This window comes from Camellia sinensis, chromosome 12 (assembly GCF_055761805.1).
Source record: "Camellia sinensis isolate YWXY chromosome 12, ASM5576180v1, whole genome shotgun sequence".
Taxonomy (NCBI): domain Eukaryota; kingdom Viridiplantae; phylum Streptophyta; class Magnoliopsida; order Ericales; family Theaceae; genus Camellia; species Camellia sinensis.
The window spans coordinates 72,288,963-72,433,141 of NC_138972.1; the positions used below are offsets into that span (position 1 = coordinate 72,288,963).

A 144,179-nucleotide genomic window follows, 5' to 3' on the forward strand; every position below is an offset into this window, starting at 1 on the left:
GCAAGTTTTATAGAACGAATATTAGACCAGCAATGTTGTATAGGACAGAGTGTTGGGTAACCAAGAAATAACATGTAAATAAGATGAGTGTAACTGAGATGAGGATGCTACGGTGGATGTGTGACAAGACTAGACAAGACAAGACAAAATTAGGAATGAGTATGTTCAAGAATGGGTAAGAATAGCACCGATAGAAGATAAGTTGAGAGATAATCGATTGAGATGGTTTGGTTATATTCAACGGAGACCAACAGAGGCAATAGTGAAGAGATGCGATACTACAACGGTAGATGGAAGTGTTAGGGGACGAGGTAGGCCTAGATTAACGTTGGCTAGTGTTGTAAATAGAGATATGGATCTACTTAATTTGACTAACGAAATGGCCTTTAATAGGGCCGCGTGGAGAAAAATAATTCATGTAGCCGACCCCATTTGATGGGATTTAAGGTTTGGTTTGGTTTGGTTGTGGACTCACCTTTTTCCGCATCCCGCCTTTCGGAAAAGGTTAAAAAGAATGCCTCACAGTTCGGACTCCCGTGGTTCTGAATCTAGTCTCACAAGTGCAATGTGAAACTGATAATCACCAAAGAGTTCAAATCCAGCAAACCTTTTTGAAAAATCGATTTTAAATCAAATAATGTCAAATTTGGACTGCTTTACCAGACACAAAGTCGCCACCTAAATATTTTATTTTTGAAAAATTTACGAAACCCTGACTTATGCCGAAGGCCACCGTCATCATCAAAGTTGCATCGACTCGGGAACTTGGGTACGAGAGGGGAAGGTCATGAAATGAACACTCCCACTCGCTCGATCAAAAGATCGGCCTCTACTAATCATGATATGCGTTTTTATAAACATTATGTGTTTTTATTCTGGTTATTAAACTAGCCTTACTATGTGACGCGCACAAACAAATATAGACTGGTCGCAAGACTTGGAACAATTTAACTCGTGTTTATGGTTTGAATTTACCACCTTAGGTGGGCTTAAAAATGCAGATTTGCCACCGAACATAGTGGACTTAAAACAAGATTTGCTACAACAAAGTGGGCTTAAAACTTACATTTGTTGAATCGTTTCAATTCAAACAACAAGCCTTCATCCACAGACATTCAAGCAGTTTAACATTTAAGCACATAACCTCATGGCAAGCATACAAAACATGGCATCATGGCAACCACACTCATGTAAGTATGCTAAAGCATAAAACTCACCGAGTACTCCAAGCCAAAACAAAAAAAGTAGTTAGAAAGATGCATGGTCCTAACTATGTTAAGTATTTAATGCAACACATGCAATATGCAATTAATAAGCTCGGCCACTAATATGGCATATGAATTGATTTGAACATGTGATTAAACAGGTATTCAAAGAAGTATTGAAACAACGATGCAGTTTGAATGATGCGACGAGCCTCGATGCATGCAATACAAATGAATGAATGTAAACATGCGATATGCTAAATAAAATATGTCCCTAATCTAACCATCGAAAGCGATTAAATAAAATAGAGAAAGACGTGGAGTTGGAAGACATACACACACACGCACACTTTTTACAACATAACGCCCTCGCGAAGGAGGGTCCGAATGAATAAGCTAACCAACTAGCTACACTAATTAAGCTAACTATTACAAACCGAAACTAATTAACTATTCTAGCTAATTAATTATTATGAAACGAAATCGAATAACTAGTTAAACTAACTAATTATTTACAACACTTAATTAGCTACAACTAATTAATTACAACATGTATTTAAGCTAGATATTTAAACGTTAAATAAGTTCAAAATGCAAAGGAGGCTCATGCACGCGCTCGGTTTCCACCCGAAAAGGCACTGCCTTGCTGCTGAATATCTTTGTTTGCACATCTGAACACCAAAGAATCTGTCCACTTCCAGAACACCTCTGCTCCATCTCAGGAACACACTATGTAAATTTCATTGGTGGCCGACAAGGGGTCGATCGACTACCACTAGTGGCCGGTCGGCTACTGGTGGTGGTCGGTCGGCCACTGATGATATGAACTCCTCTTTTTGCCGCAACAGAGGGCAGACAGAGCAAAATAGTGTATTCTCACAGATTATTTGCACACTTTGCCTCTCCTTTTCATGGGGAGATCAAAGGAGGGACAAAATTTGGGTTTACAAACCATCAATCAAGCAATTTCATTACATGATGGTTTGTGAAACCAATTGTGCAAATTCAATGAATGCAAAATGAGACCAAAGGACCATCACCCTATCATGCATGATCAAGGACAATGGAGACCAAGGAAAATGGCACATTTCATCACTTTTGAGTATGAAATGTCTCATTTTTCTTGTGTTCGAATTAACATCTGATTCAAACACATGCAATGCAACATGAAAGATGTTTATCTTGCCTCTATTACTTGCCAATTTTGTTTACTCATTTTAATTACCAAACCATTCCTTAATCAATTAGTCCATTGATGAGTGCCTTCTAAAGTGAAAGAAGTGTCAACCAAGGGGTAGTTTAAGGCATGAGGGAAGTTTCATGCCATTGGTAATGAACCCTCAAAGGAGGATTAAACAATTAAGCATAAGCCTCAACCTCAAGCTTAAACAACCCTAAGGTTGAAACAACCCTCAAAACAAATGAAAAAAAGAAGAAATGAGGGAGGTTGCAGAGATTGTATGTGCTGAAATTAAGTGATAAAAACACTAAAAACATGTAACCAACTCACACCAATGATGATTAATGCCCTAAAACACTAAACTAGTTAAGGAATTAACACTACAACTATGCAAAACAAGACTCAAACAAACTAACCAGCCCAAAACAGAGCTAAAACAGGTTATTTCAAAAGCAAAAACATGCTGGATTTGAATTAAGTTAAACTAAAAAAACATGCTAACATGTGAAGCTAACTAGGCATGCAAACAAGACATGAGGAGGGGTGGGAAGGCTAATCCCTCCAATTTTGGACGTCAAAACAAGTTTTTGCCTTTGAAAAACCTCTGAAATTCAGTGGTTAAAAGGCCCAAAAAAGTTAGTTTGAAAGTGATGAATAATAGCACAAAAGCTTAACAAACAAAGGAGCAAGAAGGATGGACCATCCCCTAACTCAAAATGACCTCAAACCAACACTTTTAAACCATAAAAACAAAGTTTTTGACAGTCCAAAATCAGCCCAAAAACAGTTTGAAAAGATGGCAAAACAAGTGTACAAAACAAGCTTAAAGGACAAGTGTTATGCCTCTTGAAGCAAAGGACAATTCTAGGCACAAATGAGGTACTAAATCAAGCCAAGACCACCTTCTAGAGCTCAAAGAGGCTCCCAAGTAACCTCAGCCCAAAGATAAGCAACTCTGGTTAAGGGTTGATAGGCAAACTAGAAGTATATCTCTACTTGTATGCACAAAAGTTCAAGAGAAAGAGAAATCTAGAGAGAGAGGCTCCCAAAATTTTTCCAACCTTGAAAACCATAGAGAATGCCCTCTATATATAGAAAAATGAGAGCCTAGGTCGAAAATATCAATATAGGACAGCTGGAGCAGTGTGGAACAGCTGGAGGGAAAATACCTTCACAAAAACTGCCTTCTTTGCACCAATGGCCGGTCTTCCATCACTGGTGCCCGACAGCCACCACCGGTGGCCGACAAGAGTCACCCCTGGCCAACACATGACCGTCAAAGCCCATTCATGGCGGACACATGGCCGTTAAGCCTTACTAGCGGCCGGAAAGCAAAAACTGGTTTCTGGCCCCTACTTCAAGCAAGTATATCTCCTTCATCCAGACTCCTTTGCAGGTCATTCTTGAGTCTAAATTGCAGCCCCGGAAGTCTTCTTTCCAATGGTGACAGCCTTACATCAAAATTCTAAGTGTGCAAAAAGATATCCGTATTTTAGTGAAGACTGCTCAGTTTCAGTCCTAACCGGATTAATGCCCAACTTCAACCAACCAAATCTCCCTCATCCGGACTCGACTTTAAGAGATTCTTGAGTGTAAAATGAAGCCCCGGAAGTCCACTTTCCAATGGTGGTGGCCTCATAGTTGAAATCCAAGTGTACAAAAAGATAGGCCTAATTTAGTGAAGCTGCCCAGTTCTCTCTTAACGGTTTATGTCCAACTTCTTCCCCAACTTGGTTTCTTCCCTCTCTTCCAATTTTCTTCAACTCCAAACCTCTATATAAGGTGTTTTGAAAGATTTTTCAAAGAGCTTCTCTCTTTCATTCATTTCCACTTTGTCCTTACTCGGTTTATCGAAAAGAGCAACATTTAACGAAATACGAGCCTCAGAATATCGTAGAAGAATTTTCAAAAATATTTTGAAAGAGAGGGTTTTAAGATCTAAAATTGTTTTGGTCAAGAAACGTTTGATCCAAAATGGGGTGTAAGGTTGGGATTTGAAGCTCTCTTTGCTAAAGAAATCAAACATTTGCACAACATAGCTTTCACTATCGAATGATCAATCAGTGGTGCCCAAGTGTGAAGGGCAGTCAAAAATGGAGTGTCTATAATTTAGTCAGCACATTCCGTTCAATTGTTGATGGAATGTAACGGCAAGGGCCAAATTGATCAAAATTTCGAAAGTTTAGGTGTAAAATTGATACTAATCAAAATATGGGGGTCAAATTGAAGAATGTGTGAAAGTTTGGCGGGCGAAATAATATTCTCTCTAAATTGAACCATAGTAAGTGAAATACATTGAGAAAAATCCAATCATTTAGGAACTAAATAATAAAAAATATAAATAAATAAATAATTCTATAGTTTAAGAACCAATAATACTTGAGGGTAGAAAGAGTAATTTACTCTAACAAATTGACTAGAAGCCTTCGATAATCTTAACTTCAAGTCTTCAATAATGTTAAAATTGACTAATAGTCTTCAATAATGCTAAAATTCACCAAGTCCTTGTCAATCCCCATTACAAATTTTTATTTTTTTCATTCTTTTCTTTCTTTGTTTTTTTCTTTTTCTTTTGAGGAGCTTTCTACAAATCCAAAGTACAAAACAGTCGTAGTCTTTTAACACTCATTGAAACTGTACAGTGTGTAATTATGTAAATTAAACTTGAATAACCTTCACTCTAACCATGGGCTAATTAGTTGTATCCATAAATTTTGTGATTTTTCTCTCTTGTAAATTTGGTATTTGTAATTTCAATTATATTAGTTTTTCTCTCATATACTGTTTGCGAAATACCGGTGACGATGACGATGATGGTGTGATGTTGTCATAATGTTGGAATGTTGGGTCTAGAGAGAAGGTTTGGTTTAATTATGGATTTAAACTTTTAAATAAATATGTATTTAAAACATATAATCATGTTAAAGGGTGTACACTATATACAAATTATGAGATGTATGGAGTTGATTATCATAAAAAAAAATAGTCATATTCACACACCACATTAGATATAACTAAAATAATATCATAATCAACATGATAATGAGTCATAACTAGCAACCCAACGTATATAACTAAGCAGGGTTGGCCCTGGGCTAATGCAAATAAAGCTTGTGCCTAGGACCCCAAAATTTTGGCTCAACATAGGACCCTCAAATTTGTTAAGTTCTATATTATATTATAAGTTTAAAGTCCAATCATTTTTTATTATTTGAGACCCAGTGTAACAGGTCCCAAAAAAAAAGGGCAAATTATCCATAAATCCTTTTTGAAAAATGTGTGTTTTATTTAATCCTAAAACCTTTTAGATAAACCCAAAAGTTCTATATCCATTTATCTTCCTTCTCTTTCCCTACACCTTACATCTTCTCTTTATCTCTCTTCCTCTAATATTAGCAATGACCACAACCACACCTTTCTTATTTTCTTTCTTTTTCTAATCTACAGTCACCCGTGGCTGGTGACCACCATGAATTGGGGTTCACCAGCAACCACCGAGCACTGACTCCTTGCTTCACGCTTACTGAGGTAATAAATTTTTGACGAAGAAGAGTAGATCTACTCAAATCTGATGTAAATCTTAGTAGATCTACATCAGATCTGACTAGATCTAAACCAAAAATAATTAGCATATGAGTACAACCCTCTCTTTATATCTGTTTTCCTTCGATATTTTAGTTTTTTTACACACTTCTATTTTCCTGATATAATAGAGAAAATTGCTTAATTCTAAATAAGCTGTTTTCGAGTTTTAGTTACAAGCGGTAAAAACTATAAAATTTTACAATCTCATTTTTTTTGGTGCTGAAAAGATAAATACTTAGGCCTCGTTTAAGAACCCTCCCTTTTAGTCAAAAAGCCAAAAAGTTACTAAATTAGCCAAAAAGCCAATAACCCATACAAAAAAGTCAAAGATTCTCTTTTCTCTCTACTTTTTGCACATCTTTTCGTAAAAAGCCAAAAAGTCATCCCAAACATACTAATTTTTTTTAGCTCATATTTTAGTCAAATAGCCAAAAAGTTACTAAATTAGTCTGCTCCCAAACAAGGCCTTAATAAAATCATGCTTTGAAACTGCAGCATTTTACAGTTTCAAAACTTGTTTTTCAGTTTAATCAATATTTGAGATTATTTACTTAAACCCTAAAAAAATTGAAAATAACATGTTTTTTTTCTCATTGTAGCTATTTGTTGTTCTTAAAATTTTTTTTTTCTTCTTTCAGTTTATTAATATTTAGTAAATTTTGCTATGTTTTTTCATTATAATTTCTCAATTTATTTTTATTTTATTTTTTTTTTTGCAATATTCTGGACATTTTGGTGAGTCTCCAGTGATATTCTTGATGTCCAGCGAACGTTCTAAACATTTCGGTGACATTCAAAACACTCCGGTGATACTCTGGTAACTTCCCGGTGATGTTAAACATTCCGGCGAGTCTCTGGTGACTATCTGACCAAAGTCCGACGGTGGTGGATGTAGCAGCGTCTTTAAATGTTTTTAAAAGAAAATTAAGATTTTATGGTAATAATTAAAAGTATGTAGGACTAATTGGTGTAAATATTTTCTTTTAGGATTAGATGGATTTTAAACTACGTGTATGAGACTTACCAGTAAATTCCCCTTTAAAAAATCTTGTTAGGCCCAATTGAAAAATTTTTTATATAATCATTATTAGGCCCAATTAAAATTTTATATAATTAGTCCAAACAAATTGAAATATATTTAAATATATATTATATAATGAATCCAAACATAGTCACATGTCAAGATTTTAATAGAATAAATAACTTTATCTTAATTTTTTTGCCCACTCTCTTTATCATATTTTAATTGAATAACTTTACCCGAATTTTTTCCCTTAGTTAATTTTGTTTGCACTTTCTTTATCATAATTTAATTGAACAATTTTACCTTAATTTTTTCTCTAATTTTTTTCAATAATTTGTGTCTTGCTATCAAATAATCATTTCATTATCAAATATCAATGGATTATGCCTTGATTATTACTAAACTATAAAACAAGAAGACTATATTTTATCTTTTTGAGTCTTTGTAATGATTTTTTCGTATCTTAATATATAAAAATAAATTTTAATGATTATATGCGTCTTGTCCAAGCTCCTCCATGCTTTCTGATTTACCATAAACCTCAATACTTCATCAAACAATAAAAGCAATACTTCATGCCTAAAATATAAAAATAAAGTTTATCTTGTCCAAGCTCCTTCATGCTTCCTGATTTACCATAAGCCTCAATACTTCATCAAACAATAAAAGCAAAAGGATACCTGTATAGCTCTTCCACCATCAAGACATCCCACAGGAAGCATACTAAAAGCTGACATAGTTAACCCACACCTACAATGAGGACTAGAATGGTTAGCAATCTGTACATGGTGATAAAGAAACAATGTTCAAGAATGTGGCCTCACCAGCCAGAAATTACAAGAGGATGGACCCAAACTGTGGCTGTATGCATTGCTCTACAGGGACACATTAGCAAAATCTCAATCAGTATTGTCAAGATAACAATAATTTCAGTTTTAAAAAAAAAAAATTATATATCAAACCGACACTCAACTAAGTTAAAGAAGATAATTGAGATAATATTCAGTGCTTTAGCTTTACAATAGTTATACTATATATTTATCTTCCAAAATTGCAACAATTAAAGAACCATTAAGTTGATGAATCATACAATGAGATTATGGGAGACAGTAAGTGATCAATGCTTAAGGTGTTAGAGAATTAGTTTAAATTTATGCATGGCAAACCAACCAAGGCAACAATACATTTATTAACGCAGTTAATAGAAAAGTATTGGGAAAAAAAGGGATATACATATAGTTTTTATAGTTTCTAAAAAAGCTAGAGGGTGTTGGAAAAAAATAGCATCGGATATATTGATGTGATAAAAGACATGATGAGGGTGTGACTACAACTAGATCACCAAACTAGTGAATTTTTAATCGATGTTAAGAGTAAACTTTGAGTCATTACCTAGTTACCCTAATCAAGGATAAATTAACTAAACACATTCAAGATAATATCCCATGATAAATGTTTTTTTGCAAATGATACTGTTATAGTGGATGACACTAAAGAAGAAAATAACACCAAATTAGAAATCTGAAAAAAAAAAAACTAGAGTCAAAATGATTTTAAAGTAGTAATAATAAAACTAAGGCCTCGTTTGGCAAGAGGCTATTTTAGCCAATTAGCCAAAAAGTTATTAAATTAGCCAAAAAGCCAACTACCCATACCAAAAAGTCAAAGATTCTCTTTTCTCTCTACTTTTTCCACATCTTTTCGTAATTAGCCAAAAAGTCATCCCAAACATACAAGTTTTTTTTACCTACCTTTTTAGCCAAATAGCAAAAAAGTTACTAAATTAGCCTGTTCCCAAACGAGACTTAAATATGCAGAATGTAACTTTGGTAACAACTAACGGGGAAATAATGAAGTGAATATTAAAAATCATAAGATAACAAAAGGTGAACATTTTTATTACCTAGGTTTGGTTATTAACAAGAATGGTGAGATTGACGACGATGTGACCCATATAATTAATGTGCATTAGCCCAAGTGGAGGAGTGTATCTAGCTTATTATGTCATCTATGAATATTAACAAAATTGAAAGGCAAAGTTTATAGAGAGCTATAAGGCCAACAATGATTTACGGAACAGAATGTTTGGCAACTAAGAAACAACACATTCATGAAATGTGCGTAACTAAGATGAAGATGCTTAGATGGATTTGTGGTAAAACTAAGAAAGATTGAATTTGAAATGAATATATTCATTAAGTGGTTGGAGTAACACCAATTAAAGTTAAATTGATAGAAAACAAGTGAAGATGATTTGATTATGTAGAACGAAGATCTATAGATGCAATGGTAAGGAAAAGTGATATGATCTCTATAAATGGAAATGTTAAGAGGAAGGAAAGACCTAAACTGACATGGCATGTCGTAATAAAAAAGATTAGTAATGTTTTTGGTTTCACTGAGCATATAACCCTTGATAGAACCAAATGACGAAAAATTATTAATGTAGCTAATCCTACTTGATTGGGACACAAGGTTTAGTTTGGTCTGGTATATTTTATTTATTTGCCATTTTTTTTTTCTTTTTTTCTTTATTAAGACCCTAGCACATCAAGGGTCCCATCTAGGATTTTTGGTACAAGGTATAATCCAAAGGGGTATTATAACAATTAGGTCTAGGATTTATTGATATTTTCCATATGTATCACTTATCAGCCAATCAAAGCTATGAAAGCAAAGAAGAAACTTACGCATAACCTAAAGTGGCTCTACTTATTAATCCAAGAAGCAAAGAACCTTGAAATAGCATGCTAGGAACCTGCACCAAATCCCCTGCAGCATTTGGGTTTGATGAAAGCAGCAAGCCAACAGCAAACATAGAAAAAGACAATGTCGCACCAGCAACCGCAAGGGAAATATCAACTTTTGTCTTTTGGTCAAGGAGAATAGATTTGAACTGCAGAAGCCAAGATTTGATGATTTTTAAGCACTAAAAAATAGGCATATCATAAATTTATGAAAAAATAGAACAGACAGATCATAATTCCAATCAACAAAAGTGAAAAGAAAAGAGAAAAAAAACTCAAAGATATAGGTAGAAAAATTGCATCTATGGATCAAATCAAAAGAGCAAAAAACAGATAACTGTCATAACAAAAAAATGCCTTTACCAAATAGAGTTGATCTCATTTATTGATGGTCATGGGACCATTATCTTATTGATGAAAGAAAATGCTGTTAAATGGCAGACTTGAGATCAATTCAGACTCACTAAAAGTTGATACAACAAATTATTTAAAAAGGGAAAATGCTAACCACTGGCCCATGGGCGGTGTTTAATGTTGGTATGTGTAAAACATACATTAAAATATATAGAGAGAGGGAGAGTGTACGGAAATATATAACATAATAAGAACTTCATTTAAATTAACATCCATCAAGTGATAAGTAGACATAATTACCTGAGTAATTGCACCGAAGTTTCCAAGAGTAATATTAGGAATGAAGAATGGAATGCTTAGTTTTACTTTCTTTGGGAAAGCAGCAAAAAAATGCCCAACTTCCTGTGTCAAATTAATTTCTCATTTACATATTCAAAAGATAACATACTACATGAGTGACTAATTAGGGTGGAATTAACATTGAGGAGGAGAAAAAATATGGTGCAGTCTGGTTAAGTAGCATTTAACACTTACCATTTACCATTTTTTGTTTACAGAAAATAGGAAACATGTTCATCTTATTTTATTTTATTTTTTTTGCTAAAAACAAATAAAAAAACATGTTTGGTACACATGTTTTAAAATACCCAAAAACATAAACAAGAAAACATGTTTGGAGATTTGCCGAAGGGTGTGGCCGCCAGAGGGGGTGGGAGAGGGAAGTGGGAATGAAAACTTATTTTCAAAACAAGTGAAAACACAAATTTTGTGTTTCCTAAAATTTTGTAAAATTTGAAAATTGTTTCCATTTTTTGGAAATGAAAACAATTGTCAAAACAAAAACAAAAAACAGTAACATAACCGAACATATCCTTAAAACATGTTTGGTACTTTTTTTTTTTTTAAAAAAAATATTTGTTTTCCAAACAAGGCTCCAAAATAAGCGCACACACACATAGAATGAGAAGGAAAAAAAAAAAAAGAAGGAAGAAGAAGATGAAGAAGTGTTTTTAACTTGTTTTGGCGGATTAACAATAAAAGGAAGCCCATTAAACTTCAAACTTTCTTGGGAAAAAAACAAAAACATGTTCCTTTTCCTTTTCTTATTTTTTTTTCAAAAAACAAGAAACACGCATCGAACCAAACAACAACTAAGTTACAATGCAGAACAAAACAAAGTTATGCAACCAATGAATACAACAAGTGCAAGTTATGGCATTCTCTTTTGTAGCATCCATTATCAGCAATTCAATACATATGCAGCTTCCAACAATCTCATGCACAGAATGCACAATGTATACATTAGGCAGCTAGAGGAAACAATGGCACAGGCATAAAATTTCAAGTATTGCCAACTCGAGATGAGTAATGCTTTCTGTGAAACAACCAAAAGTAAATAACAAAAGCTGTGACATTAGATTAGGATATTTTCATAGTGAATAAATGCCTCATGAGTACTTCAGCCCATATATCTGTACACAATAAAAAAACTTGCATAAAGAAAATATAGGAAGTTTAGTCCCCCGTATTCAACTCCATTATAGAACCAGAAAAGTTCTAAGTAGGTCAGCCAAGACAAAGTGCCACATGATAGCGTTCGATAAATGCTACATGACTAATTGGTTGATGACATTGGAGATTTATTGATGGGGAGAGAAAGATCAAGATACATTTAGCTCACAAAAAGGGACCCAAAGAATAAGCAGCTTTGCTGCGTCTCTTTTTCTTTTTTCCTTTTTTTTTTTTTTTTTTTTTTGCTAGCAATTGTTGTGCCGTGTATGAAGCATGTTGGCTATTGCTTATAAAATGGGACATTGGATCCAAAAGAATGTGATTGCATTGTGTTTTTTTCTTTTTAAACTCCTCTTTTGGTGTTTGTTCTATTGTGCTTTCACATATTCCAATCAAAATAAATGAGAGGGCATCAAAAATAATCATGATGAAATATAGTTTTTGTCTTGCACATTAATACATATAGCTGGCTTTTAAGTGAAAGCTCTTAATGAGATTGGTTTTACTAAAATAATTGTCTTAAGATGATTAAAAAACATATGATACGAATACAACATAGTAGAATTTCATAGAAGTTAAGGCTATCAGGATATGCAATAAGGGACCACCAATTATTTCAACTGGAGAGGGACGAAATACTGAGAATGTGTGCCTTAGGACCAGTTTATGATTCTAAGATGAGAAGCAGGTAGCCAAAAAGAGCACATATAGCATTAGACAAAGACCTATTATCTGATGGTTCAAGTCAAAAACTTGGACTTTTACCAGATGAAGTGGTTTAAAACAATTAACAGTGTCATACAGAGGAGAATGGGAAAGATGGAGGAATGGATGTATATAACTATCTCGTGGGGCAACTTCTTTTTTTATTGAAGAAATTTACTTACTAGTCTACAGTTGATAAAGATTAAATGTAGGCTAGTTTAGTTTATAAGCTTAAGGCCTTGTAATCTTATGATAAGAAATTACAGATAACGAAGGTTAAAGGAACTATTTTCTGCATAAAGCCCGGCACAGGAAATAGTAATACACAATAAACATTTTTTTTCCCCTTAAGAAAAAGCATTCAATTAACTAAATCAACAAAAAGATAGAAATTCTTCTTACGTGAAATAGCTGAACCCCCAAAACACCATATGCCAGGGCAGAGCAGACTACACAAATGGGAACAAAAGCTGCATATCTGGTGGTTCAATGGCATTTGGATCTGTGAAGTACTTAACTACCTCTGGTGGAAGCCTATTTATCTGCTTCATGAAAAATGCAATGAATGAACACATACACATGGAATAATCTACTCTATAAAAAGAATTTGATAAATGAAAAGGAGAGCGTAACTACTTTTAATACAATAATGTCTAAGTGTAAAAGCAATTAGTAATACCTGAGATGCAATTCCTAGCTCCACCGAGGAACCAATAGTGAGAACAAATAACAATAGAGCAATCACATATTGCCATAGTGTTGTTGGGCCGGGTTCTGAAACCTCTTTACCCAGCATACCAAAACTGACACGGGGTCCACTGCGGGTCTGGTCCTTCAGAATTGGGTTCCTCCACCATAAATAAATTGTACTTATCGCCCATGAGTTCAGCCAGCTGACTCTGAAGTTTGGAAAAACTTCCTCTCTCTTTCCCCTCAGATTGCCAAGAAAAAGAATGCCCTCTCCTAGATCTCCAAATGGCTCTTCTTTGGTCACCCATAAGGTGGAATAGCCAAAAAGTTTTTTCTTAATAAGCGTTTTCTCAATTTTCATAAAAGTAAAACCAATTCATTTCCTGCATTTTCAGCTACCAAACAGATTCCATTCCCATCATCCTTTCCTAAATTAGATATAACTTTCAAAAAAACACAAACTATGAGAGATAGAGAGAAAAAATCTCACCCTTGATGAAATAGAAGCCTTGGACTCGTCCGAATCAAAATCGTCGCTGCTCTGTGCTCTCTCTTCCGCCTCGTCTCTCGATGTCGTTGTTGCCAAATTCGAATCGTTTGATGCATTGTTGCTACTATCTCCGTCATTATCACCATTGTTCGCACCAAAACACCAAGACCTAGCAAAATTCCTATTCAAAACTCGATGCCTCTTCGATACCTCCTTGCACAAAACCATTGTATATGTAATAAATAAATAAATCATTGGCATATTTTTGTATTTTTTTTTTTTTTTTTGTTGGTGGTTTTTTTTTTTTTTTTTCATTTATTACAATTTTTTATTTTCAAAGTATGGAGTTATAATGCACTATATGTCTATGCATGTCTGCATATGTATTGGAGATATTTTCTCTAATAAATTCCATAGTGACAAATATAAATATAAAGATATAATAAATAATTGACATATTTTTGTATTTTTTGTGTTAGTAGGTTAATTATATTTTTAACTTTAATGTATAAATTCTGTGTTATTTTGATTTTAAATATTTAAATTGTGCTAATTTGTCAACAAATATATAAAATATGTTTTAAAATGTTTCAATTTGATTATCTAACCAAATTGTTAAAGTCAATCATGAATGTATAATTTTGAATATAAAAATAACACATGTCCTGTATTTTAAAAATTAAAAGAGTAATTTATTAAACAAATTTCTACTTAAATGACATATATCACTTATTTTTTAAGTTAAAAGTATAACGTAACAATGAGTTTTCATAGTTGCCATTAGCTTTAACCATGTATATCTTAATAAAGTCTTCATACGATATGATATGAATATATTGTTCAAAAACCTCAATATACTCGTGTAAATTGTGTGTGTGAAATATAAAACAGAATCAAGCTCATAATGCACAAACAAATTTGATACTAATCTAATCGTTAATTATATAAACTAATTGCAAATTAAACCAATTACAACAACATTTGAATTTGGAAGAAAATAACAGGATTACAAAACACTTGCAAAAAGAGAGCCGAATGACAAACTAGGTTGAGCGTTTCACACTCTCTCTTTAAGACAAAATCGTCATTCTCACGATACTTCAGAATACTAGCCATCTATCTCCAAGAGAAATTTCTACCCACCATTTCATCTTTGTGCACACACTTAATGAAACAAAATTTTAATGACAATTTTATTATGAAGCAAAATGACAATAATGGACATCAAAACACAAATATGAAATCTAAGTTTCCTCTGTACACATCTTTTGAAAATGACAATTCTCAGTTCACATCTTTTGAGGAAAAAAAAATTAAGGCAGCGTTTGGTAAAGTTTTAGAATTATGATTTAAGAATAAAGTTTTATTTTGAGTTTGTGAGTTCTGGAATTATGATTTTAGTGTGGAAAATTTATTTGGTTATGAGTTTTGAAAAGAGTTTTGATTTGAGTTTGGAATTTTTAACGTGACATATGATATTTGATTCAAAAACTTACAACTCATAACCAAACACACAATCCAAAATCTATTCAAAGCTCATAAAAAAAATTTAAAAACATTTTTTATTTAAAATATAAAAAATAACAGGTGCCAATTGCCTCCCCAAAAAAAAAATAGCACTATTCCGGTCAGTCGGCTGGACAATCGGGTAGGCCAAATTTTAAAATTCAAAACCCTACCTGGAACGAGTTTTCAAAAGTAGGTGTGGAATTAATTTTTGAAAGTTGTATCCAAACACCACACTCAAATATGAGTGTGGAGTCATGATTAGAACTCTATACCAAATACAACCCAAAACTTCCTCTATTGTTCTTCTTTACTAGCTACACCTTCTATTATCCTCTTGCTTGCTTTGGTAATACTCTAATATTACTTTACTCTCTAGGTTCATAATACTCAACAAAGTATTCAGCTTGTTTGGTTTTGGTTTCCAGAAAACTAAAACCAAACACACAATTAGAAAGAATCTTTTCCCTACGTGTTCCCTTGGACACATGGCATCACTACTATAGCGACCCCGGTCTTTTCCCATTTGATTATTGTATCCGGACTTGGGTTCCGTTTATTCTGTCATTGTATATTTGTTGTTGTCGTCCTTTATTTTCTCATTTGGAGTTATAGGATGTGTTGGGCAGGTTTGTTTCAGGTTGGTTGGGTTCGTAAACCAAGTGTTGCTGTCCAGTTTTTGGGTTGGTCGCTCGAGCCAGATTTGGTCGCTCGAGCGAGGTTTGTTTTTGTGTCCTCAGGCTCGATCCAGATTTGCTTCGCTCGAGCGAGCGATTGCGTCTGGTATAGACCTGAGGGCAGTGCTTATTCGCTCGAGCGAGTTTTTCTTCGCTCGAGCGAGCGAGGTGTATATTTTCGAGTTCCTTGCTCGAGCGAGCATTCTGTCGCTCGAGCGTGCTCCAGGGTTGCAGACCTGAAGCATTGCATTCTTGGCTCGAGCGAGCTTTTCTTCGCTCGAGCGAGGTTTTCGTGTGTCTGGTCGCTCGAGCGACCAAGTCTTCGCTCGAGCGAGCCTGTCAGGTTTAATTAGGCAGCAGCGTGTTTCAGATCAGTTTTTCATATACTTTCAGATTCCAAAACCCTAGTTACGAGTTCTCTCTCCCTCTACTCACCTTCTCTCTTAGGATTGATTTACTTAGAGTGAGTTTCTACCTTAGATCCTTTATTAAAAAGATAGAGTGAGTCGAGAGCTTCCATTTAATCTGAACATTTGGTGATTTGGAGCACATTGGAATTTGGGTATTCATCTCTATCTTCTCCATTCGGGTTATTTTCTTCGAGGTAGGGATTTTCTACTCCATCTTATAAGTTTTGTTCTAAGTTTTAGTATTTTGATATGTTGGAGGGTACTTTGGTAATTTTGGGAAAAACCCTAGTTGTATTAATAAATTAATTTGTATAATTAATTTAAGGAAATTGGGAAAATATGGTTAAATTCATGGAATTGAGGAATTCATTGATTAAGTGGTGTAGTTGGATGAGTTAAATCACTCGCCTATTGAATTGTTGATATATTTATTTTCAGTTTAGAAATAATTGTTTTAGGCTACCGGTGGAGGATAGCTGTGATTGTTGTAGACACTGCATGTGGATTAGGGATAACTGAAACTAATCATTGATTAAGTCATCAATTTTGACTGTTGAATTAATACAGACATTATGTGTATTGATTGTGTGTTGTATATGTTATGTGTTTACATACATTGTTTTGTGTGGGAGGAGATAGGGGATGTACTCCACGGTTTAGGGAAAGATAGGGGATGGACCTCTAAACCGGATTTTGTTTGGGAGGAGATAGGGGATGGACTCCATTAGCATCACTTTTATGTGTGCTTATTTATATAGAAGTGTTTTTATTGATACAACACTAAAATGTGTATCAATCTGGAAGTATGAAGTGTTTTGATTTGAGCTTGAGTCTCATTTGTTTGTTGACATTGGAAGAATGTGAATATGATATATATAATTCACTGTTGTAAGTTTGGCCAGGTTCTGAGCCATATTGATAATGTTGGAAAGTGGAACGTGTCATTGACAATAGTGTCATGAGACTGGATAATGATGTAATTGATTATCTTGGTTAACCATCTATTGAATGCTATTGCTTTATTCATTGCTTATATTTGGTTTAGTATATCCCTACTGGGCTGTGGCTCACCCTATATGGGAACATCATTTTCAGGTTCAGGTGATGAGCTACCTCCAAGGACTTAGCTTGGAAGGACTTGGATTTTGAAGACTATTTTCAGTTATTTACTTTTATTTGTTAGTACATGTAAACACACAAGCCTAGGGCTTTATTTGTATTTGAGTTAGAACTCATACTTTTGTGTCCAAGTGTTGGCTTGGAAAGATGTAAGCCTGTAGGGCATTTAATTTGATGTTACATGTAATACTTTTGTTTAGTAAGACTCTGATGAATATTATAATGAATTGTTTCCTTTTTAACATTACATGTTGATGTCATATATATTTAATGGGTTTATTTTTGAGGGCGTTACAACTACAATCAATTGCTTAAACCATAAGCCAATCTTGGGGGTGTATAAATACCTACCACTCATTAAAACTCCATGAAAAAAGAAATCACTTCATATCTCTTTCTTAGAGACTCAAGGGGTGTTTTGTCAACGTAGTAAAAAGCTAGTTTTTTGGGTTTTTTTAGGTCACATCACCTCTCTATTTTTTTAACACAAAAAAAATAAAAAAAAACCATCTTTTTACCAACTTTCCAAAACACCTCTCACTCATAGGAGCTTGAAGCGCTTTGGAAAAGTGAGAGCTCTTGAAGTCATTGATCTAATCATTTAAAACCTAATTGTTTGATTTGTTTTTAATATAAGCCATTTATCTATTTTTGTTAAGTAAAATCGATGAAAAAAAATGCATACAGTTCAATTTTGATTTTTTTTTTTTTAATCCAAAGGCCCACACTCTAAAATACTTTGTCCATAAGGATAAGGTCTCATAAAATGACCAAACTACCAGGTATATATATATGTGTGTGTGGTATACACGTGAACCAAACCTAGCCCCCTATCTCTCTCTTCTCTCCTACGATCAACTATCATCTATCTCTGTCTTTCTCTCTCTCTCTCTCTCTCTCTCTCTCTCTCCTACGATCGTCGTCGTTGCCTTATCGTTGTCGCCTCATCGTCGTTCTCCACTTCCTCCACTTTTTATGTTCAATGCCGCTGCAACCGTTGTCGATCTCTTCCTCTATGGCTTCGGAGACACCATCGTAGCGCCGCTCGGTGCCGACTAATGATATTTCTCTCTTTTTTTTCTCTCTCTCTCTCTCTCTCTCTCTGTGATGATGATGATGAATTAGATTTGGCCCTCCTTTGTGTCATCGAACTTCACCGCTTCAGATCTGGAGTTGTCACAGCTTTGGTGGGCATTCATTCGTAAGTCCACTTCGACTCTACCTCGCAAGTGAACCCCTCTTAGTTGGCTCAAGATCTCAATGGATCGGTTAACAATCCTTCAATCAACATCTTGAATCTTTTTGCCTGTTAGAATAGTAGAGAGAGAGAGTAAATAATATGTATTGTATTTAATGAATTAATCCTATACAACAGAAGGTCTGTATATATAGGTTGAGAAAGAGAATCCTACTAGAAACCTAACTATCAGAAAGAGTATCCTACAAGAAACTTAACTATGGCTATTCCCAAATATATCTAGGAAATTAATACCTAATATAACTAGGAATATATATCATATATACATTAACATCCCCCCTCAAACTCAAGGAGGATAAACATCTTGAGTTTGAAGAGAGAAACCAAAACATGAAATAAAGCTAAATAAAATAAAAGACAAATAAATTGCAAAGTCTGAACAGTCAGATGCCTGAGCTAATGCTATGAGACATTTTATGGTCATGCCGGACCGTTGAAGGAACTGGCCGAAACTAATGCTGGGACAGGAGATAGTTTATGGTCATACCAGACCGTTGAAGGAACTAGCCGAAACTAATGCCAAGACAGGAGACAGTTTATGGTCGTGTTCGACTGTTGAAAAGAACTGGATGTTGAACCAGCAAGCGTGACACATACATAACTTATGACGTGGTGCTGAACGATGATGGCAACATATAGCTGAGTGTGCTAGGGGGCGGCTTTGGGTTGTGAGCCAGAGGGGGCAGCTTGGATTGTACGCTAGAGGGGGCAGGTGGCTTGGGTGGTTCACATGGTGTATAACCGTGCTCACCATGATATAGGTATAATACCCCCTTCAAACTCAAATAAATTTGAATAGAGAACCTATTTGAGGTTGAAATAGAGAGAAACACAAAATGGAGAAGAAACACAAAAAAAAGAAAAGAAAAAGGATTTCGAGCAATATATATATATGATAGAGATATTTGGGGTAGACATAAACCAGCGGATAGAGGAAGAGATCACTATGAAGCAATATTGAAAGGAAAATATGACAATGGAATAGGTTGAGGTCCGGCGGGCGGCCAAGGCAAGGTTGCCGCCTGTCGGTAAGGCGAAGAACACCAAGAGCTTAACTTATAGCTCTAATACCATGTTAGAATAGTAGAGAGAGACTAAATAATATGTATTGTATTCAATGAATTAATCATATACAATAAAATGCCTGTATATATAGGTTGAGAAAGAGAATCCTACTAGAAACCTAAATATGAAAAAGAGTATCCTACAAGAAACCTAACCATGGCTATTCCCAAATATATCTAGGAAGTCAATACCTAATATATCTAGGAATATATACCATATATACATTAACATTGTCGATTCGCCATTTCTCATGTCTCTATTCGTACCGGATCTTACTCCGACGAACTTGTCAAAACTGCCATGAGTTCGATATATATACACAAATAATATGCATCAATGAGCTAAGTTTGTTGTATTTTATTTTATTTTTGGGGTTTTAATTATTGAAAATTGTGAAAGTCGCTGATTGATCATATTTCTGCTAGAATTTATTGTGATCATGTAGGTTGAATAGAACATCTGCATGTTTGCAAAGAAAATCATGACTCCATTATAGATCGGAGTCATTCTTTGTGACTCTAACAGCATTCCTCAGGTTAAGAAACTACAAATGGATAAATATTGAGAGAGTGAGAGATATGTGACGAGATTGCAATAGATTAAAACCAAAAAAAAGAAAAAAAGAAATCCTAAGACCTCTCTCTTCCCTCTCTTTTATTTTTTTTTAATACATTTGGGCTCAGTATTAGATCTGTTGTTGATAAAGATAATAATGATATGTTATTTTTTTTCTTCTTCTTTATTTTCTATTGTTGATAGTTGATTGTTTTTGTTGTTGTTGATGACGATGATGATGAAACATATTGCAACAGACAAGAGAAGAGAGAAAAAGATTCCAATAGATAGTGGATTCATGAACATATATTTTTAACAGATAGAAAAAAATTAAATAGATAATTTTTTTGAATAGTGGATTGATCTATTCAAAATGAGAATGAACAGATAAGTTAAAAATAAGAATTTCAATAGATAGAGAAAAAGAGAAAAGAGAGGTGTAAAAATTGAATAAAAAGGAAAAAAAAATTGAATAGATAATCAAAAAAATTGAACAGGTACGGAAAAAATTGAACAAATAAGGGAAAAAATTTGAACAGATAAAAAATAATTTAAATAGATAGATATAAATTTAAACAAATAGTAAAAAAAAAAGTCAATAGATAAAAAAAAGTCAACAGATAAATTAAGGGATAAAATTGGAAACAAAATGTCATTCAAAACAATAAAAAGGATTTCTCTCCAAATTATTTCACAAATAGTGGTCTCTCGACAACAAAAAAAAATGCACTAGATCTAATGCCTTAAACACTCTCCAAATTAAATTTTTCACCAATTTTCTCTGAAAAAATAGTATTTTAGCTATTAAATTAAACGTAAGTGTACATAAAATGTCTAAAATATATTTTTTGAGTTTAATGACTAAAATATAATATTTTTTTTCCATCGTAACGAAAGTAGACAAATAGTTTAAATTGAGGATAAATAAAAAATTAGAACTTAAATCGACAAAATAAAAAATTTAAGATGTATTTTGTTATAGATTTTTATTAATTTTTATAATTTTGTTCAATAAAGCCTTTTTTAAAAAAAAAAAAAAAAAAAAAATCAACCAGATATATTGATTATTATTTTACAAAGACCTCGTTTGGGAAGTTAGTTGTTTTAGTTGGTTTTTCAATTATTTTAACTTGACTAAAAAGTTGTGTTTGAGAAGTTGATTGTTCTATTTTTTTTTTAATTATTTTTTTATAGTTGATTTGATGGTTATGAGAAAAAAAATGAAATGATTATGGTTTGAATGTAACATTTTGTCTTATTGACTATTTTAGTATATTTTGTCTTTATTTATTATTTTAGCTTTTAACCTATTTCCCCAAACACTCCCAGAATTAGTAATGCTATGTACAGAGGACCAAACACAGAACCCAACATATAAATTGTTCATCCGGGTAGACTATTGGGTGGTCAATCGGCCAGAGTCTATCGACCGCGGCTATCATCTTGTCAACCGCAGTTGTCATCTTGTCGATCGTGACCAGAGTTTATCATTTTGTCAACTGCGACTGTTGTCTTGTTGGCCATGACTATTATCTTGTCCAATAATGATTCGTCCCCCCTTTTCCCCCACCCCCTTTGACCCCCTCTCTCTCTCATTGGTTATATTTTCTTTTTCTTTTTCTTTTTTTTCCTGCTCCTCCAATCACCACCCGCCACGTGGCAAAGGGGGGTGAGGGGGTGACCCCCAAAAGGAGGTCCCAAGCATTATTCTATCTTGTCAACCGCAATTGTCTTCTTGTCGACAATGACTATCATCTTGTCAACCGTGGTTATTATCTTGTAGACCGCGACTATCATCTTCTCATCCGGTCGACCACCCCGTCATCCGGATGAACAATTTTTGTGTTTGATTCTGTATTTGGTCCTCTTCGTGCGTAGCATTATCGCCTCTAAAATGGGGCATGGAGTTGCTACTGTGCTCTTGACACAACAGTGGCTGTCGTGGCTCAATTTGAGGCTTATTGTAGATTTATTTTTAGGATTCGAACAATTTATTTTGTAGAATTCATTGACTACTTTGTACATATCAAAAATTATATTGATCGGATAGTGATTATTATGTGATCAAATTCATATTTTTGATACCATTTCAAAAGAAAAATAGAATATTTTTTTAATGATAAATATAATCTGATTAAATAATTACTGATATCCAATTAATATTATTTTTTAACATATTTAAAATACTCGACCAATCTTATGAAATAAATAATTTAAATTATAAAAATAAATCATAATAATCTCAAATTAAAACACAACCGTTATTGTTTGCCTCAGCGCAACATAACAAGTGTAAAGGCTAAAATTTCAGCAATCGGATCCTCTTAGGGCTGAGACAGAGAGAGAGAGACTTTCCTAAAAACCCAATTTCGATTCATCTCTGTTCCGTAAAAAATCCCAAAAAATTAAAAACCAAAATCATCAAAAAGGCCCACCCAAACCCAAAGCGCGCGTGGCGCGTTCCTTCTTCTCCTTGGAGCGATGAGCTCCTCTGTAGCTCCTCCTCTTCTTGTTTTCTCTCTCTCATTCTTGCTCTCTATCCTTTCATGCTCAAGCGATGATCCTACATTCAAAGGTACTTTTTACTTCACATCTCTTTCTCTACTCAAACCCCATCTCCGTGTTTGTCTGTGTTTTTTTTTTTGAATTGATTTGTAGAGATTTTAGGGTTATGTTGTGCGGTTTTTGTTTAATTGATCTGGTGTAGAGATATAATCAATCGCGATCTTCAAGCTGTAGAATATAGGAGATTCATATTTTATTTTATTTTTTTGGGTATGCTAATAGCTCAATTTGTAATTTGTGAGTGCATTTGCAATATGGGTTCTATATATAATTATTATTGATTTTTGAATAAAGATCCTTCTTTAATTCCTCTCAATAATTGTACTTGGTTTTTCTCATACATACTTACTCTGGAGATAAGCGTCTTCTAACCAATGTAAGACTATAATGCCTGACTTGATGAATGATATTGTAGGCTATATAACTGCTAGGTTAGGGTCACACATTAGAGTCTTTAAGGAATTGGGCAAGAATCACAATTATCACCCACAACTAATTAGATAAATAATTAATTAAATAAGCAGGTAATACATATATATATGTACATATATAGATAAATACAAGAGTTAAATTCGTTTTACCCCATGTGATTGGGGCTTGGAGATCTCCCTATGATTAAAATACGGTGAGAAAACCTCATGTGGTTTTGGCCTAAAGTGCTACCGACAGTTTTCCAATCCAAACTAACAGAAGGTGCATTACACACCATTTTTTAGAGTGAGTTTGGTTTTTTGAAAAATTAAAGTGAAATTAAGACAACAAAAAAACAAATTTACCTCAATTTTCTCCAAATTTAAAATTAGATTAATATGTTAATTAAATTAAATAAATTAAAATATTATTAAGAATTAATCTAAAATATAAAATATAATGAAGAATTGATTTAAAATATAATTAAAAAAAATATAAGATAAATAATAATTAAGAATTGAACTAAAATATAATTAAATTAAAATTAGATTAACATGTTGGGAATTATAATAAATAATTAAATATTTAGGATTAATTATGCTATAAAATATAATTAAATTAAAATTTGAATAACAAGTTAAGAATTACAATAAATAATCAAGAATTTATAATTGATTGTGATTTAATTAAATTAATGTTAGACATTATAAATTATGTGTATTAGAGTGGAGAGAGAGAAAATGACAAAAAAATATAGGGTTTGAGGGTTTATAGTCATTTTACATTTATAGTTAACAGTGTTAACGGTTGCATTTTAATTCAAAACCATATAGAGGCTTTCTGGCTATATTTGAACGATAAGGGGGTCAAGTGCTCTGGCCTCAAACCACAAGGAGGTAAAATGAATTTAACCCTAAATACAATACAGCGCTATAGGGGCCACATGGCAGGGATAGAGACAGAAGGAGGAGGATCAAGGATGAAAGGGAGTCTGTAGGATCTTTAAGGAGGAAGAGATAACCATTCAATAGAAGAAGAAATGTGAGGGGAAGAACCACAAGAAGAAAAGGAAGGAAAAGTAAAAGAGATTCATAAAAATAAAATGTTTAGAAACAATCTGTTTATTAGTAGATAAGTCAATGCTAGGATATATATTCTTAAGTTACCAACTTTTTCTCTATGGTAAGTTGAGTACGCAGAAGTCTCTAATCTTCTTCTTTCTAGGGTTCTTTGTATTTACCTCACGTGAATTCTAAAGGAATGGAATCGAGAAATACATGGTAAATGTACGTAATGTTAACGCCAAGGGTTGCCTATTGGGTGCCTATGTTACATGGATTCGGGTATGGGTGTCGGGTGCGGGTATGTATCTAGAGGTTGGACTTGTCAAACCATAAATTTAAGGGTATGTTGACTCGGCAAAAAAATATCATATTTTTATATTCTTAATCAAGTATATGTGATAAAATAGTGCTATATGTAACTTACAGTGTCAAAAAGACATTCCTAGCAATTATACAAAAATATGTACATATAGTAATAGTGTTATATACAATTATATAAGAAGTGTCCATTGAAAAGTATCCGACACATATCCCATACCCTTGTCTGAGTGTTGGGTGTCCGACAAGGATATTTGATTTATTTTGAAGAGTCCGTGTAACATAGGTGGGTGCGACTTGGGGGTGTGCTCCCTTCCAGATCTTAAGTTCAACTTCTACTAAGTGCTATCAACTCCTTGGGGCTACGCCCGCAGGTTCTGCTCGAGATTTGCCCTATCCACGTGGAGGGGGTGTTTTGCGTGGGTCTCGGGGATTAGTTGAGGTGTGCGTAAGTTGGCTTGGGCACAGGTCATCAACAAATAAAAATGTGCCCAATGTTCAATTATCTTAAACAAAATATCCAAAAATTGGTTAATAAACGGAATTTAGATAAAGATGCTATTTCCTTTATGTCTGAAACCTTGGTATAGGTCTAAGTCACAGTTCTATTTCTATGGTATGAAAACCTATGAAGCATGGATACCTCTCCAAGGCTTGCGTATCAGTGTTGGACACATGTCGGACACTCTGTGGACACATGTCTGACTCTCTCTTGAGAGTGCCCCTTTTTTTTTGAAATTTTTGCAGCCAGACATGTTCCGGACACGTTCAGACACGTTTCGAACAATGCGGGGTGCAAAACATAATTTCTGAAACTTGAAGTGGGGTTAAATTGTAAAAAAAAAATTAAAACAATTAACCCAATTTGGAACCCTACAATCGAACTGATTGAAGAGAAGAGACGAGAAAGGGTTGTTCACTGCTCGTTGCTCGCTACTCGCTACTCGCTGCCATATCGAAGGTAAGTACTTCAATTCTCTTCTTCTTCTTGTTCGTTCGATCTTCTTTTTCTCTTCTTCTTGTTTGATCTTCTTCGAGTTTTTCGATCTATCTCTATGTCGCTCTCTGTTTTTCTTCTCTCTCTCTTTCTCTTTCTTTCTTTTATTCTTTTTTGCTGAATGTAAGGCTTCTCTCTCTCTCTCTCTCTCTTTTTCTGTTTTTTTTTTCTTTTTTTTCCTTGAATGCTTCTCTCTTATTATTATTATTATTGTTATTATTATTTTGTTGGCTGATTAGTTTTATAATTTTATTTGATAGAACAAATTAGTTTTATTTGAAGAAAAAAAATTATAGTTGATATTGCTGAAATTATTAATTTTAATGATGTGTTTATTAATTTTATTATAGGAACCAATTTTTTATTTTGTAATTTTAATAATGTCATTTTGTATTTTTTATTACCTTTCAATATATATATATATATATATATATTTTATAATTTTATGACATAATAAATAAAATTCAATTATATATATTGAACGTGTCCCCAACGTGTCATGTCCTCTATTTTTAAAAATTTGCGTGTGTATGTTCGTGTCGTGTCCTGTGTCCGTGTCCATGCTTCATAGACGAAAACAAACAAGTTTGTGATGTTGAACTGGACTTTCGATAGATAAGATAAAATCGAAAAATACAATATACATGTGGCTATGTGCGCCACATGGTAGGGATAGAGAAAGGAGGAGGGCCAAGGATGAAAGGTAGTGTGTAGCCATTCAGTAGAAGAAGAGAGCGAGGAGAAGAAAGACAAGAAGAAAAAGAAGGAAAAGGAATGAGAATTCATCAAAAAGAAATGTCTATAAACAAAACATTTATTAGTAGACAAGTCAATGCTAGGGTATATGCTAAGATGCAAGGACATGGAAACGAGACATAGTGATTTCAAAAAAATGAAGACACAGACACGGCGGGGACATGACAATAAAAATTAATTATATATATATGTAGATTAATATTACATCCACAAACAATTAAAATTAACAAAAACTAATAGTAATACTAATGCAAAATAATAAAAAATATCACCCTTTTTTTTTGGTGATAAATAAAGTTTATTGCTCATAGCATCAAGATGATGGAAAAAATACAAAAAGTGCCTTGAAAAGGGGAAAGACCGCATAACCAATCAAATCATTCAAGAAATCAAAAAAATAAACAAATCCAGGTCTACCCTCACTGTAACCCAACTACACAAAACTACCAAAAACCTATTCTCTAACCACGAGACAGACCGAGCCACCCCCTGAAAAATACGGCGATTCCGTTCCAATCAAACCAGCCACATTAAGCACAATGGGGCCATGGCCCAAGCCTTCCGCTGCCTCCCAATCTGACCCCCTCCCCAACTCCAGAGGACCGCCATCACCTCCCTTTGCTAAACCTAAGCAATTCCAAAAGTAGAAAAGATAAGCACCCACAAACGATAAGCCACAGGACAATGGATAAGCAAGTGATTCAGAGACTTTGCATTACCATAACATATACAACACCAGTTTACTAGAAAACAACGATGGTGAACCAAATTATCAATAGTTAGAATCTGATCAAAAGCTGTCGTTCATGCAAAAAACGCCACCTTAGATGAATACCTGTAACCCAAACACGATGCCAAGGAAACTCCCCTTCCACACCACTAGACAAAGCCCAGTAGAACGACAAAATTGAGAAAACACCTTTTTGCACCTGAACCCCCCACACCAAGACGTCCTCCCTCACCCCCTAGACCCGCACCCCGTACAATAAACTCAATAAATCCACCAATTGTCCAACCTCCCAATCTTGAACCTGCTGGCCCAATATAATATCCCAAACCACCGCATTTCCAACTCCATCTAGATAAGACGCCACCACAGCCTCCTAATCAATGGCAATATGAAAAATTAATGGAAAACAAGACTGCAAAGAAACCTCACCACACCATTGACATCTATTAATTATTTAAATTTAAGAAAAAAGTAGTAGTCATTCAACATCCAACATGCATAAAAAGAACTAAGAAAAGGGGATAAAAAACTAGTTGGGGTGTTCCTTGAAAAAGAAGTAATTAAATAAAGGGACACACGAGTCCCCTCTGTGTTCCTCCCTCCGACACCGCTACAACACATATTTTGGAGTATTGGTGCTTCATAGGGTATATGTTTTTAAGCTAATTAGATTTAGGTATTTGATTATTTATTTATTGGAATTAATGTTATGTTCATACTTTATTATTTGAAATGTTTTCATCTAAGAAGCAGGGACATAGACACGGATATGACACGGATACGCCGACACGACAATTTTTCAAAATTTCAGGACACGGCATGTTGGGGGATACATGAAAAAAATAATGTTTTTATATATTTATGTCATATATATTACAATATTCATGAATTTAGAAAATACTAAATCAATATTGTGTTCTATTTTTTTTTTTAATTTTTTTATTGGATATGATTTATTTATAATAAACTATGGGGGTGTTTGGCAAGAAAAATTTTAGCCTCTTTTAGGCTAAAATTCACAAAAAGACAAAATAGGCTAAAATAGCTAATAAGACAAAATGTCATATCAAACCCATAAACATTTCACTTTTTCTCTCACAAACATCACATCCAATTACAAAAAAATCCAATCATCTTCCCAAACACAAAAATTTTAGTTTCCTAAAATAGCCTACTAAAATAGCAACTTCCCAAACACCCACTATTTGTTTATTTATTTTTTTGGATTGGTTTGCAATATAGTTTTTTCCTCATCATGCTTTGACATGATGGGCTTGATTTTTAAACCGGCTTGATGTAGTCCAAGTAGAAAACCATGCACAATGAATTGGGTCTGTGGCAATTTAGAATAAAACACCCACAAAGCCCATAACAGTGTACAATAGACCAACAAAAAGAGAGCCTACCCCATTAAGTGGAAAAAAATAAAAAATGAATTCTGAACCCAGGATGCCTCTGTCGAAGAAGACAGAGTTGAACCAGGTAAGTATGCTTCTTCTATACTGTTATTGTCTCTTGTGTGATTTCTTCCTTCATCTCTTTCTCTGTGAATCACAGATCTAGAGTTCCTACAGGTAGCATGAACAAAATCAATGATTTTTTTTATTTTATTTTTGGCCATCATCATGTCCGAGAAGTGTTCAGAGAGTGTTGGAGGTGTGTCCAGCAACTAAAAGAAGTGAACAAAAGTGGGATACAAGAGAGGGCATGTCTGACATGTGTTTGCCGTGTGTTCGAACTTGTCTGTGTCCTAGACGTGTTGGACACTAATACGTTAGGCTAGATGGAGTGCATGTGCTTCATAGGTTTTCATATATAATTGACGTGATTCATGAAATGAATGTTTTAACCTCATGGTTATATTAAATGTGCTATTTGTAGGTAAAGGAGTTTCATTTACATGAGATCTCCCAAGTTTTGTTACTTGGAAATTTCACAGTTGTTAATAGAATTAGGGTCTCTATTAGGTCAACAACAACATAATTAGCTTTTATATGGGTGGTTGGGCTTGTCCAACTAGAACATGACATTTTCAGAATATGTCACTTCAAAGGCTGAATTTGTGGTTGATTCGATTCGAGTAATGTGGTGCGGGAAATACTAATTTAAGGGATGTGTTACCTGATGTCTATCATGGAATTCCTAGAACACGTCATTTCTTTTCTATCTCAGTTTTGCTACTTACTTCCAATGTTCCCTTTTTTTGTTGGTAATATGTTTTTTTTTTATAATTAATTATCTCTAAATGTTAATGATACAGGCATTGATTTGGAAAATCCAGTTATTGATGTCACTCCATCTCCCCTCACCGGTTATACATCATCTTCTCATGGTTCCAAAGATGTTTTATTGTGTGAACGCGTTCAAGTTGCTGGTCATTCAAGATTGGAACTTGGGAGTTATGCCAGTGCATATCATGTTAAATTGGTCCCATCTGCAGTAATTCCTGAGAGACTGCACAACAAAATTCAGATTTGTTTTCACCAGTAAGTGAAATGTCCTTGAATTTTGACTCTTTAACTCCCACCCTCTTTCTCTCCCTAATACTCTACATCACATGGATTCGGGTACAAGTGTCAAGTGCGGGTATGTATCTAGGGGTCGGACTCGGCAAACCTCTAAATGAGGGATATGCGAGGACGTCCCAAAATTAGACACGGGTACGTGGATATGGCTAAACATGGATGTATCAAAAAAATATTATGTATTTTTTTGATAAAGTTACAATAATTTATGGCTCAAAATGATTACATATTTTTATGATGATGATGCTACACATTTGTAGTTAAAAAATATTGAATAAAAATTATATATAACATTATTAAAAAAAATGAATAATTTATTTTCCATGGATATAAGTTAAATTCCAGCACCTTAATTAGTATTAGTCCCACACATGAGAAGCTCATGTAAGACTATCTCCAACACTGCATCTAATATTTCATCAAATTTAAATTTGATGAAAAACGGCAACTGTTCAACCTCTTAACCCTTTCATCATACTCATATCAAATGAGGGATGAACCAAAACTTTCATCAAGTGGAGGCTTTTATCTTTCATCAAATTTAAATTGTTATCGTTGGGCCAGACATCCTCCTAGATGTCCACCCACGAGCAACTTTGACAGCCTTTTTTGTTCATGTCCGGACGACCTCCAGGACATCTGCCCGGATGTCCGCCCAGACAACCGGGGATGTGAAAAAATCTGATGAAAATTCTAGTTTTAGTATTGGAGTGAACGGTATCATACCCCTGTTGTGTCGTGTCGACACGGGTACCTATCAAAATTCAAAGAGTTTGTGTAACGTAGCTGATACTTCAACGCGATAGTTATGTTGATTGAAAATAGTATCTCACATAGAAAGTGTTTTGTAGGAATGCTTCACGTGGTTTATGTCAGTGTGAAACCGATGAATGGAAAACTGTCCACAAGGAGCTTTGGAGCTCTGTAATGTCACCTTATGAGGATAGATATGTTGATGTGAAGTTTGTTGATAAAATTGCTGGTTATGTGACGGTAACAGTTGATAAAGGTCAGGGATTTATCTCCTGGTGCTTGGGTTTAATTTATCTGTCTGTCTCCCTCCCTCCATCTTTTGATGTTTGTCTTTGGCTTTTGTGGTTTGTGCAGAGTTTCAAAGATGGCGTCTCTTTTGTCTTGCTTTTGGTTTTGTTTTATTGCTGTTGGCACCAGTGGTCAGCAGTTGGGTTCCCTTCTATTATAGCAGTTCAATGGCTGTTGGAGTTTTTCTTGTCATTATCATCCTTCTTTTTCAGGTATTTGGATTTGATGTGCATTGTATAGTAGTCTTTTTTTCAAAGAAAAAAAAAATCTGTTGCCTTTTATTTTACTCTGTATTCTCATATGGTGCTCTACTTATTCTTCGTAAGGTTTCAATTTCTATCACATAACAAAAATCAAAGTTGTTGGCCTGTTTAATTGTACAGAAATCTTGAAATGTTTTCAACATGAAACCTTCGCAACTTTTGACAAAAATCTGGTTGTAGAAAATACAGGCATTCGCTAGTAATATTGGTGATATGATCCATAACAACCAAAAATCTTATAACCTGTGTGGATTTTATATTTTCATGGCCTCTCCAAAGGAGAAGAAATGATGAGAAATAAAAATAGGGCTTAGATTTTTGTCCTTCTCCAGCTTTAGAATTAAATGATGAAGAGGATGGAAAAGTCTTCTTGTTTCTGTATTGCATAATTTATAGCGGCACTTCTTGAAGATACAATGAGTAATAGTTGTTTAACATCGACCAATTAATGTTCCTGTAAAGAGTGATCTGAACTGGGTCCATGGTGCCAAAAAGAAAAGAGGAAGGTCAAGAGTGGCATAGGATGGGAACTATAAACAAAAAAAGGAAAAAAAAAAAAAAGAGTGACATAGGATGGGGTGGTGACAAATTACATGATTGCTTCAGACTTAATCAAGAATATGGATTGGAATAGAGTGGATAGGAGAAAACAAATTCGTGTACGTGACGCCAGTTATTTGGGGCTAAGTGATGTAGAACAACTGGAAAAGAAGAATAGTAATACCGAAGAAAGAGAATAAACCACACAGAAAACAAAAATAAACCCTAAAATACTCAAATACAACTCTCAATTTTCAATACTCATTCAACGCTGAATAATCCTCCTACATAAAGGCCTAGTTACCCTTCTTATAAGACGAAAACTTAGCATTATGACTTGTGTTAGATTCATTATTCTTCAATTGAGTTTTTATTGCTGGCTGAATTGTTGGTGATGGGGAATATATTTGATTCTTCTTCTTATTAGTTTGATTTGGTGTAATGAATTTCTGGATTTGTTTTGAATATTGATTATTGAATATATTTGATTTTGCTTTGGAACTATTTCCCTTTTCTCTCCTCTCTTCATACTCTTCATACTCTTCTTACTTCTCTTCTCTTTCTCTTTCTCCTTCTTTATCATTCTTCTAGTGCTACATCTGTTGGAGCATGGGTTTACTATCATTTTGATTGCAAGTGCTAGAATTTTATAAAACATTTTACTGCCTAGTTTCATATGTTGCTTCTGAATTTATTGATGAAATATCTCATTGGACTGCTGCTGAAATTGGTTTAGGGGATGAAATTATTACCAACTGGGAGGAAAAATGTCTTCTACCTCACTTTATATGGATTGGTGGTAAGTGCTTTTCTGCTTTAGTATTGCGATGTTAGGATCTTTTTTTTGGTGTTTGTTATCTTATGGAATTGACTTGCGTTTGATGTCAGCTTGGAGCTGGTTCCTTCCTGTTACATCACTTTTCAATGTTGGTCAATTCAATTCTTGTCAGTTTTGGGCTGAGTGAAGAGATGCACAACCCTGTATGTCTTACTACCATTATGTTTATATAATGAAGACTTGTTTACCCAAAGTGATTGGCTTCATTTGGTCTGGAATGTACTGTATTTTAATTTTTTAGTGATGTAGTATAATAAATAGATAAGTCTGTTAAATAGCTTCTTAGTTGTAGTATATAATAGGTGATGTATTACCCTTTGTTGTCGGAATCGTGCAACCAGGTGGCGATTCTGAGTAAGAATCGCGATTCCGCGTTTTCCTAGAAAGAAACGTGTAAGAATCGCGTTTCTGTGGAGAGAGAAACGCGATTCAGTCAAAGATGGGATCGTAAATGAGAGAGAGAGAGAGAAACCTAGTCTTGCCGTCGATCTGTTACATGGATTCGCTGGTTTAGGGCATGGGTTTCTCGAACACGACTTTGATCTCTGTTACTTCGCCTTCGATCTGCTCACGATCTCCTCTTCACTCTCTGTCTTCATCTCTCTCAATCTCCTCTTCTGTCTTCTCTTCTTCAGCATCTCCTCGTCATCGTCTTCTTCTTCTTCGTCGTCGTCTTCTTCTCTCTCTCTCTCTCTTTCATCGATTTGTGTCCCCCTCCCGTTTTTAACATTTAATGAATATAATAAATAATATAATTACATAATATAATTTGTTATATATTAAATAATATAATTTGTTATATAATAAATCTAATTAAATTATATATAATAAAAAAAATCTAATAAAATTTATAAAATAAATCATCCAATTTTTTATTATTTATTTAAACATATGTTATTATTCTTTATTAGTTATATATATATTTTTATAATATATATATATATCAATTAAAAATAAAAAAATAATTTAACAATAACATTATTTAAAAAATATAATAAATAACTAAAATAATTAATGTGTATTATAAAAAATATTTATAAAAAAACTTCTAATGTGTATTAAAAAAAAATATATATATGTATATTACTGCTCCCGGATGCGCTCCCAACCTAATAAACTTCTATCAGCTCACGCTTCCCCGCTCCCGCTTCCGCTTCCGCTTCCGCTTCGTGCAACTAAGGTATTACCCATTGTACTTAGTTTTGGAATAAAGAATATATATTGTGATTGGAGTAGAGCTTAGTTTCTCTCTCTAGCCCTTAGGGGTTTTACCCCTAATTGGGGCATTTGTCTTCTCTCTCTCAATTTGATATTGATTTGGCATTTGGATTTCATTATTTGGTATTAGAGCATAGGATCTTGTACTTCATTGTTTCTAATTGTACATAGAGCTCGTCAATTAGAAAGGAGCAACATACCTGACTTTGGATCTAAACCCTGATTCTTGGGTGCAAACCCTAGATCATTTCACCAGAAGTTGCCATCACAAGTGTGATTGATTTGATTTGAAGCCATAGATTTGACATTGCAATCAAGAGTTGACCTTAGATTTGGTAGTCGCGACTTGCTTTTGGACCTTTCGTGCTGGTGATTCAACATCGCAGCAAGATCTTGAAGCCTTCATTCGAGTTCAGATCTTAGTTTGAAGCCCTTCATTTGTTTGAATATGTCAGGAAACCAGGGAATAACCATCTCTCTCTGAAGTATAAGTGGAAATTACAATTTGACCAGATTTCTTTGTTGACTTCACTGGACGAACGAGGGATTTTTTTTGGTTCAATTGTTCTGGGTTGCATCTGGTTCGAAGTTCAAACCTAGAATGTCTCTGAAGTTGAAGTTGAAGACCCATCGCTATTTGAAGACCCATTGCAAACTCGAAGTTGCTATTGTTCATCGCGATTGCACCTAGCTCTTTGATTGAGTTCGCGTTTGTTGGAGTTCTTGAATCCTCTTATTGAGTCAAGTTCACAGACTTCGAATTCGACTGGTCTTGCGATTTCAGTTTGGCTCTGCGATCTGACTTGCAAGATGAGATTTGATCTGGGTTTGGTCCTTCGACTCCAGTTTATCGCTGAATTAGGTATCACAACTCTTCGTGAACCAACTCCCTTGAACTCCATGTACCTCTTTGATTCTACATCTTGGGTTTGAAGCTGTGAGTCGACTTCGACAATCAATTGCAAGTTGCGATTCAACCCTCTACGACAAGTTGATGTCAGGAGTAGTGAACTCGTCTTCTTTTGAAGTTGCAACTGCAGATTACCAAAAAAATCAACTCAGATTTAATCTCATAGTTCAGAAGTGATTCAAAATCTGACCTAGTTATGTTTTTCAAGTTGATCGACATGACTCAATTCAATTCTGGTATGTTTGACTCAGTTTTCTTCTCAATTAGAATTGTCTTGAATCAATTCGCGATGTGGCTATCTTATTCTTGATTCTTGTTCTTGGATTGCATCTTTGATTATTTGCTGCTACATACTGCTGTGAATGGATATTGAATTGAGTTGTCCTTAATTGTGAAATTGGGTCTGAAACTGCGATCTCTGTAATCGGCATATCTAGACTGTTTGTGGGTCATATTGGGTTGTTTGGTTATGGCTAATCGGGATCGAGGTCATCGAGATGGCCGTGGTAGAGCTCATGCTCCGACTTTGGGTGAAGAAACTGAGATGAGGTTCTCAATTGGAAGGGACATTGATGCTAATCCAAATCAAAATTCATAATCAAAAAGATGAGTTGAAGGATGACTTGTCACATCGCAAGCCGCCATTGAAATATTTGACAGCTTTAAAGAAATTATTTGAAGTTTATCGTCAGGACTCTTTCATACCTCTTTACAAAGTTGTTTTGAGTTGAGTAGGTTGCTTCTTGTGTGCTCAGTTCACATTTGTGCCAAGGGAGGAAAGAAAGAACTTGTGTAGTGCCGAATTCCAGCTCGTGATCAACTATTCTCAAGGTTTTGCGTAGTGGATACATCGTTCTCATGGTTTTGCCTAGTGGATACATCGTCCATCCTATCATTGTATCAATCTTCTTAGCTTTGCTTTGGAAGATGTCATTTGCCAACCATTGGTCTCATTCGAACAGAATGAGTACTCTTTTGCATGAGTATGCAGGTTAGAGGTGAAAGGGTTTGGAAATGGGGGTCTATCTGCGTTTTTTAGCGAGAGGCTATGGACACATTGGTAGGTCGTTTTGCACACCAAAAATAAATCCTTACTAAGACCTTAATTCAATAGAATGGTGGTTTAGTTTGGGTTTCAATCCACAGGTACTAAAAAGCTAAGTTGTTTAAATTTCAGATTAATTCTTAAATCAATTCAAAAGAAGAAAAGAAGAATTTTGTATGAGCTTAATTAAATTAAACAAATAAATATAATTAAACTAGTATCAATCAAATAGAAGTGACTCGGGGTTTTGAATCCACCATAACCTTGTAATCAATGAACTGTAACAGTTTACAGATTTATTATTCAACTCAACTATGATCCGTTAGTGACTACAAGTCCCAATAGTATCGTCTAGAGGATAATTGGTAGTTTAACGATTAACATAGACTATCTAGTATTAGCACGAATCTTCTCTCCTAGCATAGACTATCTTAACCGAATGAAAGCAAATCAATGAAAACTGTTGTATAGGTATGCAATTAGAATCACAGAAACTAAGAACATGTGCCAGATAGAAAGATTCAAAACAAAGTAATAATATAGAAAAGCCTTTATCTTATACAATTGTTGAATCAATAATAAAAACCCCAAACTAAATATAAAACATTGTTACTTGACTAGAGTTTCATCCAAACGCTAAGAGGAGAGCTCCTTAGCCGCACATGTCTTCGTAGCCTCCCCCTTCTCTCTCTAAAATCAAGACCAATCCTAATAATGAATAGGGTTTTATATTTATAGACATTAGGAGCCTTCTAAGTAATACCCAAGAGGTTAGAACTTCCAAAAATGAAAGGAAAATTCGGATGTAATTATTCTCAGCTTTTTAGGCTCATCTTGTTGGCCTGTTTTGACCTGTTAAAAGTCAAAATTTGAAAATTTCTATTTCGCACAAAATCGTAGCCCTTTGAGTTATCTTTCTAATGCTGCTTGAATCACTTAAATCTGATATCGGACGAGAGAGATACATTCAAAATACTGAAGGCTGTGCTGAGTGACTTCTATAGCGGGATTGTAACAATTTTAACTTTTCTTTCTTCAAACCTCATGGGTTGGGCTTTTATTACTTGGTTAAAATTATTTAGATTCTTCTATGCCTCCAAAGCTGAGTTTGAGCATGGTCTTAGATTTCAAATATGAAATTAAGTCCAATTTCTACTCATAAACTTGAGTGACCTGCACATACACAAACATATTAAAATTATCAAGTAACAATGATTAAAGGACTTAACAAGTATACTTTAAGGGGCCTAAATGTATACATTTTGGCAACTGTCACACACAAGGTTTTAAGAAGCGGCCACAACCGTTATGTAACGGTTGTGGTGGTTACCGCTATCCATTACGGCCGCTATAGCGGTGTGATAGAAATTCATGTGTAATGGCCGTTTCGATGTTACATAACGGCCGTAGCGGTACCGTAACGGCCGTAACGGTCCGTTAGACACCGTTACATTACACCCAAGGTTTCAAAATGTGGCGTTACATAACGGTTGCAGTGGTAGGCACCACGCGTTACCCTCGCTTTTGCTGTGTGATTAAGATTCACAGGTGTGTCGGCCGTAGCGGCTGCTGTAGCGGTCATTACGGTGCCGTAATAGTTTGTTACGCACCGTTATGTAAAAAAAACAAAAAAAAAGGGAGCTGAAAATGGGGGAAGAGGGATAGAGAGAAGGAAAAAAAAAAAAAAGCTGAAAATGGGGGAAGAGGGATAGAGAGAGGAGGGAAGATGGAAGAGTAAGAGATAGAGAGAGAAGAGGGAAGATGAAGAAAATGTTATTGATATGTTGAAGTTATAAGACCTATGCTATTCTATTCGGTTGTTATCACTTAACCATTTTATTTGTGTCAATCTATATATTGTTTGAAAATAATAATAATAAATGTATGTATATTTAGACTCTTATTTATTCTTACTTTTTGTCATTGTTTATCTTATATATAATAGTTAGTGATTATTTTTTTGTAAAATATCTAGAAAATATAACACCTATAATTATATATTAATACATATTTTATACTTGTTAATTTTTTTTGATTAGTTTATTTTATTTTTATTTACAGGTTATCAAAAAGAGAATGAATATTCAAGTGATCCAAAAAAAAAAAAAAAAAAAAATCTTTATAATTTATTTTTAAATTTTTATATGATTACATTAGCATGTATAATTTATTTTTTAAAACTATTCAAGTTAAAATTTGCATATGCTTTCACAAGTATAATAATTAAAAAAAATAATTTTATACGTCTGAGTCTAATAAATTTTTTTTTTGCCACAAGCGTAATATGGATTTATGACATATAAAGTCATTAATTATTAAAAAAATGTAAAAAACTCAGTTTATAGTGATTTAAAAATATGAAATATATTGGATCATACTTAAAAATTTACAAAAATTGATCAATATTTATTTTAAAACCCAATAAATATGATTATGGAAAAAAAAATATGCGTATCGGTAAGTTTTTTTCAAATTGTGCGAAAAATAAAAAAATCCACGGTTCCGGTTATCGCAACCGTTATGTTACGGCCTTTACACCCCGCAACCGTACCACCGCCACTATTACAGCGACTGCAACCGCTTTTCAGAACCTTGGCAGCACCTATTCCTTACATATCGTTACATGGGTAGTATTACATCACCTATTTGTATACTACAACTAATAAGCTATTTAACAAACACTTAGTCTATTTATTATACTTCATCATATAGATTATATACATTCTAAACCCTACCCTGCTTTTGAAGTATGACAAATTTCGCTTGTGCAACCCTTTAACTAAAACTCAACAAAAATGATTTGATAAATGTTCAACTCATCTAAGAGCTTAAACTGTTGGAGAAAGTGGTGACTTCACTATTTATAAATTATATCCTCAACAAGCCCCTCACATATGGCCAAACTCTCCTCCAAAAGCAGGCCAAAGAGGTGCAAGTATTATAATTATCAGGTAGGTGTTGAGGTTCAAAGACATGATCTATTACATGCTCTAGTACCATGATAGATTGTTGACGAGCAACTCTTCCTGTCCTTCAACATGATCCTTAAAGTTTTATGTTGTTGTAGCAACTTTTCTGGCTTCCATAATACTCATCGTTAGTAAAAGAGTGGAAAATAATCAAAGAAGAATACAATTTTCCTGAGATTAGAAAAAAAAGGAAATGCAAGTACATGTGTTGCATGAAAATAAACAAGAAGAGAACATTCCTAATTAAAGAAGAATACATTTGCATGAGTTGTATTACATTTGTTTGCAAGAACTAATTTAGCCCCTTGAACACTCCACCCGTGCTTCTTGGACAAAAATAATCCCCCATAATAACCATTGAAGTCCAATAAAAAATTACCAAAACATCCTCGTTCTCTTACATTACACCGGGCAAAAGATCGAAGGAATAGAGACTTGAGACTCCAGCCTTGATACTATACCTTGAGGTATCTTACCTTATGTCTTCCACCCTATGAAGCACGCGTACGGGTACGAGTATGGGTACGTTGATTTGGTAAAATCTAAAAAAGTAAATCACGGGTATAACTAGGTACGTTAGTAAAAAAAGATTTAATTTTAATTTAGAGTTGTGCAAAAATCAGGTAGATGGTTTAGTTGTGTAAGAAATGATGTATTATTGATTGATGTATGTTTTTTTATATTTTGATATATTACAATGATTCCTATATATAGAAGAGGGTGAGTGTGTAGTAGGTGAGGAGTAGGTGAGGAGTAGGTGGAGAGTAGGTGAGTGTGTAGTAGGTGGTAGTGGTAGGTGTGTAGTAGGTGAATTTTAACAGCCCCCCGCAATCTCAAGGGGGATAGGAACTAACCAACTTGTGTTTGGAGAGAGTTACAAAACAAGAAAATACATAAAAATAAAAGAGGATAGGTGACACTGTATGGTCGTGTCAGACCATTGGTGAAGACACTGGATGGTGGTGTCATAACGTTGTAGAGGACACTGGATGGCGGTGTCAGACCGATGTAGAAGACAGTTTATGGGGTCATGTCGGACCGTTGTAGCAGACAATGTTGTGATAGTTGTTGTGACAGTTTACGGAGTCTTGCTGGACCCTTGTAGAAACTAACCGGAATCAATGTCGGGACAGTTTACAGAGTCTTGTCGGACCCATGAAGGAGCTAACCGGAATCAATGTCGGGACAGTTTACAGAGTCTTGTCGGACCCTTAAAAAGTCGCACCCTCAAAAGGTGTGCCCAATCTTTCAAAAGGCGTGCCATCAAAAGGCGTGCCCAATCCATAAAAAGACGTGCTAGATATGATGGCGAGGCACGTGAGTGCCTTGGCTGGCGCGCCCGTGTGTCGTCTGGCGTCAAGTGGCGCGCGATACGCGTGGCTGCCTCGGCTATTTAACCAAGACGGAGGCTGAGGCTGAGGCTGAGGCTGAGGCTGAGGCAGAAGCTGAGACAGAAAAACTGAGAGAAACCTCTGAAAAATTCTTCGTTTTGCTGAGAAAGATACTCTGTAACACTCTGTTGCCCAAAAAAATGGCTTCGTCTTCCCGCGGTCTGCTCACTCTCTTTCCCGACCTCAACGAGTCAACAAGAGAGATAACTGGTGCGGTGGCACTGGAACCTCAACCAAGCGTCCCGGAGTTTGCTCCGTTGAACTTTCCTATGCGGTCTGTGGAGCAAAGAATGGCAGTGCAGTCGGATGTGGAGGCCAATCAGTATACATTGAAGTCATGTGTGGAAACCATGACTGCGGTTACAAATTTGTCGAACCGGCTGCAGAGTAGGACAAATGAGGTGCAGCAGTTAAACGCCCAACTGGCTCTGCTCCAACGCATGTATAAGGATGCGCGAGCAGAGATAAGTGTGCTAAAGGCGGAAAACAAGGAGCTGAAGCGGAAGGCCACCGTTATGTTCCGATTTGGAGGTCCGCCATATGCTGCAGTGGAGGAGCAGGGATTAGTGATCGTGCCCAGTGGAGTGGGAAACACGGAGGCAACACCGGCAAGGGCTGCCCAGGACGGAGGCAAGAAGAAAAGACCGGCGGAATAGGCGAAGAAGTGAGGTCGGTGGGTGGCCGTCTGCAGAAAAGAAAACAAATCTGTGGGTGTTGTGTTTTGGTTTGGTGTTTTTTTTTGTTTGTTTTTTTTTTTTTTTGTGTAAAATTGTGATTGGGGTTGATCCCTGAGATAAATAAAATATGGTTTGGTGTGCAAAGCTATATGGTATGAATGGAATTTGAAAAAGATTAAAAATAATGTGAAAGAAAAATAAAGAAAGAAATAATAAGAAGAAAGTTGAAATCAAAACGGCAATGGTGTTCGGTTTTTTATTTTTTATTTTTTGGGTTTAATAATAATAATAATAATATATGTATAGATAGAAAAGAAAAGAAATTGAATTCAATGTATATATATGTATATGTTTACATATTAAAATATAGATAGAATATATTATGATGAGATTTTGGATGGAAAAAATGATAAATTATTTTAAGAGATAGTGGGTGATAAGAAAAAGAGGGAATGAATAGAAGGTTTTTTTTTTTTTTTTTTTTTTTTTTTTTTTTTTAAATAAAAGATAAAAAGAGGGGTGGTGGAAGATTATTATATGATGAGTGGGTCGGTAGGATGATGATGATTGGGTGAGTGGTGGTCAATACAGGGAACTTTCCAGTTGGAGCCGCACACAGGGCACAGAAGGCTGCCTTGCGTATGAGTGTGCGTGACGATGCTTTACTGAGTGTGCTCACAATGCTTTACTGCAGAAGGTGATGGATAATAAAGACGATGCAGGGAAAGTGAAATTGAGAGTGGTGGTCAAAATCGAGAGTGCTTCATCCACCATACCCAAGTTCTTATCTTCAAGTAAATGAAGTAATGGTGGTATGATACCCGCCTTAATGGCTCTGGACTTGTTAAGCATGTTGAGTGACAAGTTAAAAAGTGCAGTAGCAGCGTCCTTTTTACCTCTGATTGTCCCAGTCCTCAAGAGATCCACTAGAGGAGGAATCCCATTTAAGCAACCGATCATCACCTTGTTCTCATCGAGCATTAACAGACTAAAGAGTGTCGCAGCAGAGTTCTCCCTAGCCTCGTCTGTCCCGTTCTGCAAGATTTCAATGATAGTGGGAATGGCAAAGATTAAAAATTACTTTGGGTACCTCAATGAGTAAGAAATAGCGAGTTTGGGTGGTACTATATCTCCAAACAAAGCTGTTTACTAGGCCATCTTCAGTATAACTCTTCTAACAACCTTTCCCAGATACATTCCTGAAATGAGCTTTTCGAAGATCTGGTTACCCGGATTTGAGCTTTCAGCATCTAAAGAAGCATCAAACTCGGTTAATGGAAGATGGGAGGAACGTCGAAGAAGATGATAGCGACGCAGGCGGAGATGGTGGAAGCGAAGGTCCCAAAAGCATACAGAGAACAGTGCGCACACCTGCTGATACCCCTCAACAAGTGCCGCCAAGCCGAGCTATACCTCCCATGGAAGTGCGAGATCGAGCGTCACTCCTACGAGAAGTGCGAGTACGAGCTCGTCATGGAAAGGATGCTCCAAATGCAAAAGATCCGCGAACAAGAGGCCAATTCCAAGCTCTCCCACAAACAGGGCAGCGGGGTACCAGTACAAACTTGGGTTGCCTCCGAGAGAGAGAGAGAGAAGATTTGGACAATGATGGGAAGGTATGTGTAGAAAATTCTAACGGACTAGGTTGAGGTCCGGCGGGCGGCCAAGGCGAGGTTGCCGCCCACCGGTAAAGCGAGAAATACTAAGGTCTTAACCTTGCTCTGATACCATGTAAGAAATGATGTATTATTGATTGATGTATGTTTTTTTATATTTTGATATATTACAATGATTCCTATATATAGAAGAGGGTGAGCGTGTAGTAGGTGAGGAGTAGGTGAGGAGTAGGTGGAGAGTAGGTGAGTGTGTAGTAGGTGGTAGTGGTAGGTGTGTAGTAGGTGAATTTTAACAAGTTGGTTAAGATACAACGTACAATTTACATTTAATACCAAAAGTAAGGTATAAAGCAAAATTAAATGTCATTATATTAAATAACTGACAAACCAAAGCTTAATTTTAAAATCAATACATAAAAAATCCAATGAAACTGAATTCACCTTTGTATAAAAGAAAATATTATTCCGGCTTCAGTATGACTTTGGTATATACTAGGTACCTCTAGGGAATGACAAAAATTAAGAAGAAAAATTTAGGTATGTGCTTTGTGTACCTGATATGTATGCAGAACAACAATACAAATTACTAGTACCCGATACGGGAATAGCATGTCTGTCGAAGTACCTATACTTCATTGTTCCACCCAATGCTATGGAACTTGCCTACTCGTTGTCCATAAGAGAGACTTGCAAACCCTCTTTTGAACAATCAACTCTAATCATCTCCCACCCTTTGTATTATTCAGAGCTATTGTATTGCTCCACTCAGGTCTTGAAGCATCTCCCTCTTTTGTTCCTTCTCGAGCACACATTTCTTGCCAATCAAAGCTTCCCCTTCTGAGAACAAAGACCACCTCCTTTTCACAACCACCAAAGATGCCCCATAGAGCTGAATAATGACCATATAATGAGGGGTGATTGTCTAGAAGAATAAGGCCTGACTCTTTTCACAAGGTCTATTAGGATAAAAAGAATAAGCCCCCGAAAGCAAACACACCAAAGCTTGATGGCACTGAGGATCATTTTGACAAAATGCGACTCTTATGTCTTCAACCATGAGTAGGGCTTGATTGTTGGGATAGTGTGTAACCCATTTTCCTTTCTATTCCTAGCTCGAATAAAACAAACCATTTTTTCTCATCCCATCAGGAACTAGCCTAGTCCAAAGTCTATTGTGTAGAATGTTCAAAAAATTATCCAAATCGTTCAATCCGAATGACCCGACTAGAGCATCATCGGATGGTTTTGAAATTAGTTACGGTTTGTGGTGGGTGAAGTTCTTAATTTTTTCAATCAACCGGTTGGATGTCGGGTCTACTGTCCAGAAATCCGCCACCCAAACCAACTAATGTATTTACTTAGCATATTGCATCTACATGTGTTACGTTGGTATTGGTTCTTGAGTCACTTTCCTTATCATATTATCTTATCTCTAAAGACTAGACCTATCTAAAAAAAGACTAGACCTATGTACTACCCTTTGCCCTTTTACCTATAGTCATATCTAAGTCTTCTCTCTCTCCCATCATATCACTCAGAGTCACTTTTTTCTGTGTTTGTCTTTTGTTCTCTCCTTTGGAAGCCATGATCTGATGAATGAAGATCTATGAAGCATGGGTACTCAAAAAATGGTGCCGTACGAGTATCGGGTACTTACTGGGTGCGGGTGCGTGTACCGGTATGATTGCACGTGTATTGGGTACGCTAAATACATGCTGGGTATGGCAGATACGTTTGGGTATATCGTGGCTACGGGCTGGGTATGTTTTGGGTATGGTGTGTTATTTTTTTTTTTTTTTGCAGCTACAAAATTTGTTGCAGCCTTTATTATTCTTCTTTCAACTTTGAAAATCATTAGGTAATTTGTTTTTAACATTCTTTACCCATGAGTCATGGCTATGCTCTCTTTTGCATCATGTTTTAGACAATCAAAAAAGAAAAAGAAAAAGAAAGAATTATATAACTTTTTAAACAAGTTGTTCTTCTTTTAGTTTTGATATTAAAACTTTGATTTGTATGTTGAATGTTTAACTATAAATAATAAAAAAATAAAATTTGATGTTCCCCAACCATATCCATATCCGTATCCTACTTTTTAAAGAATTTGACGTAACGGTGTACCCTTATCGTACCTGTACTCGTATCCATACCCGTACCTGTGCTTCCTAGATGAAGATCATCGCTTTTAGTCTCTCAAAATCTTCTTACAATATGCAATCTCACGGTTTCACTTCTCTCCGTCTTGTTGCATCATTAATACCAAACAACTGTAGGCCAAGCTGCTGTTGCAAGATGGAGGTAGTGGCAAGCTGTGATAAGATGGAGGCAGAGACAATATTCACTCTTTTTCGTTGATCTGCCTTACCCTCATTCTGTCTATCACTCTTCAATCTCTCTCTAGTCTCCACTATCCAATCTTCGCAGTCTCATCTCTTACCCCCTTTCCCTCTTCGGTCTTACTTTCCTTTACAATTGATTTTTTTCCTTAGTGTTGTGGTTGATTGCAAGAAAAAAGAAGACAAAAAATGAACCACCCAATAGACCCGTCTGAAAACGATTGCAATCCGAATGACACATTTGGTCCAGTTTTTTTCCTAGTGTTCGGTCGAAGGCGGATGCTTGTGCTTCCCACTTTAAAGGACCAGTTTGTGTGACGAGCCAATGGCAAACCCAAACCAATCCAACCCTTGAACACACTTACTCTTGTCGTAACCCAACAGTTACTCAAGAGCCGAAATGGTTGGTATTTCCCAGACCCACTACCTTCTGCCTAGTGTCATAGACTTGCAAATTCTGAAGCTATCCCTCACTAAGAAAGACCTGGGAGGTTCTGGAGATTGTTGGAAAATTCTAGAACTCTCTAGAGCTTTGTAGAGTATTGTACATAAGTCTAGAAGCTTGTACATAATAGTTGTATATTCTAGAATAGTCTACTAGATGTAGTAGGAGGAAGTGTCTAGAACACTCTCCATCCTTGTAGTTCTAGAGTGTTCATTGTAGCTTATAAAAGGGGGAGGGCCTCATTTACCCAAGTAACCAAGTGTAATCCAAAGCATTCAAGCAATACAAGTAAAGCATTCTCCAGGAGCTCTCTCTAAGTTTCTCTAAGTCTCTCTTGTGTGTGCAAACTTCTCCTAGCTCTCTTCCGAAAAAGGCTTACTTAGGTGCAAGGCGTGCATAAGCATCTAAGGCCGCACGGTTGGCTTGGAAAAACCAAGGCCGCGACACTAGGCAATGTGGCACGTTTCTCTCCATGCACCTGTCCTATAGCTAGGGGACTTATCCAATGCACCCTACCAAACTGATCCGACCTGACCCGACATGCTATGGACGGTTTCGTGAAGTTGCATGGTCGGTAGTGGGTTGGAAGTGTCGATTTTTATATTTTTGGTTGGCTCTTGGAATGTGGAAAAAAAACAATAATTGGACCCCGAACCATCCAATTTATGTGTATGTATACAGGATATTCATTACACGTGCCATTGTGTCTTTGGAAATTGAGATCACACTCTTCATCTTTTTACTTCTCAATCTGACATCCATCTTTTTTTATTTTTAAATACTATTTCATTCTCTTTCTTCTTAAATGACTTTACTGTTTCTCTTTCTTCTCAATCGACATCGACTCATATTTAAAATCTATCATTCTCTTTTTCTTCTTAAATGGTTTTATTTAATTCTCTCTTTTTTTTTCAGATGACTTGTAGTATTTGAAATCTCTCTCTCTCTCTCTCTCCCCCCTTAAATAGTATTGTTTGATTTTTTCTCTTTCTTTTTCATTCTCTTTCTACATCTAACACATACACAATCTCTTTTAACCTACATCTCATCTCTCTCTCTCTCTCTCTCTCTCAACGATGCAATCAAAGGAAGAACCCAAATGTTTTACTTGTAGAAACTAAGGTATTGAAGCATATTGATTTGGTGTTCTTTGAATTATTTTTAAACCCTCCCTTTGAAATCCCCTACACTTAGATCTCCATCACTGCTCTCCCTCTCTCATTTGTGATTTTTATGTATTCATCAAATGGTTGAGGTTGATTTGGGTCAGATGAAACAGTGCTACTGCTTAACTCTTTTTGTTTTTCTTAGATCTATGTATGTGCGTAGAGAGTATGCGGGTCTTGAAGCCGACCAAAAGCAACATTTAAACTGGAGGAAGAAAATTGGTTGATTTTGAAAGGAGTTTCGGTCAAAATTGGATAGTCAGTTTTGGAATCCGAAATGGTCGGTGTATACACAAATTTCTTATTTGCAAAAATAAAGACAGAAAAATAGAGTAACAAATATAAATTTATTGATTTAAAATAAAATGAGTACAATCTCTAAGGAAATTTCTACTCAAAAAAAATCCTCTGATTCTTCTCTTCAGTAAGTTGCTTAGAGGGCTTGATAGCTTGTTTTGGAATTGAGTGGCGAAATCTCCTCCAAGTAACGCGACGAAGACCGTGAGGGCTTGATAGGTTTTTCCCAAATCAGGTTTGTAGAATCCCCTCCAATTTAGTAGAAGACGACAATATGTTTGATGATGAACTTTGATTTGAATCTCCGAACTTTATGTTTTATGGAGATTGATTGGCTTTGGTGAAGAAACCTCGGGGCTTTAGGCTTGAATCCGATGGAACTTTCTCTTGCTTGATGTAAATTTTTGTCTCTACAACTTGATTTATGTATGTAGAATTTGTATGAAAAATTTGGTAGAGATCACCCCGATTTATAGGAATGGATGGAGGAGAGTCTTAATAGACTTTAACTTCTTGGATAATTATCTCTGATTTATTTAGAGATAAATACCAAAATATCACTTTAATGGTGTGCCATAATTTTTATTGGCTTGACCACCTCAATGTGACAAGTGACTTAATTTGATTAGTCAAAAACTTATTTGCTGCATCACTACGACTTAATTTGATTAGTCAAAGACTTATTGTATCATTTTAACACATGGCAATATTTAATTTGACCACAATGTAATCTTGATTTGAGACCAATTAGACACGTGGCAAGATTTGATTTGCCTATAATTGTGCCATATTTTGTAGGCCTTTGTAGTACATGGCAATTTGTAATTGGCTAAAATTTCCTAGGCTTACAGTTGGTTCAGGTGATGGGTTACGGACAAACTTGGGCTGACTCGACCCGTGAACACTCTTTCCTATAGCACTTTCTTGTCCTTTTGTCTATTCATATTTGAACTAGATGACAATTGTTATGCACTAACAATGCATGCCTTTTTGCCAAGCAAACCCATGTATTGACCACGTGTGACCCTTCATTATCCTCCTCGTTCGGTGAACGCTATCACCTCCAATCATTGTACGGTACGCAGACCTTCAACTATCATGCACTTGAAGACCCCAATTCCGTCCAAAGAGGGATCTCAAAAGCCAAGGATTTACCTCCATTATTACAATCGTTAGAAATTGTCTTGTGTAATCTTCGACAAGAAGCCTAGCCCAACGATATTGACATCTTTGCTTGTGTCTTTGTCAACCCTTAGAACACTTCCACAAACACCTTAACAACCTCCTCATTCTATAGGTGTAGTGATAGCCTAGGAAGCGAACCCAAATGGCCTTTGGACCACCATTTCCATGACAACACTCTCCCACCAGAGACCACCAATCAGAAGAACTCAACCTTTTTCATTCAAAACCCCTTTTCGCCTCTTCTTTTGATGGCAACAAAATATATAAAAAAGATCTTTAACATCAAACCCAACTCTGGTCGAGACCTTCCAAGGGTGATTAGCATATTCGTTGTAGAGGGGATGCCCCTATACTAGTCCACTACCCTCCCCATCAAACCTCTTTCCAAGAAATGTACAGCTTCCTTTGCATCAATAGAATTCACTACTTTCTTTTCCCCTTGTAACCTTAGTCTAGAAGGGCTTTGATTTGGTGGCCAATACACCATTTCAGGCACCTGTATAAAGGATCAACGTCTTTCACCTTGGCTGGTTCCTTCTACACCTTGAGTTTCAACAGCGTCTTAGCCACATCCCTCAAAGAGGACGCCCTTTATTCTTTGGCAAGAAGACCACCATTTCCTACCTTTACTAACCAAAATGCAAAGGAACCTACCCCCAGTATGAAGGAACTAACATCCATACTACTACCTTGTCACAAAATCCTTCTGTAAAATCCTTCTCACCTTCGCTACCCATTAGTTGGTTAAGGACTTCACACAACCAATCTAACTTCTCGTGCTTCAGTCCGACCTAGTGATTCAAGTTTCGCTTTCTCTCTTTTAGCATCAGGAAGTCACCATCTCCATCTCTACCATCTTCCTCTTCAAGGGCAATCTTAGACCATCCCAACTAAAGAGCTACATTACATGGACTCTTTGTATTTTGAGAGGTACCCATGTCGACATGCACGACATGACACGACACGACACGACACGACACGAGTAGGGGTGGGGAATACAGCTAAATACAACCGGATACGGTTGATTTTCTTTTCTATTTTTCCTGGCAGCAACAAAGGAGGAGGAGAGAAGCATGGTTCGCGACCTCATCGTTGTCGTCGTTCGTCATCTTTGTCTTTTGTATTTATCTTCGTTGATGGTTGCTAGGGGTATATTAAAGGGTTTGGTGCATTTGGGCTTATATGGGATACACTTTGGTCTGTTAATAAAATGGGCCTTATAATAAAAATTATGAGGTTATTGGGCTGGTTGGCTTTTACATGAGCTTCTCATGTTTGGGCCTAATACTGATTAAGTTGGGATTTAACTTATACCCATGGAAAATCAATTATTCATTTTTTAAAAATAATGTTATATATATTTTTTATTCAATATTTTTTAACTACAAATGTGTGGCATCATCATAAAAATATGTAGTCATTCTGAGCCATAAATTATTGTAACTTCATTAGAAAAATACATAATATTTTTTTAACACATCCATGTTTCGCCATATCCGCGTACCCGTGTCTAATTTTTGGCTACTTTTTAGATGTACCCGCGTATCCCTCATTTAGAGGTTTGCCGAGTCCGACCCTTAGACACATATCTACACCCGACACTCGTACCCAAGTCCATGTAATGTAGCTAAAGAGTGACTCTCCTTGCTGAAACCTTCATCGCTCCTCTCAATTTAGTGCATTTCTTTTATCTAATAAAAATCAATAATATTGAAATTGATTATGTCTAATCTTGTATAAAGACAATCATCAGCACCTTTAACTTATTATCTCCATCTATTAAAAATTTCGTCATTTTTTTGGCCACTTTTGAAAGCATTTATTTATTTTCTTCTACTACGACTTGAATCCCATTTTTATTGTTTTTCGAAAAGGAAAAATGGGGCATATGGCATGCGCTCAAATTTCAGTCTCAAGGATTCGTAACCATAAACACCACAAAGCCTCGTAACCTGTTCATAGCCACAAAGCCTCATAACCAAGTTCATGACCAATCACCCCAAGTTTGACCACCACAAAGCCTCACAAGTAATTACATGATTCATAATCAAGACCAAATGGCTTGATAACTGCAAGTCCATAGAATTAGCGTTTTTTTATTACAGATTCAGTTTTCAACTATGTCCTTTATTTGTTTAAACTATTTACCTTGTTTGGTTACAGGTTTCTATTTTTGTACTACTTGGGATTGTCGTTGCAGGAGCTGCCCTAGGGTATTGGATGGTGCGGAAATTTGTTATTGCAGAAGATGGAAGTGTGGATGTGGGTGTAGCTCAATTTGTGAAATGGGCCGTGCGCGTCATTGCAGCCACATTTATCTTCCAGGTGGCTATTGTGTTCATGTTAATAAATAGGTGTGATAATGCTCCACTTGCGTATCTCTGGACCAAACGGAAATCAGTGTGCAATTTGCTTTGCATTCCTGCAATTTCTTCCTACTCTCAGAATTGTATTATTTCTGAATTTTTTATTCTTATTTTCTGTCAGAGTACTCTTGATACTCCTTTGGCAATGGGGGCATTGGCTTCTTGTTTGTCAATCTGCTTTCTTATCACTTCCTTCAAGTGGAATGGTCCAGAGTAAGTTACTTGCACCATTTTTTCCCTACTCTCCCCTTGCATCATGCTGGTGGACTGGTACTTATTGTACCAAATAAATGTTCATATAATTGATGCTTAACTCAATTTATTCAACTTATTAAATCCAAAACAAATAGATCTCATTAGCTTTTTGAGTTTTATCTGTTGGGATGTTGAAATCCATTTTGGATTAGTCAAAATGGGTGGGTATGCTTGATTTAATATATGAATGGTCATGAATATTGATTGAAGAGAGATCTGCTCAGTTGATAGAACAGATTTAAAAAATCTTTCGTTTGCTTGGTTTAACAAGATCTTAACTAATTATTTGTATGTAGTTCTACCATTACTTTTGGGAATTCAATTTATTCTGCAAATGGGAATCCTTGGCGGGGTAGAGGACGAGCATATGTAAGACAAAATCGTGCTGAATTTCTCAGCAGGTCAGGGCTGGTGGCTTCACGGGGAACACAGTGGAACAGCCCAAGGAGCTCTTCTGGTTGGTCTGACTCTCCTGTTAAAGGTACACACTTTTGTTAAACTCCGCAGTTTCTCTCCCTAATATTTGTTTTATCTGTTGAAACATTTTTTCTAAAAAGATTTAAGCTTCTGCTGAGCATTTTATTTCCCTCTTATTTTCCTTTGACATCATGGATCACATCCATAGTTACCACGTAAAACTCCCCATCAGATCTCTTATGAACATGAACATGCAAGGGCTAGGATGTTTTTTGTAAGCAACATGTTTTGAAAAATAGGCAAGGATCACTACATCGGCGCCTTAGTGCAATGAAAAATAGGAAAAGGTCCTTATGTTTTTTTGGATGAGCACCTGTAAAGAATTAGCCCAGGATTGTTGGTTTACATTAGCAACTTGGAAAAGGGAACACTGACAGATAAAACTATGGAATTAATAGATTCAATGATTAGAAGGAAGTATAACATGCTTACAAGAAACTAAGTGAGTAGCTGAGAAAGTAAACGAAACAGAAAAAACTCGATACAACATTTTGTATGCTGGAAATTATAGCGATCTCGGGTTTACCCTTGTTGTATAGTGATCCGGACATGTGTCCGTGGATGTTGGTAGTTGTTTATTATCTTGTTTGCATCCTTTCTTACTTTGTATTTGAGTTATAGGATGTGTTGAGCGGGTTTGTTACAGGTTGGTTGAGTTTAGAAATCAAAACTAGTTGCCCAGATTTTTGGCCTGTACGCTCGAGCGTAGGTGTTGGCGCTCGAGCGTAGATTACATCCATCCAGTATCTTGTTGTGCAGTGTTGTGAGCTCGAGCATAGGGTTGGGAGCTCGAGCGTAGGTCTGGTTCTGCAAAAGTGCTGAGCGAGTGCATTCTGCGCTCGAGCGGGAGGTTGGCCGCTCGAGCGTACGCCTGTGAGTGGCCGCTCGAGCGGGGTGTTTTACGCTCGAGCGGAGACCTGGGTTAAAGTTCCGAAATTGTGACTTTTCAAATCACTTTTCACTTTCTCTTCTCTCTCTTACTTTTCCAAAAAGCCATTTTCAGAGCTTCTCACTCTAAATCGGCCCTTCTCTCTTAGTTTTGATCTAGTAAGGATCGTTTACTCACCTTTTGCCTTCACAAAAGTTGTGTTGATCGTCGAGAGCTTCCTTTTGATCTGAAAATTTTGAGGTTTGGAGCATTTTGGTTTTGGTCTTCATCTCCTTTGGGACTCCGAATTTGAGGTAGGGATATCCTACTCCTCTCTATGGGTTTTGTCTTTAAATTTTGGTATTTTGAGATGTTGGGCTTGGTTTGGTAATTTTGTGAAAGTTTGGGGCTTTTGTGCAATTATCCAAAAGTTGGGGTTTCATTCATAATAAACCTAGATGCATGTTTGGCATAGAAAAATGGAATGATTGTTGAATCATTGATGAAAATGGGACCTAAGGGTTGAAATAGTAATTATGGAAAATGGCCTAATTACATTGTTTAATTAATTGGGATAATTAATTGATGAGAAATGACGAAATGAAATGTTGATTGAATATCCATTTGTGCATTTATTTTCTGTTTTAGAAATAACTGCTTTGGGCTATCGGTGGAGGATAGTCGTGATTGTTGTAGACAATGTATGTTGATTAGGCAAACTGAAACTAATCAATGGAATGTGTTATGGAACTTGACAGTTGCTAGAATACATTAATTGTTTGTATTGTGTGATTGTATATAGAACCAATGTGTTTATATACGTTATGTGTAGAGGAGGAGATAGGGGATGTACTCCGCGGTTTAGGGGAAGATAGGGGATGTACCTCTAAACCGGATAGGTATTTGGAGGAGATAGGGGATGTACTCCGTAGACAGAGCTCATATGCTTGTCTAGAGAAGTGAAGATAGAGCTCATATGCTTATCTTTGTGAAGTGAAGTGTGGATACAGCTTGTATGCTTATCTGTGGATATTGTTGATATACATATCTGTTGTAGAGTGTGGATACAGCTTGTATGCTTATCTGTGGATATTGTTGATATACTTATCTGAATGTGAGATATAGTTTTTATACATATCTGTGGAAATGATGATAGAGCTAGCATGCTTATCTGTTGAAAAAGGGAAAATGAAAAGTAATTGGGACTTGTAAGTCGTTGACATAAATATGTAATTTATGTGATTGAATCAGTGTTGACCAACTATCAATTGCTAATGTTTTAGTCATTGTCCATGGTTGGTTTAGTGTATTTCTACTGGGCTGTGGCTCACCCTATATGGGAATATCATTTTCAGGTACAGGAAGCATGCCACCTCCAAGGACATAGCTGGGAGGCTTGTGGCGGGCATAGTTTTGTCGTTTTACTTTGATGTATTACATGTAATTTCAAGCCAAGGGCTTAATGTGTAAACGAGTTAGAACTCTTTGTTGTAACCAAGTGTTAACTTGGAAAGCTGTAAGCCCGTAGGGCATTTTGTTATGAGGTTAACATGTAATACCTATGTCTTGGAATTCTAATGAATGAAAGGAATGCGGTTAGTTTAAATGTAAATTCATGTCTTATCTGATGGGTTTATTGTTATTATTTTGAGGGCGTTACAACTTGGTATCAGAGCGTACCGGGTTCGAATACTTTGGGTACGTGGGAAGTGATTAGGATCACAATGGGTTTGTCTCGCTTGATAGAGGCGTAGATGTAGTACCATATGCTATGTGTTTATTTGATAACATGCTTATGTGACTATGTGGGTATGGGATTTAATTTCTAGGATATTGATTGGATCCTTGAGTTTCTGGGAGTCTTGTTGGAAAAGCACTTGATCAACGCTGTTTCTAACCGGAACTCTAGTAACGCCTCGGGACTATCATTATCCGGAAATGAAGTTCGTAAGTGCTTATGTGTTTATGTGCTTATGTGGAGTGAATTACAGTTGTCCATGCATTAGGACGTGAGTGTTTAGTTTCGGCACATTTATGAATGTGCTAACGTTCTGTGTCGCCTTTATTAGGATGTCAGGACGAGGAAGAGGTGCTAGGCGTGGTAGACCTGCGAGGCAGGAAGTACCATTACCGGGTGAGATTCCAGCAGTGCAGGAGGGAGTTGGGCAGGCCAATGTGGCCGAGCCAGTAGGTCAACAGGCTATGGGTGCCTTGGCCAGAGAGATAGCAGGAGCTTTAGGTATTCTTAGAGCTGGGAATCAGGCAGCTGAGACAGGGCCTTCCTTCTTGAAGAGGGAGTTCTTTCGGTGTAATCCGGACGAGTTTATCGGGGATCCTAAAGAGCCGCTTAAGGCAGATGAATGGCTCGAACAGACAACGAAGACGTTTGAGATGCTTGGCATCGAGGACGGAGCACTGAAAGTGACCTTGGCATCTTTCCAACTGAAGGGAGATGCGGGTCAATGGTGGAAGTACGAGAAAGCTCGTGTTGGTGGTACTTGGGAGGCGTTTGTGAATGCTTTTCAGGAGAGGTTTTTATCAGCAGCAGCTAGGGAGAAGCTGAGGGATCAGTTCAGCCGGCTTAATCAGCAGGGCTTGTCAGTGGCCGAGTTTGAGGCTACTTTTACCAGTCTGTCTAGGTTTGCACCTGAACTGGTGGCGTCTGAGGAACGCCGTTGCTATGAGTTTGAGCGGAAGTTGAGGCGGGGCCTCAAGTTGAGAATTGGTGGGTCTTATATTCGAGAGTATAGACACCTAGTGGACGCTGCAGCTCATATGGAGCTTATGATGCAGGAGGAGGATGAGGGTCAGCGAGGCTCCAAGAGGAGCCAGGATAGTGAGAGTGATGGCAGGAGGCAGAGGGGTTCTAACCCTCAGCAGTCGCAGGGTGGTGTTGCTAGATCGACCTTCCCTGTGCCAAGTACAGGCTCCGGGAGAGGTGGTCAGGGGGATTTCACCTGTTACAAGTGTGGCCAGCTGGGTCACAAGGTATCTGTTTGCCCGCAGAAGGGTGGGGGTCAGAAAGCTGCTTCTTCTTCAGCTAGACCGCAGAGTCAGAGTTTGGGCAGGGGGCAGCTCTTGATTTGTTATCAGTGTGGACAACCTGGGCACATGAAGAGGTTTTGCCCACAGTTGAGTGCCACTTCGGGAGCGTCTGGTTCTAGGCAGACGCAGGGTTTTCAGCCAGCTCAGTCTGTGCAGGCCTCGAGGGCCAATCCGGGAGTTTCGTCATCCCAGTCTGTGCAGCAATCTTTTGCTCCGAGAGGTGAGCAGGTAGACCAGGGGCCTACGGGGCGCGTGTATGCTGTTACCGCGCAGGATTTAGTACCAGCTCCATCAGTAGTGAGAGGTACTTTTCTGTTTTGCAACTCAGTTGCTAATGTGTTGATAGACACGGGTGCATCTCATTCTTTTGTATCTGCTGCATTTGCATCTGTTTTGGAATTGGAGTTAGCACAGTTAGCATCTCCCATTTGTGTGGTATCGCCTGTGGGTGGTGAATTAATTCTGAAACAGGGTGTTAGAGGATGTGATATAGAGGTCGCCGACTATAGGCTTCCTTTTCCGTTTGTTGTCATGCCCATGAAGGGTTTTGATGTTATTTTGGGTATGGATTGGTTATCGTCATACCGGGCTGTTATTGATTGCTACCGCCAGAGGGTTACATTGTGTACCTTGAGCGGGGAGTGGTTCCATTTCTTGGGAGACCGGGTTGGTAGTGTTTTGCCACCGGGGTATGATTCGCGAGGGCGAAGTGAGCTTAGTAGTCTACTTGCCAGCTTTGGGAGTGGTGAGAGTGGTGAGACCCAGGTTGTATTGCCAAGGGTGGTTTGTGAGTATTCGGATGTCTTTCCCGAAGATCTTGTTAGTTTGCCACCTCACCGAGAGATAGAGTTCTCTATTGATTTAGTGCCTGGTACGGCGCCGATTTCTATGGCACCTTACCGTTTTGCTCCAGCAGAGTTGGTTGAGTTGAAAGTTCAGCTCCAGGAATTGCTAGATAAGGGCTTTGTTCGCCCTAGTGTTTCACCGTGGGGAGCACCGACACTCTTTGTTAAAAAGAAAGATGGTGCCTTGAGATTGTGTATAGACTACCGGAAGTTGAATCGGGCTACGGTTAAGAATAAGTACCCTATGCCCCGTATAGATGATTTGTTTGACCAGTTGAAGGGTTCCCGTTGTTTCTCTAAGATAGACTTGAGATCGGGTTACCATCAGTTGAGGGTCAGGGAGGAAGATGTTCCTAAGACGGCATTCCGTACGCGGTATGGCCATTACGAGTTTCTGGTGATGCCATTCGGGCTTACCAATGCACCGGCAGTCTTTATGGACTTGATGAACCGGATTTTCCGGGAGTTCTTAGACCGATTTGTGGTTGTTTTCGTAGACGATATTCTTATCTATTCGTCTTCTGAGGAGGAGCACGAGGCACACTTGAGAGTGGTGCTTGAGTTACTTAGAGCCCATAGACTGTATGCCAAGTTTGGGAAGTGTGAGTTCTGGCTGAGGGAAGTCAAATTCTTAGGCCACGTGGTATCCGGGGAAGGGGTGTCTGTTGATACATCCAAGGTTGAGGCAGTGCAAGATTGGGCACAGCCTAAGAGTGTGTTTGAGATCCGCAGTTTTCTGGGATTAGCTGGGTATTACCGTCGGTTTGTGAAAGATTTCTCCAGGTTAGCGTCACCGTTGACTAGACTGACTCGAAAGGGAGTCAAGTTTGTGTGGAGTGAGGCTTGTGAAAAGTCGTTCCAAGAGTTGAAAGTTAGATTGACCACCGCTCCGGTATTGATTATTCCGGAGAGAGGGTTGGGTTATGCGGTTTATTGTGATGCCTCACGAGAGGGTTTGGGTTGTGTGTTGATGCAAGAGGGGAAAGTGGTAGCTTATGGCTCACGTCAGTTGAAAATACACGAGAAGAATTACCCCACACACGACCTAGAGTTAGCAGCTGTGATCTTTGCCTTGAAAATCTGGAGGCACTACCTTTATGGTGAGAGGTTCGAGGTATTCTCGGATCATAAGAGTTTGAAGTATCTGTTTACACAGAGAGACTTGAATCTGAGGCAAAGGAGATGGATGGAGTTCATCGAGGATTATGATTTTGAGTTGCATTATCATCCGGGAAAGGCCAATGTTGTGGCCGATGCCCTTAGTAGGAAAACCATTAGTGATGTAGCTTGTATAGCCATCCGGGAATGGGAGATGTTGGGAGCACTTGGCGAGTTTGATTTGCTACTGGGCGAATCTGTTGAGGCTGCGGCCTTGTTTTCTGTCGTTGTGCAGCCTACACTTGTGATTAAAGTGTTAGAGGCACAGAGAGGTGACCTTGAGGTAGAATCCCTCCGAGAGAAGATCTCCAGTGGGAAAGTTGAGAAGGGTTTGACGGTGTATCCCGACCTGAGTGTGAGATACCGAGACCGTTTGTTTGTACCGGAGTCTTGCCGAGAGGAAGTACTCCGAGAGTTTCACCATTCGCGCCTTGCGGTGCATCCGGGAGGTACTAAGATGTATCAGGATTTGGGTCGCCAGTTTTGGTGGCGGGGTATGAAAATAGATGTGGCTGTTTTCGTATCGAAGTGCCTTACTTGCCAGCAGGTGAAGGCCGAGCATCAGAGGCCAGCGGGTTTGTTGCAACCCTTGCCTATTGCCGAGTGGAAGTGGGAACATGTCACTATGGACTTCGTTGTAGGTCTTCCGAGGACTCAGCGGGGTAGTGATGCTATTTGGGTGGGTTGTAGACCGGTTGACTAAGTCGGCGCACTTTATTCCTATGCGCGTGAGAGATTCGGTAGATCATCTTGCCGATGCGTATGTTCGGGACGTAGTGCGATTGCATGGGGTCCCAGTGACGATCGTCTCAGATAGAGATCCTCGTTTTACTGCTAGGTTGTGGCAGAGTTTGCAGAGTGCGTTGGGCACTAAGTTGACCTTTAGTACGGCTTATCATCCTCAGACTGACGGGCAGTCCGAGCGTACTATTCAGATCCTCGAGGATATGCTTCGGGGTTGTGTCCTGGATTTCAGTGGGACGTGGGAGAGGCACTTGCCATTGGTAGAGTTTGCCTACAACAACAGTTTTCAGTCTAGCATCGGTATGACACCGTTTGAGGCCTTGTATGGCCGACCGTGTAGGTCTCCAGTTTGTTGGGCCGAGGTGGGTGATGCACCTTTGTTGGGTCCAGAGTTAGTTAGGGAGACGACGGAGAAAGTTGAGCTTATCCGTAAGAGGCTTGTTACAGCCCAGAGTCGACAAAAGAGTTATGCCGACCGTAGGAGGAGACCTTTGGCGTTTGAGGTAGGTGATCATGTCTTTCTGAAGATATCACCTAGACGAGGCCTGATGAGGTTTGGGAAGAGTGGGAAGTTATCCCCTCGGTTTATTGGTCCTTTTGAGATCCTTGAAAGGATAGGTGAGGTTGCTTATCGGTTAGCCTTACCGCCGCAGTTGTCCGGAGTGCATGACGTGTTTCATGTGAGTATGCTTCGGAAGTATGAGCCAGATCCATCACATGTGCTGGATTGGAGCGATTTAGAGGTAGATGAGGATGCCTCGTATGAGGAGAGACCGGTTCGGGTCTTGGATAGGCGGGATCAAGTCCTGCGTGGCAAGACCATTCCTTTGGTGAAAGTCTTGTGGAAACATCACGGAGTGGAAGAAGCCACTTGGGAACGTGAGTTAGGAGTCCGTGAGAAATATCCGGACTTGTTTATTGATATGTAATTTTGTATTTGAATTTTACATTTTGTTGAACTTAAGAGCTTTTATATATGTCTTAAGTTGTGAAACATTGAGAATGTTTTGATTATTGGTAGTATGTTTTGGAACTTGCCTCATATGGAAGTTGAATGTAACATTATATCTGTTGAATATATTGTTGAAATTGGAAGGATAGTGCATAATGTTGATGCATGTTGAAAGTACATATGTTGTTTACATATTGTGATATGTCTCTTGTTTAAGGGATGGGATGACCGGTAATGGGTCGAATTGTTGAATGTTAAAATGTAACATTGTTTAAAATGGAGGAGAACTTGTTTTTTGAAAACTTGTGTTTAATTTCGGGGACGAAATTCTTTAAGGGGGGGAGGTTATAGCGATCTCGGGTTTACCCTTGTTGTATAGTGATCCGGACATGTGTCCGTGGATGTTGGTAGTTGTTTATTATCTTGTTTGCATCCTTTCTTACTTTGTATTTGAGTTATAGGATGTGTTGAGCGGGTTTGTTACAGGTTGGTTGAGTTTAGAAATCAAAACTAGTTGCCCAGATTTTTGGCCTGTACGCTCGAGCGTAGGTGTTGGCGCTCGAGCGTAGATTACATCCATCCAGTATCTTGTTGTGCAGTGTTGTGAGCTCGAGCATAGGGTTGGGAGCTCGAGCGTAGGTCTGGTTCTGCAAAAGTGCTGAGCGAGTGCATTCTGCGCTCGAGCGGGAGGTTGGCCGCTCGAGCGTACGCCTGTGAGTGGCCGCTCGAGCGGGGTGTTTTACGCTCGAGCGGAGACCTGGGTTAAAGTTCCGAAATTGTGACTTTTCAAATCACTTTTCACTTTCTCTTCTCTCTCTTACTTTTCCAAAAAGCCATTTTCAGAGCTTCTCACTCTAAATCGGCCCTTCTCTCTTAGTTTTGATCTAGTAAGGATCGTTTACTCACCTTTTGCCTTCACAAAAGTTGTGTTGATCGTCGAGAGCTTCCTTTTGATCTGAAAATTTTGAGGTTTGGAGCATTTTGGTTTTGGTCTTCATCTCCTTTGGGACTCCGAATTTGAGGTAGGGATATCCTACTCCTCTCTATGGGTTTTGTCTTTAAATTTTGGTATTTTGAGATGTTGGGCTTGGTTTGGTAATTTTGTGAAAGTTTGGGGCTTTTGTGCAATTATCCAAAAGTTGGGGTTTCATTCATAATAAACCTAGATGCATGTTTGGCATAGAAAAATGGAATGATTGTTGAATCATTGATGAAAATGGGACCTAAGGGTTGAAATAGTAATTATGGAAAATGGCCTAATTACATTGTTTAATTAATTGGGATAATTAATTGATGAGAAATGACGAAATGAAATGTTGATTGAATATCCATTTGTGCATTTATTTTCTGTTTTAGAAATAACTGCTTTGGGCTATCGGTGGAGGATAGTCGTGATTGTTGTAGACAATGTATGTTGATTAGGCAAACTGAAACTAATCAATGGAATGTGTTATGGAACTTGACAGTTGCTAGAATACATTAATTGTTTGTATTGTGTGATTGTATATAGAACCAATGTGTTTATATACGTTATGTGTAGAGGAGGAGATAGGGGATGTACTCCGCGGTTTAGGGGAAGATAGGGGATGTACCTCTAAACCGGATAGGTATTTGGAGGAGATAGGGGATGTACTCCGTAGACAGAGCTCATATGCTTGTCTAGAGAAGTGAAGATAGAGCTCATATGCTTATCTTTGTGAAGTGAAGTGTGGATACAGCTTGTATGCTTATCTGTGGATATTGTTGATATACATATCTGTTGTAGAGTGTGGATACAGCTTGTATGCTTATCTGTGGATATTGTTGATATACTTATCTGAATGTGAGATATAGTTTTTATACATATCTGTGGAAATGATGATAGAGCTAGCATGCTTATCTGTTGAAAAAGGGAAAATGAAAAGTAATTGGGACTTGTAAGTCGTTGACATAAATATGTAATTTATGTGATTGAATCAGTGTTGACCAACTATCAATTGCTAATGTTTTAGTCATTGTCCATGGTTGGTTTAGTGTATTTCTACTGGGCTGTGGCTCACCCTATATGGGAATATCATTTTCAGGTACAGGAAGCATGCCACCTCCAAGGACATAGCTGGGAGGCTTGTGGCGGGCATAGTTTTGTCGTTTTACTTTGATGTATTACATGTAATTTCAAGCCAAGGGCTTAATGTGTAAACGAGTTAGAACTCTTTGTTGTAACCAAGTGTTAACTTGGAAAGCTGTAAGCCCGTAGGGCATTTTGTTATGAGGTTAACATGTAATACCTATGTCTTGGAATTCTAATGAATGAAAGGAATGCGGTTAGTTTAAATGTAAATTCATGTCTTATCTGATGGGTTTATTGTTATTATTTTGAGGGCGTTACAGAAATATTGGTTAGTAGATAGATTTTTGTGAGTCTTGTGTGGTTGGGCGTCAGGACGTGTGGATCCTGATTTGTTTACCCTTCTTGATTTCCTTGATGATGTAATTGGCTAGCGCTCCTTTTTATGGGGACCTTTTTGTATCTTTAGCATCTTCTTGATGCTCTTCTTCAATAAAATTTATTTATCAAAAAAAAAAAAAAAAAAAAAGACGTAGAAATGGTGTAGCTAAGCATTTGAAAAATAAGGTAGTAATAGTTATGAGAATAAGTTACATAATAATATTAATTAATATTGTAACTGGAGAGTACAATTAGTGCCTATGCACCCCAAATAGGATTGGAGAAACATATTAAAAGGAAATTTTGGGATCAACTGGATGAGTTAATACAACAAATATTTGTAGAGGAGAGAATAATTATAGGTGGAGATTTCAATGGTCATGTCCGAAAATATGTGCAAGTGCACGAGAGGACACATGGTGGATATGGTCTTGGTGATCGAAATGAGGGCGGAGAGAACATTTTAGGTTTTGCAGTAGCATTTAATCATGTAGTAACCAACAACTTTTTAAAAAAGGAGGGTTAAGCACATAACTTTTAAAAATGAGTTAAATAAGAGTTGGATAGATCATTTTCTTGTAAGAAAAATAGACCGCTGAATATGTAAAGGTTTCAAGGTTATTTCCAAAGGAAGTTAATGGCACAAAGTAGGCTATCAATATTCAATACACAGTATTATATACAATAATAAAGAGCAAAATCAAAGCGGGAAATATATTAAAAACTCATGAACTAGATGTGAAATCTAAAAATTGAGAAATTGAGGATGGTGTGTTTAAATAACTCGGGGTTTGAAAGGTGTTACTAATAACATGTGGAATACAATAGCATAGTGCATTGAAAGAATATCAAAAGCAGTGCCATGGAGAGTCTAAGGGAAAAGCTCCTATATCTAAATATACTTGGCGGTTGAATAGTGAGATATAAGCCATAGTAAAAGAGGATAAAAATGGGAATAATTTTAAGAAATAAGTTGACCAATAAGGAGATTGGATGAGGAGATTAAGAAAAAGTGAATGATATTTTGAGAAATTGTCAAGTGAGAATCATTTTAAAAACTTGGAAGGAGAGGAATATGATAGCCTTGATGGGACTAGAGAATATAAGTTTTATCATCGAACCAAGAGAGTTTGAGGTGGAATTTGCATTAAAAAAAGATGAAATAAGGCAAGGCATTAGATTTATCAAAAAATAAAAAATAAAAATAAATAAATAAATAAATAAATAAGGCAAGGCATTAGGACTAGACTGTATCCTTATTGAGGCTTGGAAATGCTTAGGTAAGTAGTTGTCTGGTTAACAAAATTCTTTAATAAGATTCTAATGACTAGGAAAATGGCTGACGAATAGAGAAAGTATTTTAAAACCTATATATAGAAATAAATGAGATATCCAAAATTGCAACAATTATAAGTTGATAAGTCAATACAATAAAATTGTTGGTGAGAATGATTGAGCATCGCTTGAGAGTTATAACAGTAGTGTTAGAGAATCTGTTTGGATTTATGTTTGGTAGATCAAATATGGAAACACAATTTTTACTAACAAGATTAATAGAGAAGTACAAAGAGAAGATGAAGGATCTAAATATGGATTTTATAGAATTTCAAAAAAAAAAAAAAAAAAACTTGTGATAGGTTTCCTAGAGATATAATCTAGGAAGCACGGATATGGATACGAGATATGGATATGGCGATACAAAAAAACCTAAAAAGTAGGATACGGATACGGCTAGAATACGTTTGTAAAAAATATATTTAAAATAAATTTATTAGGAGTGGAGTTACAAATAAGCTCAAGAATGTTGAGAGATCACATTGTAATTTTATAATGTAGAACACTAATCTTTAAAAATTTGGTATTAATTTTAGGCAACTGCTTGTTTACTTTTTTAATTTTCAATAGGTCTTGCAAATATTTCATTTTAATATCAAGTTTAATATGTTTATGTTACAATAATAGAGCATTCCACAACTTGTTTCTATGCTTTCTCCTTTGGCACTAGCAAAAATATTGTATTTAAGTTTACTTGCTTATTAATTTATTAATTTATTAATTTTACTATTGTTATATTCTCTTGTTAATCTTTGCTATCTATATAGTTATAGAGGACATGCATGAAACAATATGGATACATAAATTTGACAAATTTTATTACTTTAACTCTCACTATGATATTTCAAATAACTAAATAAAGTATTGGGAGTAATATGTGACTTGGAGTATCTGATACTTCAAAATTAAGTATCCGATGCTCCAAAATTAATGAAAAAAAATTAAGAAGTATCTAATAATTTTAGTAAGTATCCGATATGTATCCGCGAGTATCCGCGAGTATCGGTATCGAATACGTATACAATATGGATACGTCTCCCTTTTTGAAGTATCCGTGCTTCACAGGATATAATATGGTGAGTGTTGGTGAAAAAGGGTGTGACCAAAAGGTATATGCATGCAATAAAACGCATGTATAATGGGCTATCGACCACAATTAGATTTACTTGTAGGAGAAACTAGTAAATTCTCAATCTCTATTGTATTGCATCATGGGCCAACTTTGAGTCCTTACCTGTTTGCTATGGTCATGGATGAATTAACTAAACACATTTAGGATGATAGTTCACAGATGATATTGTTCTAGATAAAACTAAGGAAGAAATTAACATTGTACTACAAATATGGAGAGAAGCACTCAAGTTAAAAGGGTTTAAAATTAGTAAAAATAAAACTGAATATATAGATTGTGACTTAGCAACAATAGAAATAGAAATGATAAAGATATGAAGATTGAAAATCAAAAATAACAAAGTGAACTTTTTCGTTACCTAGGTTTGATTATTAATAAGGATAGTGAGGTTGAAAATGACGTGATTCATAGAATTAAAGTAGGCTGGCTCAATTGTGGGAGTGCATTTGACATAATATGTGATTGACGAATTCTGACAAAATTGAAAGAAGAATTTTATAGAACGACTACAAGGCTAATGGTGCTTTATGGGACAAAATATTGGTCAACTAAAATACATGTCAATAAAATGAGTGTAGTTGAGTTAAAGATGCTTAGATGGATTTGTGGTAAGATTAAGAAAGATAGAATTAGAAATAAATATATTCTTGAAATGGTAGGAGTAGCACCGATTGAAAGATAAGTTGAGAGAGAATAAGTTAAGATGGTTTGGTCATTTACAATGAAGAAATGTAGATGCAACGGCAAGGAAGAGTGATATGATTTCTATAAATAAAAAGTTGGGGGAAGGGGAGGACTTAAACTAACATGGGATATAGTTGTAAAAAAAGATATAAACGTATTTCATTTATTTGAACTTGTAGGCACCGATAGAGCAAAATGGCAAAAAATGATTGACGTAGATTGGGAAACAATGCTTAGATTGGATTGGTTTGGAAGCGGGAAACGGAAAATGAAACTTCATCCAAAAATATTATGGAAAATGTGAAACATTAGGTGATGTAAAGATTGAATAGGTTGAATGAAAAAAAGTGTTAAGTTTGAATAGGATATTTGTAAGAAAAATTTATCAAGAAACTTAAAATTAGCAAAGTAAATTATAGTAGTAGTAGTAGTAGTAGTAGTAGTAGTACTACTACTACTACTACTACTATTATATGATTGCTCTAATAAGTTTCCATAGTAGTAGTAGTAGTAGTAGTAGTAGTAGTAACTACTACTACTACTACTACTACTACTACTACTACTACTATGGAAACTTAATAGAGCAATCATATATTATTGTTGAAAAATAGTATTTCCGAGTATACAAAGATAGTAAAAATTTTGAGAAGTGCATTTCTAGGGAGTTTTTAGAACATTTTTTTGAAAGAGTTTCTCTCAATCTTATTCAAATTGAGTTGAATTTTTTCCTTTCATATGTAAATTGTACTTGAATTCTTGGATTGTTTTGGAGATGTTTTCTAGAGGTTTTCCTTAAAATTTCAGGAGAGTTTTGTGTCCGTTCCCGAAATGAGTTTACAGGGAAACAAGTTTCCTCTCTCAAGAGATTTCCTAGTCTCCCCTTATCCCTCTTTATTTTCTTTCTTTCCTCCTGTATGTGGTTATTGCCATCACTAGAAATGTGTACAAAGAAAGTAAGAAGTTGTGGAGGTTTTTTGGACGAGAGAAAGCAAAAGATTGTGGTATCTTGTTTATTACAGAATGTATGGTGGTGGTAGTCGTGTCTGCTTGAGTATGAAAGTGGTGAAAGAGGGTGTTTAGTTGGGTTTCCGAGATTGTGATTAAATTGCATTTCCGAGATTGCAGTCCAGACAGGTGATGTGGTAGGCATGCAATTCGACAGTCCCTTTCAATGTATGTTGCATGAGTAACCACAAAATTATGTTTCTCCATCCTAATGAAGTCTGTATGATGGTTTTTTTGGAGCACGGAGCATTAAATGAGATGTATGATGTGAAATTTTTAGCAAATTGGATGTAGACATACTAGGACCTGACAATATCTACCGAGAAATATTTTGATGGGGGAGAAGTCTATGTTTTTAATAAATTTATCCAAATTTTGCATTAGTAGTTGCACAAATTGGGAATTAAAGATTAACGAACAGTAAGTGTTTCTTTAAAACTGTTTCTACTTTCTTTATATCTTTGTCTTTATCTTTACAATAGTATTCTTTTTTGTATATTAGAAGCGGGGTTCATGCCTGACTTGACAAGGTAAATGTTCAGTTTCTTTTGAAATATCTCATGTTCTTGACATTTATTGGCTTGTGTTGCTTGATATGGTGTCAGTGTCAAAGTTCCTATGGTCTGCTGTTAATTTTTCATGGCTTGGTTTTGACCATGATATTGTAATCATAATAAAAATGAAATGAACAAAGTAGGTTTTTGGTTGGGAGGATTAATCTTGTTGAGGATGTTTCATGCACACTCTTTCCAAAAATGTCTATAAAGTACAATGGTACTCATGTAAATTATACTATATATATAGCATTGGTATAAAGTACATTGGTACTCATGTAAATGACCTTTAATTCATGCTTCATTAGTTTGTTTTTGGCTATTGCAGGTATGATATCTCCGACCACTGCGAGGGTGACAAGAAATCAACAGGATTACTATTCAACATTCCATAGGACACCCAACAGAAAGAAGTTTTCAAAAAAAGAGTGGGAGAATTTCACCCAGGAATCTACCCGACATGCCTTGGCTGAGTTGGCATCCTCTCCAAAGTTCACTGATTGGATTATTAAGCACGCTGACAGGATACAACTCCTTCCAGATTATAGTTCAGATAACACAATTGGAAGTGGCTCAGATTCCACAGATGAGAATCTTGTAGAAAGTGGTGATCGATTTAGTTTGTTTAAATGGTAGCTGCGAGTAGGAAATTAGTTACTTGTAGCAGTGCAATGAGGTAGAGGCTAGGAATGGTGCTCATTTAATTTTTCTTATAATGTTAAAGCGGAAGATAACATGTTGACTAGGACAGAAAAAATGGAAAAGATTAGGTAACTATTAATTTATGACATTAACTACCTTCTTAACAATTTGTAAGTTCCAAAATGTAAACATTTAGGAAAGGGAAAAGAAAAAAGACAAGAAAAATGAAAATGAATACAACTTAGATATGCATATTATAAGCCAAATTGAAAACATAGTTGATGAGTAATTACAGATGAAACTAAAGAGCATAAAAGGCTATTAGTGAAGAGAGATGCAAATCAAAAACAACAAATCAATTATTGATCAACAAAAGAAATCATCAAGAAGTGTGCTACTTCAAAGGTCACAATAAGGGCATAATTTGATCATTTTGATAATATTTTTTCTCACATCAAGTGTGTTCCACAACAATTTAATCGTTGAGTAATACAAGACTTAAGTTGTTTTGTTCGAAGTTTGAGTGGCCTTGTGATAAAAAAAAGGTAAAGTTGCAATTTTTCCTGTTTGAATTAGAAACTAACTTCCATTTATATTTTTATGCATTATACACACACACAGATATATATATAACAATATATATTATTAGTGAGTCAGAGTATATAGGATAAGATTGTTGCATCTCGATGAAATAGAAAATTTACACGTTTCTTCCACATGTTGTCGTTCATTGGAGATTACAAACCAATGCTTGCATTGGCAAAAGAAGACACAGTGACGGAATTGCGCTATAGCTTTCCTTGCATTGCAGCCTTCAAATACTTTCTCCAATTTATTAGAATACACAATATATTTACTATGAACAATTTATAATTGACTTTGTTTGAGCTATCTTCTTCCGAACTGTCTTTGATCTCTTCCCATGTTGACGCATTTTTACACCAAAAATCCTTACGAGCCATTCTTCTTTCCTTCGAATAATGTAACTTCCAATCAACAAACCAGGCAATACTCCACGCCCATATCCCATCAACACAGCTTCCCAACCAAAGCCATCAAATTTGAACTTAAAATTGTGGCTAAATGAGGATGGTAAAGTTGGTGATTATGCTATCCGGACGTTCCCACAATTATTTGACAATGGAAACCCGCACCAGCCTAAATTTCCCTCATATGAAGTGCTTAGAAATGTTTCAAATTGCCCACCTCATGGTATAAGTCCCGTTAGATTGTTTTGTGAGATATTAAGAACTTCAAGGAATGTCAACTTAGTTAGTTGCTGAGGAATCTCTCCAGAGAGTTTGTTTTGGGATAGATCCAAGGACTCGAGCTTAGTTAGATCCTGCAAGGACATTGGAATGAGACCTGCGAGGCCATTACTTAAAAAATTTAGGACATAGAGGGCTTTAAGTCTTCCAACGGATATTGGAATATTTCTATCAAACTTGTTGTGCGAGAAATCAATAGCTTTTAAGATGGTGATGATCCTTACGAGTTCCATTTCCAATCCTTTATTTATTATGGTTACCAAATAATAACCATAACCATTATGCATATAATTTAAGGAGGATTTGTCTTCATCATCCATCATCATTGAATGCATGCTCTCAAAGTATTTTGATGGCAAAGTACCTGTAAATTCATTGTGATACATGTCAATGATATGTAAATTGGTGAAGGCTAATCACTTCCTTGGTTGTCCTATGGGACCATGGAATTTATTATCTCACAAGACAATAACCTTCAATCGGGGCAGGTTCTCCAACCAAAATGGAAAAGCATCTTCTATGAAATTATGACCCAGATTCAAAATTTCTAGGTTCGTGCAATTCGCCAATGATCTTGGAAGCACCCCTTGCAATCCATTGTGGCTAATGTCAAGTTCCTGTAACATGCTTGCGTATCCAAATGTTTGAGGGATGCTACCATGGAAATTGTTTCTTTTTAAATTTAAGGTCAAATTTCCATTAAAGTTCCCCAAACAGGTAGGAATTAATCCGGCAAATTGGTTATTGGACAGTTCGAGATATCGAAGAAAACGAAGATTGCAGAGTGGATTGAGTTCTTCATTTAGGTGGTTGTTCGAAAGGTCTAGCACGTACAACAATTCGTTTCGGGTTTTCAAAAATTCAGGAATTTTACTTATCTTGCAAGATGACAATCGTAATGTCCTAATGTTTCGGAAAGAGAAGGGAGTGGAGTTGGTGGTGGTCAATGATAGACCACTGTTTGAAAGATCCAAAGAATCCAAATATTCTAGCTTTGCAAACGTGTCCAGCTCAACAGTGTCGCTTAAATTATTTGACGAAAGATCAAGATCAGTAAGGGTCACAAGATAAAACAAGGAAGGAGGTATTGTCCCATTGATTGAGTTGCTGCCTAAATATAGATACCGTAGATTTGGAAGGCCAGTTATTGATGATGGAATGGAACTTGTTGGTTGATTGTTTGAGAAATCTATATAAAGTAGTTGCAAGAAGTTGAAAAAAAATTGAGGAATTGGGCCTTCAAAATTGTTGTATGAAAGATCAAGCCAAATTAATCGCGTGAGGTTTGTAAGCAATCTCGGAATTCTACCAGAGAAATTGCAGGCACCGAGGCCTATCTCCTCCAAGTACTCAAGTTGGCCGATGGAATTAGGTAGCTCTCCGGTGAAATCTATTTCAGAGAGATCCAACGACCTAAGGTGCCTAAGGTGCCGGAGAGTTCCATTAATAAAACTGGAAGTTTACCTGTGAGTTCTCTGTTAGCGCCTAACCACAGCTTCTGCAATTTCTGTAAGTGGAAAATGCTATTGGAGAAGTTATTCCCTTGCCAGACTTCTTCTTCTAATGATGATGATTGTATTGGGCAGAAAGATGGGAGTTAAAGAGGTGAAGATGGGTCAAATTTGTGAAACCGCCAAATGAAGGTAAAATTTGAGAGTGATTGAAGTTGTTGAAAGAAAGGTCGAGGTGTTGAACGTGAACAAGATTGAAGAGGCTGCTGTTTGGATGGATGGTACCATATAGGCAGTTACAATTGAGGTCGAGGCCAATGACATGAGAAGTGGTGTTATCACATGTGACCCCATCCCATGCACAACAATCTGTACCCTCTTTCCAATTGAATGGAGCAGAAGAAGTTCTGGGGCAATTGTGAGCAGAGCAATCGAAAGAAAAGAGTTGCTTAAATTGGAGCAAAGCAGTGCTCTCGTCATTATGGCAAAGATGTGCAAAAGAAGGCAAGCAGAAAATTACAGAATACAGGATACATATTGTGAGTTGATAATTGGATAGTAAGAAACCAATTCTGACACCAGTATTGGGTGGTAGAGAGGGAATTGGATATGATGCTTCTTCTATATGCACTCTCCTTTTTGTAACTTAATAATAATTCAATAATAAAAAAATATAAACTGAAAATTGCCACTGTATAGTCTCACATATTATCATTGTATTAGTTTAATGGATTTCATCACTCGGTCAATTTTATTACTAATATAAAGATAATATATAAGATGATAAATTACTTTATGTAAATAAATGTAATTTGTATTCAGCATAGCATTATTGAAGTAATGAGTCCCAACACTTGCTCATTTTTATTACTAATAGTAATAATATAATGCTAACATATGAGGTGATATATAATTTTTGGTAAATAAATGTAATCATCATTGTATTATGAATAAAATTGTGTTTGAATCATGAATTGGTAAAGGAATTTGAAAAGAAAAAGCAAATATAAGAGAAATATAAATAAAATATAAGCTAAATTTTTTTATTCACGTTCTCACATTTTCGATCTCTTTTTCAAATTACTATTTAAATTCATAATCAAACATGATTTAAAAATATTTTTATTTTATTTTATTTTATTTATAAATGATCTGGCCATTTTCCAAACAGTGCCTAAATAAAGGACCCACAATACTGTTCTTATTTGGTGCTTTATGTCAATAGCAAGTTTGAGTAAATAAAAAAATCCGTGTTGATTCTTCGTCATTATGGGCTTTGGATCTCCTATACCTATTTTGTGATGACCGGTTTCATTGCATGTTGTTTCCTTTTTGTCCTCTTTGATTTGTGGTGTTCTAGAGCTCTCTTTCAAATTCCAGTTCTTGTCTAACTCCGGGTTGAGCGTCACTTGTTTCGGAGGGTGCACGGCCGAGTCCGGAGTGTTCGGGAGCGTAACAGGGAAATTCTGAGCTGGGGACCAGGGCCGCACGTGCGGGGGATGAGGTTGCACGTGCGGGGAAGGGTGAGTTTTAAAGGATTGCACACTGCCTAATATGCAGGTATGGAGGGGGAGGTGCGGAAGGAGCCGCACGTGCAGGGATTGGAGCCGCATGTGCGGGAGGCACGCTCTGCACATGCGGGGGCAAGTGTCGCAAGTGCGGTCGGGCTTGAGTATGAGAGGCTCTATTTTTCTTCTCCTTCTAGGCCATGTGTATCACTTTTCTTATATCACTCTCTCACTAAACATCATCTCCTCTCCCTTCTCTCTACATTCCACACACCAAAAAAACACTTAGAATTTTTGATCTCTTTGGATCTATTGCACTTCTACCCCAAGTTCCTTCATCAAAATCAAAGAGCTCCTCAAGAGCTACGTTGTGTGCGGTGGAGATCTCTTTTCAACACCATCAATTCTAGGGTTTCATCTCTTTTTTTCTCCAAAATTTGAGGTAGGGACTTCCTTGAGTTATATATACATGTTTTGCAATATTGATGTTGATTTAAAGGTTTTCTTGAAGTATTTATGTTGGTTTGATTTTGTGACCCAAAATGTAGAGATTTCCAAAAGTGGGTTTTTAAAAATCTCAAATCCTTCTATGATAGTATCTTGAGAGTTGAAATTATCTTAGGCAAGGAAAGTGGTGTGATCTTGAGGGTCTTTTTCAAGTGCTTGGTGTGTGTGTGTGTGTGGGTGTTGTTTGTAAAGAAGAAAACTAGAAATTTGGAGGTTTTGAAAACAAATGATGAGAACACATGAAGTTTTATTATTAATGCATTATTTTGTATATCTAAAGAGTTAAAGAAAGGAAAGATTCTTACTTATAGTTATAAATGATGAATCTCATAAAATAGAGAAAAATGTTGGTGTTGGAAAGAAATTATTGTTCAATTGTTGCCATAGCCTTGAAATGATTATGTTGTTGGAATTGCTTGAGAGGTGGAAATGTGGCTATTTGTCGATGAAATTAAATGGGAACATGGTTCCATTGTGAGATAATATGAAACGGAAGGAACGAAAGCTCGTTTATTTGAGATTATTGTTGAAATATATAAGAAAAAAAAGGGAATGATTATTGTAGCATTACCAATTGTTATTTTGCATACACTATTGTTTGGTTACCACATGCTTTGACATGAAATTTATCATCTTGCATTGAGAAAAGAATTGTTGAGAAAAGAGAACTAAGGAAATGTTTTTGGGGTAAATACATTGGTTAGTTTGGATAAGAGGTGTAGATGGAATTGATAAGTTGGCCTGAGTGTCCGGGGTGAAAGACCGAAAACACGCTCGGATGAGGTACCACTTCCCTTCCGATTAGCAACCGATAAAGTGGGGTTTTGGTAGTGCTAGTTCAGCCTACTTGCAGACACCAACCTAGGGATTACCTGAGTCGTATTTACCGCCCCTCTTGAATAAAATTGGAAGTTTCGGAATTGTTGAGATTTCAAAACTGTTGTTGAACATGGTGATTTTCAAAAAGAGCATGTGATTAAATTCTCTTTAAATTGGCATTGCATGGCATTTGCATTTGACGTTGGAAAATCTTGCACAACTGTATATACTTTGTAAGGATTCTTTATTGGGCTTTATGCAGACCCCTATGGGATTTTGGTGCAGGAAAAGATGTGGTGATCCCGCCGAGTTGAGGGCGTGGGCATGTTTTTGTGAAGAGTAGACGACCCTATTTTTGTTGTGAATTTATTTGCTAGCCAAGGGCTTAAATGTATAAGTTCGTGAAACCATTTTTGTGTAACTGGGCTCAAATCTTGGAAGATGTAAGCCCTTAAGGGCATTTTATTTATTTTTCGGATATTATGCTCTACATGTTATAGATTCATGTGTTTTTATACCGTTGAATGTATAATTCGCATGTAGAACTTTTGTATACACTTTAATGATTAATGATGAAAAGTATTGGAAATTTGTCTTTATTCCTGAATGGACGTTGATTAATGCACTTAATTTTGTGTTGGGTTATTTTGGGGTGTTACATATTCTTCTGTACCCATCTTCCGTCCCGTTCATCTCAGGCTATCATGTCGTCAATCTTGAAATCATAAATGGGACAGAAGATGTGTATAGAAAATCCGTATAGGTGATCCCAAGCCAGTACTATGGACTTCGAATTATTAGATTGTCCTAATTATATCAGTAGACACACACTACTAACATCAGAGAGTAAAATAAATAACTAAGGCCCTATTTGATTAACATATATAATATCTTGTTTGTTTTTTATGATGAAAGGTAGTGCTAGGTTTTTATTCTTGGCAATCCCGTTTGACAAAACTCCTTTGAGTTGTACTTGTTTTCGCACTTTTATTTTAGTGAGGCTATGAGTTTATTAGATGCGAATCCAAGCCCAATCGTGCCTTGCAGAGAAGTTTGTGGTGTTTAATTCTTTCAAGATTGCCACTTTGCTGACTATGACGGGGATCGAGTTGCCTGGTCAGCTCGCGGGGGCCTAAGGGGCAGCGCCCCTTGGCGGGTCCGGGGCAGCGCCACGGCGGGGTTGAGGGGCAGCGCCCCCGAAGCAAAATGAAAAAATTCATTCAAAGTTGCTTGTCCGCCCGAGCGGACATTCCCTCGCTCGAGTGGAGAATCCTTGGTTCCAGAAGTTTGATCGCCTGCAAAAATACTGTGAGATGTTTTTTCCCGCTCAAGCGGAATCTCCCGCGCTTGAGCGTCGGCCTGCTCGAGCGGCCATTTTGACGCTCGAGCGGAGATTGCGGGACAGATTTCTATAAATACGTGTTTCAGTCCAAATCTAGGATTACGCCTCCAGATCTTCTTCTTGGATACTAGGGTTTATATCTGGAGCTATTTTGCTAGTTTTCTTTGATGTTTCATTAAGTATTCAACTCATGGTTTAAGGAGGATACATCAAATGATTGTTTGTTCATTCTATACAAAAGAGAGAGTTGTTCTTCGGTGGATTCTGAAGAATTCGAGCCTGAAGCTTTGGTGGATTCTGGAGTGGCTCATCGTCAAGACAATTCCGAGGTGAAGATGGGCCTAGAAGAGGCACATAGGGTTGGTTCAATTCGAGCGTGGATTCGCTAGGTAATTGAGAGTATACCTATGTAATTCCTTTATATCTTCTTAGTAGATTGCTTTGTGGCTGTTGCCCGTGGTTTTTCCACGTAAAATCGTTGAGTTAATTTGTCTTTGATTGTTTGATTGGGATTGCTATTTACTGATTAAAATTGATACATAATCACAAATCAATATCTAGGGGTTTTCTAGATTTTTCAGGTAGGATTAGATTAGTTGTAACGCCCTCAAAATAAACCCATAAATCATCCAACAAAAGCATGCTTAGACATAAGAGAATAAAGCATAAATATATTCCATCAGAGTAATCATTACGAAGTGTATTACATGTTGAAAACAAAAGTAAATGCCCTATAGACTTACAACTTTCCAAGTCAGCACTTGGTTACAATAAGAGAGTACTAACTCTATACAAAGAAAGCCCTTGGCTTGATATATATATAATACAACAAAACAACAAAAAGTAGTCTAACGGCCCCAAGCTTTCCAAGCTACGTCCTTGGAGATGGCATAACACCTGTACTTGAAAATGATGTCCCATATAGGGTGAGCCACAGCCCAGTAGAAATATAGTAAACCAACTATAAACAATGACTAAAATAATAGCATTCGATAGATGGTCCACACTTATATTCCAACTTGTAGCATATTACAATCTCATGATAATCATGTCCATGTTACATTTCCTTTTCCATTTCTTATTCAACTTTGAGTTTGAAAACAAGGCTCAGAACCTAACCAAATAATTTGATGAGATTATAACTCATCATTAAAATACTTTCAAAATTCATGATGGATACACATTTTGGTGTTGTATCAATAACACATAAAATCACTTCCATACATCTCAAATGATACACATTTTAGTGCTGTATCAAATAAACATAGAAACACTTCTATACTTCCCAAATGATACACATTGTAGTGTTGTATCAATACCAAACAATTTCCGATTTAGAGGTCCATCCCCCATCTTCCAATAAACCGTGGAGTACATCCCCCATCTCCTCCCACACAATACAATGTATATAAGCAATTATCATATACAAATTCAATCATGCAATACACAATTATACACAAATGATACACATTGTAGTGCTGTATCAATATCAAACAAAAACACTTCTATATGACACAAATGATACACATTTTGGTGCTGTATCAATATCAAACAAAATCCGGTCTAGAGGTCCATCCCCCATCTTCCAATAAACCGCGGAGTACATTCCCTATCTCCTCCCACACAATGCAATGTATATAAGCAATTATCATATACAAATTCAAGCAATCAATACAAAATTTTGATGTATTATACCAACCCCCATATCGAATAGCATACTCAATTGATTAGTTTTAGTTTGCCTAATCATCATGCATTGTCTACAACAATCAAGACTATCCTCCACCGATAGTCCAAAACAGTTATTTCTAAACAGAAAATAATTGCAACAAACAGATAAAATATCAACATTTTGACTAGGTGAGCGATAAATTAATCCAACTACACCCTTTAATCCCATACCTTTCCAATTTGAATATTTCTTATTCAATTTCTCATTTCCCAAAATTAATTATACAAATTAATTTATCATAACAATTAGGGTTTTTTCCCATAATCTCAATACCAATCCTAAGGTTCCATTTTCATCAATAATCCAACACCAAGTCCATTTTCCAATATATTACATACATAAGGGTTTATATCTTTGAAACCCCATCTTTAAAAAAAAAACTCATGACCCCAAACTTTCTCAAAATTACCCAACAACCCCCAACATATCAAAATACCAAAATTTAAAGACAAAGCTCATAAGATGGAGTAGGATATCCCTACCTCGAAGTTAGAGCTCAAACGGAGATGATGACCAAACTCAAAGTGCTCCAAATTCCAAACTTTTCGGATCAGAATATAGCCCTCAACGATCAACACACTTTTTACAAAGACAACAAGGGAGTGAAACACTCTAGCTAGATCAAACCCTAGAGAGAAGGGAGATTCTAGAGGGAGGAGCTATAGCGATCCCGGTTTCCCCTTTTCTTTAACTGTTGTATCCGGACTTAGGTTCTGTGGAGTTGGTTGTCGTGTATATCTTGTTTACATCCTTTACTCATTGCATTCGAGTCTTGGGTTGTGTTGGGCGAGTTTGATACAGGTTGGTTGGACTTAGAAACCAAGAGTAGTTGCCCAGATTTTGGCCTTCACGCTCGAGCGGGGATTTTGACGCTCGAGCGGGGTTTTCGACGCTCGAGCGTAGTTTTCCATCTTCCAGTATCTCCTCTGCAGTGTTGTGAGCTCGAGCGGGAGTTTTGACGCTCGAGCGAGATGTTGTGTGTCACGCTCGAGCGGGGAGGGTTGACGCTTGAGCGGAGACCTGGTTCTGTAAAAGTTCTGGAAGTGTGTATCCGCCGCTCGAGCGGGATTGTTGACGCTCGAGCGGGAGTCTGTGAGTGACGCTCGAGCGGGGGTTTTGGCGCTCGAGCAGGGCGACTTTTATATAAATCCGAGATCCGACTTTTGGATCACTTTTTCAACTCCTTTTCTCTCTCTTACTTTTCAAAACCTCCATTTGAGAGCTCCTCTCACTAGAACCTCAACTTCTCTCTAGGTATTGATCTAGCTAGGGTGTTTTCCTCACCTTTGGTCTTTACAAAAGTTGGGTTGATCGTCGAGGGCTTTATTTTGATCCGAAAATTTCGAGTTTTGGAGCACGTTGAGTTTCGTCATCTTCTTCCCTTGAGCTCCGAATTTGAGGTAGGGATAACCTACTCCTTACTATGGGTTTTGTCTTTAAATTTTAGTAATTTGAGATGTTGGAGTTGGTTTGGTAACTTTGTGAAAGTTTGGGACTTTTTGTGCAAACTTACAAGTTGGGGTTTTAACTATATAAAAGCCTAGATGCATGTTTGGCATGGAAAAGTGGAATTAATGTTAAAACATTAATGAAAATGAAACCTAAGGGTTGTAATGTTAATTATGGAAAATGCTCTAATTACATTGGTTAATTAATTTGTAAAATTAATTGTGAGAAATGAGGAATTGAATTGGAAATGTTGAGATTGGGAATGTATGGGATTAAAGGGTGTAGTTGGATTTTATATCGCTCACCTAGTTGGAAATGTTGATTTTATATATCCATTTGTTGCACTTATTTTCTGTATAGAAATAACTGCTTTGGGCTATCGGTGGAGGATAGTCTTGATTGTTGTAGACAATGCATGATGATTAGGCAAACTAAAACTAATCACCGGAATGTGTCATTGAGTATGACGGTTGAATGAATACATTAAATGTTATGTATTGGTTGATGATGTGTATAATTCTTGTTTATATGCGTTGTGTTGTGTTGGAGGAGATAGGGGATGTACTCCACGGTTTAGGGGATGATAGGGGATGGACCTCTAAACCGGATGTTGTTTGGGAGAAGATAGGGGATGGACTCCATAGATAGAGCTCATATGCTTATCTAGTGATGTGTTGACATAGCTCATATGCTTGTCTTTGGAAGTGAGATAGTGCTCTTATGCATATCTATGGAAGTGATGATATAGCTTGTATGCTTATCTGTGGATATGTGATATAGCTAGTATGCTTATCTATTATGAAATGGGAAAGTATTTAATATGAGTTACTATCTCATATGAGTTGTTTGGCTAGGTTCTGAGCCAGGGTTATAAATTGGGAATTGAAAAGGATTGGAAAATGGATTGTAACATGGACTTGTATGTCATAAAACTGTAAAGCGTGATAAGAGAATGTATCAGTGTTGGTCATCTATCAAACTGCTAATCTTTTAGTCATTGTTCATATTTGGTTTAGTGTATTTCTACTGGGCTGTGGCTCACCCTATATGGGAACATCATTTCAGGTACAGGTAGCATGCCACCTCCAAGGACATAGCTTGGGAGGCTTGAGGCTGACGGACTTTTTGTTGTCTTTTCCCTTTTGATGTATTACACGTAAATTCAAGCCAAGGGCTTAATGTATAAATGAGTTAGTACTCTTTTGTTGTAACCAAGTGTTAACTTGGAAAGCTGTAAGCCTTTAGGGCATTTGCTTTTGTCGTTAACATGTAATACTTTATGTAATGAAACTCTGATGAATAGAAGAATTGTGGAACTTTTATATATCAATGCATGTCTATTGATGGGTTTAATGTTATTATTTTGAGGGCGTTACAGGAGCTCTCAAAATCGGTTTTTGGGAAAGTAAGAGAGAGAAAGAAAGTTGAAAAGTGAATAAAAAATGCCCAGCTGCCAACTGATATACGACTATCCTACTCGAGCGTCAAGCACGGAAAATTGGTCCAGCTCGAGCGCAAGAAGGCCTGCTCGAGCGCCAAGACACAAAAGCAAAACACACCCGCTCGAGCGCGAAAACCAGTCCACTCGAGCGTATAGTTCCCCTTCCCAGAACTTTCACAGAAAATGAACACTCCGCTCGAGCGCGACCCGCTCGAACGTAAGAAAATCCGCTCGAGCGTGAATAACAAGCCTGCAGTACTTTTGCAGAGGCACGAAATGCTGGAAGTATACAAACTCTGCTTGAGCGCAAAGGGACCCGCTCGAGCGGACCACCAAAAGAAACCAACTCCGCTCGAGCTCAGAATGACCCGCTCAAGCGCAACACCTAAAATCTGGGCAACAACACTTGAGACCAAAACTCAACCCATCAGTTCGAAACACGCCTAATACATCCTAAAACTCAAACATAGGGAATTAAAGGATGACAACAAGACATACAACCACCAACTCCACGGAACCTAAGTCCGGAAAACAATTAATACAGAAAGGGAAAACCGGGATCGCTATATTAGTAGTAAGAAAAGGTTTATAAAATTATTTTTATTTTGAAAAACTGTGAAATGAAGAAATAATCTAATGTATATAAAATAATTAATAATTTAATCTATTATTGAGGGTTTTAGATATTTCAAGTGCTAGTAAATCATTCTTACTCATCATGGGTGATTCCTCATTTTCCATTTAATTTTCATAGGGTTTTTTGGTTTTCTAAAATTAATAGATTTAATATTGTTACCCATAATAACACATTCACAAAATGATATTCTAGATCAGATTTCTTAACAGATCGAGCCTTCTTCAAATAAAAAATAATAAACTATATAAGCTTTAACTATATTATTAAAAACAAAAAATGATTCAAAAACATAATTTTTATAAATAAAACTAATAAATAATATAATATGATATTTTTGGAATTATAAACTACCATTAGGTGTTTTTTGCTTGAAACAAAGGACTAAAATATGACATATCATTTCGTATGAATTTTTTCAATAAAAATATATATAACATTATTCTTTGTGAAAACCTTTTTAAAATTTGGACATCTTTATTAAGAAAGGGATGGAAAAATGTGTACTGGGAGAATTGAAGAAGAAAGTTTCTTACAAGATGTTCATTGGTGCAAATCCTCTCCTCTCAATCAATATAATAAACAAATTAACCAAGTTGGATTCTCTCGATAATCTATACTGTTAACTTTTTAAAATTTATTGAGTAAATATTTATATAAAAAATCAAAATCATCAGACATCGGTAGTTAATGGTTATATATTTGAATCACATTTGTCTTAAAACCACAAATATAATTTGAAGAATAATCATCAATTTTTTTTTAATGTAAATATTATCCAAACATATAGTTATTGATGTGCGATCACTGTAATGAATTTTGCATTCAACGAATCTTAAAAAGTGAGCTGTTTGAATATATTATCAAGATCAATCTCAAAAAGGATGCACCAAACCCGAATTATTCTATTAAGTTAGATGACTAACTTGAGGAAATTCAAATCGTAAATCAATAATTGTAAAGCAACCGGAAGAAAAATTGAAAGCTTTAGTCATTGTATTAGTCCTGTAATTTTCAACTAACGCTTGATTTGGTCCTCGAATATTGCTTCTGTTGTTCTAGATTTCATTTCACAAATTAGTGGAAGTATATTGGAATTTAATTGAAAGCTTCACAAATTCGAATTTTTTTTTATCATAAATTGTTGAGTAATATTACTAACTTGATTTTATTAATAAAACTTAGGAGTCTTCCGTGATATTATCTATAAGCTTTAAGTTAATCTTTAATAATCTTGATTGGATAACCATAAAATTATGTTTTCTATAAGTTTGATTTTTCAATAAAATTAATTTAGAAGTCTACTATAAGGCTTGAGTAAGTCTTTAGTAATCATCACATCATAACAATAAAATTAAATAGAACTCGTATTACACTTTTATTAAATTGGGCTATAAGCTTTGAATGGTTACAAATTGATGAGGTTTGGCAAATGTTTTATTATTGTTGTTGTTGTTTTTATTTGTATTTTTTTTAACTTTTAGGTGAATTTTCTTTTTTTTCCTGAAGGTGCTTTTGGTAAATTTCTTTTTTACTTATTTGGTGCACCTCTCTGAGCTGCTTATAGTTTTTATTTTTATTTTTTATTCTAGAAAACTATATGTGCTAGACTGTTTAGTACATCTTTTGCTTATGGTTGGTATGCCTTTTACTTATAATTTATTAGAAAGAAATAATTTAAATAAGTTAAAAAAAGTTAATTTCTAAAAGTTGGAAGACGGTTGCTTTTGACTTCTATTTTTAAATTACTAGTTTTTAATTTATAATAAATTGTACTAAACAACACTATTATTATTATTATTATTATTATAAAAATATTATCAAATTGATTTCTTAGATTTTTTATTTTTTAACTTAAAGAAGAAGAAAAAAAACTAAGAAATTTATTTTTAATATATTTTTTTGATTGGGCCGAATAAGAATATTTACTGATCGTAATTACAAGTCTTTGTATGTGGAAAAATTTGGATTGTTGAAAAGTTTAGAGGGATTTTTGTAAACAAAATTCAGTTATGTGGAAATAGAAATGCATGACTAAGTCATAAAAAAAAAAAATGGAATTTAATTAAAACTATCAAAAATTAAATTTTTTGTGACATGAGTCTTTCAATATTTAAAAACCAACCCCACATGCCTTTGATTTGTCACTAGCTTTAATAAAAGTCTTCCCAAATTTTGACTAAAAGTTTTAAGCAAGTCGTCTTTCATCTTAACTTGATATCTTCAATGATAATAAAGTTATGCATCTAAAATTTTTATATAGAATTTCTTTTAATATGCAATTTAAATTTAATTATCACTACTCTTTAAACTACTCTTATTATCACTTAACACGCTAAGTCATTTAGGTCTAGAAAAATTATTTCTGAAAGCCTACCCACTTTTGCTGCTCTTCCCTCACGGTTTGGTTTCTCCCCTGAGGAATTCAATTTCATCTATTGAGGCATGCAAGGGTAAGTCTAGAAAAATACTATTTGGATTTACCTTGCATGTGTGTTTGATAAAAAAGAGAATTGAAATTAAAAATTAGGGTAAATTACACTGACACCCGTTGAGGTTTATGTTTATTACAGTTCCCTCCCTCACCTTTTGAAAATTACATCTCCCTTCCTAAGGTTTGAAGTTTCATTACAGATTCCCCTCCTCAGCAATTTAATTTTTTTAAATACCAATTTTGCCCTCACTGGGTAAATTACATTGACACCCCTCACATTTTAGAAATTACAATCCCCTCCCTAAGGTTTAAAGTAGCATTACTAATTGCCCCCTCTGTTAGTATTAGTTGGTAAAAAAAATTTAATTGGAAAAAAATTATCTGAAAAAAAAAATTAATTGAAAATTTTTTTTGTTAAAATTTTAAAATTTCTGTTTAAAAATTAACGTAAACTTATTTTTTGAATTTACATTTTTTCCTCAAATTTACAAACTGAGACAACTATTTATAAACCAAAAAAATTATCAAACAAGTTTTTATGACAGTTTTTAAAATTTTTGTAAGTATAAATTGAAAACTGAAAACGAAATGGTTACCAAACAGACTTCAGATGGTAAAAATGTCGAAAAATTAACAAATAATTAAATAAGGAAAAATGATCGAGGCCTCGAATTTGCCTCGAAATCCAATTTTTTTTTTTTTTTTTTCAAAGCTGTGTTAGTTTGGTTTTTTTTTTTTTAAATTTTTTTTTCTCTTTTCTTTATAGGGGTGATTATGTATAGGGGTGTGCTAATTAGACATTTTGTAAGTGAGTTGGGTTGGACTGATTGGGTAATAAAATTGACTGATCAATTTTTTTTTAATTTAATTTAATTTAATTTGTTAGGCTGTGTTGTTTTTTTTTTTTTTTTAAAATTTTTTTTAAAAGTGGTTATGTGTAGGGGTGTGCTAAAAAACTAGACATCCTGTACCAACTCATCGTACAAAATTATATGGAATTAACAAATTTTAATCAATAGTCTGACTGATCAGTCAATTAAGTTGGATTGGTTAAGTGATAAAACTGACTGATAAGTTAAACTGTTGGTTAAATTTTGTTAATTTCATATTATTTTATATGTTGAATTGGTGCGAAATGTATAATATTTTATATTAAACTTAAAAAAAAAAATTAACACACACAGCCGAAAAAAAAAAAAACCGGCATTCGAGCCAAATTCGAGGCCTCGAATTCGAGGCCTCTATCACCACTGTTAAATAAGTTACCAATGTAAGAAATGACTTATCAAAAGATTCTTAGACTATGTAGGGTTTGATTTTTAGAAATGTTTTTTTAAAAATTTAAAATTAATTTGGTTAAGAAATAAAAATAAAAAATAATTATCATTTTTATATAATTTTTATCTTTCGAGTGGTTAGAAATAATTTTTTGCAAATTAAATTGAAACAACCATACATATGCATATAACCTGCCCGAAAGTTAAAATGATAATTATTTTTTACCCTTAAATTATAATTATTTTTTATTTTTTATTTCTTAACCAAATTAATTTTTAATTTTTTTAAATTTTTTTTTAAAAATCAAACCATACATAGCCAAAGAATCTTTTGATAATTCATTTCTTACATTGGTAACTTATTTAATTATTTGTTAATTTTACAACATTTTTACCATCTGAGGCCTGTTTGGTAATCATTTCGTTTTCAGTTTTCAATTTATATTTACAAAAATTTAAAAAACTATCATAAAAACTTGTTTGATAATTTTTTTAGTTTATAAATTATTGTCTCAGTTTGTAAATTTGAGGAAAAAACGTAAATTCAAAAAATGAGTTTACATTGGTTTTTAAACAGAAATTTAAAAATTTTACTAACAAATTTTTTTTTCAATTATTTATTTTTCAAATAATTTTTTTTTCAATGAATTTTTTTTCCAACTAATACTAACCGATGGGGCAATTGGTAATGCTACTTCAAACCTTGGGGAGGGGATTGTAATTTCTAAAATATGGTGGGTGTCAATGTAATTTACCTAGTGAGGGAAAAATTGGTATTTAAAAAAATTAAATTGCTGAGGAGGGGAATTTGTAATGAAACTTTAAACCTCATGGAAAGAGATGTAATTTCCAAAAGGTGAGGAAGGGAACTGTAATAAACATAAACCTCAGGGGGTGTCAGTGTAATTTACCCTAAAAATTAAGTATTAAAATCTGAATGTTGAATTTTTTAAATGAAAAGTTGTTTGATAAAATTTTAAATGTTTAATTAAAAATAAATTGTTTGATATGTAAATTTAAAATTTATTATTTTTCAATTGTATATTTCAATTTTTATATTGTAATAATGGTAGTGATGGTGATAATGGTATAATGTTGATGGTGGTGGTGGTGGCACGACAGTGGCATGGTAGCGTTGATGGTGGTTGTAGAGGTGGCATCGCGGTGGTGGTAGTGGTAAGTTTATAATGGTGTATATCGATACTTATATTTAGTATTTAAAATTCAGTTAGAATTAAGTAAGTTTCATTTTACTTAAAATTTTCTTAAAATTTAACTTTAAGTTTAAGAGTAACTTAAAATTTTAAGTGATATCAATTATAGTTATCAAACAAATTTAATTGATTATTTCTTAATGCATTTAGTTGTAAAAGTAATTGAATTGTATTTTTAACATATTTTTATAGCAATAAATTTATCATTAAAAATCAAGAGTAGGCGTTGTTTGATAATTTAATTCAACACTTAAAACTGAATGTATTAAGTGATAATCAATTAAGCTTGTTTGATAATCATAACTAACATTACTTAAAAATTTAAAATGTCTCTTAAAATATAGGTTAAAACTTAAGAAAATTTAAGTCATTAGAAATTTATTTAATTCCGATTGAATTTATAAATACTAAACCATCGATATACACTATTATAAAACTCACCATCACTATTACTACCATCATACTGCTGCTATTGCCACCACTGCTACCACTATCACCACTGCTATGACCACCGTCATTACCATTATCATTGTTGTCATAAGCACTACTATCATTTTGCTACCACCATTATTGCTATCGCTACCGCCACTACTACTATCATGCCACCGCAACCACTACTATTACTATCGCCGCCGCTGCCACTGCCACCGCCACCGCCACCGCCACCACGACGCCACCACTACCACTACTAGCACCATTGCTACCGCCACCACCACCACCACCACTACCATCATATCACTGCCACCACTACCGCCACCACCATCACAATATAAAAATAAAAAATATAATTTAAAAATAACAAATTCAAATTTGATTTTATACATATCAAATAATTTATTTTTAATTCAAAACTTAAAATTTTATCAAATAACTTTTAATCATTCAATTTTCAATATTTAATTTTTAACTTTATTAAACACTACATATTAATTATTAAGTTGGATCATAAGACCGGTCCATAACTGTTTCGGTTCTTTTTGCCATAAAGGCCGAAATCAACCTTAATGTCTCAATGTTAGCGGCTTCAATAGCCCAATTTTCTGTCTCACAAGACTAAAAATAGGATAAATTTCACTTTACTCGTTCAAGTTTTAATTTGAAAAATTTAAATTTTATATTGAATAATTTAATTTTTATATTTTTGTTCATCATGTTTTGTTAACATTTTGAACGAAAAAAAGATTAATTTCAAAACTAGAAGGATTAAAGTAGAATTTAAAAGAAACTATAGAGATCACTAGTGTAATTTATTCATTACACTGGCAGTCCTTATAATTTGTTTTTAATTGCACGTTAGTCTTTTTTGTTTTGCACGTGATTTTTACTCATTTAAAATTCTAACGGTAAGTGATAGAGAAACCACATTGTAATAAAATTTAAAAAAATTCAAAATTCAAAATATTAAATTAAAATTACATTTCACTTAAATTACAGAAAATAATATTATTTTTCACGAAAAATATCATAACTCACAACGTTTAGCGTGGGCCACACCCCTACATGGCCCAAGATGGACTTATCTTTGTAGCCACTAATTTGCCTCTTATGGCTGAAAATAAACAGCCATATGATTGTTAAAGTGACACTTACAGGTTGGTCCTAATGATTGGACTTATTTACTTACAAGTTTTTTTTTTTATATTTTAATTATCAATATTCTAAAAATACTCTCATTTTATTTAATTCAACACTTAACCACAACATTATGGTTATCACTTACCACTGAGAGCAATTAGCTCCGGTCATTGGCAACAACCTCCGATCTCCGACAATGATTTTTGGTGATTAGCTTCGACCTCCGGCGACCACCCCTGGCCGTCATCTCTAAATATTGGTGTCATGTCCTAACTTTTATTACCCGAATAACATTACCGTATCCTTTATTATTAATCAATTTCCATAAAGATGTATGTAAAAGTAATAATCATTCACATTAATGAGTAATAAGGATTCCCTCTCGGTCATACATTTTATGCAAATGAAATACAATTAAATAAAGTCACCTGCAACTTACATTACAACATAAAGAAAATGGCTTAACCCTCTTTACATCAATGGCAATCTGCCTACAATGACAAGGCCCCTTGGCCAACAAATAAAAGAGATCCTCTGATCTTGAACTACTCTTCAACTTTATACTTGAAAAGTTATTAACAACATGAAAAGTTATTAACAACATGGGGTGAACATATAGTCCAGTAGGAATCCCAATGACTCAAAACAATTATGACAAATAGTTAGATAGGATCATGAATGCTCCACCTCATATTATATAAGTAATGTGACTTTTATAATCAAAGTATACATACTTAAGTATATCCTTTCCCCAAAAAAAAAATAAAAAATAAAAAATAAAAAATTCCCCCTTCATCAATCAAAGAAAAACCTCATTTTAATTTACCTATACAATTCATCATTTCTATTTCAAAAGATTTTCAAAAAAAAAGAAAAAAAAAAAAGAAAAAAAAGTTCATAACACAATCCCAGATTACACTTCCAATATATCAATCATTTTCTATGGCCTAAATCACAAGGGCAAATGAAACACCCATCACAAAGATCCAAAGATAATTACCAGAGTAATAATTAAAAAATCTAAAATCTCCGAGATATTGAATTGTGATTATATTTCAATTTTAAACAACGAATAATAATCTCAATTAAACAATCAAAGATAAATCGACACAATGATTTAATGTGAAAAAAATCACAATTAAAACGCCTCCAATTGTGATAAAAAAACTACGGGCCAAAACCACAAAATAATCCACTAAGAAAACAAAAAGAATTACACAATAGTACTTTCAATTACCTAGAAAATTCACGCCCGAATTAAACCAAATTCAATGTGCCTCTTCCACCACAGTCTTTGTTGATACCGCATTTTGTCCGACTTTCTAAGGCAATCACACAATTTTGATTTTATTAAAAATATTTAAAAATAGAATTTTAACTTTTACAATATGTGCATAATATTAAAATATATTTTTCGTAGTATAAATTTTATCCTATTTTAAATCTATTAGTAAAACATTCACAGATTTCATTTAAAAACACAATAAAAAAATTCTGAAATACTAAAGTCATGTAGAATTCATCATATTAAAGTATGTGTTGACACCTTACTTTTACAAATTTTCAGTAAATAATAAATAAATAAAAATGAATAAAGACAAAAAATAAATAAACAAATAAAATATGAAAGTAAAAAAAAAAAAAAAAGAAATAAAGAAATTAAAAGAAACGAAAACAATAAATAAATAGCAATAGAAAAATAATAAAAGTGATATAATAATAAAGTAAAGAAGGAAAAATAAGCAAGTAAATAAAAATAATAAAGAAGGGAAACAAACAAAAAATAATAAAAAAATAAAAAGAAACGAAGCAAAGCAAAGCAAAGCTGCAAATGATACAAAGCAAGAACAAAACAAAACTCAGGCAGATAACGCGCAGAAAAGCAAATGGATAAGGATACCAGCAGCAGAAAATAGAATAAACAGAACCGAAAGGAAGAGATGCGATCCGAGAGAGAAAAAAGAAAGCAAATGGTAAGGTATTAGTATAGGTCAACCACAAGTTAAATTTCTCTAATTATAGGTCCATTCAAACAATCTAAGTTGAATTTCTGTTCAACTTGTGAAAGACTATCTAAGCAAATCAAGCCGAACTTCTACCCAATCCAAAGCAACATATAATTCAAAAAATTTATTAACTTGTTATAATATTTAAATCTCATCATCATATCACTTCATCCAGTGGCGGAGCTAGGAAATTAGGTTAGAAGAGGTACTTATTAATTATAATTTTTTATTTAAAAAAAAAATTTATGAGCAACATTAAGATAATAATAATTTTATGAAATAAATTTAAAGATAAAAAATTACATATTCATTATTAATAAGAACAAATCAAAATTCTATAATAGTGTGAAATAGCTCGGTTTGGGATGATGATGTAAGTTTGCAAATTTAGAACAAAAAATTATGGATCAAAATTCCTAATTTTAAAAAATAAAAACACATCATTTATAGTACAAATTATTATAAAATCTATTTAATTTTTATTTGACAGAAAAATATTGAAGAGATGACATTGTTTATAAATGATGTATTTTGAATGAAAATTATTAAACAGTCTTAGAGTACCATATGGTGTTACCTATGTGATGCTTAAAGCATAGAAAATCACAAATCACACTAAGTGGTATATCAACTACTTGAAAATAATGAGTTCATTATATCCAATCTATAATATTTTTCGCTACACTATTGATTTAAATTACTACATAAATAATACCACATAATGTTTCCAAAATATCAAATAATTACTTGTTGTGAACAATATAATAAATCCTTAGCCAAAGAACATGTTAAGAAAAAAAAGGAGAATACATTTTATACATAACGATAACAAAACAAAAAAAACAATTCAAAATTGTGGGGGGACACGTGACCCTCTTGGCCCTATACTGCCTTCGCCCTTGACTTCATCACATATCATAGTTGACTGTTAATAATAGTTATTATCATCTTATGAGTTTCATCATCATATCACCTTATCACATATTGTTGATTATTAGTAATATTTGTTATTATCTCATCAGTGTTATTATCATATTACTTCGTCACATATCTCTATATTAATACTAACATTACTAACTCCACTAATTAACTATATATATGTGTGTGTAAATAATACATATTATTATATACCGTCCCTAAACCGAATATATCGGCACGTACTTTTTCGGTCTTTATTTACATTTCTATCATTTAAATACTGGTACTATATATATGTAAATAATACATATTATTATTATATACCGTTCCTTAGCCAAATGTATAGTAAAATATACACCGGCATGAACTTTTTTGGTCTTTATTTACATTTCTATTATTTAAATACCAATATTACATATATGTAAATAATACATATTATTATATACTGTCCCTTAGCCGAATGTATTGTAAAATATACATCGGCATGGATTTTTTTGGGTCTTTATTTATATTTTTGTTATTTAAATACCAGTACTATATATATTTAAATAATACATATTATTATTATATATTGTCCCTTAGCCGAATGTATAGTAAATACACCGGTATGGACTTTTCGGTCTTTTATTTATATTTCCAGCACAATATATATAAGTATTTATTATATTATATTATTGTCCCTAGCATAGTGTATAGTAAATATACTATTGCCCGAATTTCTGACAAGCTAACTACTAACTTGTATTATATTACCCATTAATTGGGCTAGGTGTATTAATACCACTAACAATATGTCCACTCGCCATCAGGCCCACAAATAAATTAATAACTATTACAATCGACACATTTTCACCCACATATTTATATTAATACCAGGCTCGCAACTAAATTAAAAATAACAATAACCACCGACTTGCCATTAGACCCACAAGCAAATTAACAAATATCACAATCAACACATTCTGTTAATACTAGTAGCCACCCACTCACCACCAGGCGCTCAAGCCGATTAATAAACATCACAAACAACAAATTCTCATCTCCACAAGTAATAAAATTTACAAACTAGTAAACCAATTATTTCAAAAAATCAAAGCACATGCACTCCAATAGGTTTCAGCACATACAGGGAAAACAGTATCGAAATGGCGATGTAGGGTGCCTAACCCCTTTCTTACTCATAACAGAAAACCCCTAAACTCATCTCTGATCCACGTAGACCATTAATAAGAGTCATTAAAATAAAATAGACCCCACATTGGTAAATAGAAAATATAAAAGCATCAGCTCATTAAAAATCTATTTTCTAGGTGGCCTAACACACCTAAATTCTATGTTAGGTGGCGACTCTAAGTAAATCTTTAAACGAGTCTGAACAAAGCAATAAAATTAAACACTATTTCAAATATCGCTATTAAAAACTCAGTTTTTTTTTCCCAAATAACTATTAAAAGTAAAAATCCAGGTGCGACAGTCTTCACCTTAGAATTGTCTTGCCTAATGTTCAATCCACAACGTTGATGTCAAATCTACGACGATGAGCCACTCCGGAATCCACCAAAACTTCAGGTCCAAATTCTCTAAAATCCACCGAAGAACAACTCTATAATAAAAGAAAACAAACAAACCCCTTGATGATGTTGATATAAAGTTCATGGATCCATTAATCACTCTTAAATCATCAAGGAAACACTCATAAAGCACCCTCTAACATAAAACACTTTTTTTTTTCTTCTTCTCTGAAAATTTAGATGGTTCAAACCCTAAAAACAATGACCAACACATTTTTATAGAAAATAGGACCGCGAAGACCACTCGAGTGCACACTTCACCGCTCGAGCAGTGTGAGTAAAGGCGGTGCAAAACATATAGGTCGACCGCTCAACTGGTAAAACTTGCTTTCCAGAAGTTTAAGTGCTCTACAACACTACAACAAGTTGGGTCTAGAATGACAATTTTTCTTTTTTTTGTCTCTAAAGAGCTAATTTCGTCACTATAGATATTTGTGAGGAAATATTTTCCTCACCGATTTCGTCATTGAATGTTTGTCACTAAAAAGTACCGTGAGGAAAAATAATTTTGTCACCAATGAAATTACTTTAGTGACGAAAATTTTTGTCATGAATAAAACAACATTTTGTCTCCAAAAATCCTCATTTTCACCACCAAATAGTTATTCAATACCATATTTATAACTTATAGCGATCTCGGGTTTACCCTTGTTGTATAGTGATCCGGACATGTGTCCGTGGATGTTGGTAGTTGTTTATTATCTTGTTTGCATCCTTTCTTACTTTGTATTTGAGTTATAGGATGTGTTGAGCGGGTTTGTTACAGGTTGGTTGAGTTTAGAAATCAAAACTAGTTGCCCAGATTTTTGGCCTGTACGCTCGAGCGTAGGTGTTGGAGCTCGAGCGTAGATTACATCCATCCAGTATCTTGTTGTGCAGTGTTGTGAGCTCGAGCATAGGGTTGGGAGCTCGAGCGTAGGTCTGGTTCTGCAAAAGTGCTGAGCGAGTGCATTCTGCGCTCGAGCGGGAGGTTGGCCGCTCGAGCGTACGCCTGTGAGTGGCCGCTCGAGCGGGGTGTTTTACGCTCGAGCGGAGACCTGGGTTAAAGTTCCGAAATTGTGACTTTTCAAATCACTTTTCACTTTCTCTTCTCTCTCTTACTTTTCCAAAAAGCCATTTTCAGAGCTTCTCACTCTAAATCGGCCCTTCTCTCTTAGTTTTGATCTAGTAAGGATCGTTTACTCACCTTTTGCCTTCACAAAAGTTGTGTTGATCGTCGAGAGCTTCCTTTTGATCTGAAAATTTTGAGGTTTGGAGCATTTTGGTTTTGGTCTTCATCTCCTTTGGGACTCCGAATTTGAGGTAGGGATAACCTACTCCTCTCTATGGGTTTTGTCTTTAAATTTTGGTATTTTGAGATGTTGGGCTTGGTTTGGTAATCTTGTAAAGGTTTGGGGCTTTTGTGTAATTTTTACAAAGGTTGGGGTTTTATTCATAATAAACCTAGATGCATGTTTGGCATAGAAAAATGGAATGATTGTTGAATCATTGATGAAAATGGGACCTAAGGGTTGAAATGTTAATTATGGGAATTGACCTAATTACATTGTTTAATTAATTGGGATAATTAATTGGTGAGAAAAGAGGAAATGAAATGTTGATTGAATATCCATTTGTGCATTTATTTTCTGTTTTAGAAATAACTGCTTTGGGCTATCGGTGGAGGATAGTCGAGATTGTTGTAGACAATGCATGATGATTAGGTAAACGGAAACTAATCAATGGAATGTGTCATGGAACTTGACGGTTGATAGAATACATTAATTGTATGTATTGTGTGATTGTATATAGAACCAATGTGTTTATATACGTTATGTGTAGAGGAGGAGATAGGGGATGTACTCCGCGGTTTAGGGGAAGATAGGGGATGTACCTCTAAACCGGATAGGTATTGGGAGGAGATAGGGGATGAACTCCGTAGACAGAGCTCATATGCTTGTCTAGAGAAGTGAAGATAGAGCTCATATGCTTATCTTTGTGAAGTGTGGATACAGCTTGTATGCTTATCTGTGGATATTGTTGATATACATATCTGTTGTGAAGTGTGGATACAGCTTGTATGCTTATCTGTGGATACTGTTGATATACATATCTGTTGAGAATGTGGATATAGCTTTTATGCTTATCTGAATGTGAGATATTGTTTTTATACATATCTGTGGAAATGATAATAGAGCTAGCATGCTTATTTGTTGAAAAAGGGAAAATGAAAAGTAATTGGGACTTGTAAGTCGTGACATAAATATGTAATTTATGTGATTGTATCAGTGTTGACCAACTATCAATTGCTAACGTTTTAGTCATTGTCCATGGTTGGTTTAGTGTATTTCTACTGGGCTGTGGCTCACCCTATATGGGAATATCATTTTCAGGTACAGGAAGCATGCCACCTCCAAGGACATAGCTGGGAGGCTTGTGGCGGGCATAGTTTTGTCGTTTTACTTTGATGTATTACATGTAATTTCAAGCCAAGGGCTTAATGTGTAAACGAGTTAGAACTCTTTGTTGTAACCAAGTGTTAACTTGGAAAGCTGTAAGCCCGTAGGGCATTTTGTTATGAGATTAAACATGTAATACTTATGTCTTGGAATTCTAATGAATGAAAGGAATGCGGATAGTTTAAATGTAAATTCATGTCTTATCTGATGGGTTTATTGATATTATTTTGAGGGCGTTACATAACTTTAGTTGATGAATAAATTTGTCACAAATGTTGATCATTGATGAGGAAATAATTTCATCACAGTGAGACTTAAAGTTGACAACATTTTTCGTCTCCAAAAGTCATACATGGGTGACAAAATATATTTCGTGACAAAAATATATATACGCGACGAAATTTTTAGTCACCAAACAACAAAATCAATGAAATCTTTCATATATAAACTACAATAAATTTATCACAAAAAATATTTATTAGTGACAAATAATCACTTTGTCATAATAACAAGTACAAATGACGAAAAAAATTCGTCACTGAGCTTTTTCCATATTTTATATTTCAATTTAAATTATCATTTTACAAATATCCCTCATATCCCAATAGCCTTTTAAATGTACTAAGAAATCCACTAGCTATTATACACCAGTCCACAAAATAATTTACTAAACAATTTATATTATAAATGAAAATATATCCATCAAACAAATTTAATAATAATCCATTAAGTATAATAAAAAAACCATCATAACGAATTCCAAAATGAACTAACGTGGAGTCCACCCAAAAAAATAACACTCAACTAGGTTTAAAACTAGAATTAAGTATCAGTTTAGGAAAAAAAAATTCAACACTTGATCTTGATTTGTAAGTATGCTTCCAAACGTCATCAAAAACCAATCTACAAAGAAAATAAATGAGGAAAACATTAATATATTATGAATTATACTAAACTCATATATAAATAATTTTATTTTATAAACTAATTTAGTAGAAATGCATATAACAATCCAAAACTTCAAAGAGTTGAGATGATCCTTGATGATAAAGCAACACGGATAATAGAAGATGCCAAAAGATTGCAGGAATACCATATATCACTATCACTAATGCCAGAATATATTTAATAGCTTGAAAATATAATGTAGCATTGAGATACATTTGATTCATGACAATGGGTTGATGACTGCTTCAATGAGGTAAATTTGATCAGTGGAATTCAACACAAGAACCTTGTAAGACTTTTGAGTTGTACCATTGAAGGTCCAGATTGCCTTGTTGTTTATGAATTTGTACCGAACAAAAGCCTTGATCAAATCCTCTTTGATAAGGAATCATTGTGATTTTTTATTTATTATTTATAAACATGTTCATGATTTTTTTCGTTCTGACATTGGCTTTTAATTTTGGCTACTTTTGGCTAAAGTTAAAATACTTAATTGTTTAAATTTTTGGCTTATTTTCATCTTTTTGCAATAAAATGGGAGCAATACACATTTTTACATTTCTTCATATATTTAGAAGAACCCATGTATCATTAGATTTGTGTATGTGACGACCGGGTCTCTTTTTCCCTTTTCTTTCTTCCTCCACTCCATTCCCTTTGCTCTCGTTGGATTTAAAATGTTCGGAAGCTATTTCTTTTGAATAAGTTCTCATTCTTGTTTTTGATTCAGTGATTGAATTTCAACTATTCCGGAGTGGGCATGGTCGAGTCTGCGGCGTCTGGGAATCGAGTCAAAAAAATCTGGGCTGGAAAATAGGGGCCGCACGTGCGGAGGCCCAGGGCCGCACGTGTGGGAGAGGGCCGCATGTGCGGAATTCAAGGGATTGTTTGGCTCACACACTGAAATAAATGCATGAGTGGCTGAGGTGCGGGAGAGGAGCCCTGCACGTGCAGGGTGAGGGCCGCACGTGCGGGAGAGGCACTCTGTACGTGCGGGGATGGGCGTCGCACGTGCGGTCAGTCTGGACCCAAAATTCTGTATTTTTGTATCTTTAAGGCCGAGTTGTATATCACTTTTAGGGCTTCATCCTCTCACTCTAAAGGCCATTTTGCTCTCCCTTCTCTCTATAAAACTTCCTCAAACATTAAAAACCCTTTGAATCCTTGCAAATCTTTGGGTTAGATCATCACCTCCTTCTCTAAATCTTGAAGATCAAGCTTGAAACCCCTCTTGGTGTAGTGAGGGTTGAAGAATCCTCCATTGAAGCTAGGGTTTCACCTTTTCTCTCCATCAAACTTTGAGGTAGGGACATTTTTGAGTTATATATACAAGTTTTGCTATCTTGACGATGATTTTAAAAGTTTTCTTCTAGTGTTTTGTTGATTTCAAACTTTATGATTCAAAAATGTAGAGAGCTTTGAATGTGGGTTTGTATCTCTTGTCTTTCGCTATTTCTTGAGGGTTTCCCTCTATTAAACTCATGAAAGTTAGTTGATGGAGTTCTTCTTGAAAAAAAAATGAGGAAGGTTTGTTTTCAATGAAAACCTTAGAAATAGGGATTTCGAAAAAAATGGAAAATGCCCTAGAAATTATTTGTTTCCTTGTGTCTAGGAGATGAATGAGAACAAGTTTTCATCAAATGTTTAGCAAAATGATAATTTACTTAATGTTTGAGAAAGGAGATGTCATTTTAACTCTATCATTAACACTTGAATTTGTAATCTTATGAATGGAAATTGTGGTACACCATGGTTTATGAGAATTGTAATCGTTGGAGATTAATATTTGGGAACATCATATGAAATCTTGAGGGAACTTGATTTTTGAGACTTGTGAAATGAGAAATTGTGAACATGTGTTTATTATTATACGGTGCTTTTGTGAAGGAATATTGAAAGGGGTAATTGTGAAAGTAATTGTGAGTACTCTCTTTTGAGTTATTTAGAGATAAAGAAATGCTATGAGTTAGTGATTATTTGCTTTCCACTTTCAATTGACTTCTATCATTATGGTACATCTCAACATGTGTTGGAAAATGTTTACTTTGAGAAAGGTTAAATTGTAATGAGAACTACGGTAATGTGAATGGGGTAAATACGTGGTAAGTTCAGATAGGGGGTGTAGTTGAACTTGATAAGTTGGCCTGAGTGTCCATGGTGAAAGACCAGAAAACCGTGCGGATAGGTGTCGAGCCTTCAGGTTAATACCGGTAAAAATGACAGTTTGGTAGTACTCGTAGAGTCTACTTGCAGACACCAGCCTAGGGATTACCAGTGTCGTATTTACCGCCCCGATTGATTAAAAATATGAAGTTTTGAAAACAGTTAAGATTGCAAATTGTATTGAAAGATGGAAATCTTTAAAAGAGTATGAAACAGATTGTTTTAAAAGATGCATAGCACGACATTGACATTTGTATTTTTAATTGGAGTTGCATAACTGTATATACTTTGTGAGAATTCTCTACTGGGCTTTATGCTCACCCCTATGGGATTTGGTGTAGGTAAGGATGTTGTGATCCCGTCGAGCTAAGGGTGTGGATATGTTTTGGTGAAGAGTAGATTGCTCTTTCTTTTGTTGTAATTTCTGTAAAGTCTAGGGCTAATTTGGTGTGGGTCCGTGAGACCATTTTGTGTAACCAGGCTATTGCCTTGGAAGATGTAAGCCCGTAAGGGCATTTCTTTTCTTTTATCTTTATGTTGAAGACTATATGTTTCACATGCTATAGATTCAGGGGCTTTCTTATCATTGAATGTATATTGCATGTGGAACCCTTGTACAAACCATGGATATTTTTGATATAGAGAATGGAGAATGGTTGTAATTGATGAATGCACGTGGTGGATGTATTATTCATGTTTGGCTTATTTTTGGGGCGTGACAACTTGGTATTAGAGCTGCCGGGTTTTAATACTTGGGGCTCGCGGGAAGTAGTTGTCTTACCACAATGGGTTCATTTTGCATGATTAGGAACATCTTGTTTTTGTGATTGTGTGATAGCATGCTTATGTGACTATGTGGGTATGGGATTAGACTTTTGGGATGTTATTTGCGCCTATTAGATTCCTTGAGGTCTTCCTAGAAGGGTACTTGATCAATACGCATTCTACTAAGAATTCTTGGTTTCTCATGGGACGAATCTCATCACTAAAGGATAATTCGTATGTGTTTATGTAACTAAGTGCTTATGTGGAGTGAATTAAATTGTTTGTGTGGTAGAATACATGTAATTGCTTTAGTTCAACGTGTGAGACAAGTGCGAGCACATTTGGAATTATGTGCTAAGTTTGTTACTCTTGTTTCTCAATTAGGATGTCTGAAAGGATTTGAACACGAGGTGGTAGGGGTGGAAGGCGTGGTCGAGGTCGACGGGTTGTGCATGGAGTACCGGTGCAAGAAGAAGGTATAGGCCAAGCTAACATGGCCGAACAAGTGGGGCAAGCGGGCCAAGCCGCAAAGGGGGCCCTAGCCCGGGAGATGGCGGGAGCATTGAGGGAGTCCATGAATATTTTGAGGGTGGAGACCCAAGCTAGGAAGAACGCCATAGAGACGAGGGTGAGCTTCCTCACGAGGGAGTTTTTGAGGGCTAAACCGGATGAGTTCCATGGTGGCCCCGATCCGAAGAAGGTAGATGAATGGTTAGAGCAAACGGTAAAGACTTTTGAGATGCTCCATATAGAAGATATTGAGTTGAGGGTGACTCTCACGAGTTACTATCTCAAAGGAGATGCGGGGCAATGGTGGAAGTATGCCAAGGGTTGAATAGCACCAACAGGGGAGGCATTTGTGGTGGCCTTCCAAGACAAGTACCTACCTCCTACCACTAGGGAGAGGTTAAAGCAGGAGTTCAAGGACCTTAAGCAACTTAACATGTCAGTGGCCGAGTTTGAAGCGGCCTTTTCTAGTTTGTCCCGGTTTGCACCGGAATTAGTAGCGATGGAGGAATGCTGTTGCATTGAGTTTGAGCAGAGGTTGAGGACGAAGATTTTCTTCAAAGTTGCCGGGAACATGATCCGGAGTTATGATCGCCTTGTTGAGGCAGCTGCACATGTGGAAATTATTGTGGAGGCCGATGATGAGAGACTTCGGAATTCGAGGTCTAGGAGCCAAGGGTCACAGAGGGACTTTTGACCCAATAAGAAGAGTAAGAGCACCTTTTTTATCCCAGTCCCAACCACAACAGTCTAGATCCACTTTCCTCTTGCCTAGTGCGGGCCTGGAGAAGAGTGCACTGAGTGGGTTTTCTGGTTTCAAGTGTGGCCAACTAGATCACAAGGCCTTTGCATGTCCACAGAAGGGAGGAGGACAGCAGATGTTGCCACCACCACCTAACCGATCTCAGAGTCAGTCTCAGAGTAGGGGTCAGGGGCCTACTTGCTTTTAGTGCGGTCAGTTAGGGCATATGAAGAGAGCTTACTCGTAGTTAGGAGGCGCATTTGGCGCATCAGGGTCGAGGCTGACACAGAGCCACCGGCAGGCTCATTCAGCTTAGGCTTCGAGAGTTCATCAGGGAGCCATTTCGGCTCAGTCAGTACAGCAGGCCTACGCTCCGAGGGAGGAGTAGGGGGTTGATCAGAGGACACAGGGGCGCGTGTATGCTGTTACCACACCAGAGCAGTTGCCGGGATCCTCAGTTGTGAGAGGTATTTTTATTGTGTGTAATTCTTAGGCCAGTGTGTTGATAGATACGGGTGCATCTCATTTATTCATATCTGCTGCATTCACATCTTCATTGGGATTAGAGGTGGCACAGTTAGCATCTCCACTCAAAGTAGAGTCACCAATTGGGGGTACAGTTGATCTAGACCGGGGGTGTCATGATTGTGAATTAGAGGTTGCTGGGCGTAGGCTCCTGTTTGCTTTTGTGTTAGTAGACATGTCGAGTTTTGATGTCATTCTAGGCATGGATTGGTTGTCTTCGTATCGGGCTGTGATCGATTATTTTCGGTGGAGGGTCACAGTGTGCACCATGAGTGGGGATTGTTTTTACTTTCTGGGGGACAGGGTTGATTGGGTCTTATCGCCAATGTTTGATCCTCATAGTAAGAATGAGCTTAGCGGTCTTCTAGCCACTCTCCTGGATAGTGAGAGTGAGGAGATTCGAGTTGAGTTGCCAAGGGTAGTTTGTGAATACCCGGATGTGTTTCCCAAGGACCTTACTAGTTTGCTACCCTACTGGGAGATTGAGTTCACCATTGACTTGGTGCCTGGAATGGCACCAATTTCTATGGCGCCGTATAGATTTGCACCCGTGAAATTGCATGAATTGAAGATTCAACTCCAAGAGCTTTTAGACAAGGGCTTCATTCGCCCTAGTACGTCACCTCGGGGAGCGCCGACTCTCTTTGCGAAGAAGAAGGATGGGTCGTTGAGGTTGTGTATCGATTACCACAAATTAAATCGAGTCACTGTCAAGAACAAATACCCTTTGCCCAGAATAGATGACTTGTTTGATCAACTTAGAGGGTCTTGTTGCTTTTTGAAGATAGATTTGCGGTCGGGGTATCATCAGTTGAGAGTCCGGGAGGAGGACATCCAGAAAACGGCCTTTCGCCCGCGTTATGGCCACTATGGGTTCCATGTAATGCCCTTTGGGTTGACCAACACACCGGCTTCTTTCATGGACTTGATGAACTAAATTTTTAGGAAGTATTTGGATCACTTTGTGGTCGTCTTCATGGATGACATCCTAATCTATTCAACTTTCGAGGAAGAACACGAGGCTCACTTGAGGGTAGTGCTTGACTTGCTTAGAAAACATCAATTGTATGCTAAATTTGAGAAGTGTGAGTTTTGGCTCATCAAGGTGAAGTTTTTGGGCCATGTGGTGTCAAGAGAGGGAGTGACTGTGGATTCTTCAAAGATAGATTCAGTGCAAGATTGGGAACAACCTAAGAACATTTTTGAGATCTGGAGTTTCTTGGGATTGGCGAGAGGTACTATTGGCATTTTGTGAGGGATTTCGCTAGGCTAGCCGTGCCTTTGACTAGATTGACTAGAAAGGGAGTTAAGTTCGTGTGGAGTCAGGCTTGTGAGAAGTCTTTCCAAGAGCTAAAAATTAGATTGACTACGACACCGGTGTTGGTCATTCCGGAGAGGGGCTTGGCTTGCATTGTTTATTGTGATGCATCTCGGGATGGGCTGGGTTGTGTTTTGATGCAAGAGGGAAAGGTTGTAGCCTACGGTTCACGGCAATTAAAAATTCATGAGAAAAATTACACTACCCATGACTTGGAGCTAGCCGCAGTAGTGTTTGCCTTGAAAATTTGGAGGCATTACCTTTACGGTGAAAAGTTTGAGGTCTTCTTCGACCATAAGAGCTTAAAGTATCTGTTTTCCCAAAAAGACTTGAATTTACGTCAATGGAGGTGGATGGAGTTTTTAGAAGACTATGATTTTGAGCTACACTATCATCCGGGGAAGGCCAATGTAGTAGCCGACGCCTTAAGTCGAAAAACCGTGAGTAGTTTGGCTAGTGTGGCCATTCGGGAGTGGGTTATGTTGGGCGAAGTCGGCAAGTTTGAGTTACAACTGGGTGAGTCCGAGGAGGGTGCAACGTTGTTTACCTTGAGTGCTCAACCGGCCTTGATTAGCAAAGTTGTAGAGGCACAATAAGGAGACGGCAAAGTAGAGTTAATTCGGGATAGAATCTCTAATGGGAAGGAAGATAGGGTTTTGAACATTCACTCGGATCAAAGTATACGTTATCTAGATCGTCTGTTGGTGTCGGAATCTTGTAGAGAGAAAGTGCTTCGGGGGTTCCATCATTCACGTCTTGCGGTACACCCGGGAGGCACAAAAATGTATCAAGATCTTAGCTGTCAATTTTGGTGGAGGGGTATGAAGCGGGATGTTGCATCCTTTGTGTCAAAGTGCCTTACTTGTCAACAAGTGAAGGCCGAACATCAGAGACCAGCGGGTTTGTTACAACCCTTACTGATAGCTGAGTGGAAGTGGGAACACGCTACCATGGATTTCGTAGTTGGGCTTCCTAGAACGCAGTGGGGCAATGATGCCATTTGGGTAATTGTTGATAGGTTGACTAAGTCTACACATTTCATTCCAATGCGTACTAGCGACTCAGTTGAGCACTTGACAGAATTGTATGTTAGAGAGATAGTTCGACTTCATGGGGTTCTGGTAACCATTGTGTCGGATAGGGATTGTCGTTTTACTGCCCGGCTGTGGCAAAGCCTTCAAGAGGCAATGGGAACCAAGTTGGCCTTTAGCACCGCTTATCACCCTCAAACCGATGAATAGTCAGAATGCACCATGCAAATTTTGGAGGACATGCTTAGAGCTTGTGTCCTTGATTTCAAGGGGTCTTGGGAGAGGCATTTACCGTTGATCGAATTCGCCTACAACAATAGCTATCAGGCTAGTATCAAGATGGCACTATTTGAGGGCTTGTATGGCCGACCTTGTAGGTCACCAGTCTGTTGGGCCGAGGTGGGGGATGCACCGTTGTTGGGTCCGGAGATCGTTAGGGAGACAACTGAGAAAGTTGCTTTCATTCGGAAGAGATTAGCCACGGCTCAAAGCCGACAGAAAAGTTACGCCGATAAGAGGAGACGACCCTTATCTTTCGAAGTGGGTGACCATGTTTTCCTTAAAATCTCACCTAGACGGGGTTTAATAAGGTTTGGCAAGAGTGGCAAGTTGTCTCCGAGGTTCATTGGACCTTTCGAGATATTGGAGAGAATTGGGGAAGTGGCATATCGGTTGGTCTTGTTGCCATAACTTTCGGGGGTTCACAATGTGTTTCACGTGTCTATGCTTAGAAAGTACGAACCCAACCCTTCTCACATGTTAGATTGGGTTGACTTGGAGGTAGATGAGGATGCCTCCTACGAAGAGCGACCAGTTCAAATCCTAGATAACCGGGAGCAAGTATTGCGGGGTAAAACCATATCGTTAGTGAAGGTGTTGTGGAGACACCATGGGGTTGAAGAAGAGACTTGGGAAAGGGAGGTGGAAGTCTGCTCCAAGTATCCTGATCTATTTGAGCATACCTAATTGTTTTATTTTAATTGTGATGTTCCCCAATGATGAAGGGAGTGATGCTAAATTGTTGGTCACATATTGTAGTATGTATTGTTAACTTGTGTATGAGGTCATGGAAGGATAATGGTTTGTTATAAATGTTTCATGTCATATTTCTAGTAGAGTGATTGTGTTTTGATGAAATGATGAGGAAGAAAATGATGAATGTTGGTTAAATTTTGATGTTATGATTTGATAGTGTTATTGGAAAATGATCATCGTTGTTAGAACGCCCTTATTTGGTGAGTCCATTTGATTTTGGAAATTTTACTCAAATTTTGGGGACGAAATTTCCTATGGTGGGGAGGTTGTGACGACCGGGTCTCTTTTTCCCTTTTCTTTCTTCCTCCACTCCATTTCCTTTGCTCTCGTTGGATTTAAAACGTTCGGAGGCTATTTCTTTTGAATAAGTTCTCATTCTTGTTTTTGATTCAGTGATTGAATTTCATCTATTCCGGAGTGGGTGCGGTCAAGTCTGAGGCGTCTGGGAATCAAGTCAGAAAAATCTGGGTTAGAAAACAGCGGCCGCATGTGCGGAGGCCCAGGGCCGCACGTGCGAAATTCAGGGGATTGTTTGGCTCACACACTGAAATAAATGCACGAGTGGCTGAGGTGCGCGAGAGGAGCCCCACATGTGCGGGGGTGAGGGCCGCACGAGCGGGAGAGGCACTTCGCACGTGCGGGGATGGGCGCTGCACGTGCGGTCGGTCTGGACCCAAAATTCTGCATTTTTGTATCTTTAAGGCCGAGTTGTATATCACTTTTAGGGCTGCATCCTCTCACTCTAAAGGCCATTTTGCTCTCCCTTTTCTTTAGAAAACTTCCTCAAACATTAAAAACACTTTGAATCCTTGCAAATCTTTGGGTTAGATCATCACGTCATTCTCTAAATCTTGAAGATCAAGCTTGAAATCTCTATTGGTGTAATGAGGGTTGAAGAATCCTCCATTGAAGCTAGGGTTTCACCTTCTCTCTCCATCAAACTTTGAGGTAGGGACATTCTTGAGTTATATATACAAGTTTTGCCATCTTGATGACGATTTTAAAAGTTTTCTTCTAGTGTTTTGTTGAGTTCAAACTTTATGATTCAAAAATGTAGAGAGCTTTGAATGTGGGTTTGTATCTCTTGTCTTTTGCTATTTCTTGAGGGTTTCCCTTTATTAAACTCATGAAAGTTAGTTGATGGAGTACTTCTTGAAAAAAAAAATGAGGAAGGTTTGTTTTCAATGAAAAACCCTAGAAATAAGGATTTCGAAAAAAATGGAAAAGCCCTAGAAGTTATTTGTTTCCTTGTGTCTAGGAGATGAATGAGAACAAGTTTTCATCAAATGTTTAGCAAAATGATAATTTACTTGATGTTTGAGAAAGGAGATGTCATTTTAACTCTATCATTAACAATTGAATTTGTAATGTTATGAATGGAAATTGTGGTACACCATGGTTTATGAGAATTGTAATCGTTGGAGATTAATATTTGGGAACATCATATGAAATCTTGAGGGAACTTGATTTTTGAGACTTGTGAAATGAGAAATTGTGAACATGTGTTTATTGTTATACAGTGCTTTTGTGAAGGAATATCGAAAGGGATTTGAGTTATTTAGAGATAAAGAAATGCTATGAGTTAGTGATTATTTGCATTCCACTTTCAATTGACTTATATCATTATGGTACATCTCAACATGTGTTGGAAAATGTTTACTTTGAGAAAGGTTAAATTGTAATGAGAACTACGGTAATGTGAATGGGGTAAATACGTGGTAAGTCCGGATAGGGGTGTAGTTGAACTTGATAAGTTGGCCTGAGTGTCCATGGTGAAAGACCAGAAAATCGTACGGATAGGTGTCGAGCCTTCCGGTTAATACCGGTAAAAATGACAGTTTGGTAGTACTCGTAGAGTCTACTTACAGACACCAGCCTAGGGATTTCCAGTGTCGTATTTACCGCCCCGATTGATTAAAAATATGAAGTTTTGAAAATAGTTAAGATTACAAATTGCATTGAAAGATGGAAATCTTTAAAAGAGTATGAAACAGATTGCTTTAAAAGATGCATAGCACGGCATTGACATTTGCATTTTTAATTGGAGTTGCATAACTGTATATACTTTGTGAGAATTCTCTACTGGGCTTTATGCTCACCCCTATGGGATTTGGTGCAGGTAAGGATGTTGTGATCCCGTCGAGCTAAGGGTGTGGATATGTTTTGGTGAAGAGTAGATTGCTCTTTCTTTTGTTGTAATTTCTATAAAGCCTAGGGCTAATTTGGTGTGGGTCAGCAAGACCATTTTGTGTAACCAGGCTATTGCCTTGGCAGATGTAAGCCCCGAAGGGCATTTCTTTTCTTTTATCTTTATGTTGAAGACTATATGTTTCACATGCTATAGATTCAGGGGCTTTCTTATCATTGAATGTTTATTGCATGTGGAACCCTTGTACAAACCGTGGATATTTTTGATATAGAGAATGGAGATTGGTTGTAATTGATGAATGTACGTAGTGGATGTATTATTAATGTTGGGCTTATTTTTTGGGCGTGACAGTGTAATTGAAGTTAATTGTGTAACTTGCATTACTAAACAAATTAAAGGATCACTGAATTATCTCAAAATAGCAGTTATAGATGTATTCATATAATCATAGCACATAATAAACCACGCAAACATGCTTTCCAAAAAACTACACAAACATACTTATATGTTTTAAGAGTTTCCAAAAAACTCTTAACTAATACTGCTTTTACCATCAACTTGTCTATATGAGATTAATCCTACTCCCTGATGGAGTTTCACATTACTATGACCCAAATTTTTGTGTGTGTGTGTGTGTGTGTGTGGCTATATTATAATTGACAAAAGAATAAAATACAAAATCTTAGATATCCTTACACCTTCTTTCAATTGTATCTTTAAGTGGCGACACTCTTTTATTCCATGTAGATGAGAACAAGACTCAAATTCTAAGCTGGAAGTAGCAGTTCGACATCATATTAGGAATGGCAAAGGGGCTTGCATATCTCCATGAAGGTTCTTAATTGAAAATTATCCACAGAGACATCAAAAGCTGGGTTACAGAGACATCAATATCTAGCAAATAATAGCTCCAAATAATAGCTCTATCCATGTCAATACAAATTGTGTACATAATGAGTCTAGCTTAATAACCAAAAGGTCCTTTCTACATGGCACGGTAATATTAATCACATCACTAACTTAGAGTAACTCCAACACTGCCTAGAAAAAATACACAAAAAAGTAAACACATAGTTTTGTCTCTACTTTGGTTAGTGTGTATTTTCACAAGGGTCATGCTAAGTAAGAAGTAACTAACTAATCTATTTTCGTTAAATACATCTTGAAACTTGTTAAATCTTAGTTAATAATTAGTCAAACTACTGTGCTTTAACTAGTATATACTAACCAACATGAGAAAAATAAAAAGATAAAACAAGCGAGACTCACCAAAAAGGCAATCTACGAGTTTATAGGATAACTCCTCTTAATTGTCCTTGGAAACCTTGTTTCTTAAGAAACTCCATGATGCTTGATGTCATCTCCAAATGCTCCTCAATCGACTCATTCATCTTCCCTATCACATTATTTTGTGCTTGAATTTCATCTTTTTGTGCTTGAATTTCATGTTTTTGTGTTGTAATTTCCTCTTTTTGTGACTGAATTTCTTCCTTTTGCTCTTGTATTTCAAGAGAGCTGATAGAAAAGGAAAACTATATCAATTTTTCACAAAATAGCCAGGAACTGAAATGTTATGACTAGCATTCAATCTGAACACAGTAGAAAGCTGCTTAGGAAAGTATAAAAGAAGAAAAAAAATTCATTGAAGCGTGAGAATATTTACAATTTATTCAAGAACTCAGCAAAAAAAATGGTAGAAACTACAACATTCACTATCTATGATAGATAAATGCCTCCTGATCTAAGAACTTAAGCCATTCTTGTTAACTGATCGACCTTGATGTCCTGTACATAATCTACTAATACTAAGCATTTCGATGTTTAAATTTTTGACCTTTTCACTATTGTCCAGTACCACTGAGACATGATAAAATAATCATACCTGGAGATGGAATGCGACCAATAATATTATGGATAAGGAGTTCATCGTTCGATCTTTCGAACTGTTAATATCCTGTGCTTTTGCCCAAGCTTTCGTCTGCAATGGATAAAAACACATTGGCATTAATTAGATGCCACTGAACAAGACTTGTGAGAAAATATTTTGGTGTCACGTTCACGAATTTTGTTCTCCATCCCTCTTGAAATAGAGCTACATACAGAGCACATCTTAAGAGTTTTCTCACAAATAAACTTAATGAGAACATCTTTGACCCTCTTCTATATGACCATCTTAAGGAAAAATGGAGGCATTCTTTTAGCCTACATATATAGTAGTGCAAAATGAATATGCTGCCATTTATACCATTAAATGAAAATAAAATATCAAAAGTCACCAATCCTCTTATTTCCCGAACTCTCAATTGTTTTAGATTCTTTTGGTGCCTGCAATGGTTGGAGCCTGGTTCTGCAATGATATTAAGGAGAATAGTTCATTATCCAAATAATATTTCATTATCCAACTAATAGTTAAAGAGCCTCTGCAACAGTCATCAAACCTAAATTCAAGTCAGCAATTTACCATGCTTGCACAAGTCCAATGAGACTCATTTTATATGCACTGTTTACTGTATAAAATACATATCTTTTTAAAAATCTGTAATGAAAACTTTCAAACCTCTAAATCACTTGTGTTGTCCAAAACACTCAGTATAACCCATATGAGGATGGTCAGAATAGCTCTTGATTCGAATTCCCTTTTTTCCCTAAATCCTTTAGTCTGTCTTGCCGTTGTTGCCATTGCTTTCGAGTTTAGGAGGAAGAGGATCGACAAGGAATGACTTCAAATGTTTGAACATCTCTTGCGACTTCTCTACATTGATTGCATGACCTGCATTCTTTATGATCACTAGTTGTGTGTTCTCACCTAGATGCCTGAAAATAAACGGAACATGATTCAATGAAAATGAATCAAGCCTCAGACTTCAAAGCAATTCAAAACATTAGAAAATGCAAAAGCCCCACTTGGTTGCCAAGAAGACAAATGATATTAAAACTTGAGAAATCTTGCAAATAAAAAAGCTTACAAGTTGTCATTTTCTTTTCCTCCAACCTCTTGGAAACCAGAGAGGGCCAAAATACAAAACCTTACATCTAAAAAATGTTACTAGAATTATAAATTTTTTTGTATTGACCTTTTTAATCTGTGCGCCAATTCCATTGGAAATATCTGATCTTGATCTCCCCAGATTATTAACATGGGCTACATCATGGAGAAATTATGCCATTAGCAAGCCAATCAAACTAGTAACTGAGAAACAAAGCAAGAGCTAAATAATATGGTGACAGACAAAATAAGAGATACAAAAACCTGAGCTATCTTGGGAAGATCAGAGAGTTTTATATCCTTGTGCAATGCTTGGACCAATTCTTTTCTTTCTTGAAGGTATTTTGTACAATCACCTGCCCACACAGACCAATTCACAAAAGCAGTTTCAGGCAAAAGAATATAGGGTAAATCCCACTTCTTGGAATCTTAACTTGTGATAGTAAGATATCAACAAATTCATAAATTTAAGACTAGCAACATTACTATGTGTTACAGAGTACATGTCACGCCCCGAAATAATTCACCATGCAACAACCACATCAACTAACATTTTACTAAACAATGACAACAATCCTTCCATCTTTACATAGTTAATAAATGAGATCATACAAGAGTTTCACAGGTAGGTTACACATTCATTGGCAAGAAAAACACATGAATCTATAGCATGTGAAGCACATAGTTCTCAAGACAAATAAATTCCCTTATGGGCTACAACTTCCAAGGCTAAAGCCCGGTTACACAAAAATGGCCTCTCGGACCCATACAAAAATAGCCCTTGGCTAGCAATTAAATCACTAGAAAATAAAACTATGTACTCTTTACAATTGTCCACGCCCTCAACTTGGCGAGATCACCACGTCTTTTCCTGCACCAAAATCCCATAGGGGTGAGCATAAAGCGCAGTAGAGAAATCCCTATCAAAATATATACATTTATGTAAGATATCCAATATAAAATGCAAGTGCAAATGCGATGCAATGCCCTTTTCAAAATAATCTCATATCATGTCTCTCTTGAAAATCACCATATTTTTCAATAACATTTTGCAATCTTATAAATTTCCAAACTTCAAATTTTAAATCATAAGGGGTGGTAAATACGACTCAGGTAATCCCTAGGTTGGTGTCTGCAAGTAGGCTCAACAAGCACTACTAATAACCTCACTTTACCGGTTGCTAACCGGAAGGGAAGTGGTACCTCCTCCGGGCATGTTTTCGGTCTTTCACCCCAGACACTCAGGCCAACTTAACAATTTCATCTACACCTCCTAACCGGACTTACCAATGTATTTACCCCTTAAACATTTTCCCATAACTTTCATTACAATAATATTTTCTCAAAGGGAATGTTTCCAACTCAAATCAAGATGCGCAATGGTGATAAATAATTAATGAGAATAAGATGCAATGAGTAACACCTCATGCTTAACCAATGTTATCAACACATGGCAATAATTTCTAATCATGCACGATCCTTATCATTCTAGTCATTTCAAGACTATATGTAGTTTTGAAACATTAATTTCCAAGCTTTTGATTCCCAGAATCCATGGTGCTCAACAATTTTCATCCCACGATTATATGTGTTCAACAAAATGTAATAACTATCAATTGAAATGTGCATTTTACCAATTCTCTTGTCTTTCTCAAATGTAAGATTCACAAGATGACTATGTGTCCATTTAGACTCATCAAGAATAACCACATTTTAACATCTATAAGCAACAATAACCACTCCACAAGTTCTTTACCATTTCTCCCTCATCAACCTGATTAAGAAGCCCCTTTTTCTTCATTACATTTATCACACAAGAAAAACATCACTAACATTGGTAACAAATAAAATTTATTTATAAAATCCCCAACTTGTTCTCCCCAACCCCACATTTCTAGGGTTTTTCTTCTAAAACAAACATTTCCCTATCTTTTGAAAGGGTTTTCCCTCAAGACATCACCCTTCCTATTATGTGAGTTAAAATCCTTAAGAAGGTAGTTTAGGAAGAGAGGGAAATCAAACCCACTTTTAAAACCCTAGCATTTATGAGACAAAGACCAACTTTCAATATCATTAATGAAACTTTTAAATCAACCAAATCCAATATAAATAAATATATATATATATATATATAACTCAAGGAAATTTCCCTACCTCAAGGTTTGATGAAGAGGAGAAGATGAAACCCTAACTTCAAGGATGAGAAAGAGCTCTAATTTCCACCACACTAAGTGAAGCTCTAGCCATAGATCTTCAAGATTGTGAGAGATGATGATGATCTAGACCAAAGGATAGCAAGAATCAAAGTGTTTTAGTGTTTTGTGAGGGTTTTCTAGAGAGAAGGAGGAGAAAATAGGATTTAGAGTGAGATAGAGAGGCCCTAAATGTGATACAAATTCGGCCAAATGACATAAAAAAAACAGAGTTTCGGACTGCTCGTCTGTTGCACGTGTGGCGCCCCTCCCCACATGTGCGGAGCGCCTTTTCTCGTATGTGCGGCCCTTCTTCCCGCACGTGTGGGGGTTCCCCTAACCTCAGTTCGCACGTGCCTTTTAGGCAGTGTGAAACACTCAAAAGTCTAGCCCTTGCTGCACGTGCAGCCTCACTCCCCACACATGCGGCCCGACCCCGCATGTGCGACCTAAGGTCACCGCATGTGCAGCCCTGGCCCAGCAGCCCAAAAAATTCTGGTTTGATCCCCGGGTACTCCAGACTCGACCGAGCACCCCCCCGAAACAAATAAAATTTAACACCATGCGGAAACAAGAACAAGAACTTAAATTTTGAGAACTATTTCCAGATGTTCAAACCTAACGAAAGCCGAAGGAGGACGTAGTGAAAAGAAAGAAAGCAAAGAAAACAAGAATCCTGTCGTCACAGTACAAAGTACAGACTACAAACATATTATTTAAGCAAGCCCTGAAAATTACTCATCAAACATTGCAAGAAGGAAATCCTTTATGAAATGTGGCTAAAAACCCAGTCTTGGCATTTACCAGTAAGGCTAAGCACGAAGATTGTCCAACAATCAAACCTCATTATTTTCAAAATTTGCAAATAGTAGCAATTTGTGACAATACAGAAGAAATCAATATTAAGCCATAGAATACATTTAAAAAAAAAAAAAATCAATTTTACAATGTAATAAAGGAGAATTAAAATGCAAGTCTTGGATTTGTGATAGAAATTTTTTCAAACATAACAACTCAAACCTGGTGAACTAAAATGACCCTTCAACTCTAAAATACCCAACAACATGGCAATGTTTCACCCAGGTATTTTATCAAACACAAGGGCTTCTATACCGTCTCCCTCTCCCAACCCTTTTCTGGCTCCACAACTTCTTCATTCCACTTGGGAACCCCTATCTGTGGACACCCCATTTTTGACCGTCCTCAAGACTTGGACGTCACCGTTTGAATGCTCGGTGATCATCCATGCTTGTGTTCGTTTGGAGTTTCTGGAGGCCTCGGCTACGCGCCTTGTCTCAGAATCTCCGAACTCGACCGTTTAGTGTCTGGTTTTGCACCAAACACTTGTGTTGTGCCTTGGAAGGGCAGGGCAGGGTAGGGTTTGTGGACCATCCCCACCCACCACCGGCAGTGGCTAGAGGCCACCGGCTGGTTTTTGCTGCCACTGGCAATGTTTGTTGCCGGCCGGCACATTTTGTTGCCGGTCAGCACTTTTTAGTGCCGGTCGGCACTCTTTTTGGCCAAGATGGCATTTTTGGCCGGCCGACTACTGTGCATCTGCTTTTGTAGATATTTTAAGACAGCTGTCTTGCTTTTGCTCCCCTCCATACACGTGTATGGAGGGATCTCCCTCTTATGAAGCTTGTCTTGTAAGCTTTACAAGACAAAAGCTTCTATATAGAGAGGGGCTCTCTCTTGGTTGAGGAGGTTGGAGACTTGAGATATTTTGAGAGCTTAGACAGCCATTGTTAAGCTCTGGTTTTAGGGTTAGGGTTAGATATACACTCTATCTCTCTTTCCCTCTCTTTTGTGCTCTAGGTGTTTTGTGTCTTACTATTGCACATAAACACCTAGTGTTTCACCTTCCTTTGATTTCTGAGGTTCTAAGGGACTGATTTTAGTGTTTTGGTGTTGGATTCAAGCCAAAGAAGGCCATTGGAGCACCATTGTTGAAGGGGTCATCAAGGGTAAGAAACTAACACCATTATTCCCCATTTTTGCATTGATTTTCTACCTATCTTAGAGCTGTTTTCGTGCTTATTGTATAACACAAAAAAGTTCTGTTTTTAAGCCCTCTTGGTTGTTTGTTAAGAGTGTTTTGTGGTTTGGGTAAGTTTGAACATCCTTAGGCCTTGAAAGGCCTCTTTTTGTGCTATTTTGTGCAAGTTTCGAGACTTTGGTGTTTGGGCCTCTTCACCACTGAAATCTTGAGGGATTTCAGTGGGGAAGATGGTGCCTTGAAGTCTCTAGAAGGAGAGGGCCACCCCCTCTCCTTGTTGTCCTTGAAAAGGGCATGTTTTGGCCTCTAAAGGAAGCCTATGTTTGAGTGTGTGTTGAGCATGTATAGGCTATTTTTCATGCTTATATATCCATAATATAACATGATTTTAAATTGGTTTTGGTACCCCATGCATGCTTAGCATACCTACCATGTAATGCCATGATATTGCCTCAATGTGCTTTAGGTTGTTAGCCCTTGTTAGAGCATGTTTTAGGCTTAGATTTGTGAAGGTTTTGTGCCTATCTTGACATGTTTTAGGTCTGTCCATAAGTGTTTGGGATGATTTTGGCATGCTTAGTATAGCTCCTTTGCATTCCGGCTTGTTGGCCTTGAGTATGCGCATGTGTAGCATGACATCTTTGCATCGACTTGGTGATTTGGGGCCACCCTACATGTTATTTCAGTCCCATTTCCATGCTTGTTTGATTGCCTTGCATGCCTCTTTAATGCTTTGGAAGCATGTGTTGCATGCTCCATGTTTTGGCCATAGTGCATGCCTTTGAATTGAGCCACTTAGATGCCATCTAGGGCCCCCCCCCCTTTGCATGATCTAGGTCTACCTTGAACCTATTTTAGGTCCCCTTAGCCTTGTGAGGCTTGGTTGGCTTGGTCATGCTTCAAGCCTCTTTGTTTTGCTCCAAGCACTTAGACCATTTGTTGCATGTTTAACTTGACTTGTTGCTTGGTTTGGCACCTTGTATTAGCATGAATTTCAGAGCTTATAATGCATGCTATTTTGTCCATGGTTGCCCCTTTCAAGTGTGTTTGAGAGTTTCTCAATTTGTGCCTAAGTGTTGGCCTTTTAATCATATGTATGTGTGCATGTGTTTTAGTCCCATGTTTTGGTCATTATGGCTATTGTTGTAGGCCTATTTAGAGTTGCCTAATTCATGTTCAAGTCCATCTTTCCATCTATTTGCATTGCCATATGTATGCTTGTATGCTTGCATAAGTTGGTTGCCATGCCATGTTGCATCCTTAGCTTGTATGCCTAGGTTGCATTGCATCTTGCATGCATGCCTTGTTCCTTGAATTGGTGATAGGAATTGGGCCTTAATTTGCTTGATTGGTTTGCATTTCATTTGACATGAAAGTTGCATACTTGATCCTTTGGGCCATCATGCATGGAAATGCGTGATTGGTGGTCCGAGAATCGAGACGCATGCCCCTTTGAGTCATTACCATGATAAGGGACATGATTGTTGCATACATGCCTTGAATTGTGCTGCCATGCTTTGCCTTGCCCTCTGTTGCTATCATTTGCAGATTCTGCAGGAACACTCTGCCGACCGGCAGTGTATATTGCCGACCGGCAATAATTTCTCTGCCGACAGCTTCGTTTTGTGCCGATGGCCACATACCACTGCCGGTGGCAATTCCACTCAGCCGGTGGCACTCCCCAATGTCCAGGGATGAAGTCCTGAGGTTTTGGCAACCTCCTGAGGAGTGAAGGAAGGAAAACAGAGGCAGCCTATGCATGGCGGCACGTTTCCCGAGGTGATTTTCCTGTTTTTCTTAGCTTAAGTTATTTTGCTTAGTTGATTCGGCAATTTGTAATATTTAATTAGCTCGCGTAGTTAATTAATTTGTAATATTTATTTGGCCTCCCTCCGAGTGAGGGCAAATCTGTAATAAGCGTGCGTGAGCGGTGTGTATGTCTTCCAATCCCCACTTCTTTCTTCCCTTTTACTTAACTGCTTTGTTGGTTAGTATTAGGGCACGTTTAATTTAGCATACCTTATGCTATGCATGCGTGCATCCATGCATTTGTATTGCATGCATTAGGCTCGGTACATCACGCTAACTGCATTTGTACTTCAATTCCAAATTGAATACGTGATCAATTGATCGCATTTCATATGCCATGCTTAGGTTAGCCGAGCCTACTTCGATTGCACCCCGTATGTGTTGCATTAGGCAATTTAACATGAACTAGGACACGCATGTTTGCTAACTAGTTTATTGTTTTGGCACGGAGTACGATGTAAGTATTTATGCTTTAGCATCTCGCATGCGTGTGAATGTTAACATGACAGTATGCTTGCCATGCGGCTAAATGCCTATATGCTAAATTGTTTGAATGCCTGTGGGTGAAGGTTGGATTGTTTGAGTTGGAAAAACTCATTGAAATCCGTGTTTTAGCCTACTTGCGAGTAACAAATTCCAAAGCGTTTTTCAAAACAAACGGATATGCAATGCTTATTTCCAAATTAGGCAATCTGGTCTATACTTGTTTGCTGCGAGCATAACATAGTAATTCTAGGTTATCAATTGGTGTAAGAACGCATAAAGTTTTCAAAATCGGATATCACGGTTAGTAGAGGCCGGTCTTCGGACCGGGCGAAAGGGGGTGCTCATAGCTGACCTTCCCCGATCGTACCCAAGCTCCCGAGCCGAGACAACTCCGGTGATGACGGACATGTGGCCTTCGGCACCGAGTCAGGGTTTCCTAAATTCTCCCATAAAAAATATTTAGGTGGCGACTCTGTATCTGGCAAAGCAGTCCATGTTTGGCACTACTTTTTCAAAAATCTGTTTCTCAAAACGATTTGCCAGATTTGGACTCTTTGGTTCAAGATTAAGAACCGTGACACAAATAGAGTCCGAACTGTAGCGAGGTCCCTCTTTGCGGACGTGTTACACTATCCCAGTTGGTTCCACTTCCCGTTCTGGCCCTTGCCACAGCCCCTCCAACCCTCTACTACCAAAGATCCATTGCCTCATTCCCTCTTATCCACAACCACAAAACTACTATTTTTCTCCACCACAAATTTGAAATGCTTGCCCTTTCCCCCCTACTATAGCACTGCTAGCCTTCCTTCTCTCACACTGCACCTCTGTTACACCATTCTATCCCCACCACAGCGCCACCACGTTACCGAAAACCCTTACCCCACCATTAAACAACTAAGAGAGAGAGAGAGAGAGAGAGAGAGAGAGAGAGAGAGAGAGGCCACACCTTTGTGTGTTTTGCAAGAGAGGGATGATGTAGCGCCCCCAAAAAAATACTAACATATTGTAGACCGCTTCAAACTTCGCTCTCCGCGCGCGAGGGTGCGAATCGCTTTGTGCTTAGCTACTACAGTTCGGACTTATGTCACGGTTCTGAATCTAATCTCGCAAAGTGCAATGCAAGACTGATAAATCACCAAAGAGTCCAAATTCAGCAAATCGTTTTGGAAAACTGATTTTTAATAAAGAAGTTCCAAACATGAACTGCTTTGACAGATACAGAGTCGCCACCTAAATATTTTATTTTGGAAAATTTAGGAAACCCTGACTCGTGCCTAAGGCCACGTGTTCGTCATCACCAAAGTTGCCTCGGTTCGGGAACTTGGGTACGAGAGGGGAAGGTCATGTAATGGGCACCCCCACTTGCCCGATCAAAGATCGGCCTTTACTGACAAGATATGTTGTTTTTGAAAACACAAGTACTCTTATTCCGTTATTAATCTAACTTACTACATGATGTGCATAACATACAAGTATAGACTAGATCGCCTAAGTTGGAACAAAACATCTCATGTTTGTTTGTTTGAAAATGGTTTGAAGATGCTACTCGCAAGTAGGCTAAGTCGTGGATTTTGCCACCCTTAAGTGGGCTTAGAAAACATGATTTTGCCACTTCAAGTGGGCTTAAAACTCGCATTTGATGAATTGTCCCAATTCAAGCAATCCAACCTTCATCCACAGGCATTCATGTAGTTATATCATTTAAGCAAGTAGCCTCATGGCAAGCATGCTAAACATGGCAACATACACATCTCATGCAGTATGCTAAAACGTAAACACTCACAGTGTACTCCGAGCCAAAACAGAGAACTACTTAGAAATCATGCATGATCCTAGTTCATGTTAAGATGTCTAATGCAACACATGCAAAAAAGCAACTAAGATAGGCTCGGCTATTCTAAGATGGCATGTGAAATGCAACAATTGATACATGCATTCAAATTGGAATTGAAATACGATGCAGTTTGTATGATGCGCCGAGCCCGGTGCATGCAAGACGGATGAATGGATGCACGCATGCAAAGCATAAAGATGCTAATTGGAACATGCCCCAAAACTAACCATCAAAAGCTGGTAAGTAAAAGGGAGAAAGAAATGGGGGTTGGAAGACATGCATCACACACACGCACGCTTATTACAAAATTCGCCCTCTTGGCGGAGGGTCCAAATAATAATCTAACTAGCTAATCTAAGCTATTATTACACAACACAAATTGAATTTGAATCAACTAGCTAATCTAAGCTAATTAAGTACAAACCAAATTAAAACTAGCTATACTAAGCTAATTATAATATTACAAAGATGTAATCAATTAGCAAATACATTAACTAACTAATTAGCAAATTAACTAACTACACAAAGCAATTAAAACAGCCTTGAGGAGAGGGGCATATGCATGCTCGGTCGACTTCGCTCGGAAATCCACTACCGTGCCTCGTGATGCCTCTGTTTGCACACTTCTATATCTCTGAAAATTGTGCCAACTTCCATAGTGCTTCTGACCCACCTTAGGAACAATCTGAGAGGTGGTCGGCCAAGAGGAATGGCCATCGACCAAGTCTAATAGTCATCGGCCAAATTTCAAGGCTATCGGCCAATTTTGATAGTCGATCAGCACACTTGATAGCCGATCGGCCACTTCTTCCTGCAAACTTCTCCTTTTTGCTGCAACAGAGCACAAACAAGGGCATGGCAGTGTATTTGCAAGGTATGTGTGCACAACCACCCTCCCTATCATTTCTTAAGCTCAAGGGAGTGTGGTACTCGATCTTGAGCCATCAATCACGCATCTCAATGCATGATGGCCAAAGAATCAAGCTTGCACAGACTCAATAAATGCATGACAAACAAGACACTTGGATCATCACCTTATCATGGATAATCAAAGGCAATGGGGACAAAGGAGATTGGCCCATTTTCATCACTTCAAGTATGAAATGGACCAATTCACTTTGTGTTCAACATAACGTCCAGTTGAACACAATGCAACGCACACATGCAACACGCTTATCTTGGCACATTTTACTTGATTGATTTTGTTTACACATTTTAACATTACCAATCCATTCATTAATCAACTTGTCCAAATATGAGAGTCCTCTAATGAGAGAGAGGTCTATCAAAGAGAATGGTTTAAGGCATGGGAGAGACCAATGCCTTTGACTAGGAGTAACCCTCAAAAGAGGGTTGAAGCCATTTAAGCATAGGCCTCAATCCCAAGCATTAAACACAACCTCAAGACTAACCAATCCTCAAAACAAATCAAGAATGAAGAAATGAGGGAGATGGAAAATTTTTCAGTGCTAAAATGGCATGATAAACAAGACTTAAACATGCAAACACTTCAAGTACAACATGCTAGTAGGCTTAAACATTGAAACTAGTAAAGAACACAACACTAGAACCATGCAATACAAGGCTCAATGAACTAAACCAGCTCTGGACAGAGCTTAATCACATCAAAATAATGGCCTAAACATGCTGGAATTGAAGCTCAAAAGGCTAGACAAACATGTGAACAAATTGGCTCACAAGCAAGATATAAGGTATAAGTCCCAAAAGCACTTAAAGAGTGATTTAAGTGAAAGCATGGCAAAGATATAAGCTCTGAAATTTCATACCAAATGATGCCATATCATGCATACATCACAAATATAGCTAGTAGTCTTAAAATTCAAGACTAGTCAAGGCATTTGCACTATAGCTATACAAAACATGAGTCATATGACCAAGGCAGCCCAAAACAGTCCTAAAGTATGTCAAAATAATGCTAAAACATGTATGGAGTAGAGCTAAAACATGCTAGAATTATAGGCTAAAATAGCAAGCATACAAAGCTAGTGAACAAGGTTTACACTACAAGTGTAAGGAGCATGCAAGAGGTGACCAAACCAAGCCAAAACAGAGTTATGCCATGCTAAAATAAGCCCAAAAATAAGCTAAGAATGAGCCAACACATGCTAAACATGCTCAATAATTAGGCTAACAAGGCATGCAACCAAGAAGCAAGGAAGGGAGGCCACCCCCTCCTATTTTGGGCCTCAAAACATGGTTTCCACCACTGAAATATCTCTGATTTTTTAGTGGTGAAAAGGCCAAAAAAGTTGGATTTGAAGGTGGTGAGAAGTTGCACAAAAGACCTCACAAGCCAAGGAACAAAAACGGAGAACAACCCCCAAACTCACCAAGCCTTAAACTACCATTTTTACACCTTAAAAACAGAGTTTTTGACAGTCCAAAACCAGCCTCAAAATAGTCCAAAACAATGGAAAAAGGAGGGTAAAGCAAATGTGCAAAAACAAGCTTGAAAAGGAGAAGTCCTTACCCTTGAAGCACCTTGAAGCATAGCAACAAAACTAGCCAAAATCTGAGCCAAAATTAGCCCTTTTGGAGCTCAAACAAAGTCCCAAGCTACCTCAACCCAAAGATGATCAACTTTGGTTAAGGGTCTCGTTGCAAAAGTGTAGGAAATTCTCACTTCTAAGCCTAAAACAAGAGGAGAAGGAGAGAGTTCTAGGGAGGGAAAGAGTTTTGCTCACAAAACTTCTAGAGAGAGAGGATTCTAGAGTGAGAAGCTCTCAAATTTCTAAGCCTTTTTAGAAATGTTCTAACCCCTTGAATATGAGATATAAGGCTCTATATATAGCAAAATATCAAGCTTGGGTCGAAATATCTGATTTGGGACAGGTGGCACAAGCTGGAAATAGTTAGAGGAGAAATATCTGCCAATTCTAGGCTTTTTGGACATTTTTGGCTGATCGGCCAACATTTGTGGCCGATAAGGTTCACTTTTGGCCAACCTATGGCCGATGAGGTACAATTGTGGCCAATGCACTTCCATAGAGGCCGAAGGAAAAAATAAGTCCTGGTCCCTGACTTGAAGCAAGCCTAATTCCTTCATGTGGACTCCTTTTCAGGTCATTCTTGAGCCTAAACTATAGCCCCGGAAGTCTTCTTTCCAAATTTGGAAACCTAACCTCAAAATTCCATGTGTGCTAAGAGATATCCCTCTTTTAGTGAAGGTTGATCAGTTTCAGTCCAACTGGAATGATGCCCAACTTCAACCAATCATATCTCCTCCATCCGAACACGGCTTTAGGAGATTCTTAAGTGAAAAATGAAGCCCTGGAAGTAAGCTTTCCAAAAGTGGTGGCCTCATAGCTGAAATCTAAGTATTCAAAAGGATAGGTCAGATTTAGCGAGGGCTGCTCGACTCTCTCTTAGCGATTCATACCCAACTTCTTCCTCAACTTGGTTTCTTCCCTCTTCTCCTCTTTTCTTCAACTCCAAACCCCTAAACAAGGTGTTTTGAAAGATTTTTCAAAGATTTCATCTCTCTTTCATTCATTTCCACTTTGTCCTCGCTCGGTTTACCGAAAAGCATAACTTTTAACAAAATGCGAGCCTCAGAGCATCGTAGAAACTTTATTTCAAAAATATTTTGGAAGAGAGGGTTTTAAGATCTAAAAACCATTCAAAATAGCTTTGGTCCAAAATGGGGTGTGAGTTGGGATTTGACTCTCCTCTTGCTGAAGAAATCGAACTTTTGCTCTGCACATCTTCCACTACCAAGTAAACCATCAGTAGTGCCCAAGTCTTAAGGGCGGTCAAAAATGGGGTGTCTACACATATCTATAACATCACCCACTTCCAAAAATAAAATAATACCCATACTCCTTTATAGAATTTCAAATGTTTTACAAAAATAATCTCACATGTGATTATACATTCATTGACAAACTAATGCATGAATCTATAGCATGTAAAATCATTAAATCAAAATGAATAAGGCCCTCAAGGGCTTACAAGTTCCAAGGCAATAGCCCGGTTACACAAAATGGTCTCTTAGACTCAAACACTTTAGCCCTTGGCTTACTAAAAGATCACAACAAAAATAAGAGCTATATACTCTTCACAATTATCCGCACCCTCAACTTGGCGGGATCACCACGTCTTTACCTGCACCAAAGTCCCATAGGGGTGAGCATATACAGTTATGCAATTCTCAATAAAGATGCAAATGTCAATGCCATGCTATGTTATTTTAAAGAAATTTCATTTTTCAATCAAAACTTGTAATCTCAACACATTTCAAAACTTCCGATTTTAAACAACAGGGGCGGTAAATACGACACTGGTAATCCCTAGGCTGGTGTCTGCAAGTAGACTCTACGAGTACTACCAAACTGTCATTTTTATCGGTATTAACCGGAAGGCTCGACACCTATCTGCACGATTTTTTGGTCTTTCACCAAGGACACTCAGGCCAACTTATCAAGTACAACTACACCCCCTATCCGGACTTACCACGTATTTACCCCATATCACATTTCCATAGTTCTCATTACAATGTAATCTTCCTCAATGTAAACGTTTGGCCAATTCATGTCAAGATGCACAATAATGATAATAAATCAAATGAGAGCATGATGCAATACATGATATTTCATAACGTTTCTCTAATTTAAACATCTCTAAAACAATATCGATTTACCACGTTTATCATTTCTTTCCCTCAATATTAATTTGCAAATAACCATGCCAATTAATTTATGGTCATAACAACCTCTTCTCATGCCCAAATCTCAACAAGCTAGCCCCTTCAAGGCCACATATGATGTTTTTCAAACATTATCTTCAATGTTTACAATTCTCACTAACCAAGATACACAACCATTTGTCATTTTACAACAATCCAGTTCCAAGTGTTTAGCAACAATGTTAAAACAACATCTCATTCCTTAAATATCAAATAAATTGCCATTTTTGCAAACATATGAAAAAGTTCACTCACTAAATACAAAACAACAAGAAACCCATGGACATGTTCACATTATTCCAAAAACCCCCAAAATTTCTAGGGTTTTATACCAAAATCAAAACATCTCCCCAAATTCTTGGTGAACCCCCAACAAAACATCTTTCTCAAATCAAAAGATGTAAAACCCCTCAAAAGCAACAAAGAAAGCTAGACATTTGAGGTTTTAAACTTTTCATTTGGAAAACTTTCTATACTTTTGAGTCACCAACAAATTCTCAAAATAAACTCAAGAGAAACATAAAAACAACATTTAAATCTTGCATAACATATATATATAACTCAAGAATATCCCTACCCCCAGGTTTGATGAAGAGGAGAGAGGAAACCCTAGATCCAAGATGAAAATCTTTCAATTTCTTCTACACCAAGAAAGCCCTAGCTCTTGATCTCCAAAACTTGAGAGGGAGAGATGATGAGGATGATGAATCTAAATTCAAGGGACTTGCAAAATCAAGGAGTTTTTAGTGTTTGAGGAGATTTTCTAGAGAGAAGGGAGAGAAAAATGCCCTTTTAGTGAGAGAAAGAAGCCCTAAAAATGATATACAACTCGGCCCAAAAGATACAAAAAAAAAATGCAGAATTTTGGTCGAGACTGACCACACGTGCAGCGCCCATTCCCGTACATGCAGAGCGCCTCTCCCGCACGTGCGGCCCTCACCCCCGCACGTGCGGGGCTCCTCTCCCGTACCTCAGCCGCTCGTGCATTTATTTTAGTGTGTGAGCCAAACAATCCCCTGAATTCCGCACGTGCGGCTTGGCCTCCCGCACGTGCGGCCCCTGTTTTCCAGCCCAGATTTTTCTGACTCGATTCCCGGACGCCCTTGACTCGACCGTGCCCACTCAAGAATGGATGAAATTAAATTACCGTACCAAAAAAAAGAATGAGAACTTATCCGAAAGAAATAGTTTCCAAATGTTTTAAATCCAATGAAAGCAAAGGGAATGGAATGAAGGAAGAAAGGATGGGGAAAAAGAGGCCCGATCGTCATAGATGAGAGGAAAACTGGAGTAGCAAAAAAAAAAAAAAAAAGGTGGGGGAGAATCAGTAGGGTTTCTTTCTTTTATTACTACCAAATCTCAAAGTTTCCCCTTCAAGATTGGTTGGTGATAAAATAATTGTCATTAAAAATTTTAAAATATTAAAATTATTGACGATAAAAATATATTTCTCATTAAATAGTTTTAAAATATTTAAAATAAATTTTTTAAAAAAATATTTAAAATTATTGGTGACGAAAATATATTCCTCACTAATAATTTTATAATTTGTGACAAATTTTTTTTTTATACTAAAAGTCTTAAAATTTTGGCGCCACCTAAAAAAAATTAGAGGGAAAATCTTTGGTGACGAAATTTAATTTTTCCTCACCTAAAAATAAGTATTTATTAATGAAAATAAATTTCGTCACCTATTATTTTTACTTTTTATTATATGTGACAAAATTTTATAATTCGTCACGGATTATTCTTATGTAATGACGAAATATTTTCTTCACTACTATTAGGATTTATTCTTGGCAATCCCGTGTAACAAAACTCCTTTCAGTTGTACTTGTATTCGCACTTTTCTTTCAGTGAGGCTATAAGTTTTTAGATGTGAATCCAACCCGAATTGTGCCTTGCGGAGAAGTTTGTGGTGCTAATTTTTTCATGATTGTCACTTCGCTGACTATGACGGGGATTCCTTCGCTTGAGCAAAGAATGTTTGGTTGCAGAAGTTTGATCGCCTGCAAAAGTACTGGATGTTGTTTTTTCCTGCTCGAGCGGAATTTCCTGCACTCGAGCGTTGTTCTACTCGAGCGGCCATTCTGGCGCTCAGGCGGAGATCGCGGAACAGATTACTATAAATATTTGTTTCAATCAGATTTTAGGGTTACGCTTCCAAATCTTCTTTTTTGATATTAGGGTTTATATCTAGGGCTATTTTGCTAGTTTTCTTTGATGTTTGATTGAGTATTCAACTCATGGTTTAAGAAGTATACATCAAAGGATTGTTTGTTTATTCTATACAAAAGAGAGAGTTGTTCTTTGGTGGATTCTGGAGAATTCGAGCCAGAAGCTTTGGTGGATTCTGGAGTGGCTCATCGTCGTGATTCGACATCGGCGTTGTGGATTCAACGTTGGGCAAGACAATTCCGAGGTAAAGACGGGCTGGAAAAGGCACATAGGGGCTGGTTCAATTTGAGCGTGGATTCGCTAGGTAATTGAGAGTATACTTGTGTAATTCCTTTATGTCTTTTTAGTAGATTGTTTTGTGGCTTTTGCCCGTGGGTTTTTTTTATCACAATTGGAGGTGCTCAAATTGTGGTTTTTCCACGTAAAATCGTTGTGTTGATTTGTCTTTGATTGTTTGATTGGGATTGCTATTTACTGTTTAAAATTGATACATAATCACAGATCAATATCTAGGGAATTTCGAGATTTTCAACTACTTTTCGTCACCATAGGTTTAGAGAGTTAATTAACTTGTGTTTTGTTTTGAGAGAGAGAGAGAGAGAGAGAGAGAGAGAGAGAAATTGATAAACAAAAATAAAAGGGGGAAAAACTTAGTAGTCTATTTTTTCCATTACAGATGTCAAAGTTTTTCCTCCAAAATTGGTGACAAAATAATTTCCTCACTAAAAAGTCTCAAAATATTAAAAATTATTAGCGACAAAAATATATTTTCTCACCAAATGGTCTTAAAATATTTAAAATCAAGTTTTTCAAAAAACATATATACAAAATTATTGGTGACGAAAATATATTTCTTGCTAATAATTTTATAATTGGTGACAAAATTTCTCACAAAAAGTCTCAAATTTTAGCGCCACCAAACAAAAAAATTAGCGGGAAAACCTTCGGTGACGGAACTTAATTTTTCTTCACCTAAAAATAAGTATTTGTTGACGAAAATAAATTTCATCACCTATTATTTTTATTTTTTTAAAACATGACAAAATTTTATAATTCGTCACGGATTATTCTTATTTAGTGACGAAATTTATTTTCCTCACTACTTTTCGTCACCATAGGTTACTTTACTGGATGATATCATTCACCGCTCGATCCCAATACATAGTTAGCGAAGTGGCAAACATGAATTCCTCAAGATCACAAACTCCTTTACATAGGCACAATTTAGGTTGGATTCGCATCTAAACGCTTACATCCTCACTGAAACAAAAGAGCGAATAAAATTATAACTGAAAGGAGTTTTTTCAAATGGGATTGCCAATAACTAAAACCTAACAATAACACATACCGACCATGGACACTGAAGCCACATAGTACACATTTTCACAACAATACCAATTTACCAGGCGCTAGCGGAAAGGTTGTAGTACCTCTGATTTGAAGCACCTCCAATTTACCAAGTGTTACCTGGAAGGTAGTGTTGTACCTCTGATTCAAGGCGCATCAACATCATTAACTCATACAATTCTACATACATTCCCAACTCTATATAACATCACACGTGTGTTCTATTCAACAATCAATATCATCCTGCACCGATGGCCAACAACAAAACCTCTAAGTATTACACCTCCAACTCTCATAATAAAATAATACAGCCCTCATAAGGTATTAAGCCCAACAAATAACAACAATAACAACAACAACAAAAGCAATAAGTATAGCGACAACAACATTTACCCAAGGTATAAACCCATTTTCATTCTCAATTTACAAAATAGTTGGTAAGCATCCTTTTTATTTCAAAACCAAAACCCATTATCTCAAATCTTCAAAATCGATAATCATTTGCCAAAAACCCTTTTTTAGCTTATAAAAATCCATATTTTCGTTGATATTAAACCATAAGCCAACACATACACAACACCAATTAAATCCCGTATCTCAAAACAAATAGCATAATCTAGGGCTTTCAAGAAAATCCTCAAACAAAAAATCAACTAACCCATAACTTCCCCAAAACAACAATAACAAGAGATCTAACACACAAGACCCAAAACTCCAACTCACAAAACTATACTTTCGGAAATCTCAAGATAAATCATGAGTTTTAATGCAATAAACACTGCCACTTATCTATCTATATAAAAATATTGCAAAAAGGCATAGAAATCCCTACCTCTTGATGCGAAAAGGAGAATGAGAGAAGAAAACCTAAAAACTCAATGACAACAAAAACATGATCTGCTCATATTAAAATGAAGACCTCGACGCGCGCAACAATCTATCTCAAAGGAGTAAGGTGAGGGAATTACTCGATGTGAGTAGATCTAAGGATACTAGAGCTTGGAGGGAGAGGAAATGGTGGGTTACGGTAAAGAGGAAGAAGAAGAAGAAGAAGAAGAAGAAGAGAGAGAGAGAGAGAAAGAGAGAGAGAGAGAGAGAGAGGGTGTCTTGAGGGTCTATATATAGTACTATGACAAGTATGGAATATTTTCCCTCAAGTTAACCAAAATATAAGTCAAGAACCCCAAAAAATAAGGCCCAAATCGCACAACAAATTTTGAAATATGTTGTCAAGTGTTGACACCAAGAAGAGGGGTGCCGACACCAAGAGCTAGTAGTGAAACACGCGAGTTAGAACCTGACTGGGTGTCGATACTTGCATGCCCTAGTGTTGACCCTAAGAAGCAGTGATGAAATCTGCACAAACCAAATCAGTGGTGTTAACACCCGAATGCGGTGGTGTCGACACTAGAAACTAGAAAAAAAACAAAAAAAAAAAAAGAAAAGAAAAGAAAAGAAATGAAAAGAAAGGAAAGGCAAGTGTCGACCCCGTGAAGTAGAGGGTCAACCCCCTAGATAGAAATAAAAGGTTCCAACGCACCAAATGGACAAAACGAAGCTCAAAGAACAACCCAATAAAGTTTAGACTAGATTTTAACAACCCAAACCTATGATACACCAACTCCAATCAAAGTTTAACTCAGAATTCACTCAACCAACATCCAAATACACCTCCCAAAAGATCTACATGACAAGATGGAATGAAATTAAATCCGTTACAAGGACCAAAGAAACACAAGTGTTACAACCGGCAATCATGTCCAATTTCCGGCAACTCCCCGGTTATAGAGATCCTGATTTAGACCCAACCCATTTATTGCTTTTGAATCCGGGAAACTACATCCGTAGCGGTCGTTCTTCTTCCCTTTCATGTTTGGTTTTGCTTCTGGGGTCAACACCACCTTGCTGTCTTACTCATGGTGTCTCTACTGGTTTTTGGGGTCGACACCACCTTGTTGCTATGTCCTGGGTGTGGTTACTAGTTTTTGGGGTTGAAACCACAAGTTCGGGTGTCGACCTCCTTGTCTGCTACAAACATAAGTGTCTCAGCATTTCTTCTTGAGGGTCAACATCACTGCCTTGGGTGTCGACCTCTACGAGTTTTTCTCAAATTTTGGATTTGGTTTGGACCCTACCTTTTGAGGGGATTTTTTGACTTATTCTTTTCATTGACTTTAGGGATATTTTACTACTACTATAAATAGACCCAAACACTCTTTTCTCATTCATTATTTTCTCTTTCTCTTTCTTCTTTTAAACCGTGAATCTCTCTCTCTCTCTCTCTCTCTCTCTCTCTCTCTCTCTCTCTCTTTCTGAAACTTAACTTTTCTCACATAGATCTTTAGATCTACTCAGTTAGAAACATCCTTTCACCTTGGTCCTTAGACAAAGGTTGTAGATCTCATCAAGGGCTTTTTTTGATCCAAGGGCTGCGTGATTTCGTTGACTTAGAGTTTTCCCGAGTTTTGCTCTTCACTTCTTGAGGTAGGAATTACTCTGACTCTTTTTATGATTTTTAACTTAGTTATTTGTCTCTATAAACAAGATTGTGATTTGGAGATTTTTGGATAAAAATATAGGGTTTTGGTTTTGAAATAAAAAGAGAGGTTTTCAAAATGGGTTCTTGTATATGGTTGTGGCCTTGTAAAAATGGTTAGGTTGTGATAAATGGTGGATTTTATCCATGGAAATTAATTTTTAAAGAAAGGGGGTTTTTGCCCTAAATTATGAAAAATTGATTTTTATAAAGAGAAATGGAATTGATGTTGGTTTTATGGAATTGGAACAATGATGATGATAGGAATGGAGTTAGATATGAATTATCACTCATAATTGGAAATGTTGGAAAGTATATCTGTGTTGAAATTTAATTATCTATTTAGAGATATCTATTTTGGGCTATCGGTGGAGGGTAACTATGATTGTTGTAGAAATTACATAAGAACTAGGTAAATTGAAACTAATTTTCTCATCCATTGCACTGACCATTGTAATATGTTTAACACATTGAAAATGGTTTTCGTTTTGAGAAAAATGGGTGAATACCTTGGTGAATTTGGGTAGGAGTGTAGTTGTGTGCATCATGTTGGCTTGAGTGTGCTTGGTGAAAGTCCAGAAATCCACACGGTTAGGTGTCGAGCCTTCCGGTTAATACTGGTAAAAATGACAAATTGGTAGTGCTTGTAACCTACTTATAGGCAAGTCCTAGAGATTCCCAGTATTGTATCCACAGCCCTGTTTCCTATTGAAAGGATTTGATTGCATGAATTGTGATATAAACTTGGCATTGCATGGTTTTGGAAAGAGATATAAAATGTTTTTGCACGTCATTGCATATGCATTCACCTTATAACTCTATTAAGATTCATACACTATTTTAGAGTATCTTGACTGGGTTTTAGCTCACTCTATATAGAAAAACTATTTTCAGATGCTGATGATATGTGTCCGCCAAGGCAATAGCCTGGGAGAACTTGGAGCCAAGAGCTTCTATTTTTGTTATTGTTGAATTTACTTTGTACAAGCCTAGGGCTTTGTTTGTATTGAGTTTAAACTCACTTTTGTTGTAATCAAACTCTATCTTGGAAAGTTGTAGCCAATAGGGCATTATATATCTGTTTAACTTTTAATTCATATGTTTTGTTTGTAAAACATGCTATAGATTCAGGGTTAAGACTTATAAATGTATAAATGCATATGTTACTCTTTTGTACACTTGAAGTATATGAATGGAAGGACTTTATTCTCTGATTATGATGTTGTTTAATTAATCATTACTCTTAGTTTATTGTAATTATTCTCAGGGCGTTACAACTTGGTATCAGAGCTACTGTGTTTGAATACTTTAGGATCGTGGGGAGTGGTTATTACCACAATGGGTTTCCTTGTTGGATGATATTAGGAATAACTTAGTATGATAATATACTTATGTGACTAAGTGGGTATGGGATTTAATTTGTAAGCTATGGATTGGGTCTGCGAGTTGCTAGAAGTCCTGTTAGAAGAGCACTTGATCACTGCTATTTCTAACTGGAACTCTGGAAATGTCATGGGACAATCATGTGCTAATGTGATTATTTCTAAAGGAAATTTGTATGTGTTTATGTGATTATGTGCTTATGTAGAGTGCATTAATTGTTGTCCACCGCATTAGGACGTGAGTGAGTTAGTTTTGGTACATTTGTAAATGTGCTAATCTCTTGTGTTACCTTCATTAGGATGTCAGGATGTGGACATGAGTGAGTTAGTTTCGGCACATTTGTAAATATGCTAATCTCTTGTGTTACCTTCCTTAGGATGTCAAGACATAGACGTGGTGGTGGTAGGTATGGCAGGCCTAGACGGCAGGAGGTGCTATTACCGGATGATATTCTGGCGCAAGAGGAAGGGGTTGGTCAAGCCGATGTGGCCGAACCGGTTGGTCAACTAGCCATGGGTGCCTTAGCCCCTGGGATGGCCGAAGCTTTGCAGGAATCTATGGACATTCTCAGGATTAAGAATTAAGTCCAGGCCCATGTTGCTAAGACAAGGCCGTCTTTTTTGAAGAGAGAGTTCTTTTGATCAAATCCGGACCCGAAGGAGCCACTGAAGGTGGATGAATGGTTAGAGTAGATGGTGAAGACGTTTGAGATGCTTGGAATCGAGGACGATGGGCTGAGGGTGACTTTGGCATCCTTCCAGTTGAACGTCGATGCGGGTCAATGGTGGAAGTTTGTATGGGGGCACATTGGGGGAACTTGGGAGGCTTTTGTCAACGTCTTCCATGACAAGTTTTACCTTCCACTGTTAGGGAGAAGTTGAGAGAGCAATTTTTGAAGCTCAAGCAACTTAACACACCGGTGGCCTAGTTTGTGGCTACTTTTACTAGTTTGTCGAATTTGCACCAGAGTTGGTAGCGATAGAGGAACGCCGTTGCTTGGAGTTTGAGAAGAGGTTAAAGATCGGATTCCTTTTCAAGGTGGCTACGCCCATGAGTAGGGATTACGGTCATCTTGTGGAGGCAGCGACCCACTTAGAGACCGTGAGTGAGACTGAGGCGGAACGGATGACGGGTTCCAGGTAGAGGAATCAGGAGGTTCATGGGAAGACTCGGGACAGTAAAAGGCAGACGGGTTCCACCACACAGCAGTCTCAGGGCACTTGAGGAGGTTTTGCCCTCAGCCTACATCGTCAGCACAGGCCTCGAGGGCCAATCAGGGAGCCTCTTCGGCTCATTCATTGTATCAAACTTACGCTCTGTGGGGTGAGCAGGTGGAACAAAGACCTATAGGGTGTGTGTATGCTGTTGCCACGCCAGATTTGTTGCCAGCACCTTCGGTTGTTAGATGTAACTTCTTATTGTGTAATTCTATTGCCAATATGTTGATTGATATTGGTGCATCACATTCTTTCATTTCGTCTGCATTCGTATCAACATTGGGGTTAGAAGTGGCTCAGTTAGCATTTCCACTCAGGGTAGAGTCACCTGTTAGCGGTGAGGTTGTGTTGGACCAGGGGTGTCGAGGTTGTGAGTTAGAAGTTGCTGGTCACCGACTTCCTTTTGCTTTTATATTGATTGATATGTCGAGTTTCGAAGTCATCTTGGGCATGGATTGGTTGTTATCCTATCGAGCCATTATAGACAGTTACTGTTAGAGAGTTACGGTGTGCACTTAGAGTGATGACTGTTTTTATTTCCTGGGGGATCGAGTTGATAGGGCTTTTTTGCTAGTGTGTGATCCGCGTGGTTGGGGCGAGCTTAGTCTCTTTCTTGCTATATTCTTGGGTGTTGAGAGTGATATGGTCCGAGTAGAGTTGCCAAGGGTAGTTTGTGAATACCCGGACGTCTTTCCCGAGGATCTCACTAGTTTACCATCACACGGTGAGATTGAGTTCTCTATTGACTTAGTGCATGGCACGGCACCGATTTCTATGGCACCTTATAGATTCACACCCGTGAAATTGAGTGAGTTGAAGATTCAACTCTAGGAATTGCTAGATGAGGGCTTTATCCACCCTAGTACTTCACCTTGGGGAGGATCGGCTCTTTTTGCCAAGAAGAAAGATGGCATATTGTAACTTTGTATTGATTACCGGAAGTTGAACTGGGTAACTATTAAGAACAAGTACCCATTGCCTCGTATAGATGATTTGTTTGACCAGTTAAAGGGGTCTTGTTGCTTCTCTAAGATAGACCTGAGATCGAGTTATCACCAGTTAGGAGTGAAGGAGGAGGATATCCAGAAAACAACATTCCATATGTCGTATGGCCATTATGAGTTCTTAGTGATGCTTTTTGGGTTAACTAATGCACCGGCCTTGTTTATGGATTTGATGAATCTGATCTTCTGTGAGTTCCTAGACTATTTTGTGGTCGTCTTCGTTGACAACATTTTGATCTACTCACCCTCTGAGAAGGAACACATAGAACATTTGCGGATTGTGCTTGAGTTACTTGGTGCCGACAAGTTGTATGCTAATTTCGGGAAGTGTGAGTTTTGGTTGAAGGAGGTGAAATTCTTAGGCCATGTGGTATCCAGGGAAAGGGTGCCTATAGATTTTTCCAAGATTGAGGAAGTGTAAGATTGGGAAGAACCTAAGAATGCATTTGAAATCCAGAGTTTCTTGGGGTTAGCCGGTTATTACCGTCATTTTGTAAAAGATTTCTCTAGACGAGCCTCACTATTGACTAGACTGACAAGGAAGGGAATTAAGTTTGTGTGGAATGAGACTTGTGAGAAGTTATTTCAAGAGCTTAAGGGTAGACTTACCACTGCTCTAGTATTGATTATTCCAGAGAGAGATTTGGGCTATTCTGTGTATTGTGATGAGCTTTAGGAAGGTTTAGGTTATGTCTTAATGCAAAAGGGGAAGGTATTATGGCTCACAACAATTGAAATTGCATGAGAGAAACTATCTTACTCACGACTTAGAACTAGCAACTGTGATCTTTGCTTTGAAGATTTGGAGGCATTACTTGTATGGTGAGAGGTTTAAGATGTTTTTCAATCATAAGAGTTTGAAGTATCTGTTTTCACAGAAGGATTTGAATTTGAGGCAGAGAAGATGGATGGAGTTGATGGAGGATTATGACTTTGAGTTGTACTATCATCTGGGAAAGGCCAATATTGTGGCTAATGCTTTGAGTAGGAAATCCATTAGTAGTGTAGCGAGTCTTGCCATCCGGGAATGGGAGATGTTGGGTGCTATTGGCAAGTTTGACTTGCATCTTGGTAAGTCCGTTGAGTTGGCTGCTTTGTTTACCATAGTTGCACAACCTATACTTGTGAGCCGAGTTATATAAGCACAATGGGGTGATCTTGAGGTAGAATCTATCCGGGGGAAGATATCTAGTGAGAAGGTAGAGAAGGGCTTGAATGTATATTCTGACTCGAGTGTTAGATATTTTGATCTTCTTTTCGTGCTGGAGTCTTGTAGAGAGGAGGTACTCCGAGAGTTCCATCATTCACAACTTGCGGTATATCCAGGAGGCACGAAGATGTGTCACGACCTTAGCCGCCAGTTTTAGTGGAGGGGAATGAAGAGAGACGTAGCCTTGTTTGTTTCGAGGTGCCTTACTTGTCAACAAGTGATGGCCGAGCATCAGAGACCAGCGGGTTTGTTGTAACCCTTGCCTATAGTAGAGTGGAAGTGGGAGCATGTCACCAAGGATTTTGTTGTGGGTTTTCGAGTACTCAATGGGGGTAATGATGTCATGTGGGTAATAGTCGACCGGTTAACTAAGTTAACACACTTTGTACCTATGCGCACTAATGACTATGTAGATTATCTTGTCGACCTTTACATTAGGGACATAATGCAACTTCATGGGTCCCTGTGACTATTGTTTCAGATAGTTGGTTGTGACAGAGCCTACAGAATGCCTTGGGCACCAGATTGACATTTAGTACTCCTATCATCCTCAGACTGACAGGCAGCTAGAGCGTACCATTCAGATCCTAAAGGAAATGCTTCGGGGTTGTGTTCTTGACTTTAAGTTATCGTGGGAAAGGCACTTGCTTTTAGTGGAGTTTGCCTACAACAATAACTTTCAGGCGAGTATTGGCATGGCACTGTTTAAGGCCTTGTATGGCCGATCGTGTAGATCTCTTGTGTGTAGGGCCGAGGTGAGTGACACACATATGTTGGGCCCTGAGTTAGTCCAGAAAACGAAGGAGAAAGTTGCACTTATTTGTAAGAGGTTGGTTTCGGCTTAGAGTCGTCAGAAGAGCTATGCCGACCGTAGGAGAAGACCGTTATCATTTGAGGTAGAAGATCACGTCTTCTTGAAGATATCACCTAGACAGGGCTTGATGAGGTTTGGGAAGAACGGGAAGTTGTCTCATAGATTTATTGGGCCTTTTGAGATCCTAGAGCGTATTGGAGAAGTAGCGTATCATTTGGCCTTACCAACACAGCTTTCCAGGGTCCATGACATGTTCCATATCAGTATGCTTCGGAAGTATGAGCCAGATCCATCACATGTGTTGGATTGCATTGAGTTAGACGTAGATGAGGATGCCTCATATGAGGAGAGACCGGTTAGAGTCTTAGATACATAGGAGCAAGTCTTGCGAGGCAAGACAATTCCATTGGTAAAGGTGTTGTGGAGACACCATAAGGTTGAGAAGGCGACTTGGAAACGTGAGGGGGAAGTCCGTGAGAAATATCCGGACTTATTTGTTAATGTTTGAAACTTATATTGAAGATTTTATTCGTATTAAGTAGTATGAAGACACTGTGAATGTTTTGGGGAATGTAAATTATACCGTTGTGTACTAGATGATGTTATTTTATCATTCTGTTAATGATTGGTGATCGATGGAATTGAGTCGCCGTGGTTTTTGGTTTGATTTAAAATTTCGGGGATGAAATTCCTTAAGGGGGGAAGGTTATAGCGATACTGATTTAGACCCGACCCATTTATTGGTTTTGAATCTGGGGAACCATATTCGTATCGGTCGTTCTTCTTCCCTTTCATGTTTGGTTTTGCTTCTAGGGTCGACACCATGGATTCTTGGGGTTGACACCACCTTGTTGCCTTACTCATGGTGTCTCTACTGGTTTTTGGGGTCGACACCAATCTTCCTGGGGTTGATACCACCTTGCTATAGTGTCCTGGGTGTGGCTACTGGTTTTTGAGGTCGACACTACGGGTTCGAGGGTCGGGGGTCGACCCCTTTGTCTGCTACAAACATAAATGTCTCAGCATTTCTTCTTAAGGGTCATCACCACTACCTTGGGTGTCGACCCTTGCGAGTTTTTCTTAGATTTTGGATTCAGTTTGGGCCCTACCTTTTGGGGAGGGGGGGTTTGACTTATTCTTTTCATTGACTTTAGGGATATTATACTACTACTATAAATAGACCCAAACACTCTTTTCCCTTTCTCTCTCTCTCTCTCTCTCTTCCTTTAAACAATGAATCTCTCTCTCTCTCTCTCTCTCTTTGAAACTTAACTTTTCTCACATAAATCTCTAGATCTACTTGGTTAGAGACATCTTTTCACCTTGGTCTTTTGAAAAAGGTTATAGATCTCATCAAGGGCTTCTTTTGATCCAAGAGCTTCATGGTTTCGTCAACTTAGGGTTTTCCCGAGATTTCCTCTTCACTTCTTGAGGTAGGGATTACTTTGATTCTTTTTATGATTTTTGACTCAGTTATTTGTCTCTTTAAACAAGATTGTGATTTGGAGATTTTTGGATAAAAATCTAGGGTTTTGGTTTTCAAATCAAAAGAAGGATTTTGAAAATGGGTTCTTGTATATGGTTGTGGCCTTGTAAAAATGGTTGGGTTTTGATAAATGGTGGATTTTATCTATGGAAATTGATTTTTAAAGAAATGGGATTTTTGCTGTAAATTGTGAAAATTTGATTTTTGTAAAGAGAAATGGAATTGATGTTGGTTTTATAGAATTAGAACAATGATGATGATGGGAATGGAGTTGGATATGAATTATCACTCCTAATTGGAAATGTTGGAAAGTATATATGTGTTGAAATGTAATTAGCTGTTCAGAGATATTGTTTTTGGGCTATCGGTGGAGGATAACTTTGATTGTTATAGAAATTGCATGAGAACTAGGTAAATTGAAACTAATTTTCTCATCCATTTCATTGATCATTGTAACATGTTTAACACATTGAACATGGTTATCGTTTTGAGAAAAATGGGTGAATACCTTGGTGAATCTGGGTAGAAGTATAGTTGTGGTATTATGTTGGCCTGAGTGTCCTTAGTAAAAGTCCAGAAACCCGCGCAGTTAGGTGTTGAGCCTTCCTGTTAATACCGGCAAAAACGACAAATTGGTAGTGCTTGTAGCCTACTTGCAGATACGTCCTAGAGATTCCTAGTGTTGTATCCACTGCCTTGTTTTCTATTGAAAAGGAATTGATTCCATGAATTGTGATATAAACTTGGCATTGCATAGTTTTAGAAAGAGATATAAAATGTTTTGGCACGAGCATTGCATATGCATTCACCTTATAACTTTGTTAATATTCGTACACTGTTTTAGAGTATCTTACTGGACTTTGGCTCACCTTATATGGAAAAACCATTTTCATGTATTGATAATATGCATCCGCCAAGGTAATAGCTTGGGAGGACTTGAAGCCAAGAGCCTCTATTTTTGTTATTGTTGTATTTACTTTGTACTAGCCTAGGGCTTTATTTGTATTTAGTTTAAACTCACTTTTGTTATAATCCGGCACTATCTTGGAAAGTTGTAGCCAATAGGGCATTATATATCTGTTTATCTTTTAATTCATATTTTTGATTATAACACATGCTATAGATTCAAGGTTAGGGTTTATGAATGTATAAATGCATGTGTTGCTCTTTTGTACATTTGAAGTATATGAATAGAAGGACTTTATTCTCGGATTATGATGTTGTTTAATTAATCATTACTCTCAATTTATTGCAATTATTCTCAGGGTGTTACACGGCTACATTTTTTCGACCGTTTTCTAACAAAAACAATGTCGATCTCCACTACAACCTACTCTGATTTGGTAGCAACAACACACATCCACAGAGAGAGAGAGAGAGAGAGAGAGAGAGAGAGAGATAATGGAGAGAGGCGAGGAGAAAAAATAAAAAATTTACACAAAAAAACTTCACAATCAGTTTCACTGTCATAGATCAATACAAGATCAATAAAATAATCAAAGACACATGCAGTGATAGATTTATCACTAATATATTCAATGATAATTTTCACTGAACATTTCGGTGATAAATTTATCACTGCGTGATTTGTAAAAAAAAATTACATATGCCAAATCTGACCAATTCACTCACACTCACTTATTCACAAGACACATCTTCGTAGATACATACAAAATAAGATAGACTGATAAATTTATCACCGATAAATAAATTTGCAGTAGATCTACTATGAAAAATAAATAGGAAGAAAAATGAGAGATGAGGAATGAGATTTGGAAAAAGTTTCGATCTCACCAGCGACCATGTACAATTCTAGATTGGCACCGAAGATACTAGATCAACATTGAAAATGCCTAGATCTGAAACCATTGATGAAGTTCATCTTCAAAGACAATAGATCGGTGATGGAGGATTGTGGCAGCGGCGGTGATGTTGAAGGTAAGGAACGAGGGAGGATGATAGTGGTGTGAAGTGAGCGACGATGACGAGGAGGAGGACGAGGGCAATGGTTGAGGCGATTGATGTTGGCGTCGATGGAGAAAGACAGTGGTGGAGACGAGCACCATTGATAGTGACAGAAGAGGATGTTGATTGAGGTGAGCAACGATGGCCGACGGTAGATAGTGGCGATAGGTGTGGTGATGGTGCCAGTGTGTGGTGGTAGTGTAGAGAGATGAGAGAGAGAGAGAGAGAGAGAACATTCTCTGCAAAATATTAGAGAGAATAGAGAAGAAAATATATTTAATAAGGGTATTAAAGACATTCAAAGGCTTAGTGGTGCATATAAAGTAGGACCGATGATAGATATCCCTTCTCCAGAAATTGCTTCCTAAGGCCCTAAATTATCGGCCTACAGAAGGCCCGATGTTGCCTCTCATGAACATAAAATCTGCTCCCCAAATTCAAGTAAACCCAAATTTACAAATTAAAATATAAAAATTTGCCTTAAAAAAAATATTTATGAAATTCAAGCCCATATGGTCATAATAAAATGGTCCTTAATGTCCCAAAAATTAATCAGCCAATGCTCAAATGTTCAACCTTTAAATTCCAGCCTATAAACTTAAATAGTAAACATTCAGTTGCTTTTGAAATATCAAGTCATAGAAATTTACTGCATATGTTCTTTGTTAGATAGTGTGGATCCATCACAGATCACTCGATTCCAAAATTTGAAGTAAGGGTATCAATTATACTTTTTTAATTCTCACATATTATCGTAATTTTTATATATTTATAATTGTGGGAAAAAAAGGTTATGTTTTGTAAGCTAACGGTGCAAGTGTCACTGTGCTAATTGTGTGGGAGTCACTGCACCACACACAATTAAAACTAGCACCAGACTTTTTGGGGACAAAGATGTAACTATAAGTAAAGGCAATATAATTGCTATAAAATAAAAATGTTATGTGAGGAAAAAAAAAAAAATACATAAATTGACATGGGATATAGTAGTATATGAGTTTATTTAGTTTAAATTAACTAAATATATAATTCTTGACTGTGCTGAATGCTTAAAACAGATTAATTAACTGATCAAATTTATTGCAAAATTTAATTTGATTTGGTTTGATTTTATTTGTTCATGTGGCAATTGGTGAAAGTCCTGGATTCTCCAGAGAAGCATAACTTTTACAATTTAAGGGGTTAATGGAAAAACATATAATTATGGGTCAATCTCTAGTGTGCACCTCTGGAAGGTGCACATGAGGCACAATCATTTTGATTACGACACAATATATATGAAGTTAAAATGAGATGAGCTTGAAATTACATCTCACACATTAGATTGTAGTGTGAATTACGACTCACGGAGTTACTCAATGGGCCATTTCCGATACAATGGGATCAAATCATAATTTTGAGAAAATGAAGCTGTAATTTTGTGCACATCTCATTGTAACTTGAGAGGATGCAAATCATGAAAGCTTTATTTATTGATTTTGTCAATAGCTAGAAGAGTAATTACCATCATTGAAAAATATTTACGTAATCAAACAGACCACTAGGCCATAATAACTAAAATGTCTAACAACCAATAACCGGAAACCCACCAAGCCCAACAACTAACAAACGGGGCCTTACTTAACCCAACAACTAAATTAGCCCCTATCATCTTCCTAAAAGGGGCATTACTTAACCCATTTATTATTTTGTATAATCTCCAATGAAAAATTTACTTATAAATTTCATATGGGAGAATATTCATTCATTTAGTCTTAAGAGTTTTTTTTTATGAACAAATCAGTCCTTTTTATTTTGAAAAGTTGTATTTATTTGATTTGGTGCCATTTGAGTTTAAGTGAATATCTTTTTATGATTCATTTTTTTCAATTTTCTGATTCATTGTTGGGATGAGAATGGAAAGGTAAGATGTGAAAGATTCTTTTTGTGGAGATTGGTGATTGAAGTTGTTGGTTGTCAAGTGTTGAAATCTACATTTTTGTTAATGTGATTTTATGGTGTTATATTGGAGTGTTACATTAAAATGTTACGTTTGAAAAAAGTACACTAAGAAATTTTTGTGTACTACATTGATTAGAGTGTTACGTTTGGAAAAATACACTAAGGAGTGTTATGTTTGGAAAAAGTACACTAACAAGTTTTTTTGAAATGTTACATTTAGTAATTTCAACATTATAAGAAAACTCATAATCTAATATATATATATATATATACACATATTTAAAAATATTATTATTTTAAAAAGTGCAATGGGTTCATTTTGGGGAAAAAAAAATACAAAATCAGATGTAAAAATTAAATTTCCAAAATTCACCGGGAGCAGTTGCCCACAAATTAATTCCATTCCATTCCATTTTTTGGAAGAATAAAATAATTGACATGTCCCAAATATTGGAATTTAGTTAAAAGCTTACAAAATTAGAACTTTTTACATAAATATTTGATTATTAGAAAGGGTACCGTACAACTCAAGTAATTTATTAAAGCTAACTTAGAAGTTTTATGAGATATTGCTTATAAATTTTAAGTATTTATTGGGAAAATTTATTCATAAATCTCATATGGAGGAATGTTGATCTATTTAGTTTTAAGAGTTTTTTTATGAACCAATAAGTCCTTTTTATTTTACAAAGTTATATTTATTTGATTTGGCGCCATTTCAATTTACATGAATGTCCTTTTGTGATTTATTTCTTCAAATTTTTAGTAAATTAATCACCTAAAAGTCCTATTTACAAATGTTACTGTAACGTCCCAAATTTCTAACCCAAATGATAATGCAACAATCATGGCTCTCTTAAAGGAAAACCAAATATAACTTCCCATGCTTGCATTACATAATAATAATAGTTCCTCATGCGATATTACATTGATTCAACAACAAGTAAATAACCAAATAAGCACCCCCAAGGGTTTACAATCTTCCAAGGCTTAAGCCCGGTACACAAAATGGTTATTCAAACCCACATATACATAGCCTTTGGCTTACAAATAGGATCACAGCAAATGAGAACTTTAGTACTCTCAACACACACATTTCCACGCCCTCAATTAGGCGGATTCATCACGTCTTTTCCTGCACGAAAATCTGGTAGGGTGAGCATAAAGCCCAGTAGGAAATCCTTAATAAAGTATATACATTTTACCAAATTAAACAATTTCACCAAGGACATTCAGGCCAACTTAAACAATTTCATCTACACCACATATCAAGACTTGCCACCGTATTTACTCCAAAATCATTTCATGAAAACCTATTTCCTAACATTCTTTTCTTAATGCAAATTTCCAAAGCTTAACATAGTCCAATGAATTGAAATGCCAATGTATGCTTAATAATGCAATGCAACATTACTTCCATATTCAATTGTTGCACACAATATACCATTGTGATCAAAATTCTCAATCCTCTTTTCAACACAATTCCGCAAGATGAATATATATATATATACTTTTATATCCCATTCATTCAAGGGAATAACGTAATTCCCACATTTCGAGCAATCTCAACAATTTAGTCAATTCAAGACTAAATCAACATTTTGACAACAATTTTCAAAATAAACAACATTTCTCATTTTTTTCACAAAATTCGTCATTTATATATAAATAAACAATTTTCAAAACATCCATATGACAACATCTTCTAAGGATTTTCAACATCTTTCAAAGAAAAGACCCAATTTCTAGGTTTTCTCACCAAAACCATTCATCTCTAAGATATTTAGAAGAATCTCCCAAAAATCATCTTTCTTCAATCAATATGGTTCAAAACCTTGAATTTCTATTTTAAAAGGAAAAGAAATTAAACCCTCTTTCAAAATCACTCATCTTCTTGAAATCAACAATCAATTTCTCAAAGCTAATCAATGGATGATTTCGAAAATCATCTAGATCTTGCAAAAACATATATATAACTCTAAGAAAATCCCTACCTCAAATTTTGAAGAAGAAATGAGATGAACCCCCAAAATCAACGGTGTCGAAACTCGATCTTCACCGCACACAACGAAGCCCTCGAGATGATAACCAACTTTGGTGAAGAACTTAGGTCTAAATCCCAATGGATTTGGAGAAATCAAAGAGAGAAGATGACTTCTAGAGAGAGAAGCTCCCGATCTAGAATTCTGGAGAGTTTTAGAGAGAGAGAGAGACGACTGAAAAAGTGATATGAAATATCAGATTCACAAACTGATATAACATGATCCACTCGAGCGTGGAATGCCCCACTCGAACGTCAAATACACTAACCCAGTACTTTTGCAGACAGGTCAAACTTCTGAAATCAAACATTCTCCGCTCGAGCGCATAAACGGCCGCTCGAGCGGACAAGTAACTTCGAATGCATAAACGGCCGCTTGAGCAGACAAGTAACCCCCGCCAGGGCGCTGCCCCCTGGACCCTGGCGAGCTGACCGGGCAGCTTGACCCCCGACTGGCCCAGTTGAAGTGGCAAAACATGAAAGAAGGAACGAAACCGGAATCGCTACAACCTTCCCCCCTTAAAGAATTTCGTCCCCGAAATTTCAAATCAAACTATCCAAACAAAGGGGTTTCTAGCGATCAAAGCCACGCTATTTCATTTTCAAATCACAATACTAACTCTCAACCAAATTCCACCATGGTTATCTCATTAACAATAACCTCCCAAATATGCATAAACATGAAATTTTCCAAAACGTAATGGCAACTCTAAACAACCTTATGCTTAAAACAACAATGCACATATCAACATGTGGTTAACAACTTTAAATACGTTTTTCCTCAACACTAGGGAATATTATAAAGAAAAGTAACTTAAGTATTTTCAAATAAATCCGGATATTTGGAGCGGACTTCAGCCTCCTGTTCCCACGTCGCTTCTTCAACCCCATGGTGTCTCCATGACACCTTTACCAACGGTATAATTTTGCCCCGTAACACTTGCTCCGGGGTATCTAATATTTGAACTGGCCGTTCTTCGTAAAAGGCATCCTCATCTACCTCCAAGTCAACCCAATCAAGAACATGAGAAGGGTCGAGTTCATACTTCCTAAGCATAGATATATGAAATACGTTGTGAACTCTCGAAAGTTGTGACGGTAAAGCTAACCGGTACGCTATTTCCCCAATTTGCTCTAAGATCTCAAAAGGCCCAATGAACCTTAGAGATAATTTACCACTCTTACCAAATCTCATCAAACCTCGCCTTGGTGAGATTTTTAGAAACACATGGTCACCATCTTCAAAAGATAAAGGTCGTCTCCTCTTATCGGCATAACTCTTTTGTCGGCTTTGGGCCGTAGCTAACCTCTTTCGAATGAGAACAACTTTCTCGGTTGTCTCTTTAACAATTTCCGGACCCAGTAACAGTGCATCACGCACTTCGGCCCAACAAACTGGTGATCTACAAGGTCGGCCATATAAGGCCTCAAATGGTGCCATCCCAATACTAGCTCGGTAACTATTATTGTAAGCAAACTTAATCAATGGCAAGTGCCTTTCCCAAGGCCCCTTAAAATCAAGGACACAAGCTCTAACCATGTCCTCCAAAATCTGAATGATACGTTCTGACTGTCCATCGGTTTGAGGATGATAAGCGGTGCTAAGAGTCAACTTAGTTCCTAACGCCTCTTGAAGGCTTTGCCATAACCGGGCAGTAAAACGAGGATCCCTATCTGACACAATAGTCACAAGGACTCCATGAAGTCAAACTATCTCTCTAACGTACAACTCTGCCAAGCGTTCAACTGAGTCGCTGGTGCACATCGGAATAAAATGCGTAGACTTAGTCAACCTATCAACAATCACCCAAATGGCGTCATTGCCTCGTTGTGTTCGAGGAAGCCCAACTACAAAATCTATGGTAACACGCTCCCATTTCCACTCGGCTAATTGTAAGGATTGTAACAAACTCGCTGGTCTTTGGTGTTCGACCTTTACTTGTTGACAAGTAAGGCACTTCGATACAAATAAAATGACATCCTGTTTCATACCCCTCCACTAAAACTGACGACTAAGATCATGATACATTTTAGTGCCTCCCGGGTGTACCGCAAGACGTGAGTGATGGAACTCCCAAAGTACTTCCTCTCTACAAGATTCTGGTACAAATAAATAGTCTAGGTAATGTACACTCAGATCCGAGTGAATGTTCAAACCTGTCTCTTCCTTCCTATTGGAAATCTTAACAGTGATTGATTCCACATCACGGTCTCCTCGTTGTGCCTCTATTACCTTACTAACCAAGGTAGGTTGAGCATTCAAAGTAAACAAGGTAGTACTCTCTCCGGACTCACCCAAGTGCAAATTAAACTTGCCAATAACATCTAGCATATCCCATTCCCGAATGGCCACACTTGCGAAACTACTCACAGATTTTTGACTCAAAGCATCGACCACCATATTGGCCTTCCCTGGATGATAGTGTAACTCAAAGTCATAATCTTCCATAAATTCCATCCACCTCCGTTGTCATAAATTCAAGTATTTTTTAGAAAACAAATACTTTAGACTCTTATGATCGGAGAAGACTTTAAACTTCTCACCGTACAAGTAATGCCTCCAAATTTTCAAAGCAAAAATCACCGCTGCTAATTCTAGATCATGGGTGGGGTAATTTTTCTCATGAGTTTTCAATTGTCGTGAACCGTAGGCCACAACTTTTCCCTCTTGCATCAAGACACAACCAAGTCCATCCATGGACGCATCACAATAGACAGTGTAATTCAAACCCCTTTCCGGAATTATCAAGATCGGTACGGTGGTCAATCTAGTCTTAAGTTCTTGGAATGACTTTTTATAAGTCTCACTGCACACAAATTTGATACCCTTTCTGGTCAACCTAGTCAAAGGTGCAGCTAGTCTAGAGAAGTCCCTAACAAAACGTCGATAATACCCTGCTAACCCCAAGAAACTCCGGATCTCAAAAACATTCTTAGGTTGTTCCTAATCTTGCACGGCATCTATCTTTGAGGAGTCTACTGTTACTCCCTCTCTTGACACTACGTCCCCCAAATATTTTACCCCGGTTAACCAAAACTCGCATTTCTCAAACTTGGCATACAAATGGTGTTTCTCAAGCAATTCAAGCACTACCCGTAAGTGAGCCTCATGTTCCTCCTCGGAGGTTGAATAAATTAAGATGTTGTCCACAAAGACAACCACAAAATGGTCCAAGTATTCCCGAAAAATTATGTTCATCAAATCCATAAAGGAAGTAGGCGCATTGGTTAACCCAAAAGGCATTACAAGGAATTCATAGTGGCCATAACGTGTACGAAAGGCCATTTTCTGAATGTCCTCCTCCCGGACTCTCAACTGATGGTACCCTTCCCCCCCTCAAATCTATTTTTGAGAAGCAACAAGACCTTCTAAGTTGGTCAAACAAATCATCTATTCTGGGTAGATGATACTTGTTCTTAACTGTAACTCTATTCAACTTGCGATAATCAATACACAACCGCAATGACCCATCATTCTTCTTTGCAAAGAGAGCCAGCACTCCCCAAGGCGATGTACTAGGGCGAATGAAGCCCTTGTCTAAAATTTCTTGGAGTTGAATCTTCAACTCATGCAATTCGGCGGGTGAAAATCTATACGGTGACATGGAAATCAGAGGAGGTAAACTAGTAAGATCTTCTGGAAAGACATCCGGGTATTCACAAACTACCCTTGGTAACTCAACACGAGCCCTGTCATTCTCACTATCCAAGAGAGTTGCAAGAAGGCCATTAAGCTTGCTCCTACTATGAGGGTCAACAACTGGCGACAAGGCTCTATCAACTTGGTTCCTCTGAAAATAGAAACGATCACCACCCAAAGTGCACACTGTAACTCTTTGATGGTAACAATCAATCACAGCTTAATAAGAACACAACCAATCCATGCCTAATATGACATCAAAACTCGACATATCTAGCAACACAAAAGCAAATGGAAGTCGACGCCCGGCAACTTCTATTTCACAATCGCGATAACCTCGGTCTAAATCAACTGTACCCCCAACATGTGACTCTACTCTGAGTGGAGGCACTAACTGTGCTACCGCTAATCCCAATGCAGAAGCAAATGTAGTAGATATAAATGAATGAGACGCACTCGTGTCTATCAATACATTACCCAAAGAATTACACACAATAAAAATACTTCTCACAACTGAGGATTCTGGCAACTACTCTGGCACGGTAACAGCATACACGTGCCCCTGTGGCCCCTGATTAACTTGCCCCCCTCTCGGAGCATAGGCATGTTGTATCGATTAAGCCGAAGTGGCTCCCTAATTAGCTCGTGAAGCCTGAGCTGAATGAGCCTACTGGTGGCTCTGAGTCTGCTTCGACCCTGATACGCCAGATGCGCCTCCTAACTGAGGGCAAGTTCTCTTCATATGCCCCGACTGACCACACCGATAACAATTAAATCCCTGGCCTCCATTCTGAGACGGAGACCGACTCTGAGATCGGTTAGGTGGTGGTGGTGGCAACATCAACTGTCCTCCACCCGTCTGTGGGCACGGAAAGACTTTGTGGCCCAGCTGGCCACACTTGAAACACGTAAAGCCACTATATGTACTTTTTCCTAAAACCGCACTAGGCAAAGGAAAAATGGATTTTGACTATTGTGGTTGTTGGTGGAATGAAAAAGTACCCCTGCTCTTCTTATTCTGCCTACAGTCTCCTAGAGACTCTTGGCCCCCAGGCCTTGAACTCCGAAGCCTCTACTCCTCGGCTTGTACGGAAATCTCAACGTATGCCGCCGACGCTACAAGATGGTCATAGTTCCGAATCATGTTCCCAACAATCTTAAAGAAAATTTTGGTTTTCAACTTTTTCTCGAATTCAATGCAACGACGCTCTTCCGTTGCCACCAACTCTGGTGCAAACCTAGATAAACTAGAGAAGACTGCCTTGAACTCGGCCACGGTCATGTCGAGTTGTTTGAGGTCTTTGAACTCTTGCCTCAATCTCTCCCTAGCAGCAGGAGGTAAATACTTATCTTGGAAAGCAACCAGAAAGGCTTCCCATGATGGCTTCACCCTACCCTTGGCATTCTTCCACCATTGACCCGCATCCCCTTTAAGGTAGTAACTCGCTAGAGTCACCCTCAACTCGCTATCATCTATATGAAGCATCTCGAACGTCTTCATAGTTTGTTCGAGCCACTTATCCGCTTTCTTAGGCTCGGGGCCACCATGGAATTCATCTGGCTTGGCCCATAAAAACTCGCTAGTGAGGAAACTCGTCCTTGACTCCACGATGTTCTCTCGGGCTTGATTCTCCGTCCTCAACAAGTTCATAGACTCCCTCAAAGCCCCCGCCATTTCTCGGGCTAGGGCCCCCATTGCGGTTTGACCCGCTTGTCCCACTGGCTCGGCCACATTAGCATGGCCTGCTCGCTCAGCCATATTAGCTTGGTCGAACCCTTCTTCTTGCACCGGAACCCTATGGACCGGTACCTTATGCACACCTCAGCGAGCCCTACCACGCCTCCCGCCTCTACCACCACGGACTTGACCCCTTCCTGACATCCTAATAAAGGACACAAAAGAAATAATTTAGCACATTAATTCATATGTTCTCGTAACTTGACTGACACGTTCGATTACAACAATTCCATATATTTCTCTACCATATACACAATTCAATTTCACTACACATAAGCACTTAGTCATGTAAACATATACAGATCATTCTTTCATGATGAAATTTGTCCCACGAAAAATCAAGAATTCTAAGTAGAACGGGTATTGATCAAGTACCCTTCTAATGAGACCTCAAGGAATTTAACAGGCGAAAACAACATCCCAAAAGTCCAATCCCATACCCATTTAGTCACATAAGCATGTTATCACATAGTTGCAAAATGCATAACACTTCCTAAGCATGCTAAATGAACCCATTGTGGTTAAACAACCACTTTTCACGAGCTCCAAGTATTCAAACCCGGTAGCTCTGATACCAAGTTGTAATGTCCCAAATTTCTAATCCAAATGATAATGCAACAATCATGGCTCTCTTAAAGGAAACCAAATATAACTTCCCATACTTGCATTACATAATAATAATAGTTCCTCACGCGATATTACATAGATTCAACAACAAGTAAATAACCAAATAAGCACCCCCAAGGGTTTACAATCTTCCAAGGCTTCAGCTCGGTACAAAAATGGTTATTCAAACCCACACATACATAGCCCTTGGCATACAAATGGGATCACAACAAATGAGAACTTTAGTACTCTCAACACACACATTTCCGCGTCCTCAATTAGGCGGATTCAGCACGTCTTTTCCTATACAAAAATTTGGTAGGGTGAGCATAAAGCCCAGTAGGAAATCCTTAACAAAGTATATACATTTTATACAAGTCTCATGAGATGAATGCATGTGCCTTGCCATGCCTTTTTGAA

At 36.9% G+C, this 144,179-nt stretch overlaps 2 protein-coding genes and 1 pseudogene across 5 annotated transcripts; 2 read left to right on the forward strand and 1 right to left on the reverse strand.

The window, feature by feature from the left end:
- Positions 1-7,418: 7,418 nt before the first annotated feature.
- LOC145804559 (putative zinc metalloprotease EGY1, chloroplastic) lies at positions 7,419-13,714 on the reverse strand (annotated as a pseudogene). Its single transcript, XR_014346549.1, has 7 exons — positions 13,493-13,714; positions 12,992-13,397; positions 12,715-12,854; positions 10,396-10,497; positions 9,685-9,890; positions 7,819-7,869; positions 7,419-7,744 (listed from the first exon to the last, which is right to left on the reverse strand). The product of XR_014346549.1 is annotated as a putative zinc metalloprotease EGY1, chloroplastic (transcript).
- Positions 13,715-22,392: 8,678 nt separating this feature from the next.
- On the forward strand, positions 22,393-66,234 carry LOC114269589 (uncharacterized). Of its 3 annotated transcripts, XM_082898907.1 has the most exons (10): positions 22,394-22,657; positions 29,184-29,409; positions 30,300-30,457; positions 30,556-30,701; positions 32,029-32,091; positions 32,181-32,273; positions 49,549-49,710; positions 49,873-49,964; positions 50,303-50,487; positions 65,562-66,231. In XM_082898907.1, exons 1-10 carry the CDS (start codon positions 22,564-22,566, stop codon positions 65,867-65,869), a joined length of 1,527 nt encoding a protein of 508 aa, XP_082755033.1. In that variant the 5' UTR covers positions 22,394-22,563; the 3' UTR covers positions 65,870-66,231. The 3 variants fall into 3 exon arrangements, with proteins under 3 accessions (XP_082755035.1, XP_082755034.1, XP_082755033.1); XM_082898909.1 differs by lacking the exon at positions 49,549-49,710 and having other exon boundaries at positions 22,393-22,657; positions 65,562-66,234; XM_082898908.1 differs by lacking the exon at positions 32,181-32,273 and having other exon boundaries at positions 22,393-22,657; positions 65,562-66,234.
- A 60,555-nt stretch (positions 66,235-126,789) lies between these two features.
- LOC145803653 (uncharacterized) lies at positions 126,790-127,812 on the forward strand. The gene is made up of 2 exons (XM_082896976.1): positions 126,790-126,837; positions 127,429-127,812. Exons 1-2 carry the CDS (start codon positions 126,790-126,792, stop codon positions 127,810-127,812), a joined length of 432 nt encoding a protein of 143 aa, XP_082753102.1.
- The last annotated feature ends 16,367 nt before the right edge of the window (positions 127,813-144,179 follow it).

Excerpts from the sequence above, each read along its gene's own strand:
- LOC114269589 (XM_082898907.1), top strand. The coding sequence starts at position 22,564 with ATGAGCTCCTCTGTAGCTCCTCCTCTTCTTGTTTTCTCTCTCTCATTC. Across the intron at positions 32,274-49,548 it reads GTGAAGAGATGCACAACCCT|GTTTCTATTTTTGTACTACT; the intron begins GTATGTCTTACT and ends GTTTGGTTACAG. Across the intron at positions 49,711-49,872 it reads CAGCCACATTTATCTTCCAG|AGTACTCTTGATACTCCTTT; the intron begins GTGGCTATTGTG and ends ATTTTCTGTCAG.
- LOC145803653 (XM_082896976.1), top strand. The coding sequence starts at position 126,790 with ATGGTGAAGACGTTTGAGATGCTTGGAATCGAGGACGATGGGCTGAGG. Across the intron at positions 126,838-127,428 it reads TCGAGGACGATGGGCTGAGG|GTGGAACAAAGACCTATAGG; the intron begins GTGACTTTGGCA and ends TGGGGTGAGCAG.